Source organism: Corylus avellana, chromosome 7 (assembly GCF_965113065.1).
Source record: "Corylus avellana chromosome 7, dhCorAvel1.hap1.2, whole genome shotgun sequence".
Taxonomy (NCBI): domain Eukaryota; kingdom Viridiplantae; phylum Streptophyta; class Magnoliopsida; order Fagales; family Betulaceae; genus Corylus; species Corylus avellana.
Genome location: NC_142496.1, coordinates 3,483,508 through 3,626,038, shown reverse-complemented (window position 1 = coordinate 3,626,038; position 142,531 = coordinate 3,483,508). Strand labels below are relative to the sequence as shown.

The following is a 142,531-nucleotide window of genomic DNA, read 5'->3' as shown; positions in this document are numbered from 1 at the left end:
ATGCACTAAGAAATGGGCAAGGGCTTCCATACTTTATGTCGATAAAAGAGTTAGTCCAAGAGAATAGGATTCTTTAGCCACTTATAATATAAGTTTATCAACATGGACATTATGTGCATGCTTCTCTTATATTTATTTTACTTATAAACATCGACATTAATAGAATTTAGGATATTGTAATTAGTATGAGAATATACATAGCTTGATTTCAAGAGACTAATGGTGGGCTCGCGTAGCTTTTGGATATTACATATTTATCTTAATGTTTTAAGGAATTGTTTCCTTTAGCCTTGGCTTAATCTCTCCCCACCTTCTCATGAATAACTTCATTGTTTATCCAATCTTTCTTAGTGTTTCCATATATCCATCACAATGTCCTCATCTCAGCTCCACTAATTTATTGATATGCTGTTTCTTGATTGGCCAAAATTCTAAACCATATTGCGTAGACACCATTCTATAATATTTTCTCTTTGACATGATCCATGGTAACCTAGATGCAGCTCTCTTGTCCATCCAACCTGCCCGAACTTCATCCTCTTGATTGTCTAAAAGAAGCTTGAGATGATGACATTTGATTGCAAAACTCTGTTGAAAAGCTGGAGAAGTACTTACCTTATGCATTGAAAATTTTCATTTTAGCACTTGGGTGACTTCATTGTGTCAAACGTTTAAAATATTTTTACTAATATTTTCTATGCCAATCACAAAGTGGGGGAGAAGAAGGGAACGAAAGCACCAGAAGCACATCTAGGGACTGACTCATTTTTGGCTGGTGAAAGGAAAAGTGAGGACCCTGTATTAAATTCTTGGAGAGAACTTCTTGATAATCCAAAGCAATGGCGGGATTACCGTAGTAGTAAGCGCAGTGGATCGGTAATAACCCCTCTTTTCTGGTGTCTTCTCTATGACTCATTTTATTGGTGAAATGCATGACTTTCTTGTTTTCTTTATAGGTGAAGCCAAGATACCCTGATTTTAGAAGTAAGGTTGGTAATCAAGCACTCTGGCTTGACTCGGCCCCAGCATGGGTTTTGTCAGAACTTGAAGGATTAAAGTTTGACGAAGTAATGCAGAATAAAGGTGAGCATGGAAAACATTTCTTATTCAGTATCCCACAACTGTGCATGGGAACCGCAATGAGATGGGGTGGGTTTCTCCTTCCCTGTCCCAACCTTGCCTAGATAGAACCCGTCTCTCTACCTCCCTCATACCCAAGTTGGACAGCAATTCATTTCTTTCTCAACACCTAAAATATCCCAACCCTGTCTGCACCCCATCCTACCTTAACACAAGTAAATGATAGTTTTCATATATTTCTTATCAGCTATGCTGTTATATGCCAAAAGATCAAAGGGAAAAAGTACAGAAAAATGGTTGGGCATGGGCATAGTGGTGGTTGAGTAGGAAACCTAATAAACAGGTAGATATGAAGTTATGGAAATGATTGTATTGTTGAGGGGCATTTTAGTGAAAAAAAAGTTTGGGTGGGAGAGATTAGTCTCTGAATTTCTACCAAGTTTTTATCTGTTTTACCTTCGTCTTATCTATCTTGGCTGCAAACCTGCTCCGAAAGCAATGGGGTGGGCTCAAACGCTAAACTGCCCTTTTTGTCATCATTCTTGTACATCCTATTGTTTGCCCTTAATTGTTCCTATGTTGGACCGCTTGCATACAAGATAGACATGGATACTTGTTGTTAAGCATATCCCTATGATTTTAAGGTGCTTTCAATTACAGCAAGGTGACAATTACAGCAACAAAAAGGAATCTTTTGGCTGTGTAAACCCAATTAGGCCATTATCTCAATGAAATTAAGTTTGGTCTTAGATTTATCAACTAATTAGGATCAACTATATGTATTCTTTTTTGTCATTCTATCATATTTAATCAGGGAATCTTTTCCCTCTAACTTAGTAGCTATTCTATAGGAGCAATGCTAAATATTACACCCCCATCCCATTGGACTAATGTGGTAGTGTTCATCAGCCCTTGGATCAACTCTTGTTAAAGAAAAAAAAAATAATTCATGGGTTGGTAAGCACTATCACATCAGCTCAATGGAATAGGAGTGGGATGAGGGTATAATATTTAACATTTCTCATTCTATAGTGACACAGCTTTCTTGAAACAGTTTTTCATTTGATCCAACCAGTTTTTGTTTTATGAGCTGCATCCTCCTCAATCTCATTTTTTTATGAATTATTGATCTAAGATACAAAAAGTAATAAGTCTTTAATGTCTCTTGACCATCAAGTTTTATTATTCCCATTTCGTTATATCTATTTTTGCTGACCTTGCATTGCATATTCTCGGTTTTGGTCTCACTTAACCTAAAGCCTTAAATTTTGAGCATCTCTCCAAACTTCTAGTTTGGAGTCAACCTCCGCTTTAGCCTTGGCAACTAATATGATATCATCCGCAAATTGTATGCACCAATGGATCTCATTCTAAATTGATCTAATAAGCTCATCCATAACCAATGTAAAGATTTTGGACTTAGTGCTAATCTTTGATGTAAACCTAATGTAATGGGAAATTCGTTTGTGATACATATCCTTATTTCACGCTAGTTTCATATGTCTTTTATATCTTTAATCACATTAATGTCCTTTAGAGAGAGACTTTTCTTCTCCAAAACCTAACATGTTACCTCTTTGTGTATGCTTTTATATGCTTTCTCTAAGCTAAAAACCACATGGAGATCTTTATTCATTTTTCTCTATCTCTCCATTAGATATGTATGTAAGAAATATCTTTCGTGGTAGACCGTCCTGACATGAATCGAATTCAATTCTTTAATACTGTTATTTCACATTTTAATCTATGCTCAATCGCTCTTTTCCAAAGTTTGATGGTGTGACTCAAGCTTAATCTCGCAATAATTTGTGGAGCTCTGGTATCACCTTTGTTCTTGTATATAGGTATTACAGTGTTTTTTCCTTCACTTTAGCTCAACAAAAAGACTAAAAAAAATCATTTGTGTAAAAAAAAGAAGTTATAGTATAAATTTTTTTACTGCATTTCAATGTTACATGAACAGATGAGGAAAATATCTTCCTATATCTTATTTTATTTAATATGACATCCATTTCAAGTCTTTGGGTTCTCAAACGAAAAAAAATGTTAGTCTGGTTTTTTCAAAGTGTTCATTTGTTCATTTGCTTCTTTCAATTTATGGGTAAAAGACCTTTGTTATCTTGTGTTTTAACATTGTATCTACGCCTACTAAATTTAGGTGATGAATCATGGAAGGACTTGGTGGAAAACCCAGATAAATGGTGGGACAATAGACTGACGAAGGTAATTAACCTGCTAGATTCTGATTATCTTTTTGTGTTTCTCTTTCCGCTATTTTATCTCATACCTCTCTTAACATGTATTGGAAGACGAATACAAAAGCTCCCGACTTTAAGCACAAAGAAACTGGGGAGGCGTTATGGCTTAAGGGATCCCCCACTTGGGTGCTACCAAAGTTGCCGCCTCTCAAAAGTAAACAAGGTGTGGTATGGAGGGATACATTGCTATCTTGAGGATGGGAGTTAGGAGGTGATCAGGTAAGGTGCATTTTTCAGCCCAACTGCAACTTTTTGTGCTCGTTGTCTTGAATGGTGATTGAAGTTTCCAAAAAGATGTATGTAAGCTTTCTTTCACCTTTTAAACGATGAGATAGTTTGATGGTTTAAACTGTCTGTACTTTTAGAGAGATTCACCTGTCTACTTATAGTAGTTGCTGTACATGAAATGTTTACAAACAAAAGAAGATTTTGCAATTTCAAACTATCCTGCTATCTTTTAGCTTTATCAGCTTTATCACATCTGGATTTCATTTGTTCTGTTCATTTTGTTCCTTTTTCAATATGAAAAAAATTGTCAAGTCAGCCAAAAACAGTTTTTGCACCCCGCTTCGTCGTTACTTAGTGGTGGCCGGAGAGCCACTCCTATGGGTAGCCAACCACCCCTTTAGGGTGAATGGGGTGGTCCAAAAATATATAATTTTAGGGGAATTAATAAAATATGGGGGGCTATGGAACAACCCCCCCCCCCCCCCCCCCCCCCCCGCGCACCTTTGGCTGTAATTCTGCCCCTAGGGCTATATAGCATATATTGGCTCTTTTTTGGAATAAATTTGAGTCAATTATCACTCTTCACTTTTACAGGTCAGTTCGAGGGGATAAGTATAATTTTCGCTTTCTCAAAATAAGCATGTTTAGTGTTTGTTTTTTTTAAAACTATCCTCTTACAGAGAATATTATGAACAAAAGCAGTGTCTTCATCAAAACTAATTTATATTACAGAGAATATTATGAACAAAAGTAGTGTCTTCATCACGAGGAACATATATATGACATGATTAAGACCTCCATTAGGAAAGCTTCCAGGCTTTACCACCTTTCATGCTGAATTTCTTAAGCCTTCCAAAGAACATAACAACGATGAGGATCAATTTTCCCTCCGTACTCCATCTCCCAGCGAATCCATACCACGTGTCCTTACAGGAGCTATCTGGTTTAACTTGCCGTTTGCAGCTATACCCAGTTGTGAACCCAACATTCCCGTATGCACTATAAATCATAAGACAATCTTAGTATTCAGATGAAAACGTTCTTTACATCCTCTCTCGGTTATTCTTCGATCTTTTCAATTTTCAAAATTACTATTGGATGGTCATGTGGGACCCATATGGTGATTTTGAAATTCGAGATGATAGGAGAAGGACCGGGAGAGAAAATGAATCATTTCTCTTAATGAAGAAAGCGGGGAAAAAGCTCACCTTATCACTTCAATGGTGACATTCAACACGTTGAAGTTGAGGGGATCCTCCTTCATTTTGTGTCTCTCTGTAATACATATGAGAATAATGAACATGGCTAAATAGGAGAGTTGTGAGAGCATCAGAGACTCCATCAAAGTCTTCCTTCGATTTTGGCCTTCTTTTCCCTTTTCTGAAATTTCTTCATGATCTTTCGTCGGAAGGAATGTAGTATATGGTGGGAGATACCTATAAGAAAAATAAATAATTAAACAAAGTTTTCCCGAATATTAAAGTTTCACAAATTATCATTCTTGTGTCACTTATTCCCACAAATTTTAACTCAGTACAACTCGTCTTCCACCGACCAAAAGATTAATAAATAAATAAAAAATGGTAACTTTCTTACAACAATTTGGATAACCCATTTTGGGTTTGATTTTCCCTTTTTACTAAAAGAGTAAAAGTATTTATAAACAATTCTAAAACTAAAACACACAAAACTACTTTCACTTTTATGTCACGTCCAGTGACAGAGTCACGTGGCCCCAAAAAAAAAAAAAAAAAAAAAAATTTGCTATTTTTCTATCCAAGTTCCACACAGCACCCCCCCAAAAAAAGAATTTTTTTTTTTCCTCCTACTCGGCACCCTCAAAATAATTTTAGCGGCACTCCCAATATCAATTGTCTGACTCCGCCACTGGTCACGTATAAAAGGGTTTATCAAACACATTCGCAAGTTTTCATTCTTGATCATCAACAAAGTGTTGAAGTTAAAAGAGAAATGGTTCTTTGCATTCTTGCATCCATCTTTGACGAAGCATATCAACTCAACACAAATGTACTCAAGAATGATTTGTTTATTTATTTTTTTCTTCTAATTAAAAGGGCTAGAGGGGGTAACCAATTGTGGCTACTCTACCTGGGTATTACCATAATAGCATATACCCGCTGGGAATTGCTTATAAGGGTCCTAGATGGCGAGAACCGCCGGCTCTTCTTTAAGACCAATTGAGTTGTAGCCTGACCCAACTCTACTAGGACATTAGTGGATTTCCAAGGCAGCTAATAGTACTAATCAGGTTCGTGTAAGTGATTTTCTATTACGAAAATTCGAACCCACACCCTAGTACATGTCTAGACCTCATAGGAATTTTCTTGAGACTACTATACAGAACCACAGTCACTGGTAGTTACTTGAGAAGGAAGTTAGAATGCAAAGAAGCGTATCTTTAAAGTAAAGACTTTATTTAGCTCAAATTGCCATTTTCCACTGGTTTTTATTTTTTTATTTTTTTATTTTATTTTTTTTTATGAATTTTGAAGAAAGTAAAAGAAGAATATGTAGATGCTCATTGCTCATGGCATAATCATGGTGCGTTCATTCCATCATGTGCGGCTTGATTCCAAAATATTTTGATCAAGTGACAAATCATGCTTTCAGAGTAACAAGTAAATTAATAGTTCATAATCTAATCAACAAGGAAAGAGGATTTTGAATATATCTAAGAATCTTTGGTGCAAGGTTGGCTGTGGAATTTATGCGAGGGGTAAAGTAGTGTTCATAGTTCAATAATTATAGTTGAGAATATATCATAATTATAGTTGAGAATATATCAAGAGACAAGAGGGATTAGAATAGGAATGTAAAGGATCCATATTTTGCTGTATTTAATCTTACACTATTCAAAATTTTAAATGACGTAACAACATATTCACCATGTGACAACATATACACCATTAGATCTGTGCAAATTTAATCTAGACTATAAAATAAATCATCGTAATTTGATAGCACTTGAGAAATTAAAATGTAACATTTTAATTTGAGATTGTATACACGTAGTTAAAATTGTATTTAAGCCAGTGAGACACTAATTAAGAATTGTATTTTTTTTTTTTTTCTTTAAAGAAAATCCCAATCCAGGTGTAAGTAGAATTCTTTCACCTTCTTCAATCTTGCTGCTTAAATGCGATCACCATAAACTTCAAAAGCCTTGAATTTTTAGATAGAAGAATCATTTCCAAGGATGGAGTTGTAGAATTTTTTATTTATTTTTTAATATTTTTCAAATTTAATGAGTGGAGTTTCTTATCAAGTGTGAATATTGGGACATAGTCTTCTTCAGCATCGAGGGTAAAATGATTCAATTAGGAAAAGGTAAGTCAAGTGGATTTCTCGACGTGGCAACTCTCAATTATCGAGTTGACTGGCCCCCTCAACCTCCACCATGCCTTGTAATTAATCTCCTAATAACTTTTTTATTATAGAAAAAGTAAACATACTTTTTCAAAATAATAATAAATTTGCAATGTTCTTTCCAAATGAAGATGGCATAAATGTCCTTCCAATCTACTTAAAAAATTGCAAAGTATCTTCTTTTTAACATTTTTTTAATAGCATGTTTGTCTTTTTACATACTAAAATGGGTAAATTGTAATTTTTTTTTGATAGTTTGAGAGGACATTAATACAATCAATAGTTCGGATGAAACATTGCAAATTGGATGTTAATCAAGATATTTGTACTTTTCCCAACTTTCCTAAACGAGTCATGCAATCCCACTAACATTTGCTTAGGAAAAAAAAAAAAAAGTGCATCTAAAAGTACAATAGGTTTTATTAGATTTTTTTTTTTTTTTAAAAAAAAATTAACGCAATAATTTATATGACACTTAAGCCCCGTTTTGTTCGTGGATTAAACCTTTGGATTGGACTAGCTAACACTAGGTATAGCTAGTCCTTTGTTTGGTAATACTCTATTCCTGAAAATAGAGTATTTTTATGGGATTACTAATCTCATATACACAGGGTTAACTAAGCCTCTCAAAATTGAGTAGTTTAGCTAATCCATTAATGTGGGATTAAAATTAATGTGTAAAATTACCAAAAAAAACCCTACACTTCTCACACCCACGAGGCTCTCACGATCTCCATCTCTCAAAGCGACTCTCCCAGTGCAAACTGCAACAATCTCTCTTCTCTGCGCAAGGTATCTCTCTCTCCCTCTCTTGTCTTTGATCTCTCTATTATTGGTTATTTCGTTCTCTTTCTATTTCTTGGATTTTTTATTTTGATTTCTTTTGATTCTCTGAAACGTTTCTTTGATTCTGTTTCTCCGTTTCTCTGTACCGTTCTTAGTTTTTTTTTTTTTTTTTTTTAATTTTTAATTTTTATATTTATTTATTATTATTTCTTTTGATTCTCAGTAATGTTTCTCTTTGATTCTGTTTATCTGTCTCTATGTTCTTTTTTATTTTTTTATTTTTTATTTCTGTACCATTTATTTTTCTTGATTGAGTTTGATTGACATTAGAATCCAAGATTGAGTTTGATTCTGTTTTCTCCAACTATATATATATATATATATATATATATATATATATATATATATATTTTTTTGTTTATGTTTTTTTTTTAAAAAAAAATCCTTAATAATATAAATTGTATTTGTATTATAAGGGTATTTTAGAAAATAAGATCACAATACGATTCTATTCACCAACATATTGCATTGTACCAAACGAAGGAATATAATTAGCTATCTTATGCCAATGTTATAACCAAACAAAAAAATATGAATATCTAATCTATTTCACACTCTTCTATTCCAAATGGTGGCTAATCATTTTCCAATGGACTAGACAATCCGCGAATCAAGCGAAGCCTTATATTATCTACTAAATTATTAAATTTATCAGCGAAATTTAATTATTTATAAATTTGTAAAAAAAAATTATAATAAAAAGCGTATTAGCCTAAGGAAGGACTATTTATTTGAAATAGAGAAATTAAATCTTTCTAGAAAGAAATTTGACTAGTAAAATAAAACTCCAAAGAGGATGCGGAAGACTCACATCATTACGACGAAGAGCACCAGAATTGCTGAAGAGATGGTGGAGATATCAACGACAGATTCACCAGCATGCCGCGAGTTCACACTTTGAAACAACGAGCCAACGAGTTTCTGATACGAATTCAAGCCATCCATGGCTTCCGAGCCCCACTCCATTGAGCAAAACAGCATAAACTGCATCAATATGAAGCCAAAAACAGTCACAGCCAAGCGAGCGGCATGAGGAGCAGGGAGCAAATGGCTGTAGCCCATTTCCCTGTAATTCTTCAATATGTAACCAAATTCCTCTCTTTTACTGGCTTTCTTCAAAACCCAGATCACAAATAGCAGACATGGCGGATACAAAGTGTTCCCCATAAGGAGCTGTGGAATTAGAAGTAGCAGGAGGCCTGAATTCTTCTTGAAAACCACCATGTTCTCATTTGTTGGGATGAAACCACAGTTTGTGAAAGTAGAAACAGTGGTGAAGACAGAAAATGTCTGCATATGTAGTCCCTTGTTTTGTAGTACTTTCCTTGCACTTGGAACAAGGATTATGTACAAAAAAACTGAAAAATAACCAACTGAATGAACTATAAATAGATAACCCAACACCACATAACCCAAAAACCTAATAGAGCTGTAAGTAAGACTATGATCATCACTAGCAGTTTTACTATCTAAGCATTTGATTTCATGTTCAACATCGATTTGATGGTGAACATTATCATAGATTGGGGACTTGCGCACGACGTCGTCAGCATAGTACTTAATTGTGCCGACCGTTTTGTTTTGAGTGGTTTCATGATTTTTGGACAACTGGGACTTTGCTATTTGAAGGCCGAGCATGGAAGTGAAAACCTCCCCACCAACAAGCATTAAGAATGTCATAATGATGAGTTGGGTGTTGGAGAAAACCTCCATTTCGATGGTGGACATGCTCGAAACGGTGGTGGCGGAGACGGAGGTGAAGAACACATCAATGTCTTTGTACGGCCTAAACGAGGATGTTCTTGGGTTTGAGAGCTTCAAAGCCAAATAACCAAGTAGAGAGAAAAGTAGAAAGTAACTGAGCTGGATGAAGAAGGGGTTGACATGGGAGACGAGGAAACGGAAAAGCAACCAAAATAGACTCCGACAGGATGGTTTGAAACAAGAATTAATGTTCTTGCATGAATAGCGACACAAGTGCTCTAGTTTTTTACCAAAACAAGCAAACATCATCATCTTTACTGCTTGAAGAGTTACCATGCTGACAGTGGAAAGGGTGGGCTTATAAAGGAGCACCAGGCACTGTACAACGCGTAAAAGGGAATCATCTCCCTGCGTGAGAATTGAGAAAAATATGTATAAATAAGGAAAGATGCATATATATATGTATGGTCTCACTCACTCACAGATTCTATATATATATGGATGCAGGCACGTGCAGATAAACTTGGTGGCCGGCTTGTGGGATATATGAGTTCAACGTTGAAATAATGGTGAGGAAAACATGTATAAGAATATATATTTATAAGCTCAACAACAAACCATTACCCATGTTCATAATTCTCTGCATGACACTCCTAGATCTCCTACGCAAACCATATCATCCTTCCTGTTAGTTAAAGCTCCTTATAATAGTTTATTATCTAGGTTGTCTTATCCTTATGGGTTGGGAGGTGGAGACCACTCATGGCCTGGTCGTATTTTGTGTAGAAAGATTCAAAAGTGTTCCATTAAAGATCGAAGATGATTTTTTTTTTTTAATGCATTTTAGAAGGACTTGTATGTGGATAGATAATAGATTAGATTAGATGAGGAGTTTGAAGTGATGGCAACCATATATATATAGGAAGAAGAAATAGAGCTGTTTTTGGAGGTGACTTTTCACGCCCATCGATTAACCAAATAAGGGTCGATGTGATTAAGGTAAATGGGAATGCAGTGTTGGACAAATCAAAAAAGATGGCGGTGGGTGAATTAATGTTAGAGACATGAAGAAGGGAAGGTGTTGGCATCCTTGTCATCCTTAATGGACATGTACGTCTTACATATATTATCATGCTTTCATTAGAGATATTATAATTGCTAATTAGCAATTTGTTTCCTTATTATTTTACTAAAATACAGCGAAGTATACATACAAAAAATGGTCTAATTAATTTAGTTGAATAAAATACTAAAAAATTCAATTACCAATAACTCTTAATTAAGAGTAATGGTATATATATGATTTGTAACTCTTGACGATTAATCTCATATATGCATCACTGTCTTTTATATGATGTACTTATCAAACTTCATGGGATTTTATGAATGATCACCTAAACAATTAGCAAAGGTATTGCTAAAACTCATCGAAATTAAACTTGAAATTAATACTCAATTACACCAATCAGTTAATGAAAGATCAGCAAACTTATTGATATATAAAAAGTGAAAAATAAAAAGAAGAAAAATCAGCTAATTAACTCGGCTTTCTTCAAGTAGTACTGGTATGCGCGTGCCTACAACGTGTTTGTTTTTGCGTAAAATATTTTTTGTCAGAAAATATTTTCGATTCAAAACATTTTTTTTTTTTTTTTTTAAAAAAAGGTGGTTATTTTTTTGCTGTTTATTTGCAACCCTAAAAATAGTTCAAACAATATTTTTTAGCGTTTGACTCATATGAAAAATAGTCAAATATTTCTTATATTTTCATATAACATGAAGAGCTACAAGAAAGAGATGATGAAAAGGGAGTAGAAAGAAACTATATGAGAATAGAAGGCCTTCCGGGGTGTGTGTAATGAGATCCAATGCAATTGTTGTGAGAGGACCCTTGTAGATCCCACCTAGGTGCCTGCCCAAGTAGGTATTCAAGCAGCCTGAGGCCTGCTTAGTGCTTTGGCAAGTAGGTCCCACAAGGGACTCTCTCATAATTGTCCGTCAGGAGGTGTGGGAGAGCGGCAACAAAAAATGGATTACGCAAATAAAAAGTAGATCTTCAAGTTTATATATATATAACTGTAATGTTTACCATATAAAGAATTTAAGGATGACAATTTATGTTAGTGTATCGGGTTCGGGTTGTGTCAAGATATGAGTTAAGACTATATAGATTAATTATAACCTAATTCATTTAATTAAACGGATCAAACCCCTCAACTTTAACTCTCTAATTTTGTAATTGATTCATGTCGGATTCGGGTTGTGTTTTTTTTTTTTTTTTTTTTGGTTCGAGTCGTGTTAAAATATGAGTATAAGACTATATAGGTCAACCTTAACCTGACCCATTTAATTAAAAAGGTTAGACTCCTCAACCATAATCCTTTAATTTCATATTAAAATCGTGTGCAATTTGTCATGAGCGCATACCAGATGGACCACAAGTGCATTTATCTCTGAGAAAAACATATAGATAGTATTATATACTCTAACCCTAACCCTTTAATTTAGTATTAAAATCGTATGCAATTTGTCATGAGCCCATACCAAATGCACTATGAGAAAACATATGGACACTATCGTATACTCCAACCCTAACTCTTTAATTTCGGATTAAAATCGTGTGCAATTTGTCATGAGCCCATACCAGATGGACCACAAGTGCATTTATCTTTGAGAAAAACATATGGACACTATCATATACTCCAACCATAACTCTTTAATTTCGTATTAAAATCGTGTGCAATTTCTCATGAGCCCATACCAAATGGACTATGAGAAAAACATATGGACACTATCATATACTCCAACCCTAACCCTTTAATTTCATATTAAAATTGTGTGCAATTTGTCATGAGCTCATATATCGGATGGACCACAAGTACATTTATCTCTAAGAAAAACATATGGACACTATCATATACTCCAAAACTAGAAGGGCCATCCCTTTACTTATGCTACACTGCCTCCATCCACCCTTTACCGTGCTGCGCCACTCTTCGCCTCCCCGGAATCAGTTGGGCTTTTCGCCTCCCTTGCCTTAGCTGTTGTAATTGTTTGCTAGTTTTTTTATTGTGTTTTTGTTGTTTTTTTTAATAAGGATTTGACTTCTCCTTAAATCTGTTTTCATGAGTGATTTTTGGGGTGAAGGTTTTTGTTTAGGCCTTTGGATCGAGGAGGATTAGTTTCGGTGTGAAGGTTTCAGAAAAATAAAAGTTGGGAATATGGGTTGTCTATGTAATAAATTGAGTTTGTTTGGAGCAGACCTGTTCTATAACCGAAGTTTGGACATGTGTTAGCGGATGTTTAAGTTATAGATAAGACTTTATAGTAAGATTTTATGTTTGTCTCTATAACACTGTAACTTCATTCGCTTTGGCTATGATTTATCAGAACTTTATGCTATTTGATGTAAGAGTTTTATGCTCTTGATATTTTTTCAATGAATGAATATGAAAGATTCTCCTATAAATAAAAAAATAAAAAAAAATAAAAAAAAGAAGAGAAGAAGAAAGGGGAAAAAAACTAGAAGCATGCTGAGACAAGTTGTTTGAATTAGGTGTTGAACTCTATGATATCCTATATATGAGTAGTGATAACAGAGACACCGGCGTAAGTCACTTACGCCTGTTTATTTTATAATATAATTTTTTTAATATTACTGTTCATAAATTTTTTAATAATATTTTATATTATAATAAACTCGCGTAAGTGACTCTTCACTCACACCAGAGTTTCCATTATCACTACTTTCCTATATATATATATATATATATATATATATATATAAGGTAACGGAGGTTTATGTAGGCTTTGTCGCGTCCATTTACAATAATGCGAAGTTGATGGCGATTGACACTTCCCACTTACTTAATCCACAACTTTCTGCAGTGCGCAATTTGTTCCCGCACAAAAATTTGTTGCTTCCTCCACTTTGAGCACCCACCTGCCTAGAAGACCACCACCTCCTTGTCCTTCTTTACAATATCAAAAATAAAGGATCGATGAGATGTTTTGGTGTAGAAAGTTACAAACACCAAACATGGCATATATTCTATATTTCTTCACGCTACTAGAACAGGGATTGAGATTTGTTGCAATATTTAAAGTTATTGCATCCGGTGCAAGTCATCGGGATGGTCATTGGAGGTGATCGAACCATTTTGCTTTGGGCACTAAGGTGATTCAGTCACCTCCAAATTAGTCGTTGAAGATGTTTGAAACACTCACCCTCCACCAATTCAATAGAGTTAATCTAGTATGAAGTTGTAGGATCAAATTGATTGCTTTAATGGAAATTACTTCAATTACAATACATGACTTATCTTAATTACTTTGATTTTTGTGTTCAACCAATATTTGAGGACAAAGTTTGCAAGTGTTAGATTTTGCATAATTAAACCAAAAACACCAAACCCAACTAGAAACAGCTGGAACAAAAACAGGGGAGACTACAAAGAAACAAAAACATCACCCAACATATACTTGCTCTTTAATGAAAGAGAGAGAGATGAGTGCTCTACTCATTGTAAGTTACTTGTATTCATTCTTTTTTTATTCTTTTCATCTCCACAAACCTATTATTTTATAATTATCTTTTTCAATTGTGTAGTATTTATAGATAAAAAAAAAAAAAAAAATTATTGCTATTTTTATATATTATAATCGCTACTTTTATTTCTCACCATTTGAGGCCACTAATTAATGTGACACGTGAGGGAGTGAAAATCGTATCTCTTGAAAAGTTCCAAGTAAATATTCCCCACAACGTTTTATAGATAGTATCTCAAATTTTTTTTTTTTAAAGAAAAAATATTTATCTAGAAAAATAATGGAAATGAAAGTAATTCTTTGATTCTTTATCTTTTTATCTACATTGGGGATATTTTATTTTCTATTAGTACAATGATTGCATGCTAAGTACCAAAGAGGTTAAAAAAAAGATAAAAGTTTGAGAGGCTCCAACCACCACTAATATTTAAATTAATGAAGATAAGAGAGAAAGTAATTTGGTAGGGTCTAAATTGGTGAATGCTTATATCACCTCTATTTTTTTTAGGGTTTTTGGGACTCAGACTAATCAAATTTTGTCAAACTTCGCAAATATTGGAGGAGGTTTCCTAGTGTGACAAAGTGGTTATACCAATAGTGAAAATTGGTTGTGGTGCATTCTATCAAGATATGGGTGCATCCTGATCCTAAAACATGGTATTTCCTTGGTTAGGCCGACGGATTTCTCCTTATCCTGTTGACCCCAATGTTCTTAATAAGTTGACTAACATTTCATTAGATGGTCCTTACGAGTCGTTCAACTGTGGATAATTCAACTATGTTAAGAACCGAAAGACATTGAGGTAGATGAACTCTATGACCTTTGTGACCAAGTAAACTAATTGAGAAATGTTACACTTATTAAATTTTCTTCTTAAAAGTTAGTTTTTAAGTGATGTGCCATTATCTCATGAGATGCTAACACATTTTTTTAAAATAATTAATTTCATGAGATGATAACACATCACTTTAAAACTAATTTTTTTTTTTTTTTTTTTAAAAAAAAAAAATAGTAAATATAACTTTTTTTTTTTTTCATTATCTAGACAATGCCATGTCGCTGTTAAAATTCCATTAAGAAAACTCTTTATCTTTATATTCTCAAATATATTTTATTGGGCTACTTTTATTGCTCACCATTTGTGGCCACAAATTTGAAAGGTGATGGGCTCAAAAATCGAATCTCTTGAAAAGTGCAATAAAATATTCCCCACACCGATTAAATATAAAATATTTAGTAAAGATCGTATCTCAAATTTTCTTGAGTAATTAATCGATGATAGACTTTCCTAAAAGGGTAGGCCAGACAGGGTGGGGATATTACCAGGGCCTGGGGAATTGCTCATAAAAAATAGTTGAAATTCTAGTTATTGAATCGAGAGCTGCTGCCATACGGTTGTGGCAGAAAACATGGGTTTTCTGCCCACCAATTACCACATGACACATCAACATTTTAAGAAAAATATAAAAACTTAAAATGAGAACAAAACGCCAAAACCAAAAATAGAATGAGGGCAGAAAGGAGGAACCACCAGCCCCATCTGGGTGGCCAGCGTGGCCACCCCCAGGCCACGGGGTGGCCGCGCGGCCACTCCCAGGCCACGGGGTTGCTACGCCGTGGTGGCTTGGACCCCTAAGGGGCAGAAGTGGAAGCGGCGTTTTTGGGGCGGCGGAGTCAGGCGAAAGTGGGCGGCAAGTCGATGTGGGAGGAATAATATGGTGTTTTGTTCTCATTTTGAGTTTGTGTTAAGCTGAGCTGTCAGCTTGTAAGCGGTGGGCAGAACTCCCCCCCCCCCCCCCCCCCCCCCCTTTTGCCTTGACCTAATTAAAGTTATTCCCTATTGAATCTCATTTAAGGGTTTATACCTTGTCACTGTGTTTCACTAATTAAAAAATAATAAAATATTATTTAAATTTTAAAAAGATTCGGCCACCCCCTAGTCTCATATGGGGTGGCCGGCCAACCCCTATGGCAAAAATGGGGTGGCTATATATTTTTTATAATTTTATTCTTTTTGTATTTTTTTTTAAATTAAATAATATTTTATTTGTTTTTAATTAGTGGGACATATGGCAGCATATAAACCCTTGGTTGAGATTCGATAGCCAAGATTTTAGTCATTTTTTATGGACAATTCCCCAACTATTGCTGGGGATCCCAATCCGGCCAAACATGTAAAAGAAAAAGACACATATTTCTTTTCGGTTGATTAAAAAAAAAAGAAGGTAATCATCATCCTATAATCCACATCCATGCATTAACATACTATAAATCCATACATTAACAAAGGTGAGGGATAAGGCAAATACTTAAAGTTTATGCGTGCACTAACATACTATAATCCACATCCATGCCATGCCATGCCGGGCTAAAATTGATTTCTAATCTGATGGAGTTGGGTCAAGTTATGATTCTGTCTGACTTGAAGGAGCGTCCGCGGTTTCTGCCTGTGCGGTTCTTTGTGGCTAGGTGCTATTATGTTCATGCTTGGCTAAACTAGACATAGTCGGTCTCCTCCACTTGCCTTTTTTAATTAGGAAAAAAGTGGAAATGCGAGTAAATGTTGATTCTTTTTATTTTTTATTTTTATCTATCTTGGGCCTATTTTTTGGACAAAAAAAATTGCATAGAAGTAATTAAAAAAAAAAAAAAAAAATTTGTGACACTGGACTGTAATTCATGGGTTATGTTTGCTAAAATGTGGAGACCAAGATGGGGGTGGCCACGATGCCAACCCTCCTCCACTTGTGGCCATCCTATATATATATATATATATATATAACAAAAAGGGGTTAATTATGATAAAATTTTAATTATCTCATTATCTAAAAAATAGTATTCTATGATGTAGCCGTATAGCCCACAAAGGAGTACTGGACCATGGTGATCCAGGATTCCATGACACATGATATGTCTGCAATTATGTTAGGTTGTTCGGTTTGACTTCGACAATCACCCACGTGATTACTGCACCAAGATTGATTTCAACCTTCAAAGAAGTACAACATGTGCCGATAATTATATCAACGGTGCTGATGTAGCGATCTCAATGTGTCAATAGAATGGTTTTCACGTTGTATTTTCTTGGGTTGACAGTCATGATTTTCAACTCCAATTGTGGGCATGTGTATTTTAAATCAACAAATAAAATAGGGTATAAAAAAAGAATACATACTTAGATAAGACAGATTATTATTATTATTATGATTAGAACAGATCTCAAAGTCTATTCATCACGAGGAAGGAGAAAGGAGAAAGGAGAAATACAGCAAAGATGAAAAGAAAAAAAAGGGATACGACAACCCAACAACAACCCAAAGCAACCACATTGGTGCAGAAAAAATATTGGGAATTTATCAAATGAACAAATGGGCTGCCAACAAAGGTGGTTTGAGATGGGGCACGAACCTTAAATAGTTCCTCAATCCTATATGTACTAGAGATGGCACAACCAAGAGCTACGGGAAGGTGTCCGAACCTCGAAAGCCTACATAGGATCGACCACCCTACAAACATGATTTTGATTGATTCTGTTTCATGTTTTCAAATCATCAATTGCATAGATGATGGGCCTAAGCTAGTTAGTAGTATTTTTTTTTTTTTTTTTTCTAAGCAAAAGGGTAGGCTGGGGAGACTAACTGTGGCTATCCTACCTAGGCGTGACCATCGTAACACCCATCAGCTGGGCACTACTCAGGAGGAACCTAGACGGTGAAAACCGCAAGCGCACTCTCAAGGCCAGACAAGCCATAGTTTAGTCTAGCTCCATCAGAGCATCAGTGGGAACCAAAGTGGTTAATACTAATCAAGCTTTGCGGGCGATTCTCCATTACGGAAATTCGAACCCTCGTCCTAGTACGTGCCTAACTTAGTTAGTTACTAGTATAGTAAACCTGAGTTAAGAGTTTTTGGGCTTATTAGGCTTGAACTAGTTGAAGGAAGATTCCAATGAGCCAATACTGGCAATTCCCTTCATTAGAAGTTTCAGAAAGGAATTTTTGAGTTTTTGGAAGCTAAAAAAAAATGTTTATTTCAAAAAGGGAAAGAAGCAAGAAGGGTTTTAGATAGAACTTACTTTTGAGTTTTGACTAGAGTTTAGACATGCTTTGAGTGCTATATTTTATAATATTTGAGCCTCCGAGGCTCTAGTTAACAAACCTAGCCTTCACGGGTTGGAATTGTTACAGATTTCTTAAACTTTCTATGTTAGTTTGATATACCGAATTAAAAGAAAACTTTGTTCAACATTTCAAGGTTTGGAGGGTGACTTAAACTCTTCTGCATGTCCATCCATATGTATATAGACAGCAGTTTTTTCAAAATTGATACTCATTCATCAAAAAAAATTTGTAATATAATTGATTCATGAATAATAATGAATTACAGGAGCATATATACCCAAACAACACAAGGTGTTTGTTATATTCTTCAATACATATGAAACTATAGAAGTATCAAGATATAAGAAACCCAATACAACCAACGGCATGAATGAATGAAAAATATATTGCAAACTTGAGAAAGAATAGGGGAGGAGTAGTTGACCTGATTCTTGTCAGATTACACGAGCACAATCCGCTGCTTCACATATCAAGACCGCTCTTTCTGGGTTTATTTGGGAAGCCAACTTCGGCTGGACCTTCAAATATTCCTCCCTGACAAATGAAGCAGCTTCAGCAGCACGGTCGGCATTGACAAATGCAACACAGCAACCTCTAAATCCAGCCCCGCTAAACCGCGTCCCATATATGCCAGGAGCCCTCAAAATGATCTCGTACAGTTGAATCAGTGGCTCAGAACCTCAACAATCAGAAAATATTGGATGGTCATTGATTACTTGATGATAATTCACAGCATTTTACAGGCCAGAACAATATAAGCACCCATATTTCCCAAATTCTCATTCGAATAAATTCTGTCATTTCAATCCGGATTCCTTTTTAGTAGTTGAATTGAGAAAGTATTGAAACTAGATTAAATCTCAGTATTAAAATAACATCTAAAGATTTAACCGAATCAACATTAAGTCATGAAATATCTGCAAATAAACCACAATTAAATGAGATTTTGAACTGATGAAACTTTAAACAGATGTTATATATATGTGTGTGTGTAGTTGAAAAAACAAAAAATGCACCGTTGCAATGTCATCATACTTATAGCTCTTGGCAAAAGTTGCAACAAAAATATTTGAGTTGGTAAGTGTTGAAAGAGTGATGAGGTGTGTTGGTGAAGTGGTCCTATTGTCGAAGAAGGATAAGTTGTATCATATTCCACAAAAAAGAAAAGGAAAAAAAAAAAAAAAAAAAAAAAAACTAAGAGTAACTATAAAATATGCTTTCACTTTTTTAAGTTGTCTTTACACGCACGCACAGAGATATATATAAGGGGTGCATGGAGACAATGATGAACAGCAGCTATGAATAAGGGAGATTAGGCTAATACCACATTCATAGTTTCTGATAGAACTCAAACCCGATGCTGTAATGAGCTTTCCAAAATCTTCCAACTTGCCCAAAGCCCAAGCTTCAAGTCCTGAAATAATCACTTTCTCAAATAGCTATTAGTTATAACACAAAAAATAAAACAGAAATTAATAGAACCTAAGACTATGTTCACCATAAAATATTATTGAAATCATATTAAAAGGTTTATACCTTTAATAACCCGCATATTCTCTGAGAAATAATGCTCTGCTCTCTTAGCTAGATTGGATTCTAATTGGCACTAGTGGATGAGAGAAAGAAAGAAAGAGAAAGAGAGAGATGAGAAACAAATGACAAACTAAATGTAATAAACTATATTAAGGTGAAGTAAACCAGACTTCTTGATAAAATAAGGAGTCAATATGGTGTGAGGGAACATTATGAAGACATCGCCAAAATAACCAAACCAAATAAAACTAAATGAGGTGAATTTCTAAAGTCCATGTCAGAATAAACGTAATCAGATATCTCTTCTATTGAAAATTTGATATTTTTTACCTGAGAACCATCACCAACCATAAAGTAGTAAAGGAAATCTCGGAATTGAACAATACAAAATAAGATAAATAGTTTCCATTATTTTATGAAAATATTTTTGGCCAAGAAGGTCAAAGCATTTTGGGTTAATTTTTAGAAGATACATTTAATATGCAGTTCAACTTTGATCCAACTCGAGAGTATTCCATCTGGTTCAAGAAACCTAATAATAATTATAACACCGTTTAGTCAAAGTCTATCTAACATATCAAATAACAATTTTTGTTTGGTAAATTCTGATAATTTTACTGTGTGCCTATATTTCTTAGTTAATCGATATATTCTAAACTAACGCTGAATCTACTGTAATCAATGATATTTAGATGTTTTTGAAATTTTATAATAAATGTCTTTCTACATCCATACGTCAATGGCTAACATTTTTTAAGCTTGTACCCCAAAAAGAAAGAAAAGAAAAAAAGCATGATGGCTAATCATACGCAGAGCTGTGTATTATTCTTCTACTAAAATGCTAGATTAATCTTACGTACATATCCATATGCATATACATCTATATCCATATAAAAACTAGAACTTCAAGGAACTAGTATAATCAATGCAAAAACCTCTGACATTGATGTGGTTACCTTGTGAGCTTCATAGGCCTCCAGTTCAACTGTTACATTAAGGGGGGGGGAAAAAAAAAAGGAATCAAAATTAATCTACAACAAACAAAAAATAAAATTCTCAAACTTGAGAAGGTTGTCAGGTAAAAATACTTGCCATTTGACAAAAGAGGCTCCATTTTGTGGTTTCCAGAAGCGCTGTGGAAGGAAGAAATAGTATTATGGTCCAGAACTTGTACAGATTTTTCTTGTTCTTGTTCCAAAACATAAAAAGCTTCACAACACTAGAGAACCTAAGCACTAATTAAAAGAAGAAGAAGAAGAAGAAGAAGAAGAAGCCGGAAATTTGCCAAAAACCTATTTTTTGATGAACTCATCCAGGATTTGTTTTATGGTCACATTTGGGACAGTTTAAGCAGTTTCTTTGAACTTTTTGAGTGTATTAAAAGTCTATGGTGCGTTGTTTTATATCTCGTTATGGGAGGACATCAATTAGTGAGTCCCTGGTTATATTTCCCCTCAATTTCTGATGGAGTTTGGTATGAGATATAATATAGACAGCAGTTGGTTAATCATTTGAGTTGTGCTTGGTCTGATTGTCGCTGGCTATGCCAGTTCTTAGGTGATTTACTGGTTAAATGTCTAGTAGAAAAATTGTGCTGTTGTGATTGCAAAGCCCAGAAAGTCTATCAAGGATTCTTCTCTTTCTGCATCTGATAATGTTTCCACACAGATTACTATTATTAAATTGAATGAGGCTAATTATTTTTCGTGGCACAAGCTGTAAGTGTATCACATATTGCTAGGAACATATTAAAGCTTATCATGTCTGATCCTCCATCTCAGAATGACAAAGATTTGAACAGTGGAATACTTATAACTTCACGGTTAAGGGTTAGTTATGTAATAGAATGGACCCTTCAGAGATTGCCACTGTCAAGTTTTGTATTAAAGGTAAGGAGATTTGGGATAGAGAGAGAGCATGTTTGCTATGATGGAAAATGTTGCCCAAGTTAATGAATTATGTGAGGATATTTTAAAGCTTAAGCAGGAGGATCAAAGTGTAAGTAGTACATAATTTTCTGCGACAGCTGATGCAGAGCAGTTTTATGGTCCAAATAGTGTTTTGTTTTGTTTTGGGCAGTTTCAAGCATGAGAATTAACTTGGGGAAGAGTGATGTAATGATTGAATAACATGGGTATCCTTATCTCCATTCTATACCAAACATGAACAGCCCTTATCATGCTCTTTTTGCTTTATCCTTGTGTCTACATTTCAGCTGCTTGGATAAAAGTTAATTTTACAAAAAGCCTCTTCACACATAAAAGTTCAATCAAAGTAAACCAACTAGCTGTCATGAAATCAAGTTTCCATGCTTAGCAGTTTAAAACTTGATAAATAAACAAAAGTGTTATAAGATGTAGATGCATGTTAAGCAGATCTGCAGTGCTATGGATTTCTCAAAGTAGTCTGTTCTAGAAAACAAACAAATAGATCTTACTGCAGAAGAATTCTTGCAGCCTCTTGACACTCTGCAACTCGGTGATTATATCCAGGGTTGTTAGTCAAAGCATGCTTCAAGCCTGAAAAGGCCAACAGTATTTTGTATGCTTTCTGCAGCTTCGGTGGGTGTACAAGCCTATGTTCTTTGGTCTACAAATGCCAAGAAAGACTCAAAAGACAGCATAATGCTAACGAATAGATGCTAAGAGCATATCTCTTATCTTTCAAAATTGAAGCAGAATACAGTACATCTGAAGTTCAAATTTTAAAGAAATGGCTCAGATTAATGCAAACCCATACCAAATTGCAAAAAGAAGTATTTTACCTGTGCAGAATAGATGCCATGCTTTGAGATGTAGACAACACACAGGCACAAATCAGTAAGTATATATATGCACAATTAGTACTCTTTGAGGATACCAAAACTAAGGGGAAAAAAAAAACCAATCTTGTGTAATAAAATAAGTCAGGTTTTCAAATTTACTGAGCAATGATAAAACTAAGATGGAGTTAAAGGCAGATGGAGAAGAACTAGGTCCCACTTTGATTGACAATGGGCTTAGTAACAACAGTACTAATTTGGTGATGCGGGGAGCGAGGAGATGGTACTATGTTAATTTAATTTTATCTAATCTAAGAAGTCAGGAATATTTCTGCAATTATCAGAACTAGATATGATCTATACATGTGGCCCATCGATCATTATGGGTTTTGCAAGTTAGTAGCCTTTATTTTTGAGTTTAGTAGTTAAAAGTCATCAAGTCCAAGTCCTTATTAAGGTTAGGTATACTTTTATATAAGCAAACGTTTCCAATCTAATAACGAATGAGTCTAAGAGAATTTTTATAAAAGAATACGTTGGAGGATTGTGTTATGCAACTCTATTTGAGGCGCAACACCGAGAAAATCTATGTTCGATGCTTTTGTTTCTCTTCTCCTTCTCCTTCTCCTTCCCATTTTCTATTCGGTTTTTTAGAAATTTCCCTTCAAATTCCACCCAAGACTAGATCTGATTTTACATGTATTCTTTCTCTAAAATCCTACTCATAAAAGCCCCAAACGCTATGTCCCACTCAAAGAAACAACCTGTGAAGTTCTTTTTGGACTTGTAAGAATTGCAGTTTTAGGATTTTCTTTTCCATAGACCTTGCAAACAATGGCGGAGAGGGGGATCGCACTCCCAAATATTCTTGCAAAAAAAAAAAGTAGAAAGAATTTTAGGCCTAAACCCCAAAAAAGACTCCAAGGGCTGGCCCTCCCACCTCCCTCCCTCCCCAAAAGAAAATCTACATAGCATGGTGTCCCACTAAAAAATTTAATATATATAATGATTCTAATTGCCTCCCCACAAGATACATAGTATCTTTTTCACCTGCTCCACTGACACAATCAGACATTCCCTCTAAGTTTTTCCTTTCTTTTCCCTTCCCATGCCCCATTGAGACAATATGCCATTCCAAAATTGTTTTCCTTCTCTTTTTCCCAGCAACCAGAAAAGAAATTAAGCAACGAAACTAATATATCAGCCCCACTACCCCCACCATGTGGTTCTGCCCCTATGAATATGATAATCGATCTCGGAATCAACTCAATGCAACAAAAATGAAGAACCAATGACATTTGAGAAAGCTTAGCCCAAAAAAAGAAATAAAAGAAAAAGAAAAGGAAACATTCGAGGGAAGACATAAAAAAACAAAACAAAACAAAACAAGAAAACATACACAGAAGGCAATATGCACCCAGAAAAGTTCATATATACAAGCAGTAGCACATAACAAACCCAGAAAAGATCAACGTCACAAAAATAGAATCTAACTCTTCACCTAAATGGAATCATCTGTTGTTTCAGAGATAATTTAGATTTGTGGTTTTTAGAACATCTTATATGGCAATTGCATTCATAATTTACCTTGCAGTTCATGCACGTTAGGCAACCATGGCTTGAAAGCAATATGGCTGATTGATCCAATATGCCATTTCTCAGACCCAAATATTCATTTTCGATAAGCCTACATTTGCAAAAGAGTATACTTTAGAAATGGCTAGTATGATTAAACAAATGGGGTATTTTTTCGAAGATGGCACCTAAATACCATAAAAGACATAATACTGTTGTTCAACAATTTTATATTTCTCAAAGCGGCAAGAGGACTTCTCAATACTTAGAGAGAATATATGAAGCTCCTTCATTCCTAAGCTTCCAAGAGAAGCCATGCATTTAATTAGCCAAATTAATATTCAGGGTACCTTAGGGATATTTCTGCCAATTGTAGTTTGCAGGAGTTTTAGGATTATTGGTTTTTTTACTGTAACATTATTGATTCTCTTAGTTTAAATATATATCTGTAACAAGATGAATGAAAACATAGAAACTTTACAGCATCTAGAGAGTACTTGTGATATTATGCAAGTGTAAGAAGACTTGAATTGTGTATATCATGAGTGAAAAAGCTACTTCTGTTGACTATAAAAATTATTTTCATCTCCCCTTGCAAGCAACAAAGTTTGAAGTTATTTCATTGTTAAGAATTTGTCTCTTAAATCAGCTTCTTTGGGATGACTACTGATTTAACGCATGTATGTAATCTTCAATTGATAAAATAATGATGATAGATATATCATGAAAAGTATATTCAGATGTTTAAGAAACTTACCGATCATATTCAATATTTTCAGTAGGAGACACCCTTATATTATTTGCACTTTCAAATGCCAACAGGTAAGCTACGCCAACCTGTCAAACATGTAACTAGATGGATTAACGATTTTGAATATAAAGAAAATGTGCTCAAGAGTTTTCAAAGCCAACCGCTACATAAAAGCACTATTGAGAGGAAATCTTTACTTCTACTATTTAAGTAATGATATACAAAGAGGGGCCAGCCACTTTCTCTGAAAGACTCTCATTCTATCTTTTCTCATCTTATGATTCCACAATATGGTATTGGAGACTTATTTTTCTTTTTAATCTCTTTGGCCTTGTGTTCAATTCTTAAGGTCCCGCTTTTATTAACTTCCAGTTGGGTTCCCTTCTTGTCACAAGGAGAACAAGCTGGCACACCAGCAGACTGAGAGAATCCTAAAGATACATTTTAATAAGCAATAGAACTAATATAGAACTTGATTACAGCAAGAATTTATTGAGAATTCTTTTCTCCCACTTCCACAAGACAAAGGAAACAATGATAATTTCTACTTCAACCAGGAAAAGGAAACAGGACACAAAATACATAGAAACGGCCTAAAAATTAAAATTACACAGTACAAGTAAGAGGTGGCATGCTAACAATTCCTATGTATCAAATAATCACCAGCCACTTGCTGTACATCAGCTTTGCACGTACAAGGCCTGCATTTGGTCTAAGGTAATTAGACTGGCCCATGCATGAAGGAAGGTCTCATATGTCTTAGTGTGGCATACATTGTTGGACCCAGTTCTTATTAGCTTAAGCTTCTAAATTAAACCAAAATTGTTAAAAAGAAACCTCATCAACCCGTCCACCTTATGGTTTAGCAGCATGTCATCTTCATCAACTTCTAATAATAAAGTATTACTTTTGGGCGAAGCAGTAGGGCATAAATTGTATTCTACTAGGAAATCATACAGCAAACCTACACACCGAGGCCAACTAAAACTCTTACATAATTGGCTATAGAGTTCTGATAAACATAATAAACATCAGTGTGTTAAAACTTAATTTCCTTAATCATAAGCCCTGATTTCCCACACTACCTCAAAAATAAATAAATAACAAAAATCAAGATAAGATAGGGCAGCTCTATAATTTCCGCTCAGAAAATGAAACCATTTAGCTGACGTGAATTTTTTTCTATTACAGGGTTCTGTAATCTATGAATTTCTCAACTGTCAACATGCTTGAAGAAATGTAAATAAAAAGAAAACAGAGGCTTACAGCAGCAGAAGAGCTAAGGCCTGAACTGTCAAGACCCTCAGAACCACATATGTATCCTATGATACCCTGAAACAATTTCAACAAATTGTCTGAAAAATGAATTCCAAAACTGCACAATCTTACGATAGGTGTGCTATTTGTTTTCAAGAATTTTCCAAGAATCCTGAACAACAAACAGTTTAGTCACCTGCCTTGCAAAAATATTTTAAGTTCAGAAGCTGACTTTTAAGCTACCGTGAAGAACATAAACAAATGAAGCAGTTCAAATGAGACCAAAAAAATATCTTTAACCTGCACAAGCTCTTTTTCTCTACGCTTCAGTGCATATACAGCTCCTCTAGCATAATTTCCCCAGCTACATTCTTCCTGTGATGTGGAAGAATCATTTGCATGGATCTTACCATTTTCCCGAATCATGTGTATTGGGTGCTGAGTTTCGTCAACTCTATAAGAACCACAACAAAAAGCAAATGAAATTTAATATTGGCCACATTATATGACAAATGTGACAATCATCAATCCTTGTTAGCAAAGAAATAGAAGGTCCTATGAAATGGGAATTGCAAATGCAGATAACAGAGATTACTATCAACTAACGCTATTACAAAGGCACTTTAGTTCTACTTATATCCTTCTACTCCTAGAAGGCCTTCTTGAGATTCCAAGGCCCTCCTCTCCTCCTCATCCTCATCCTACGTTTCTTTAAATTTAGAGCCACAACAAGCTTAAACTCATTCTAAAAGTCCTGTTTATAAATCTTAACATAGCCCTCTTCAAAATATCAAATTTATGGTTCGCAATGTTGTTCATGAGTATTGTTAAAGAGATATCTGACATCACAAAAGGAGAAGCAAAATGCGTGTCAATCAAAATTTTAAATCATTGATAGGTATCTATCTTGCTTGTAGTGGTCAATTTCATTGTTTGCATGGCCTTAACATGTTTGAAACTCAATAAGTTGAAGGAAAGATGTACTTAAAAGATGATAGTAAAACCATATTAGGAAGGTTGGACTACTGGAACCGAATACAAAAGCAAACGAAACAATTAAGAAGATGATTATATGAATAGTCTCATACCTGAACCTAACTTCTCCTTTAAATTGTGCTGAACGCAGTACAACCTACAACAGTCATAGCAGAATATGTGAAAATTTATTGGAAATTTAAAGTTCCTGATATATTATGCTTGAGTCAATTATCTCCTAAGAATTTCATTCGATAAAATAGAAGGAACCAAAAATATATATATATATATTAGAAAGACAGTAACAAGGTGAGACTTCTAGGAAACTTGGATTATCCACAGATCTGGATGAGGCTGTTCTATGTCAGATGAATTTTGAATAAGTTTTAGTTTCCTTTTCTTTCATGGTTGGCACTAAATGAGGCTTAATTGCTTTACCTTGATACTATACATAAAATGCTTTGGCTTTGTGGGACGGGCTGGTAGATTACCATCAAATCCACTATTAAAGCAGGTTGAGGGCAGATTTTTCCCTTTCACGTGGAAATTCAAGATCAAAAGGCACGGTTTCTTGGCACTCCATTGATGTAAATTTGATATCCAAAATGTTGAAGTTTTGATTGTAAGAACTCAAATCCATAAAATTAGGCCTGGAATCTATAATACTGAAAGTAGTATGCATACACATCATCCATCCTTGTCCTTCTATAAAATATTTTGAAAGTCACATAAAGATTACAAACAAAATTCAGAAGATCTAAAAATCTAAGAAAGAAGAGACATGTACACCACTGAAAGACAGCATCCACATACAAATATTTGTATAATAAAGATCTAAGCTTGAGCATAGAATGCTCAACACTGTTAAAAGTCAGACATTTCCTCTCTGTCTCTCTCTCTCTCTCTAAATCATCCACATAATGCAAAGACGAGTTGCCTTGCATACCAAACTAGTATTAAGCTGACTAAAAAGTCCTCTCCGATCAAAGGACTACATCACTTAACTTCTTGGTGCCACTATTTAAAGCGAAAACAAAAGACCACAACTCTATAGCAACTAAGCAATAAAGCAATAGATGATCAACTAACTCCCAGTTGGATATACACAAGTTCATTAGAATAATATTCCTTTTAATGAGGTTATCCAGAGTCGAATTTCCCCAACGCAGCTGTCCAGGGAGAGAAAAAAGTTATCTTCTTTGGAACTTTGAAGTTACACCAAATACTCTTCCAAGGAAATTGCACACCACCAGATCATTTTATGCCTTATAGAAAGATGGAATGGAAAACGTGCCAGACTTTCTCATTTAGAAACGATAGGAAATGATTCTTTTATTGCCACATTCCTATACCACAAATCATGCCAAAATTGAACCCTCCTACTATCCTGTACCACAAAGTTAGCAAACCCAAAAAACCTCTCTCATCCTCATCCTACCCTAATACTTTTCCAAATACTACAACCATGACACCTCTCACCAAGCCTGTCCTGTCGTCCAAGGGCCCCCTACTCCATTCAACTCTTGTTAACAATCTCCATAACTAAGATTAGGGTAAAGGAGAAAGTGGACCCGCTGCCTCAGCCCTGTAAAACTCCCAAATAAAACAGCGTGGCATATGTCAAGTTGCAAGAGAAAATCCACTTTTTCCATTTCTCATCAAAACCAAATCTATCACATATATAAATCACACTATCCCAGTTGACATGATCATATGACTTCTCAATATCTACTTCTTCAAGGAAACATGGAATTCAACTTCTAATCATGCTATCAACGTATTCATCAGCAATAGGTACTGAGTCCAAAAGCATTCTGGTATCCAAGATCAACTTCCTCAACATTCTTTTTAGTCTACTAGCTAATACCTTGACCAACACACACTCCCAACCAAGCTGATTGAACAAAAGTTCCTTGTGTTTCCAGCCCCCTATTTCTTAGGGACAAGAGTGATAAACAATGCATTCAAAGATTTTTCAAGCCTACATTTTTCATGGAATTCTTGAAAGAACCCCATTATGTGTTTCTTGCTCTAATACACTCCAAAAATGCTGAAAGAACGCCTAAGTGAAACCATTTGGAGCTGGCACTTTGCCCCCCATCATATCTCTCTCAACCGCCTCTATTCTCGGAACCAATATTGAGAAGTGCAAACCATCCACCTCGGTCTCCGATAAACTGACTCTTTAGACAGATTACAATAGAACTGAACAAGCTCGTCCTTCACTTCTTCCTTCTCTGGAAGAACAGTGTCATCAACCTACATTTCTCCAATAGAATTTGACTCTTCGATGCTAGTTCGCCAATCTAGGAAAGAATTTAGTGTTATTGTCCCCTTCTTTAAGCCACACTGCCCTGATTTCTGTAGCCAAGAATGTATTCCATCTTGGACAGTCTCTCTAATTCTCATTTAAGCTCTTCCATGGTAAACTGCTTCTCTTGAGACAACCCTTCTCCCCCTTCATATCCAGATTATGAATATCAGCCAGCATCTTGCTCTTTGTAACACCAAAAATCACCAAAAACCTGCTTGCTCCAAGTTTTCAGATCATTCATTAAAGCCTTCAACTTCCAGCTACCACAAAGGCCTTGAACCATTCTCATACTATTTTCACAAACCTCTCCTCTTATGGCCACATATTTTCAGATCCTTCAATATCTATAAGGCCTCTGCATGTTAGTGGGCTCACATAAATGAGGCAAGTCGGAAGGGACATTGGCTATTTTCCCTTGTTGATTATGATGATGATTCATAGTGCATGCCTAAAATGTCATATAAATACAAACGAGCTGCTGAAATTTCCAAATACCCCTCACCCAATTGTTGGCATTAGCTGCGTAAAGAGTATCTTACTCTTACCTGAATATCACCAGAAGGAATAAACCCTAAAAGTATTCCCTTATCAATTGTCATGGCTGCAACAGTTCCACCCTGTAAACAGAGGCCATATAAACATTTGTATGTAAAGAAGATATAAATATTGAAGTCAACAAAAGGAAAAAGCAACTCAAAAAAATGCAACAGTAAAACAAGTTTGTTAACTCTGATGCCAAGTCCTAAAGAGTATATGCTAAACAAACAAGGTTTGCATATATACTAAACTCAGATCACAAGCACATTCTAAACAAACAAGTTCACAAGCATAAATCATCAAAGCCAACCTGATGATCAATGTGAGCTCCCAATGGACAAATCCGATAAGGAGAGACTACAACTCGAACTTCCTCAACACCTCTCCCAGCCATTTGTGAAACAACCTTTTTAATACCATTTAACTGCAGCACATAAGAATAAAAGATATATCCTTAGCATCACAAAATGAACAGCCAGAGGCCAAATAAGTATATGTCGGTCATGAATCTAGAACGAATAAGAACAAGAATAACGGGTGAATCCCAGATGAGCGCCAGAAAAATATCATCGAAGTTCAACCCACATTGAAGAGTTTTACATGGAGCTGTTTGGTTTCAAATTGCTGATAGAACTACCCGCGCACCAGCATTGATGTTCAAGCTGGTGATTTCTATCAGAACAGTGCTATAAAACAAATAATGCACCATTCAAACAGCAACCAAACTATGATAATGAGCACATCGGAACGATAACAACGAATCCAGAGTAATAATTCACAAATCAGAGCAAAAGAAAAGAACCCCAGTAAAGAACAGAGAAAATTGGAGTGAACAGAGGCAACCCAATAAGAGAGAAACGACAATGTTGGCGAATATGAAGCTACAGATCAAGAATTACCTCCTCGTCAGATGGCCAAGACGACGCACCCATCTTCCCAAGTGCAATCCTACTGTTTCCAATCCGAATTCCTAAAGGGAATTCGTTTTACAACAACACAAAAGGTAGATTTCCTTTATTATGGCTGTGATAGAGAGAGAGAAAGGTGCAGTAAAGTACACGAAAAAAGCAAAGAAAGGAGACAAAAAAGAGATGGTGGTTAGTCTAGCGGCAAAATCGGTTGTTACGTCATTGATCTCTGTCTTTTTTTTTTTTCTTTTTTCTTTTTTGGATAAGACCCTCTCTGTCTTTGGTATATCTTCAAAGGAAAGATCAGTTCCCGGGCCAGTCTTTATGTGTACATTGTTAATACGTTTTATACGTACATCGGTGTCTTGTCAGTTTTGAAAAACATTTGACCTATTTTCACTCGATTGGATGAAAATTTGAAACAGCTTAAGAAATTTGGTTTTTCTTTTTTTTTTTTTTAAGTAATTTTGTAATTTGGTTAGTTGTTGCTTGTTGAAGGTTTTTTTTTTTTTTTTTATTTAAAAAATTACTTTCACTAAAAATAATTTTGAATTTTTTGCAAATATTTTGTATTTTAGGTTGTTTATTCACAAAAGTTCAAGGTTTTTCGAACTTTTACACATTTTTATAAGACCTTCAAAAGTTTTAAAACTCTCAATTTCACCTATTGAACTTCTAATTTGATGCAATCTATTCTCTTGCGTTAAATCCTAAATGAGGCAACGAAAAATACCAAAATACCCTTAATTTTTTGTTTTTATTTTTATTTTTAATGTGAAATTAAGGATAAATTTAAAATTTTATAAAAATTTCAAGTATGAAAGGGCATTTTATCCATTTTAATGTATGTTTAACGTCAAACCCTAACAGATGTGGTAGATTGCATTAAATTACAAATTCGATGGGTGAAATTAAGAGTTTTTTTAACTTTATAAGGTATTCTCAAAACACTTGAAAGTTCATGAGATGTTTATGAAGTTTCTCATTTCTATTTTGAAAACATAAAACATAAGTAAACAAGGGAATGGTTTAACAAATAAAGTCATAAGGCTAGCAATTCTTGTAATGTCCAAAATACGTGTAATTTTAATTTACATTTTTAATTCTCACATATATTATGAACATACGTTAATTTTTTTTCTTCGTATTTCTTCTTTTTCCTTTTTTATGAATAATATTCTATTTTCTTGGTATGTTAAATGTTATCATCTATTCACATTCAAAGAAAAATTCCGTGTGTCTAGCCAATTTTGATAAACGTTTGGCATATTTTTACTTGGATGAAATTTTATAACAGCTTAAGAGATTATGTGGTTAACCATTATTGTACAAGTTATAAGTGTTGGGTTTTGAATTGCCAAATTCAGTGACAAAATACATTTATCTGCAATCCTGTCAGCAGTGCATACATACGAGGTGTTGTGTCAAGAGAAGACCTAGAACATGTGGTTAAGCTTAACCAATCATAATAGAAGACCTATATGAATTAGTTAAGTTTAATCAAATCGGAATTCTTTAATTAGAGTTAAAATAGGATTTGATTAAATTTCGTATCATATACATGTATCAGTATTTGGACCATAACTTTCGGCTCAAGAATTGGATTGAGGTGAAACTAGCGGCACTGGAAAGCTAATACAAAATTATACAAATATTTGTGAAATAAGATTTTCAAAATTCGAAAGTTAGCTATGCCAAAATCGTCTCGCAAGATAAGGAAAAAAATTTGGATGAATTCTAATCCAACTAGAACTAGTTTTTCTTCCCATTTTAACTAGTACTAGGTTTTCTTGTAGTCTATATATAGAGAGCTATTATGCACGAAATTGTAAGGAATTTCACATAAGAATTTCATGTGCTAAGAGTGCGTTTAAGATATTGAGCGTTAGGTTAGTCTCTCTTAGAGTTAAAGGTTATGTCTTCATCACAGATCATAAACAACTAAAATCTACCGGAGTTCCGGTAAAGAAGATCACGTAGAAGGATTGTGCCAGATATTCTGGAATGTGCCAGATATTTATGGAAAGGGCTACTGCGGTAGAAGTCAAGTGGGTTGCTTGTTTTATACAATAAAGTGTCGACTTCAAAGGTTTTGTAAGTGTGAACTTCTTGTAATCCTTATTATTTTGCTAATTTAGTTGATTTTCTGGGTTTGGCTGCCTTGGAGACGTTTTACATTTTAGAGAGTTCTCCAAATGGTTTCCTCTTCGTCACCAAAATATATGTCGCTGTGATTTATTGTTTTACATATTTTGGTTGTATGATTGTTTAATTTTTAATTCCGTGTATTATTTGCATACACATATTCAACCCCCTTTTATGTGTCGTTTGGAGTCGTATATATATTTTTCAATTGGTATCAAAGCGGGTTCACTCTGTTTGGATTAAATTCCTGAGTGAGATCCTTGACTCCTTTGTTATGAATACTCCTCAGTCCCTTAGCATGGATTCTGATGAGGAGATTGACCTTCAAATGGCCTATAACAAGCTCTTTAAGACATTTTTTAAATTGACTCATCATCATCAAATTTCCCTTAAAAAGCTTAATGATATTGAGCATGAGAAAGAGTCTTTAGTTATTAAATTGTCTAAATCACATGCCTTAATTGACTCTTTGAAATTTGAAAATACTATGCTTATTGATAAATTTGGTGCCTCTACTTCACATGCTTCTAATTCTGAAAGAAAAACTTTGTTTGTTAAGCATGTGAAAGTTGCAGAAGTCAAAGCCAGTATAGTTTGCTTGGATAAGGGCAAAACTTCTTCTATGAATATTTGTGTGAAGCCTGAATTCAAGGCTCTTTCAAGGAAACAAACTCATGCAAAGTTTGTTCATACATGCCACCATTGTGGGATTATTGGTCATATTAGACCAAATTGTTCTAAGTTGAAATCCCAAAGACCTTGAAATAAAAAGGCTGCTCCTAAGAAACAAAAAGGTGGTGTAGAGTCATATTTGTATAGATCTAAGTATATGTATATCCCTCCTCATATGAGACAAGCTTCTTCGAAATTTGTCTCTACTTGCTATCATTGTGGCAAAGTTGGTCATATTCTATCTAACTGTTTTAAATTGAAACCCTGTGAGCATAAAAGTGGGAATTCCAATTCTAGGAAAGGTTTTGAGGGGCAATGCATAATGATGAGGGGAGTGTTATCTAGGTTAGATGAGTTTGACAAGAGTCACAAATCTGTACCTAGGGTTAAGAAGGTTTGGGTTAAGAAGATTGATACCATTCACCCTTTAAGGGGGAATGGTGGTGGACTCACCTAGAGTAAGTGGTCCATAACATATCTAGGATTGGTTGTCTTGCATATTTCTTCATGTCCTAGAGCATGTAGCATTCATTGCATTTTTTTTCTTTCTAATTTCAGTTATGCATATGCATTGCATTAATTGTGTGCATTATATATATATATATATATATTAGGTTGTCTCCTCCTTATTTTTGTCATATGCATCTTGATAGTCCATAAACTTCTCATATATACTTCATGGATCCAATTCCTTATATCTCAAAATGTACTTACTATACATGAGATGAATATGTATCAATGGACTGGTTTTTTTTTTTTTTTTTTTTTTTTTGTGCCTAAGCTTAAGCTTCTATGATACATTTTACCTATGCTTGAACTATTGTGCACATTTAAGCTTATATTGAGTATGAATTTGACCGTGAGGGTGAGTTATGTTAGGCAACCATATGAGGAAGATTGACTAGTTGTGTCTATCAAATTGACCAAATGCTAGTTGAACCTAGGACCTAAAAATTCTAGCATTCCTCTAATTTGGTTTGAAGCACTAAATGATTAAAGACACATATATTCTCAAAGAGAAAAATAGTGAAACAAGAAAACAAATGAACATATTCCAAAAGGAATCTATTTTACTATGTCTTATTTGTGCTCAACTTGTCCCTATAGAAATAGTCATAACCATATTCATTGTGGAAAGAGATAGTCACTACCGGACAATGTTTGAGTATGTGCTATTACTACATGGGAAGTGTATTGGATGAGGGTGACACGGCCCTAGCAAGGTTTGACTTTTGTTTAGATATACATGTCAATCTTCCCATGAGGTAATTTAAGTTTTTGCTTGCTAGCCTATCCCCACACCGTATAAGTTCTTAAACTTACTTGATGGTTAGCTTTCACACACAACATATAAGCATGGGTTGAGTGGAACATGTTGCTTTGCTTGTGTTGAAGAAACTTTTGTTTCATATCTTTTTATTCTCATGCATATTTTGGACATTATGAGATATTACCGGATAATCATTGCTTAATACATGAGTCTTTTTTGTTTTATCATGTGTGTATTTGACATTTTTCTTATGTCATACATTGAATGAGAGAATTTTTTTTATCATGATCTTGCATTTCACTCATTATGCATTCATAGTTTTGATCATGTTTATGTTTCTCTGACTTTCTTTGGGCTTTATTGGTGTTTTACTGCTCTTTGTCCATTCATGACAAAAAGGGGGAGAGAAAGTTTTAGAGAGTGCAGACTGGGAATAGATAGAACACCATAGATGATTTTGATTTTGATATACTTGTTGCATCTATGGATGATACTTGTTTTGTGTTTTAACAGATTTGGTGAGCTATTCATGATTATATTCTATTCAAATCTGTTATATTATTAGTACATTGGGTATTTCTATTTCACATACGTTTAATATGTTTTGTGAGTGTTTCAAGAAACAAAAGTTATCTATTCAGATGTAACTTTTAAATTTTGTCACATAATTGTCAAAAAGGGAGTTTGTTGGGTTTTGAATTGCCAAATTCTGTGACAAAATACATTCATCTGCAATGCATACATACGATGTGTTGTGTCAAGAGAAGACCTAGAAGATATGATTAAGCTTAACCAATCATAATAGAAGGCCTATATGATATGGTTAAGTTTAATTAAATCGGAATTCTTTAATTAGAGTTAAAAAAGGATTTGATTAAATTTCGTATCCTGCACATGTATCAGTATTTGGATCATAACTTTCGGCTCAAGAATCGGATTGAGTGAAACTAGCAGCATTGGAAAGCTAACACAAAATTATACAAATATTTGTGAAATAAGATTTTCAAAATTCGAAAGTTAGCTATGCCAAAATCGTTTCGCAAGATAAGGAAGAAAATTTGAATGAATCCTATTCCAACTAGAACTAGTTTTTCTTTCCATTTCAACTAGTACTAGGTTTTCTTGTAGTCTATATATAGAGAGTTGTTATGCACGAAATTGTAAAGAATTCCACATAAGAATTTCATGTGCTAAGAGAGCGTTTAAGATATTGAGCGTTAGGTTAGTCTCTCTTAGAGTTAAATGTTATGTCTTCATCACAGATCATAAACAACTGAAGTCTACAGGAGTTCCGGTAAAGGAGATCACGTAGAAAGATTGTGTCAGATGTTCTGGAAAGGGATACTACGATAGAAGTCAAGTGGATCGCTTGTCTTATACAATAAAGCGTCAACTTCAAAGGTTTTGTAAGTGTGAATTTCTTGTAATCCTATTATTTTACTGATTTAGTTGATTTCTTGGGTTTGGCTGCCCCGGAGAGGTTTTACATTTTAGAGAGTTCTCTAAATGGTTTTCTCTTCGTCACCAAAATATCTGTCGCTGTGATTTATTGTTTTACATATTTTGGTTGTATGATTGTTTAATTTTTAATTCCGCTTATTATTTGCATACACCTATTCAATCCCCTTCTAGGTGTCGTTTGAAGTCGTATATATATTTTTCAATAAGAAAGAAACAAATATTTTTCAAAATCTCTGTAAAAGACAGATTCTATTTTCTTTGTACATTAAATGCTATCATCTATTCACATTCCAAGTATAAAAATAAATTAATTAGGTCCAATTGAAGATGTCGATCTCGATTATTTATAGATTTAATTGAACGATTTTGATATATTAGTAATATTTTACCAATATGAAAATAAGGAAATATAAAGAATACCACCAAAATAATAATAATAATAATCAAAGATAATTTAGTTTGAAATTAAGATAATTTACTTTTTTGGAAAAATTATACTTTACCCTTCAAAGTTTGGGGCAATTTTTAATTCGACATACAATGCTTTAATTTTTGCAATGCACCCTCTAAACTTCTAAATTTTTGCAATTTGACAATTCTATCAATCAAAGTCTTTTTGACTAATGGAACTGTGATCATCAGTTGGTCTTTCTTTTCTTTTCTTTTTTTCTTTTTTTTTTCCAAAATTCCCCAATCCCGTCCAAACGCATGCACGCTTGTTTCACACTACCCATGCCCAACCCAACCCAAGCCAAGATTTGAACCGGGAATTGAGAAGAATTCTATGCAGCTGAGGAAGGTGAAATCCGACTCCGTCAAGGGTGTTGAAGGAAGCGGCAATGGAGCTAATCAGACAAGCTCAGTTCAGCTGAGAAAGGCCAAGTAGGATTTGAGTATAACTGTAGATGAATCAGAGAAATTGGTGATGGGTCTGTTGGACGAATTGAGAAAATCCCAGTTGATGGATCTGATGAAACTTGCAAAGAGTTTGGTGTTTGCCAAGAAAAGGTCATAACAGATTGAAGTATTGTGGTGAATTGTGCTCCAAAAGTGGATGTGAACAATGGCAAGGAGGTGACATCTTTTTTTTTTTGGTCGTGTGTGTGTGCGTGTTTTTTTTTTTTTTTTTTTTTTTACGTTCGTTATATATTATCAATTTAGTTCACTGCGTGAGGTAAAGTTACTCCAACAGAAAAATGCCAATGCAAGGAAAGAAGCTCCTCTATATGCTCAATTTCATGGACACTTAATAAGAGCAAAGAAGGTGGATCAAGATTCCCTCTAATTTGGGGGATTCGGGGTGTTCATTCAAAATGAACGGTAAAAAATAAACCAAAAAATGTTGTAAACCGCACCCATAACCACAATGAAATAGTCAACCACTCAAATGTCGAATTAGGGTAGGGCAACCACCCACTCACCTTTAAAAGCGGTGGTCGTACTACTCCCTAAGAGTTCAAGGGTGGCCCCAAGCCACCGGGCAAAGCCCTTAGGTGGTAATGTGATTACTCCTAATGGTTCACAAGTGACAGTTGATCACTTTAAAGGGTGGTCCAGCCACTTTCAATTGCTTGACAAACGGTGTAATGGAGGTAGTATGCATCCACAAGGAAACAATAGACTATCCTAGACATAGCCATCTATACCACATGTGGCGTAACATTGTTCACAAATGGATTATAAATGCATAATGCATTCAATTTGCATAATGAGATGATAGAATTTTTATTGATTTGCTTAATTATATTGACTAAAAGAAAGAAATGCATAAGCGAGTAGGCATTTAGGATGTCGTGTTGGCACAATTGTGTTAAAAAGAGTGTTGTTTATGAATACTATAATTATTAAACAAAAAAATATTAGTACACAAATAAAGTTAAAAATTGGGAATGGGCATATGAGTAGCTTGACCCAACATCAAATGGACACCAAAAATAGCATTTTGTGAGACATAAGCAAAAGACACCCATTGTACTTGCAAGAAGATTAGGGAGTCATAGCAAAGAGGCTATATAGCATTGTAGATTATAAGACCAAAGCCTCCAAGAAAGAAGGAGCAACATCGCGATGTTCGTCAAATATGGATGTGTCTAGCGGTAGACGCATACTACGGCTTCGTTTGGCAATAGGGTTGTCCTAGACCCTGTTCACCTTTTGACTAGTTGACCATTCAATTTTGAACTTTTAACATCAATATTTCAGCTTCTTTGACCATATTGCCCTTATTTTTCTCTGGATACTTTTTGTGTTTTTTTCCTTGTTTGGTTGTCTAGAAAATCGGGGAAGGGAAATGTTTGGAAATTGGGATTTTGGATCCTTTATAGCTGATTTTACGGTTATTTCTGCTGTGTGTAGGATTTTAAAGTAGTTTCATTCATTTTTCACTGATTCTCTAGGCAAATAGTTAGGGTTTTATATTTTGGGTGTCCCCCCTGCGCTAGCTTCATGTCCATCAAAGTAATCAGGGAGTACAAAAAAGAAGAAAATGTTGGCCCAGGTAAAACTTATCGAGAAACAAAAATCAAGAAAAACCCAAAGATCCCAGGCACAAAAATGGAATTACCCATAATCGCAGAACAACAACACAAAAATATCATTCAAAGAATCACAACTCCTCTGCAAAACCTCAGAAAAAACTAACCCACGACCACAACAATCAACACACAGAAAAATTTCAATGAAAAGACAAAGAATGGAAAAGAAAAGGTGCCTCGTAGTCCTGGCCTTGGAAGACATGGCAGTGAAAGAATGTGAAATTCATAGCTGTGAGCTTGGAAACCTTCTTTCAAATACCCAAGAAACAGAGTAGGCGGTGAACAAAAATATAGAACAGAGCAAGCAGAGAGAGTGTGGAGAGGGCGAGAGGCTGTGAGAGCAGAGAGTGAGAATGTGAAATTCACGGCTGTGAGAAGACAGGTAAAGGAAAGAAAGTGAGGGAGATGGAGGGTAATCGAGAGTGCTGGAAAACAAAACAAAAAAAAAGTGAAGGCTAATATGGTAATTTTACTAAGAGTTATTTTATTAGATACACATATATCGAAAATTTACAGTATCTAGGCTGCCCAACACCTTTGCCAAACACCCCCTAAATCTGAAAATCTCCATAAGTCAAAATGGGGCACTTGCTATAGAAATCGAGAGGAGCAAGTAAAGTACATATTTGCCGCAAAAGGAGCGATGACACGTGTAGCCCATGCGTGGAAAAGGGAAGTAACGAAAGGTGAAAATGGGGTCGACGATGCTGGTGGAGGATCGTGTGGTGAGAAAACTTAGACGTGCTTCCACATCGTGAGCTTAGCGGTAGATTTGATTTTCAAAACCTATACAAAATATCATAAAAAGAAAAAGACAAAACAAGTAAGAGAGATTCAATTAGGGGAAATTTTCTTCGGCTCAATTTATGAAGCTGACATTTATTCTTCAATTACATGCATTTAAAAAAATATTTAAAAGAGTAATGTTATACATCATATTTTTATCACATTTTGTTCTTACAATCCGCCTTCGTTATAAGAGAGGAAAAAAAAAAAAATCAAAGGATGATAGACAATGTTACATCTATGGTATATAACTTCTTTTTTTGACACGTCCGCTCGCTCAAGAAGAGAGGGATGTAACGTTTTTCTTCTAACAATCCATGTGATAGGACATATGTGTCGGTGGAAAGAATTTTCCTCAACAAATTGTGGAGAAAAACTCTATCCTTATTTAAATTGTTGACGGATAAAATTTTAAAATTTCTAAATTTAAAAATGGAACCCGATTTTCTTTTAAGAATCAAAAATATATTATTTCAACCATATATTTAAGATAGTTTAACATACAAAATTCATTATCACGAGTTTAATTTGGGAAAAAAATGTTGAGCTTAATAATGACGAAATCTCACAACTATGGGCCTATGGCTATATTGGCTACATAGCCTACATGAGAAAATTAAAAATCCCATAGGGGTGTTTTAGTCTTTAGATCCAATTTTGATTCATAAGTACTCTTCCATGCCACCAGCGTACTTGCCAACCTTCCCTCAAGCATTTTCAATTTCTCTCCAACTCCTCGAGAAGCAGACCTCTAACCTGACTCTCATGGCGACTGCGGCGAAAAGGGTAGATAAGATCCGCCAAATCGTACGGCTCAAGCAAGTCATGCAGCGGTGGAAGCACATGAGCCTCCGGTTCCGGACCGACCCGTCTTGGTCCTCCGATTCCGGTAAGACCCGGCGCATACCGCCGGGTTATCTGGCGTTGTATGTTGGCCAGGAACGCAAGCGGTTCGTGATCCCCACCCGGTTCCTGAACCTCCCGGTTTTCAAGGGTCTGCTGGCGAGAGCCGAGGAAGAGTTTGGGTTTCAGGGAAATGGCGGTCTGGTTCTGCCCTGCGAAGCTGGGTTTTTCTCAGAAGTTTTGAAGATTCTGAAGAGAGACGAGGGTAGATTTGGGAGATTTGGATTGGAGGAGTTCATGAAGATGGTTTCTGAAGTGGGTTTGTCGTCTTGCAGGGAAACGACGTCGTGTGTGTACATGGTCAGTACTCCTCTCTTGCAGAAAGCTAGGGTCGTCTGACACTGTTTGTTTCTTGGAAATGTATACGTTGGTACTTGGTAGACAGAAAATATGATGGTTTTTTTTTTTAGTTCTAACCATCCTTGAACTCATCATTTAGTTTTAATGGTCATGTGATGGGTTTCAATGAGATGTTGTTGAACTTTTCTTTTGATTTTTTTTTTTTTTTTTTTTTTTTTAATGATGATGCTTATTGTGATGATGATGATGATGAAATTTTAGAGATCAAAGAGAATTAGGAGATTATGCTCATGATCTTTACTAATAATAATAATAATTAATAACCTTATTATTTTTTCCTCTTTATCCAAATTTTTTTTTTTTTTTAGAGTGTTTCTGGTTGGGTGATTTGTTGATTTCACTAAAGGAATAATTTTCAAGGAGTTTTAACAAAAAATCTGATAAACTTATGGAATAAATCTTCCTACTATTATGGCTTCCAAAACTACCGTATGTCTATAAATAATATCAATTTGATGCATCAGGATATGACTAAACCCAATAATCCAACATTAAACTTTGGGATTGGGATTAGGATCTGTTATGATTTTAAAGAAATAACAGATTCTCCAATTACTCAATTTTGGTTGTTTTTATGCATTAAAACGCTAGAAAAGTTGCTAACATATTAAAAAATTAGCGGCTTAGCTAAACATAGCTAAAATATTAGCTATGTTTAGCTATTATTTTTCTTTTTTTAGTTCCAACCGAGTAACTTGCCATTAGCTAAAATAGTTATATTGCTTATAGTGAATAGCAATTTGGAGCTATTCACTATAGCACACTATATGAATAAAATATTGTTTATTTATTTCACCTCTTTTTACTCAACATCTTTTATTTTTTTTGAACACCTCTTCACATCTGCTACGTCTCTCTCAAACACAAATTTTTTTCAACAATTGAATGCAGAAAAAATTTATTTTATGGAAACACATGGATAGAAACAAATCAATTACAATTGGATGAAAAAATTTATTGCATGAAAACACACGGATGGAAAGAAATCAATTGTAGTTGGATAAAAAAATTTATTTAAATTATTAATTTTAAGAATTAATACGTGCATGTGAGATGAATGTTCTTCATATATGTGTTTATTTTTGTTTTTATAAATAATTTCTATATATGTGTTTGTTTTTCCCTTTAATTAAGTGTTGGGAATAATGTAATAAAAAAAGAACGAGAAATAATATTTTAAAGTAAATAGAGAATGAAATAGAAAATCTGGTGGAGTGTATAGTGAAAAAACAATAGCTAAAATAAAGAATTGTACATTCTCACTAGGTAAAATACCTAATGCTGCTGGAAAGAAGATTTGAGCTAAAAATTGTTTTTTGATTTTATGAAGATGAAACGTCTTTACAATAGCGAAAATGAAGCTTTTTTAGAAAAAAATTCTTTTATGTTAGCTTGATAACATGTTACATTTTTAATAGGTAATATTTTTAAAATGTTTTGATGATTAAAAACAGTATAAATTATATAATTTGAGAATATACAATATTAAAGAAAGGGAAATTATATCTAAAATTCTTAGGTAAACGCGCTTTTTTAAAAAACTCACTGGGTATTTTTTTTTTTAAATTTAGTCCTTGGGTCACTCGAAACTACTAGAAAACTCCTTACCATCAATTTTTGTTAACTTCCGTTAGTATACTCAAAACTCACCGTTTTATCTGATTAAAATATTATTTTTTTTATTAATTTAATTTAAAAAATTCAATCTTAAAAAAAAAAAAAAAAAATTTGAAGGGTGGTCAGGGGTGGCACCCCCAACCCCTATGGGGTGGCCGTAAGCCACCCCAGGCCACCCCTTGCACGTTTTAGCTTGAATTTAATTTAGGATTCGCGTGATCATCATCATCATATATATATATATATATATATAGTTGTCTTGGCAATCTAGTGACGGTCATTTCTTATGAAGGTTCTGTTTTCCTGTATTATATATAGCTTTGGCTACACCTGATCATTTCCCCACCCTTCCCTTCCGCCCTTAACAGGTCGAAGCAGAGAAGCCAAATCCAATATTTCTAAAAGCTTGCGATTTATTGGGAGTGAAGCCCGAGGATGCTGTACATGTAGGGGATGACCGCAGGAATGATATATGGGGTGCCAGAGATGCAGGTTGTGATGCTTGGCTTTGGGGAAGTGACGTTCACTCTTTTAAAGAGGTAAACTGTCATACACATCTCTTATTTTTCTGGGTGTTACTTGAAAGAGAGTTTTAGCCTCTCAATTTTGATGTTTGTAATAACAACTTTAGGAAGAGAACATCAAGGGCAGTCTTCAGTTCATTTTCTTCTATTCTTCTTGCGATTCTTTCAATTGTTTTTCGAAACCAGTTGTTCTGTGTGTGTGAGAGAGAGAGGATGTGAAAATCTTTGTTTCTTGAAATTGCCTCAAATACACTCTTGGAAATTCTATAAGTTCAACTCGTCTCTGTTTTAGCTTTCCTTGTTGTCCTTCAAAGCTTCTTCCCATTCTGGAGTTAAATAACAAAGAAGTAGGGTGAGAGGAAGAACGAACGAAAGTTCTGAGGGAAAAAGATTCATTTATGATTTCCAGGAAAAAAAAAAAAAATTATAAGATAGAACATGCTATTCAGGAATTTTGAGGAAATGTCCTAACCCAAAAATGTATATAAAAAAAAGGGGTGGCGGTTGGGGGGGTACTGCCATCCCTAGCCACCCTTCAATTTTTTTTTTTTTTTTTTTGAAAGATTGAATTTTTTAAATTAAATTAATAAAAAAATAATATTTTAATAAGATAAAACGGTGAGTTTTGAATAGACTAACGGAAGTTAACAAAAATTGACGGTAGGGAGTTTTCTAGTAGTTTCGAGTGACCCAATGACTAAATTTTCAAAAAAAAATACCCAGGGAGTTTTTAATAAAAGTGCGTTTACCTAAGGATTTTAGATATAATTTCCCTTAAAGAAATTGTAGGGAATCTTGATCCTAAACGTTGCTAAGTAAGATGAAAAGTTATTGTATCTTTAAATAAAATTGGAAAAATTGTCTCAGTTGGAAATGTGTTTGAAACAGTTAATAAAACGTAAAAAGAGTAAATAACAAAATACAAACAGGGTCGGCGTCCCCAACAACATAACCCAAACAGCGCCCCAAACAACATAACTCAAACAAAAAATACAATGTTAAATAATAAAATAAACAAATAATTAGAAATTGATCATAAAATGGGCCGATCCAATATTCCTTGAATAAAAATCTAAGAAAATATCGCAATGAGATACTTGTTGATACAGATTCACAGACCATGAGAAAACCAGAACTTATAACAAAATGAATTATTTCCCCGGAAAAAAGAAAAATAGAGGCCCATATATTCAAAGGACCAATCATAAGCGTGCACAAAATGACCAAAATGACCTAAAAGTGACAAAAAGCATTTTTAATCCCCCCCCCCCCACATATACATATATATATATATATATATATATATATATATATAAAGTCCTATTAAGATAAGAAGATAAGAAAATTACAAATAAGTATTATCTCTATTTTTTTTTTTAACAACTATAATAGAATTGTTTCAAGTGACAAGTGACTTGGCATTTTTTTTTTTCAAAATAAAAACATTAACTTAAACAAATTTTTACGAGTGCGTGAAGAGCTTCGAGGCGATCATGTCGACGTGTTGCACGAAGTAATCTGAATTTGTTTGCCCCCAATCAAGACTACCGAACTTCCGAAAAAAAGTTATCATTTTTGTTGTCAACATCGGGAGCGCGAACTCAAAAATGACCCTTTTCGATTTGCACGAAATTTTACTAGCGAGTAAAGAACTTCGAAGCGATCGTGTTAACGTGTTGCACGAAGTGATTCGAGTTTGTTTGCAAGTGAGCAGATTTGTCGTTCAGTTATAAACATCGGGGGCGAATTTAATTCAAAACATTCAAAACTATTTTTACCTTTATGTCATATTAAAACATTATTATTATTATTTTTTTAAAAAAATCTAAAAAATCATTAATAAACTGAGCAAATTTAGATGTAAAACAATTTAAGTGCATTCCTAAAATGCATATGAGAATCATATTCGCTGCTAATTCTCACATAATTTTAAGATAGATATTAGTTTAAAGAACTTAATCAAGAGATTTCTTACAAAATTTTCAAAATAGTCCTCAGTCGTGCTTGTTATTATATTTTGTTTTGGTTTATATTACGCTTTTCATGCTGACTTGTCACGTGCTCTGAAAACAATATTAATTTAATTAACATAGTAAAAATAAAATCCAAATTCTTCCAGCATCCAACCCAAGGTGAACATAACGTTTGTCCAAAGCAGTTTACCCCAAAAAAAAAAAAAAAAAAAAAAAAAAAAAAAAAAAAAATCTCCAAAGGAGGCTTCATCGGTACTTGTTATTTTATTATTATTATTATTTCTTTTTTGATAAGTAACTTGTTATTTTATTGAGTAATGCTATTTTTACACTAATTTTCAGTCAGCTTCACCTTAGTAGGTTTTATGTTAGTCATTTAAAAAAAAAAAAAAATTAAAAATTAAGTTATTAATTACTTAAAATTTATCACATCGGTCATTATAAAACTAATTTAAAAATGAGTCATCTTATTTCTCTATTTTCTATTATTTATCTTTTTTTAAAAAAAATTAATTTTTAAAATTTGTAGAACTATTATTTTTTAAAATAAAAAATAAAAATTAACTATTAGATGGATAAGTCAAATGATTAATTTAAAAATAAAATAGATTGAAGATTAAAAGAAAAAAAAAACACATTTTCCAATAAAAATTTAGTGCATAGGGGTGCATTATTTGTAATTTTTAATTTTTTTAATTTTGGATTATGTTCCACTTTTGATGTTGCATGTTGGCTTTAGGTTTGACCTTTGACCGTAGTTTGGTATGTGACTACGTGCTGATACTTTCGCTTCGTACAAAGAGAACCAACTTTTCGAAGATTACAAAAAGCAATGGTTCGGCAAACTGCCAACTTAAAGCGGAGATTCCCTTAAAGTAGGTATAAAAGGCGGACAGTTGATAATCGAAACTATCATTATCGTATTACCATAGAAATAGAGTTGAGATTTACAGTTGCCTCATCGTGACATTTACAATTTTAATTTATTTATTTATTTATTTTTAATTAAAGAAAATAAACATTAAAAGAGAATTCAAATTTAAGATAATAGCACCAAATTTGAGACATTAGCACCAAATTTATGATGATTGAATCCATTTTGAGTGATACCATCCCTAAAGGGTTAACTTTCCACCCTTAGGTTTTACTTTTGAATTCAAAAATAAATTTTGGGGCATTAGAAACTAAATATTAATTCATAAAAATTTAACTAACAAAAAAAATGCGAAATGGGGGAAGAGAGAGAGATTTCTACGATATATATTTTTTGTTAATAAAGTTACGTCAGACTTTGGCAGACACTTGTCTGACTATTGGCAGCCAAATAACAAGACTCATAGAAATAACATAGTTTTGAATTTTTTTATTTTGAAAAGCGGTCGCCTAGGTAGTTACGGTCAACGGTTTGTAACCATCATTTCACCCATACCTAAAAGCATATTGGTGACCAAATTGTATTTGAAATATTTCTAACTTATCATGTTTGTGATTTTAAGAAGTGTAATTTAAAATAATATTTTTAAATTGCGCATAATTTTGTTAACCGAACCGACAGCCTACTGACCGACTTCGCCGATAATTTTCAAATTTTTTCACATACCGACTTTACTGACCGCCTAATGCCTATCGGTGTCGGTACAAAAATTCGGCAAATAAGTCAGCGAAATTTTCAACTTTACCGACATTTTGGGGAAAACAAAATTTTTTCTACCGACACCGACCGACGCTCAGCCCTTTTGCCTACTATTTGAAATTCAGCTTATTTTAAATTCTAAAATCGCAATTTTTTAAAAACGCAATCTCAAATAATTTATTTTTTGTAATTTAGTTTAAAATCGCACTTAGTCGCAATACCAAGCGCACACAAAATTAATTTCTTCAGCGTGTGTGAAGCTGATTATTAGATTCCCACGTGTTTGTCCTGTTTTTTTGGTTGCATAGCAGCATAAATATCACTTGCAACTCTAGATTGAACCCCAAAAAAAAAAAAAAAAAAAAAATTCCCTTCTCATTTAGTCATTTTGTTGGTTTTTTTCTTCTTATTTTTTTAGTGGAGTTTTTTGTTTAAGGGAAAAATTAAGGAAATAAATCCCTTTCATCAATTAATCATCTAATTAATTAAAAGTATATCACATCATATCAATTAATTAATTTCATACATGCCACATGAGGTAGCCACAGAGTACAATTATTTTAAGTTACAAATATACCTTATTATATATAGGAAAATTAAATACAATTTATTTTTTAAAAAAAATAAGGAAGGTAGCTAGCCACTCCTTTGTCCATTTTTGTGTATCCTATTTTTGTTCAAATATTTGTATGAGGTCATTTCCTACGCACACGAGTTGCATGATACAAGCCGTGGATGAATTCTAAATGACTAAATGAGTTAATATAGTTGTTTATAAGCATTTAATACAATTTTCTATTTTAAATTTAGCTATTTTCAGTGGTCAATAATGAAGAATATGTCCTTTTTATATATTATTAACTTCGTTTCAGATTTTATTATTAATTGGGGAGGGGCTGCCTCATGTATACATTAAACCCTAGGTCAAAGGGGATTTTTTTTTTTTTTTTTATTATAAAAAAAAAGAGACTAAATCATGACACGTAAGGGCACAATGATATAGAGCCTTGGGAAAAGAGGAAAAGAAAAAATATAAGAAGAAAGAAATGGTTAGGGCACCACGCGTTTTTGTGATTTGATTGTTTGTTGCCGACAATTTAGTTCCATGACATTTCTTTGAGTTTATTTTATTTTTATTTAGGGATAATTTCACTTACCCCATGAAGTTACACGTCTTTTGCAAACACCCTTAATGTTCAAAGTCTTTCACTTTGGTGTATCGAATTTTGATTTCCTTCAATTTTTCTCTTTCCGTTACATATTTCAGCTAAATTAAACGGTGAAATGAGTTATTTTAGTAAGAATATTTTAGTAATTTCACACATTTACGTTATGATCGATTTAACAGAAAATTCTAATGGAAGAGGGAACGTGGAAGGAAATCAAAGTTCGATACACCGAAGTAAGAGACTTCGAACGTTGAGGGGTGTTTGCAAAAGGCACATAACTTCATGGGGTAAGTGAAATTACCCCTTTTATTTATTTATTTTTTTTTGAAATGGGAGTCTAAGATTTCATTACTTCAACAAAGTTGCTCAGAAGCTACAATATCCCTTAAATAAGAGGGGAACGAATCCTTCCAGAGGTGATCCTCCCCTATGTTTAATCCACAAATTTTTAGTTTATTTTGTCTCTTAATTTTATGCCTCCAAATCATAATAAAATATTCAATTCAATTTCAATATACAATTCAATAATTGTATATTGGATCATGTTTAATGCATGCTTTTTTAGGTACTGCAATGCAATGTGACCCAATATCTATAGCATCCATTACATCATTCTTCTATAAAAGTTGCTTGTGGTTATCAAAAACAATAACAACTTAATTTTTTCAAAACAAATTTTAGGGAAAAGTCCATATACCTCCCTACCACTCAATTTGTAATGTTGACAAGTCACTTGTTGCTTCAAAGAATATAATGTTAACAAGTTATCCAACTCGCTCAGTAAATTTACTCTTCATTTTAGCTAAAGAATAAAATCATATTTCTCAATTTTAACTATTCAATTTTCCAAAACACTAAAATCCAGGTCTTTATTTTAGTTATCAACTTTCACTATTTCATTTAAATGTTCTTTTTATGAATTTCTTTAATCTTTCTATGAGTTGAGAGAAAATGTAAGAGATTTTTAATTTTTAATTCTTTTCTCACAATTGGTGAGTGAATGGTGCCCCAAATGTTTCAACATTTTACAGAGAATGAGAGTACTATTGGTCCATGGAAAAGAAAACTTACTAATTGTGGCCATTTCGTGAGAGACTATTTGCTGAGAGGTCCACTAGGCCTCTAATTGGGCCAAAAACAATGGAAGAAGCTCAACTCCCTCAGCCAGTTGAATATGCCCCCTTCAGCGGCCCAAGTTCACAATATGATCTAAAAACCTGCCATTCATCCAATTCATTGTTGGATATGTAGAACCCACATGTGAGTCCTACAGATCCAATAATAAATTTGATATGAAGATGGAAAATAACACTTCTATATGATCTATGGAACAGCCCATTCTTTCCACCATTTCCATACTGACTATAGTCTGCCTCGACCAAAGCAAACTCAAGCCCATGTCATATGGCCAGTGAATAATGCTAAAGAGCTTTGATCCTTTAAACTATTTATTGATTCCATGTTACCTTCGGCTAGTGGAAGGAACCAAAACCAAGGGCAGAAGGCCTGCAGTATAAATATCCATTCCATGCTGTGTGCCCTGAAAAATTCATCTACAGTTTACTCACAGCTCCCAATTGTTGCTAATAAATAGTAAATAAACCAATTTTTTACATGAGTTCAAAAAATTTATTCATCGTAAATACCAATCACATAACACACACTATATTCAAATATCAGTTCAAAATTGACCAACCATACAATTACTTTGGGCCCTGAATCAATTGTTATTTCCTCACCTATCATAATACTCTCTCATAATTGTTAGTGTTTACAAGTGTGTTTTGTTTTTGGTTTGAAAGAGTTTTTTGACGTGACATAAAGGAGAAAATTATTTTCTGTTTTAGAAAGTGTTTTGTGTTTAGATTGTTTGTTAATAATGTTCTTGTTTCGAGAAAAGAAAACAAACGGTAAATTCCTAAGCACTTGCTACAAGACTTTAGTTCCCTCAAAAGCATGTTACCGTGCTAGTCTTCATCAGCAGAGATCTTTTGCTTCTTCCACTTATAGGCTGCTTCCAATATCTTGAGATGCGTTGCCAGTGTTTCTTCTGGGAAGAGATAGTCAATATACTCCTCATATCTGCCATTTCAAATTCGTTAGCACAAGCACAATTCGTTGAACATAATAAAATGAAAACTGCAGCCGTGCATCAGTAAGGTTTAACAATGATTCTAAAAATGCTAAACTTTGAAAAATATGAGAAGCTTCAGATGGATATTCTTGAGTGCAATTTTATGCTTGTTACGCTACCAAGCATTTTTTTTTTATTGCTAAGTTACACACGCACCCGGCGGGACTTCACGACCTCACCTTCACCTTGTTATAAAGGATGGAAGTACCATTTGAGCTAAAACTCATTGGCAGATCCTATTAAACATTTTGATTCATTTCAGCGCTTCCACAAATATCAAGGGAAGCTGGAGAGAAATCCTAAAATGGGGGATTGTGGACGGTAAACCCGCAAGTATGGGTTCCTGGCTCATGCATAATGCTTTAGCCTCATACGCCAAAATTTCAGTATTAAAATAATAACTTAAAAGTTCACCAAGCATGTGAAAATGACACGGTTTGTGTTCACCAGTTAGGGTGCTGCCCATTGGCATATTTGATGAGACTAACATCAGAATCTTATGAAGAAAGATTTAAGGTTGGTGATACATACCCAGCAGGACCACCCTCAGCTACTATCTGCCTTCTCTTTTTCAGCTTTTTTGGCAGCTTACTCTGGACTAAACTAACCTCTCCTAGCGTGCCAAAGCTACTCTCCATGTTCAACCATTCTTCCAAGAGCATTGCCCTTTCTTCATTCAGTTCAGGTGCAGAAGTCCTAAAATAGTTGATAGCTTTCTCGAAAACCCCTGATTCATGGAAAACAAAAGAAAAATGTAAGTGGTGATGAAATTCAAAAACAATCATATAATAAATTATGAAAAGTAAGAAAAAGATTTTTCCAAAATTGCTTACTTCTTGCACGCTGAATGCAGTGCTTCTTTTGTTCTCGGAGATTTTCTTCTGCCAAATCCAAACCTCCACCATCCTCCTTCATAGCAGATGCCTCAAACTTGGCATAGCTTATCCACACCTTCAGGTGCTTAGTTCTGTCCAGAAGTCTCTCATAGAGTTCTCTGGTCCTTGTAAACTCACCCTCCGATATTTCAAAGTCAATATATGTCTGTCATGAAAAGGTATTATTATCAGTTATCTCCGAATCAAAATAGTCAACAAGCATTAATGGTATCTCAAATCTTACCTACAATCAAGTCAAATCTGCTATATTAGTAATCAAAAAAGTTCTCATCATATCCAGAGAATTTGAAATAACAAATGGCAAAACAAATCAGACTATGAGACCCATTAACCTATATATTAGAGGTGACAATTCATGTTCGAGTGTCAGGTTTGGGTTGTGTCAAGATATGGGTATAACACTATATAGGTTAACTCTAACCTGACTTATTTAATTAAACGTGTCAGACCCCTCAACCCTAATTCACTAATTTCTTGTTCAGCTCGTGTCAGGTTTACGGGTCATGCAAAAGTTGTCAATCCTTATGTTGCGTGTCGGGTTTGGATCGTGTCGAGACATGGATATAAGACTATATAAGTCAACCATAACTCAGCCCATTTAATTAAACGGGTCAGACTATTTAAATCAATCATAACCTAATTTCTTTAATTAAAGGGGGTCATACCTCTCAATCCTCACCCAATGATTTTATGATAAGTTCATGTCAAATTCGTGGGTCGTGTCAAAAATTCACAGCCCCACTATATATAAGCTTTAAAAACAAAATAACAAACTTTACATATTTTATCAGCAATCAAAAATAGATATCAATAATTATAGATGCCTTTGTATGGGCAGAATCAAGAAACCATAACTTTTTTCTTTTTGATAAGCAATATAACTTAAAGGAAGAAATAGTGGAAAGAATCAGGAAAAACATAATTATGAGCATCATCCTCAGGATAACGAATGGTGCGACTAAAAAGGATGCACATAGTTAGCAATGACAGATGTAAGCAAAAATAAACATTTTAACAGTATTATGAGGAATGCCTTATGCATGTACCTTCCACAACAACTCTGGCATATTCAGAGCTGGTTGGGCAATTGCAAGGTTAAAAATAGCCCTAGCTCGTTTAGTCTCACACAAAGATCTCTCCAACTCTGCGTACTTGCACCATGCATAGCAATTCTCAGGTGACCACTCTAGATACCTCTCATATAGTTTCCTGCAGCGATCTAAATTTCCAAGCTGCAGCTCTATCTTGATATAGTTCTTGAAAATCTATTTTTTTTTTAAAAAAAAGCACACTTGAGTTGTGAGAATATACCAATTTAATGATACAATATATATAAATACTTTTTTTTTTATAAGGATACAATATATAGAAATACAAGATATCAACCTTTAAATTACCTTATCTTTAGGAGCTTTGCCAATTGCATTTCCTAGAATATGTCGTGCAGCCTTGAGATTCAGCTGCCGAATCTCAAACTGGGCAGCTAAAATCCATATTTTAGCAAAAGAGAATTTATTGTGAGGAATCAGATTAAGACACCCACTGGAAAATTTAATAGTGAATGAGCAATCTCTTCAAAGTCAGTTGGATTCATATGTGAATCATATATGGGAAAACCAAGATAAAAGTGTGCTTGTGTTCGAGGGTTTATGTCACTTAATATGCATGAAGAGTTTTCAAATAAATTTACAATAAAAGTGTACAACATCACAGAGATTTCTAACTTGTCAATTGTTCATGACCACTAACAACCAAATGGTTGTAAAATACAAAAATCTCCTAAAATCCCAAAATCCATGACCATTAACCATCAATAATCACCTCTAACAATGAATATGAACAATGAGATAATGAACATGCAATGATATAAGCCAAAGTACTCAAATGTAAGCTAAAAAAAAGCGTTTTTATGTGCTGGTTTTTAACACACATTTATATAACGCCATTCTTGTCCCTGGTTTCTTCTTTGGAGTAATGACCAATCCCCAATCATTACCTAATAAGCAATTTATCTGGATATCTATCTATACAGATTTACATGCACATAAGAAAGAGTATATAATCACTAAAGTTGACCAGCTACTGCACATCAAATGTTTATAAAATGTACATTTCCACTTAGTTAATTCTTCAACGACTTCCAGCAGTCCCTTCCAAAAATTTACAGCACCCCCTCACCCCTCCCCCCTCCTAAAAAAAAACTACCACCCCAATGCATTTGCGACTTTAAATTGCAGCTCACTGCAACTCAAACTTATTAACCAACAAAATGTCACAAGTTTTCCTCTATATTTATTTTGAATGGAAAAAGTCATACGTGCTAGTCTCTTTTCTTCTGTCAAAACTACCTCTAGTTTAAGGGACACAATTACAAAATTGCCCCTAATAGGAGATGAGCCAGTTGCCCTCGGCTCACCCCCTAACAGAAGAATCACCCTCCATCATGGGCAACTAGCTAACCCTTTTTAAGGGCAATTTTGAAATTTGGTTCCTCAAATTGGGGGTATTATTGACAGAAAAAAACGATTGACCCCTAACAAAGGAAAGTCACTCCTCCGGCGCCTTTCATGGATGTGGCCACATGGCCACCCCTTCTCTTGTGGCTCACTTCTACTGGGGGAAGTCATGCAACCACAGCCTATCTTCTCGTGACCAACCCTCTCTTGTCCTACAGCCACCCCCTCACTTCTTCTAGAGATGGCCATGCGACCACTCCTCACTCACTTCTACTAGCGGTAGCCACGCGACTACCCTCCTCTTTTACTGGGAGTAGCCACATAGCCACCTCTCACTTCTACTATGGCCGCACCCTCTCTCTTCTCTTGAGGCTGGTCACACACAAAGGGTGTTTTGTTCCTTGAGGAGATTGATTTTCCAACTCCAGCTCAGCTTCAATTATTTGTGATAATCAATTCACCCTTCATATAGCCTCTAACTTGTTTTTCTTGAAAGAACTAGGCATATTGAGGTTAATTGTCACTTCATTCAAGATAGAATACCAAGTGAAGATATTTCTACACCATTTGTGAAGTCTACGGGTCAACTTGCGGATATGTTTACATAATGAGAAATATAATATACTACACCTCCATGCTGATGTGGCAGTACCTAGCCCTTATATTATTATTTTTTTAACAATGGCTCATTCAAGAGTTGACACTGTCACATTAGCTCAATGAGATAAATGTGGGATGGGGTATAATATATAGCATTACTCTTACAAAATCTATGAGTTGTAATAGGTTGAAGTCCTAACTGAACAGAAAATTAATGCAATATATGACATGTACCAACTCAACAAAGACGAATTATGTGAGAACATTACATTTGAAGTTTTTTTGTCACACTTACCGATACACTTTTCTCGTTTGCTCCACGTCTCCGGCGCCAAGTTCTTCATATAGCGCATAATTAATCCTACGACAATCACACAGTAATTAAACAAGCAAGCGCCAACAACAGAAATCAAAGAAAAGCTAAATTTCAAACCGCAAAATTGAACCTACCACAAGTAAATATACCGCTGCCAATACTGCTTTTCTTCAGACGGAGGAGCATTAGCAATGGCTCTCTCATAAACCTTCCTAACCCTGTCCTTATTTCCAACACTCTCTTCCAACCGAATGTAATCAAACCACGAATCATAATTCAGTGGATTCTTACTCACCTCGTCCTCATATTGAAACCTCCTCTTCCCCACAATGGACAAATCCTCGGCTGTCCCTCTCGGTGTATGATCGAAGTCCTCATATTGCAATCTCCTCCTCCCCGCACTCCCTTTCGGTATATGCTTGAAGGCGAACTTGTAGATACACCTCGCGCGCTCAGTCTCTTTGCACCACTCCTCAAACTCGGCGAAGGTGACGAATAACTGCTCGGCCTCCTCATCGTCGGCGAGCTTCTCCACCGCTCTCTCGTACACATTCCTCGCCCTAGCAACCTCGTCCTCCTTCATCTCGAACTTGGCATACGAGAGCCACACGCCGACCTTCGGGTGGGACTGAACGAACCTCTCGAAAAGCTGCCTACCACGCTCGATCTCGTTGTAGCGGAGCTCGAAATTGATGTACGCTCGCCAGCACTGTTGGTCCGGCATCCATTGCATCCAGCGCTCGAACACCTTCCTGGCGCCAGCGACGTTGCCGAGCATCTCCTCCATGTGGATGTACTTGTACCAGAGTTGGTCCACTCTCGGCAGGTGATACAGCGCGCGGTCCCAGACGTTGCGCGCGTCGTCGATGAACTTGTTCTTCATCTCCATCTCGGCGTACTTGAGCCAAAGCGTGTGGTTCCGATCGTCGACCTCGAGCGCTCGCTCCCACACGTCGCGCGCGAGGTTGAACTTTTTCTGCGACTCCTCCCACTGCGCGTACTTTATCCAGACGCTGGTGTTCCATCGGACCTGGCGGACGCGATCCTCGAATTCCTTGCGCTTAAGAAGGCAGTACTCGGCGAGCTCGTTGGCGTCGGTGATCTTCTGCTTTGGCGGACGGATCTTCTCCGCCTTCTGGAGCTCCCGGGCCTCGCGGAGGATCTGTTCGGCAGTGATCTGAATCGGCGCCGGATTTTTATTCTTGACCCGAGTCGGCCGCGACAGCTTCACCTCAGTGTCCTTTCGAGTCAGGTACCCTAGCTTTGGATCGATGTTTTTCGCTGAAACCATTGTTGGTCCAAGAATGAAAGATCTGCACTCCAATAACCCCTAGAATTTGGATCCCTGGAAATGCAATCCATTTCCTTTTAGGATAAGAGAGCCAAAATGGCGGCGCAATTGTTGCAATTGCGGAGATCGTTTCAATCCAATTCCTACCAATAGATACGAAATAGGAATCCTTCCTTTTATAGGTTTCCCCGAATCACTCATTATGGATTAGGAAGCCATTTAATTAGTTAAATAATAAATATAGCATGCCATTGACGAGGAAAGTGACGCGTCAGTGATTATGTTCTAATAAATTAAATTTTAAATTAATGGTGAATTTAAAACATATAAAAATAGGAAACAACCCTTTCCATTTCAATTAGAGTAGAGATTTTCGACTGTCAGCCAAGCGTTTGTCAAATGAGATTTTTTTTTTTTTTTAATTGAAGAGGAAAGACGTTACAAGGATATTATGGATGATCGAATTTGAGATATTAACACTAAATTTGAGGAATTAACATCAAATTTAAGATAATTGAATCACTTTAGGCTGATACCATCCCTAAAAGATTAACCTTTCACTCCTAAGTTTTAGTTTTGAATCCAAAAACGAGTTTTGTGGCATTAAAACCCAAATATTAGCTCATTAAAATTTAGCTAACAAAAAAAAAAAAAAACAATAAAATAAAATATTAGCTCATTAAAGTTTTATTTCCATTTTTTTTTTAGGGGCAACCATGCGTTGGACGACGCTTGAGGCAACCACATAGATGGACTCTTTCAAATAAAATGGAAAGTATTCATTTAATGCATTTAGTAAATTTGTCCAAACAATTTGTCCCTAAAAAAATAAGGACAATATTGTCCTCCTAAATACACTAAATGGGAAGAGGATCATTTTCCATAAAAATAGATGTGAAAAAATAAAAGTTGTGTAGCATTATTAGGATAAGTTAGGTGTTGTATATGCATAGTTTTTTTTTTTTTTTTTTTTTTCATAGTTTGGATTTAATTTTAAGAAAAATGATAACGCAAATTTTCCATAAAAAAATATCATAGGCATCAGAATTTTTTGTTTTCTTATAACAAAGTCTCATCATATTTTACAAACACTTGTTTTAGAAGCAAGAAACCGGTGCGTGTCTTCTCCGAGATGTTTATGATGCCGTGCTCCTTAGTTGTTGCTTCTGTTGGGGTATTTTTGTTGTGTTTAGTGTGTTTTGTTTTTATTTTGAATTTTGTTTTGTTCGTTTTGTCCTAACCTTTGAGTTGAGGACAAATGTTTTTATTTTGACCTCTGGGTCGAGGGTTAAATTGGTATGTGAAATATCTCTCACGGCCAGAAAATAAGATAAGGGAAAACATAGGCTACCTATGTCTTAGATCTAGTCTGCTTTTGGAGGCCTCTGTCTTATAATTAAAGTTGTGTATGTGTTAGTCATGACTTCTGTCATAGATAAACTTTGATTGTAAGCATTTTATGATTGTATCTATGACTTTATAATTATATAACATTTAATTATATTATATTAAAATTTTATGCTCTATGATGATAGAGCTGTTATACTCTAGATCTTCTAATAATGAAATTTGAAAGATTCTCTTAAAAAAAAAATTATATTTATTTAATAGGAAGTAAGATCAACACCAAATCAAAAAATAAACCGATATCACAAGTTGTGGGTCATCGTTTACTATAATGGCCTATTTGAGCTGAAGAGCCTGAGGGGTTTAGAAATAATGGCCCAGCCCGTCCATAATGGTCAGAATCCGAGGTCCAGACCCGAAACAATTTAGGGCAGGACTATGCTGGCCCAGCAGGTGTCCGGGCCCAAAGATAAAAGGCGAAATATCATCAAAAAGAGAACCGGGGGTCCCACTAGAGGACATAGCGCCAACGAGAAAGATATGACAAAATACAATCACCGCTCTCTGAAAAACGAACTCCGTAGGCTTCAGATCAGACTCACTCACTTTATGGACAAGTTTTGAACTCTCAGAGTATCTCTCTCGCCTAGCAGGGAAATGGAGTTTGCTCAATGCACTTCACGCTTGCTATGCGCCGGTAAGCTCAGTCCTCGAGAAGCTCGACGGATGACCAACCCGACGAGAACGGTCCCGAAGCAACAGAAAACCGCTCTCAAATTGGAAACGCGCGTTGGTAACTCGAGAAGGTCTTTGGTGGCTGTGAATGCTAGAGCAAGCGGCGGTGCTGCCGAGGCCGAGACCAGCACTGCGGTGGTGACGGAGAAGCCTGAATCGGGGCGTTTCCGAGTGTCTCAAGGCTATCCGACTCCGTTTGGTGCCACGGCTCGCGACGACGGGGTTAACTTCGCCATTTACTCCGGCAATGCGGTCTCCGCCGTTCTATGCCTGATCAGTCTCTCCGATTTACAGGACGTGAGTTTTATCCGATTTCTCCGTCTTTGACGCTTTGTCCATGAATTTGAGTGATTTAATTTGTTAATGAAGCCGTAGTGCTAAGCTACTAATATCTATAGAGTAGGAAAAATTACTAATTATAATCCTTCCCGAGCGAAGCCATTATGGATATCTGTGCTGATTTATGATAATTACGATCAAACTGAATGTTGTTGTTCAACTATGCTGCCTCCAAAATGACGGAGATTATCACTGCGAGCGGAGTGAATCAACCGACTGAAACATTTTCATCTGACCGACCCTGGCCTCTTTGGCATGGTTTGATCAGTAAGGATCAAAGCCTGATTTTGTGTAGAATGGTGATATACTTAATAGCGAAAATAAATCATGTTCTTTTAACAAGATTGTTGGATTTTTTTTTGGCTGGTGGATGCATGTGTGAAACGTATTGAATTGAACTTGACTATGCTTTTCCTAGTGAAAAAAGAATTTGCAGCAAGTAAGTTATTTTTAGGTGTTTTTGGAGAGGTGAGCTGCATCTTTTTGATTCTCTACTGAAAGGGAGTGTACCAACCTCCGTTATGTGGGGGTCACAAATGCATCAAGAAGACACTAATAGTAGTTAGATTAATAGACATTTCTCGCTCACGCCTTCCTGAAATATCTTTTCAAATTTAATCACTAGATTTTTTAGACCTTTCTTGAAACTCTGAGAATATGAAAAGCTATGGAGTGTTTTTGCTTCAAAAATGGGACTATAAATCATTATAGGTGGTTGAACTTATATGGAAAGAAAGTTTTGAATAGGACTGGTTAGTCCTTATACAATAGTTTAGGACTCATTAGTTCTTTTGAGGGAAAGTAGCCCTTATCTGTTCGCTTCCCAATCATGAATTACAATATTCTAAAGACAACATATTATCGTGAAGACCAAAAAGTAATTATGGATGTCTGTGCTACTTAATGGAATTTGTGAACTGTAGTATATCTTGGAAAGCCAACAAATTTTTATGGCCTTCTATTCTATTTTTTCGTTCTAAGGAGTTGTTCCATGTTGTAATCACTAATCAGCAGTGATATTTTTCAAGTTTTGAATTTTACTAGAGCAGTTTTTGAAACAGCTGGATGTACTTTATTTTGATTAACTTGCCTGATACTATTTTGGGAACCCTTACTTGATCTTATGGGTCTTTAAGTCTCATAGTTTATCGGGTATGTATAACAAGTTCTTGTCATTTACCTGATGCAGAATAAAGTGACTGAGCAGATCTCTCTTGATCCGTTGACTAATAAGACTGGTGATGTCTGGCATGTATTTCTGAAAGGGGACTTCAAAGATATGCTTTATGGCTACAAATTTGATGGAATTTTTTCCCCAGAAGAAGGACATTACTATAATTCTTCTAGGATTCTATTGGATCCTTATGCAAAAGTAAGGGCTTGCATGAGTTATTTAAATTGTTGGGTTTTTTTGGGTGTGTTTTTCCCCTTATTTCCTTTAATATTTACATATTTATCTCTATTTTTTTTTATTGATAGAAATTTAACTCTGTTGACTCCTTAATTGAGGCAGGTTATTTGCTTCCTATGTCTAGATAGTATGATTTACGCATGATTGTCTTGTTTCTTAATCCAGGTTTTGCCTTTAAAATGCAATAGACTGATTTCCATTTCATTTGTTTAGGCAGTTATAAGCAGAGGGGAGTTTGGTGCTTTGGGACCTGATGGTAATTGCTGGCCCCAAATGGCCTGCATGGTACCTTCTTTTGTTGATGAGGTACTGTAGCTACATTAACTTCAATAACTGTGGGTTTTTTTTTAAAAAATTTTAATTTTAATTTTAATTTTTTATAACTGTTATTACTTTGTATATTTTTCTTAATGCTCTAAATTACTGTTGAGGATCTTAAGGCACATATGATAGATTGAACTACATAAACATGTGACACTTTTCCGTTTATAATACTCTGTGGTATAGGATCATGATAATTGGTTACTGCATTATAAGATTAATTTAAAGAAATAACTTCATGTACTCAAAATATATACTTCGAGAAAATTGGATACTGAAATATTAAAGTAAAGCTAAATGTAATTAACGTGTTTCAAACTGGAATATTGCAGTAACTATACATTGAGCTAAAGTTTAGTGCTGACATAAGATCCTGGATTTTTTTTAAGGGATTTCAAAATTTTACCTACCGCTGTTCAGGCTTTCTGCTCAGGAAGCTAAGAAATTTTGGTTAAAACAAAAAGATGCTATTGAAGCAGCTGACCTCCTTGGTACACTTTGGTATATCTTATCAGCTGTTATTGAATTGGAGTTGAATCATTATTTTGAATTGCTAATAACTTGATGGAACCAAAGCTTTGCTGGTCCTTTGTGTGGGTGAGGAAAATCTTTATTGAGATGCTTATTAACAACTTACCCTTGATGCTGATTGACCATTTCCATTGAATTTTTGTCACTTACTCTCATTTTATTTGTCCTTTTTTTTTGAGATATCTCGTAATAGACATCCACTTTCCAAAATCGATTTTGAGAATCATAGGATTTTCCTAAGCTACCCATATTTTTTGGAAAGTAATTACTTATTAGCTCATGTTAAAGTAATAAATGATGTTCTCTTAGGTAGTTCATTTCACAATAATGGACAAATAAATTGGGGTCAAGGGACATATCGTTTTATTCTCTTTCCATTTAGTTTTCTCTACTCAAATCTACGACTTAAAAGGAACTTTTTTAACAATTGGTGTTGTCAAAATGAGGCTTTCAAAGTGGGGCTACTGGAAACAAAAGAAACAAAAGAAAAGATAGAATAAGAAGGGGATTCCTAAGAGGGAAGTTGGAGTTTGACTGATTAATGACACCATGAGTGAAACTTGTGGAAGATGGTTCATCTATGTGCAAGAACATAGGTAACTCTAATTAGATCGGATTAATGCTTAGTCGAGTTGGAGTTTTTGCATGAAACAGCTCATAATCTCTGATTGATGTGATATTTAACAAGCATGACAGCCCAGGAGAAGATGTAATCTGACTGTTAGAATGACAACTTATGGATTATGCAAAGAGTTAATATTGATGTGATAATAGCAAGTTTTATACAATGTGTCATTTGATTTAGCATCTCTCTCTTGGCTCTCTTCTTTATTAAACTAGCCCTTAAACCATAAATGAACTTGGTACTCAGCTGGTCTGTGTGAAGTGTCTTCTATGAGAGTCTTGGGCCATTCTCTATCTGGTAATAGTCTCTTAAAGTCTTACGTGCATGGCAACAGTTTGTCTGAGTACCAACTCTGTAGTGTTAAATTCTCGTTATTGTAAGAACTTTCCTAGGTAAAGTAGCACTCCTACGAGGAAATTATAGTGCTACATTACAAGTTTTCATCCAATATGAAATTAATTATTTTTTCTCCCATTTGTTGTTTTCAGTTTGACTGGGAAGGAGATTTACCTCTGAAGTACCCACAGAGAGATCTTTTTATATATGAAATGCATGTGCGAGGATTTACAAGGCATGAATCCAGCAGGACTAAGTTCCCTGGTACATACCTTGGTGTTGTGGAGAAGCTTGATTACTTGAAGGTATGCTCTAGAGAACTAAACCAAACCTGGAAGGCTTTTTAGGAAAGTTTATTAAATAAAGTGAATATTATATTTACCTAAAAGTCAAAAAATATTTTTTTTTGATAAATAATAAGTATATTATCAAATGCGCAGAGGGGCGCAACCCATGTATATAAGAGGTATATAGGGAAACCCCTATTGATTAGAAATAGATTTACAAAGCTCTAAGAAATCAGAAAAGGTGGACTCATGCGAGTTCGACCAAGTCCCGCTCCAAGAGAACAAAGTATGTAACACCAACTTCCTCAACTCAATTATGCCGCTCTCATTATCCTCAAAGCTGCGTGCATTCCGTTCTCGCCATAAACACCACATTACACATAATGGGATAAGCCTTCACATACGCAAAGATGCCTATTGCCCAATTGACCCCTCCAACTTTCCAAGATATCACTTACCTTTTGTGGCATAGCCCAACTCACTCCAAAGAGTTGAAAGAATACATTCCATACCTCATTTGCAACCTCACAATGTAGGAGTAGATGGTCAATGAACTCTCCACAATGTTTACACATATAACACCACTCCATTACCATAACATTCCTCTTTCGTAAGTTGTCCATGGTGAGGATTTTTCCCACCGTCGCCGTCCACACAAAGAAAGCCACTCTTGAGGGAGCCTTCACCTTCCAAATACTCTTCCACGGAGCAAATGTCTATGTCGGTGTAGAGAGAGTCTGATAATAGGATTTCACTTCAAAGGTATTTCTTTTTGACGGAATCCAACAAATTTTATCCTCAACTCCACATTGATTTTTTGGGAGTACAACAATGCAAAGAAGTGCGTTACCTCCTCAAATTCCCAATCATGCACGGGTCGAAAAAACTGGACATTCCAATGCAGAATATCATTCGGTCTCTCCATGTACTCCTTAACCCACGCATCCTTATTACATGCAATATTGAACAATCTTATTTTGCAACCTTGTAATATGTTCTTTCTGCAATTACTGTCTAAAAGACTGAAAGGAAAAGGTAAATTATATTCATCATTGATCAGTTATCAATAGATGAAGCCTCCATAAGGATTTTGGTGTAGTATGTTTTTCATTGAGATCCAAAATCCATCGTGGATTCAGAGTGAGATGCCAAACAGTCTCTGCACCTTATAAGTCCTACAATGTGGTAGCACTTGGTGATGGTAAGACTTAGTAATGGACTGTGAATGTTTTGTTTTCTACTGTGCTTTGAGCAGGAAGAATCTCTCATTTTCCTGTTGATTAGAAAAAGGTGCCCTTATCATATGAAGCATAAACTGATGGACAACAATTTGATCCACTTACACAGAAAATCTTTAAAAGTTTAGGTTACAGACATTCTTGGGTTAAGACAACTGATAGACAAATAAGTATATAATTGTAAGTATTGAGCATATATCCTGACATCAGCTTATGTGAGATTTTGTAACTGTAGTCCATAATTTATTTCAATTAAAATAATTGCTTGAGTTATACTTCCAACAACAAAATATATTCAATTGTTAACAGCTGAACTTCATTAAAGTCATCATAAAAATGTAGAGGAATGCTACACTTATTCCAATTTTTTTAAACAATTTTTTTACACCCATAGGTGGCTTTTAAACTACCATTGGATATGAGATGGATCTTTATTGGATTTTGATCCAATGATGGTTTTAAAAGCCACCTATGGGTGTGAAAAAATTGTGTAAAGAAATGAGAGTAAGTGTAGCATTATTCAAAAATGTATGATCATACATTGTTAATTTCTGGTGTCCTCAAGAGGTAGTGTTTATCTTGCAGGAACTTGGTGTCAACTGTATAGAGTTAATGCCATGTCATGAGTTCAATGAATTGGAGTATTTCAGCTACAACTCTGTCTTGGGTGACCACAAGTACAATGTTTCTACCTTTTTAATCTATAACAATGTTGTTTTCAAACTTTAATTTGAAACCTTTTTTTTTTTCTTTGGTGGTATGATGCATTTTATTAATTAGTGTTCGTAGCTGACTAATGAATGACATGCCACAATATATGGTTCATACCAGATGGCTAAAACGAGGGTCATGTGGCCATTGACATGTCATGTCTCAACTGATCATGGGGTTAGGACTTGGTCCCCCCCTTTTTAGGGTCCATGAGCCTGAACCCATGCTTGGGGTTGTCAACCCATCATGACATTCGGTACCTTCTTGGGGTTGGATCAAAAATGTGCCATGATGTTATAATGCTTGGCTGAGGATGCAAACAAGTCCTAGGATGCTATTTTGAGCATGCAATCACACCACAGGACCCTCACTTTAGAATTACATGGAGGGAGCGGGGGTACTGTTCATAGCCAATAAACAGCCCCTTGAACCTCTCTTTTCTTCCCTCTTTGCAACCTCAGATTATCTTAATTCTGTCCTATGTGATTTAATCTTCGAACTGGTTGAAGAATTTATGGAATGGAACATATTAATCCCCCCTCCCTCCCTCCCTCTGCAAAAAATGAATAAAAAAAGTTTACAACCCATATTTCATTAGTCCACTGCAATTAGAACATTAATTTTGACCTGAAACTGTTAATCTAAAATATTTTATTAATACGACAATGAAAATAATTTTTGCTTTGCAGTGTCTTTATTGCTTTCCCTCAAAATGAGGTAAAAACAACAATTTTGTTTTCGAAATAATAATAATAATTTTTTTAAAAGAATTTGGAAACATGTTGACACATTTTAGTCATATCATTTCTTGTCCAGGGTGAACTTTTGGGGGTATTCAACTGTCAATTACTTTTCACCAATGATAAGATATTCATCTGGTGGTATGCATAACTGCGGCCATGATGCAATAAATGAATTCAAGCTGCTTATCAGAGAGGCACATAAAAGAGGAATCGAGGTGGCAACAATTGCAATATGGCTTAGCATTTATTATTATTATTTGTTTTTGAGTTTTCGATTCTAATTCTACTTAAGCAGGTGGTCATGGACGTTGTTTTCAATCACACAGCTGAAGGGAATGAAAAAGGCCCCATTTTGTCTTTTAGAGGTGTTGATAATAGTGTCTTTTACATGCTTGCACCTAAGGTGTGTCTCTTGAAAACATTACAATTTGTTTCTTCTAGTCTTGGAATTCTTTTTTTTGGAGAATGTCAATAATACAAACTGCTCCTATATACAGTGATCTTTTTTTTTTTTTTTTTTTAACCTTTTGAGAGAAGCATATCATTCTAATATTTGTAAGCCTTCTGGTTTTCTTGTTTGTTCAGATTTTATGGTCATTGAATCTATTTGATGAAAAAGTCTATAAATACCTGTAAATTTGGTCAGCTAATGTTTGAATAGCCATCACTCTTGTTCAATGATCAAGAATGGAGATCTGTGATCAAATCTAATCTCTTGTATTTTATGGGGTTTGATTTGAGAATACCGTACTTATATACTATACTTAAGTCCTACTGCTTTGTGTAGTAGTTCTTATGAAATTAAGATAGTAAAGCAAACAATTTATAGGTACTGTTTGTGTGTCAATTTACGATAATGTATCATAAAGCAGTTAAAAAGAAGAAGATATGTTTTCTAAGGATATGACATGCACCCTATGGCTTTTGGCTTTTCTTAAACTGGAGTGGTTGGATAAGATGGAAGTTTGTTGACTAAAGTCGTCAAAGATTGTCCATTTGTTGGGAAACCAGAAAATGAAGGCTCCCATTTTGTACCTTCTAGGCTGGTTAAACTGACATGCTAACTTTTTTACTACTGTTGTCAAATTGGTCCATTTTGGTTTGGTTCTGTCCATTCTAGCCCATTCAGTTTTTGGTAAACATCCTAACTTTTATTTTCTTCTTTTTCCCCTTTTTTATTTTTCTACTTCTTGAGCATTATATATAATTTCGATTTTCTCCTTTGCAATTTTCTTTTTATATTTTTTTATTTCCATGTGTATGAAATTTATACACCAATCTTGTGGCCATTTCTTAGCAGTCAATCTGAAACAAATGACCAGATTAATCACATGTGTCTCAATTTGTTCCAATAAATAAATTAAACCACCTACCAACTCAAGTTTGGTTATGTAGGTGTTTGAACATCTAATGTCCATATGCAGAATTGCTTTAAAAGCGCACCAGTGAGAATTCCATCGTGCAGTAAGCTTTAAGCTAGCTTGGGTTGACAGCTATTTGAAAGCTTTATTACATTTGTTTAATTCTATCTTCCTCATTTGATATACCTTTAGATTATTTACTGTGAACTAAACATTCTTTAATGGTTTTGCAGGGAGAGTTCTATAATTACTCTGGATGTGGTAACACATTCAATTGCAACAATCCTGTCGTACGTCAATTTATAGTTGACAGCTTAAGGTAGATTTATAAGAACTGTTTATAACAGATATTTTATCCTATGTTATTTTCTCAAGTCTCCAGTTTTACCTGATTTAGCCAGCAAATATCCTAGGCATTTAAAAATCTTTTAAATCGTAGTTTTATGGGGACTATGTTGACTTCTATTGGATATATGTATCCATCTTTTACAGACTTAAAATGCATATATTTACCAAGGCATCCTCTGCACTCTTTTTATTTCATCATTACTTATCAAAAAATATATATTTACCAAGGCATGCATGAGAACCTACAGAAGTTATAATAAAAGATATTTTTATGTAACAAGCATTCTTTTACAAAATTATCCTAAATTTTCAGTTTTGATATTTGTACAACAAAAAAACTCCTTTGGGTTTTAAAGTCACAGGTTTGATGGATGTTGAGATTTTCCAGTTACACTGGGACAACATGGCTGCAACACTAAGCATAATCCATATGGCTGTGGTGGCAACCTTAATAAGTCCGAAAAAGTTTGCTGCAATTCAGAAATAAAAGTTTTAGTATAAGTGAGCCATTATTGAACAACCTCTGAGACTATAATATGGCATGATGTATGATTTAATAGAAGAGTTTTGCGTATAAAGTGATATTAATCATGCCAATCTCTCATCATTTAAAGTTCAGTTTTTTCTTGTATTCTCGCTTATGTGTGTTTCGTTATCATGTAGAATGATAATAATGTTATTTTTTTCAAACCTTCAGCCATGTCTTGTGTCTAAAAATTAGCCATAGGTTGGTGATAGTTGGAAAGTTCATCATCAACTGGTTTATATATTGCTTTTGTGGTTCCATTTTTCCCATTTTTTTTTTCATAACATGATAACAGTATCATTTTAATAAACAAAAATGTTTAAGAAAATGAAGCATGAGTTTCTTAAGGTTTTGGCTTAGTTTCAAGATGAAAAATTTGTTAATATTGCTTCCTAATTTTGTATCATCATTGTTCTTTATGGCTTAGGATGCTGGTGAAGCATTCTTTAAATTAGTGTAAATTACATTCTCTCTCTCTCTCCCCTCCCCCCAAAACTACCACCTCCTCTCATAGTTCTAAACTTTGACTCACTTGAACTGACCACTACCATTTTGTTTTGAGTTGCATACCGGGTCAGATTGGGCCATTAAAGTTGACAGAATCTATCACACGAGTCTCTCATGGCACAGAGTCATATATATGCAATACATATATTATAGGGTAAAATTACACTTTGCCCTCTCAAATTACTGCCCCATTTGTACTCATACCTCTAAAATTTGACTCACTACAATTTGCCCCACACACATGACATGTTTTCCATCCACATTTAACTGCCTAATCTGACCTGGGGTGCAACTCGGAACAAAACGGTGGGTCGTAGGGTTGAGTTGTAGAACTGCAACTTATACTCTTATAGCATTTATATAGATTAACTGTAAGAGGTGCAAGCCCAAGTTACAACGTATGAATCTTCTTGTGTTGGTCAATTGAGATATGCATCCATTTTCAACAAATGTAAAAGGAATACAGCTCAGCTACAAAGTAAAGGATCTTGTTCGTTAGTAGTTACATCACTGCTTTGCAAAAATCTAGCATCCAAGATTCTTAAGTTGGGTCAGCAGCTGCAGGCTTTAGTTTCTTTAAAAGAATCCAAATTGTTTCCTATGGTGTCCTATGCCATAAATGGACATAGTCAAGAGCTTGATGAAGTTGGTGAAAAGCATATTTTCCTGGCACCCTTTCTTTTTCGTATGGTGTCATATTCCATAAATGAATATGAAGGTCTTCTGTAAATAAGCTGTCCAAGACTAATATGCAATACTCTCCTTTGGTGTACTGTGATGTGTGTTTAGTTATAGAAATGACAATATTAATGAAAACTAGAAAGAAGAAGTAATGTTTATTAAAGTGGAAAAAGAAAAAGTAGGTCTGCAGTTCCATAACAGAGATAATGCTAATATTGCCCTAAAGAAGGCATTGCCTCGGAGGAGTGAAGAATGAAGATACTGAAAAGGAAAAGACTTGTCTAATTCAAGTTTTTCAGTGCTGTTGATAAATAAAAATTGGGTGGTATGCCATTTGATATACTTGAGTCTTGTGCAATGTCATGTTACTTGTATTGGTTTTATTCCTTCTCTTCTATCACGTTCTGAGGTAATGAAGGTGTGCATGATACACAATTCACTTTACCTTTTAACTTCCATTGTTAGTTTGCTCATATTTCTGTGTAACAGATATTGGGTGACAGAAATGCATGTTGATGGATTTCGCTTTGATCTTGCCTCTATTATGACCAGAGGAAGCAGGTTATCCTATAAAACTATCTGCCAGATCCTCTCTGACCTAGTTCAGTCGTTACTGGAGATTAATTTTTTTTTATTTTTTTCTGAGTCTTGTTTATTATCTTTCCTTCTTTGCCAACAGTCTCTGGAATGCAGTTAATGTGTATGGGAAGCCAATAGAAGGTGACTTGCTGACGACTGGCTCTCCACTCAGCAGTCCTCCATTAATTGACATGATAAGCAATGATCCAATACTTCGTGGAGTGAAGGTTGTTACTGTAGATTCCTTTCTTATTTCCCCATGCAAATCTTAATCTGTTTTCATCAAGGCTTTCTCTCTCAAAAGTATAAGACATCTGAAGGCCATGTGAAAATGAATTAACTTGTTTAAATGATTTCAATAACAATTAACAAAAAGATTCGTCAAATATTGCTTCAACTTTTATATATCTATGAAGAGAAATTTTAAATGATTTGTCAAATAAATGTTAAAAGTGCAAATGTGGTGGTAGTTTATATATCTATGAAGAGGTATATACGTCAAATATTGCAAAATCAGAACATCTCCCTATTTTTAGAAATTTTTTGGGTTTTATTTGTGAAAAGAGGGTCCTACTAGGATGCCATATAGGTTAGGCTTTGTTTGATAAGGTTATTACTTGGTGAATAAGGAATGTAGAGCCTATAAATTAGCCTATTGTAGAATGAAACCATTATTCAGTTTTCAATCAAGAGCATTTCCTTGAGAATTTTCTCAATTATCTCGTGGATTCTAACCTATAACTTTATTTTCTATCAGCAGTCCTTTGCTGCCATCACCATTCTCTTCTTTAAGATCATATTCTAGAGATTAGAGAGAGAAATTACCTTGTAGAATGGGAAGATAAGAATGGCCATTTTGAGTCAAGGTCAGATAAAATAGGTGACATAAAAAGCAAAATTGGTATATCCATAGTTTTATTGATATTTTATAAAGCATCAATCTGCCATGATTGGAAAGATAATAATAATAATTATAAAACAAAAATATCAAATTATTAATCAGGTTGCTGGTTAATAGCTTTATGCTGAGAAGATACCCTATTACCTGGCGAAGTGCGCAGCTGAAAATGCCCATACGCCATTTCCTCGGCCTTAATGCTGCTTCTTTCAGATGAACTGATTTCTTTCGGATTTAGTTGCTCCCATGCTGCATCTTTAATGCATTCCTGTTCTTTATTCTGTAGTAATTACGTCATGTTCATTATCTAACTGTTGTTTTCTCTGGCTTCTGGATTTTTGCTTGAACATAGAATATCAAGCATACCAGCATCTAACTTTCACTGGTTTCAACCATTGATTGGCAGTTATTCCTATCTGTACATCTGCCATGTTGTCAAAAGTGTTACAACTAAACTTATTCTATGCCTATTTCAAGTAGCTTATTGCTGAAGCATGGGATACGGGCGGCCTATACCAAGTTGGCATGTTTCCTCACTGGGGTATTTGGTCAGAATGGAATGGGAAGGTCAGAGCAGATATTAAACTGTTGTATTCATTCCACATGTATAGTTTACAAAGATATATGCTGGCTACTTCTCTGCTTGTTAATCAACTAAGTAAGAATCGCTCACTTCTGTTAACTATTCCAATATAAAGAGTTTTTGCTTGGATTTAGCATGTAAACTAGAACCTGATAATTTCATCCTACATTTATTTGAATTTCTTGAAGAGGTTCACAAAATTATTATTTGTTACAATTCTTTCTCCTCTGTTGGTGTATCTTTAGGTGTAGGACTTGTAACATACTCATGCGTTAGTGGTCATATGGTATCCTGACCAGAATAATCCAGAGCTTTTACGATAATTGTCCTCAGCACCTTCCAAACAATTCATCTCTCAAAGGCTTTGTAATCCATGCCAGATTAAGCTAACTCACCTAAATCAGTAGATCACAGTTCAGTGTATTGATAGCTTAACAATGGACTATTTTGGTTACCATTCTTGAGACCTCTTTGAGTTTCAACTGTTTAATCTCAATCCGACTATTCTTCTTCCACTTTTTTAACCTTCTGCTGCTCCTTTCTTCCCAGGCCATTGGCAATTATACATGGTGTGGTGCCTTATTCCATAGAACCTCCTAGGCAAAACCATACTTCACTTTTTACATACATTTACCATGTTGGTGGATAATGTGTGAGTGAGATTTGATGTGTATATTCTTTTCAATTTCAGTATCGCGACACAGTGCGGCAGTTTATCAAGGGTACTGATGCCTTTTCCGGGGCTTTTGCTGAATGCCTTTGTGGGAGCCCTAACTTATATCAGGTAATGTTGTTGTTGTCTTTCTTCCATTTTGTAGCCCATGAAGTCACATTGTTTTCTGTGATAATTCTTTTTTATGCTCATGAAATTTCGATTTTACAATATTTCTTTTCCATGCTATTGTTTAAATTCTGCCTTAATAAACCATCTTTTGGAGTGATCAAGCTTTGTTTCAATTGACATGTTATAAAATTCTATTTTTTGGAGCACATAATCTTAGGTATGCTGAATGTATTTCTTGAGCAGCTTTCCTTAGTATTTCCTTGAACCAGGGAGGAGGAAGGAAGCCATGGAACAGTATCAACTTTGTATGTGCGCATGATGGTTTTACTTTGGCAGATTTAGTGACTTATAACGGCAAACATAACTTGGCAAACGGGGAAGATAACAATGATGGGGAGAATCATAACAATAGCTGGAACTGTGGACAGGTAGATACTTGTATACATAAATACTATAATTGCTGGTTTTGGATTTGCTGGATGCTTGGTATTACTCGTGTGATAAGGTCACCTACATGAATCCACTTATCTGACATTGATGTAAGGCCTACAAAGTTTCCGTAGTGGTTCACCTTTGAAGGCCCCAAAATTGACATGGCTGACTTTATGCTGGACCATAATCAAAATGCATGTGAGTCAAGTGTGCATTTTATATACGTTCCATAAGACTAAATTTTTCCTTTGGATTCATTGCTTCATTTTTTTTTTCCTTTTCCATGCATATATTTATATGTTTTTCTGCCTTCTTGTTGAGTTTATACAACGACTACAAAAAGTCTGTGGGTCATCTTTAATAACTGAGTATTTGATATCTTGTTGTCGTGTCTAGAGTCCTTGAAAGTAGAAGACTGCTAGAATTTTAATCAGAGAGGATAATTTCTGCGAGATGTACTTGGCAAGAGTAAAGAAAAAGGATGAATTTAGTTGTCAGGGACTTTAGTGATGTAGCATGATCAGGCATCTAACCATGTAAGCAGATAGTGATCAATATGTCCTGGGACCATAATACCTCATTGCTATCGTTTCTATTACTTTTTTGTTTTTCTGTTTTGGTGGAAAATCTTCTTTGTTTTCTTTCTGTGTTTATCTTTCTTCTTTTTTTTTTTCACTTTCCCCCCTTTTGATCAAAGAAAAAGTTATGCTCCTTACTTGTTAATGGGATACAACTGCGAGTGTTTCATTTTTGAATGTTTCTTGAAGCCTGGGTCAAATGAAATATGAAAAGCATCAGTGGACTCAAAATCTGTACAAGCCATTGAAAAGCCACAAAATTAAAAAAAAAAAAAAGGTCAAGAGCATATCATTCTGTAACTTAGTCTAAACATATGTTTCAGATTTCCAAAGGGGTTTTGCTTTAGTGAGATAAGTGAGAAGTTAAAAAACATTTATGAAACATCAATTTAGTACTCCATTCTTAGAGTTTTTTGGTTGTGCTGGCATCTGCTTATGTCAATTTCTTCTGAAATATTCTTGCAACTTTCACATTAATTTCTTGATACTACAATATTCTATACAATGAGTTGTAAGTTCTGTTGGATATCCTATTACTTGTTGATGCAAGTTCTCATTCTGTTTCTGAAAGCAATTATTTAGGAGGGAGAGTTTGTGAGCTTATCTGTCAAGAAATTGAGGAAGAGACAAATGCGGAATTTCTTCCTCTGCCTCATGGTTTCTCAAGTAAGGTTCATTTATATAGCGCATTCCGTACCCTTTAAGTATATGTTCACTCTCTATGATATGAGTAGCATATGTTATTAGAATGTGTTTTCTTGATTAGTTGCTCTAAGAGACCTACTTTGTCACCTGCTACCGTTTTTCAAAGTCTAAGTCCTGGCAACATCATTCTCTATGTGCATTTTTTATTTTTTATTTGGATAGGTTCTCATATTTATACTTTCAGCTTTCAGGTAAATAATAAATTTTTATCAACTTTTACTCCATTTACTACCAATCCGCGTATAGATAGAAAAGTTGATGCTGGAAAGGTTTCCACATGTAGAACAGTAATGTTGATAATTCCTCATGTAGACTGTAACTTAGGGGTATTATTTAAATAGTATTGTTCTGGAGTTGAGTATCATGTATTGGAGTTCTGACCTTCGAAAAAGGTTGAATCAACAACTTATGATTATGTTTGTTGGATCACTAAACTGTCTGTGATTCAGTAATTTTCTTGGACTTGCAAACATGAAATTAGAGTTTTCCTTTAATGTTTCAAATGAGTCTTTTCTAGCATGTGTATGCCCCACGTGCTTAATACATCTTGCAAAATTCTTGTTCTTAGGAGAACTCAAACTTTTATGTATTGCCCCAACATGTTATTTTGTTTATGAAAAGAATGACGAGTAATTACTAACAGGAAAAATAATAAGACAAAAATAAAAATAAAAATAAAAATCTTGAAAGGGGATGCTTAGGGTATGCTTGGGTAAGGAATACAATGGACTGGGAATGCAACAATACTCGGTTACTTTTGTAAGCGTTCACAATTTGATATGAATTTCAGTGTTCACACAACGCGTAGAATGTTCTAATATATTGCCCAAATTACCTCCTGTTCTATATCAGACATAAATGTGCTTTAGTTGTGTTAGAAGAGTTAGGGTTTGAGTCATTAGGGTTTTGGGGGTATTTTAGTCTCTATGGTATTTCCCTAATCCTATATAATAGGATGCTTGTATTAGGTTAACATAAGTTGAATAATATAATAGCCTCCGCCTTTTGTGTTTAAACCGTTCATACAAACTATAACATGGTATCAGAGCTTGTTTCGATTCTTGGGTAGTTTAGTTTTCTTCTTGGTGGCAGCACTGCCCGTGTGGGCTAACCCACACGGGCAGTACCTTCAAAGAGCTCCAAAGTGTTCCGTAGAGCTGTTTTGTTCTTGTTTTATGGTGACCGGAACTCCTTCCGGTGAGAAAAAAATATATATATATTTTGTTTGTTTTTGATGTTCTGTGATGCTGGCCGGATGGTTCTGCGGTGGTTTTCTGTCTTGTCTGAAGTGGCCGGAGTGTTCTGTGGTGGCTGGAAAAGTTGCAGCGGCCATCGGGAAAAAAAATATATTCCGACGATTTGATGCTTTTGGTGTTGAAACGTTATTGTGTGGCCCTCTATTGATTCTGTAGTTGCTGTTTTTGAAGTGGCCGGAGCGTTCTGTCTTCTCCGGCAAGTTCCGGCGAGCTCCGGCGATACTCCGGCAATGGTCCGGCGAGCCTCCAGTGACTGTTTCTGTTCTGTTTTTCAGTGTTTTTCTTCTGTTTTTAGGTATTGCCAGCCTGTTCTGTGTGTTTCCGGCCAATTTTGAAGCCCCGACGAAGTTCCGGCGTATGTCCAGCAAAGCTCCGGCAAAGTTTTTTGTTTTTCCGGTATCTGTTTTCCGGCTAATCTTGTTGGTTAATCATGTGAAAATTTGTTGTTTGTGATTGATGTATCCGACCGGCCTTGGATTCTCCGGCGAGAACCGATCAAGTGATCGTTGCATCCGACCGGCCTTGGTGTTTTTCGGCGAGAACCAATCCCAAGATCGATGTATCCGACCAGCCTTGGATTCTCCGGCGAGAACCGATCAAGTGATCGTTGCATCCGACCGGCCTTTGTGTTTTTCGGCGAGAACCGATCAAATGGTTGTTCAAGTTACCAACGAGTTTTCGACCGGCATTGAAGTTTTATTTAATTAACTTGTGTGGTCCAAGCTGTTTCAGCTTGAGGGGGAGTGTTAGAATATGTTTTCTAGTTGTTTTTCGTTTGCTTGTATCTTCCAAGCTGGATTCATATGATGTATATGCTCCAGCTTGAGGGGGAGTGTTAGAAGAGTTAGGGTTTGAGTCATTAGGGTTTTGGGGGTATTTTAGTCTCTATGGTATTTCCCTAATCCTATATAATAGGATGCTTGTATTAGGTTAACATAAGTTGAATAATATAATAGCCTCCGCCTTTTGTGTTTAAACCGTTCATACAAACTATAACAAGTTGTATCTTTTGGGACCAACTTCTGAGCAATTTTTACACAAATGGTACTTAAAGTACGCTTTTTTCTGACCTTAATTTTTATCTATTCAGGGTGTTCCGATGATACATATGGGTGATGAATACGGTCACACAAAAGGGGGAAACAACAATACATATTGCCACGATAACTATGTGATTCCTCTACGCTTTGCTGATCTCTGTGCTTCTATGAAATCCATTTATTGACTGTTTACTGATTTTCAGCAATCTTGCAGCTTAATTACTTTCAGTGGGATAAGAGGGAAGAGTCTTCATCAGACTATTTCAGATTTTGCTGCCTTATGACCAAATTCCGCAAGTAAGTAGTGCTTTATTATCATCGACTTTGCTTATTTAGTTAGCTTTCTGATTGACCTTTTGTTTAAAAGAAAAATCTCGCTCAATGAATGTGAGTAATGATCTTGCAGAGAATGTGAGTCGCTTGGCTTAAATGACTTCCCAACAGCAGAGAGGCTGCAGTGGCATGGTCATGCTCCTGGGATGCCAGACTGGTCTGAAACCAGCCGTTTTGTGGCCTTTACACTGGTATGCTTTCTTGCCAACTTGGTGCCTTCTCTGGGGTATTGGCTCTGCTAACAGGATCATTGTTTTAGATCCCATTACTAAGCATAACTAGCTCCGCTGAATGCAAACCGGAGTCGCATTTTTTATTAACCGAGCTTAGTTTACCAAAGTGGATATAAAACAGAAGAATGATTTATGCGTTGCATGTAATTCATGTTCCCTGGTGTTATCATTAATTATTGCTTACCAACTTGGTGTAGGACTAACATACTCTAGTGGTCATTTGTTGTTTCCATCAAAGTTAATCCTTTGCCTATTACATCTCTCATGTAAAATGCATGGAAATTCGGTCCCAGTTTTCTCCGTCACTATGTTCTTGCTTTAGACTTTATATGACTAACATTGTATTCAGTTGAGATGTATCCTCATGAGGCATGAACTTGAATCCAGATTGACTCGGTGAAGGGAGAAATCTATGTTGCCTTCAATTCCAGTCATTTACCGGTCACAATTACATTGCCGGAGCGGCCTGGATTCAGATGGGAGCCCTTGGTGGACACCAGTAAGCAAACACCATATGACTTCCTCTCCGGTGACGTTCCAGAAAGAAATACTGCAGTTAAACAGTATGCGCATTTCCTTGACGCCAACCAGTACCCCATGCTTAGCTATTCTTCCATCCTCCTCTTACTCTCTCCAGAAGAAAATGCTTAGCTCAAAGTCGCATGCGGTCAAAAACCCTACTGCCTTGAAAATAGATTGCCTCCATCAATTTAGTATATATTCGAAATCCTTAGATATTTCGATGTATATAAAAAAAAAATAATAAAAAAAAATAAAAAAAGAATGTATCAAAATCCCTGTATCATAGTCTTGGAGACTAGCAGATCGTGGAGCAGTGAACAAAAATATAGATATTGAATATGAAAAGAAGGGAGGAAACAAAGGAAAAAATAAATAAAAAATAAAAGGAACTCATACCGAAAAAGGGAATTTATCTTGTAGGTGTCTTTATTGTGGGCCACACTAGTAGGTGTCGCCTACATGTATCATAGCATGCTTTTGTTGGAAATCATCTTGTACATCTTTCTTCTTCTCCATGATGAATGAATTAGCATCTCACTTATGGAAAATGTGCATAATGTCTTTAGAGAGAGAGAGAGAAATGAAAGATAAATCAATTGTAAATAATAGATGGATTTTACTATCGGAAGGGTGCTAGACAGCCAAGTGCTAGATATTTTATATTTTTAAACGCTTAAAGATGTTCTTATTAAAAAGTTAAAAGTAATAAAATAAAGTTATATGAATTTATACAAATTCAGCCTGTTTAACAAACTAGCCAATATTTGAATTCAATTCGGGTTGTTTAATATTAACTAGACTTGAATCGAATTTGAAGAAAAATGAACTCGAAAAAGCACAATCAAAGGGACAGTGATTTACAGTATTTAAAAAAAAAAAAAAAAAATTGTAAATTTTTAAATTACATAATAGCATCGAATTACTTAAAAAATGTCATGTATTCAAAAAGTGACATATTATTAAAACAATCAAAAATAATTACTTCTCAAAGATACTCTTTTTTCTTTACTTTTGCAAAAATGCTTCTTTCTCATAAAACTAAAACTAAAAAAAAAAAATAAAAAAAAAGTTTGAAAGGAAGTTTTTAGCTTAAAGTTTTTCTATAGCATAAAGAATAAAAACATGATAAAAATATAATTTTAATGGTAATATATCACTTTTTTATTTTAATAGGTATCATTTTTAAAACCCTTTTAACTAAAAAGTAAGAATCTACAAACCTGACCGTTAATTCACAAAAGAAAACGCGCATGTAACATGATTCTCTCTTAATTACAAATGAACTGATTAATATTTAGTTAAATTATTTGATTTAAAATCAGCAGCATCCTATTCACTGTATTCAGTTACACTAACCGCAGCATGTGTACTATTTATTGTTAGGTCCGCCGTATATGACAAGACGAGAAAGCAAAAGTGAGAGAAAATAATAATTACTTTAATTTTTAATTGTGCAATTGACCATAAAAAAATAAATAAAATAAAATGAAAGCAATTTTGGCTTCTGGAGAGGTCTAGAGAGAGAGGGACAGAAAGCTAGAACCTTCTATCTCTCTCCGTCTTTGCCTACTCTTTTATTTCCTCTTTTTGCAATCAGTCTCTGCGATTTTCTGAAATAGGCAAAGTCCCCTGATTATGATAACTACGAAGATGAAGAGGAAGGATCTTGAGCTCGACGAGTTCAGCGACGATTTCTCTGATTTCTCTCTGTCTTCTCCGGCACGGAAGATTCGCCGCCTCGTACGTTTCCTTTTCCTTCCTTTTGCTAAGCTTTTTGTTTTTTCCCTTCCTTTTCTTTGTCTCCCTATTAACCCGTATTTTTGGGTTTTTGTGCGTGTTTAGGATGCTGAGTTGCCGCCGATTATGGAAGAAGAGGAGGCAGAGATTCCTCTGGAAGTAGGCGGAGGAGTGGCGGAGGATATGGAACTTCCGTCCAACGAGGAAAGGGCTATTGTTCTCTTCAAACCTGTGAATGCTTCCCTTTTCCATTCACAACCTTCGAATCTTTCTTTCTCTGTTGATTCTCATATCATTTCTGGCTTCAAGAGTAAGCATCCATTACCCATTTTGCCTTCTCTTTAGTTTTAGCTGCTTTCGTTTTGCTTTTATTCTTCACAAAATTATGAAAATTAAAACAAAAATTATGTGCTTGCCCATTTCATTTAGTTGGCTATGTAACACGGGTTGGCTCTCGATTTTAGACCCATTTAAATTTTAACCAGCAATTGAACAAGGAGAAGTTTGTGTTGTGCTTGTTATGTTTGTGAAAATGCCGCTTAGAAATTTCTACACGGTTTGGCAGATCAATTACTTGGGTCGAGCCAGTGTGGTCACGTAAAATCAGCTGAGGAAGAAGCTATGAGGGACGAGAATGGCGATTGTTTGGCTGTGGTTCCATGGGTTCCCTCTCAGCTTTTTCCTGCACCGGCCACCGAGATTTCCCGAATGGACGCTCCTGAGTTGATGGAAGAGGCGGAAGAAATGGAAGCAGCGACGATGGATATTGAAGAAGACAACAACAACAACAACAACAACAATACAAGCATAGAGCAAGGCCACCCTAATGCACATGCGTATAGTGACGTAGCGGGAAGCGATGGCTTGCATCAGTGCCAGCAACTGTACCACTGCATGATAGAACAGCTTCCCCAGAACACTTCCACTCCCATTACATGGTTCCGGTGAAAAAACAACACATTTTTAGTTTTTGTTCGTTTTGGAGGGTAGATCTGAATTGACCAGTGGATGGGATTTGTGGGGGGTTGTGGTGAGTGCTGGGAATGGAGGCCCTTTCTTTGATGGCTTTTGGGTTGGTTTTTAGTGTCCTTCAACAGGAAGCCATTTTGGATGCTGGGAACTTGCTGTAGAAAAGAAAAAAAGAAAGGAAATGGTGCTGTAAAAAGAAAATAGTGCTGCAATGGGCAACCAATGTAGAAATTAATATGTTCTTTTTGTTTCCTCATCAGTTGTTTTGCGTTTTATTCAAAATTTAATGTTACCCTGCGACCATAAGAACATGCTTACCTACTAATTACTCTATAGAATTTGTTTTGCTTTATTTTATGATTTCCAACAATTCATTCTCTCTGTGTGAGTTGGAAGAGGGGATAAGCAGCCAAAATAACAAAAATGATGTTTTTTATTAGCTAAAAAGTTCCTAACACACTTCTGAAGGTACTTGGTATTGGTATGAGGGAGATGGGACAGATATCTGATTGACAAGACAGCCTCCCCAACGCTGGCTGGAAGAAAGAAGAAAATATCTCAACAACTCTTCAAGCCATGTGCCATTGGTGTAGCCAATGTATTACAATGAGCATTTCAGTGCAACTTCTGGGCCTATCCTATCTACTTTCATCGGCATGAATAGCCTTTATAACCAAGCTTGTGAAACATGTGGATTAGCTAGCTCATCAACTTTTTGACAGAGCCAGACCCAACTCTCATTGGTATTCTTCCTTCCTGTGCTACTGATTCACAGTCCACAGAAGATCGGATGCAATTTTTGCTTATAATTTCAAGTGGAGAATTATTGGTTGCCCAAAGCCATTGTACGAAGAATATAAAGAGCACATAAGATTGAATGCTACTGAATTTTTATTCTTGCCTTATCATTGTGAGGATACACATAACCAGCATAGCTTGGAGCTCTGTTAGAAAATAAATAAATTTAAAAAATAATAATAATAATAAAAAAAAAAAAAAAAAAAAAAAAAAAAAAAGAATTCTTTCCCTGGCAGAACAGTTTTTGTTAGCTTTTTGGCATAAAGCAACTCCCTTTCTTGCATCATCACACCCACCACAAAATCAAATGGTATAGTAAAGAAAGGGTAAACACTAGGCGTAAGCTATGCTTTTTAGATGGGCATAAATTCCTATTCTGACAAATTAAGTAATATCAAAAATGTGAAAGAAAATAAATATCATTCTTCCAACCCTCTCTGATGCACGTATTCTCTCCTATGTTATTCATTCTCCTGTCCTTCAAGAACAAAAGTATGTGATTTCTCTATGTATTGAACAACATTAGGCAACTCTACGAGGGATAAATGTCGAACATCAACTGTACGGAACTTGGACCACTCATCAAATCTGTGTTGGAGCTAGTCTCCTGAGACATACTTCTTCTCTGCATAGTATTTCTTCTCACTCTCAGCCTTCTTTGCATTGCGTTTCTGCATTGAAAATAAACAGCATTTCTTTTGATAAGTGAAACTGCGAAAGCAAAACAAAGCAGGAAAATCAAGCCAAAATTCTTCTGAAAAGAAAAAACAGCATCCTGAAGGAAGGTCATCAATTATTTAGATAAAGCATGACCAACTTTAACACAAGAAAATAAAGAAATAATCCAATACTCCCCATTCTCCTTCCTTTACAACAAATGAGATCTGACCTACATGCCCAGTTAGATCAAACCAGAAAATACCTTTCATCGAATTGGTTCATTAATTAATACATTCCCCAATAACATGCATAATTTGCTGATTTGTATTTTCAGATCTAAAGAAATTTCTCATGTAGGCATGCAAGCAAAGCAAAAGAATAAGGAAATACCATGTAAGCCTCATGATTGGCAATTATCCTTTCGGCTACTGAAGTTGTGGTTATATTTTTGGGGCTTTCAAGCAACCGGAAAATTCCCATGCTCTTGGGAACCTTATAAGGATCATTTTCACCCTAAAGAATACAAGATCATCACCATCCTCAGTGAATATATAAAATGAGCAATAATAATTGAACATATTCAACTAAAAAAAGCATTCCCCTACTTACAGTCAACAAGGAGTTGTTCTCAGCAACTGTCCCATGCACAACCAACGAGATGTTGAAAGTTGAAATCTGATCATGCCAAGAAGATACATCTTAACTGGTGATTATGACGATAATGTAGATTATAAGAAAGATAACACAGTTCTTCAAAAGTGGAATGAGTCCATGACACATAAGAGGAAAAGAAAAGGTATCCCATGTTACAACAATCATGTTATAATGAAAACCAGAAACATTGAATCTTTATTGTCAAGTTTGGCAAAGTACTAATTTTAGTCATAGACCAGACAAGAAGGAATGCTTTCTTATCAAAGACACATTCATATACATGCACAACTCAGGCACCAAATGCCCAAATTACTCTTCAGCTTTCCTCCTAGGAGCTATGTCGAGCACCATGTCTCATCTTGCACCCCAAACTATGTTAGTGTTGTGACTGGAATTAAAGCAGTTCTGAAGTAACTTATTAGTAGAGATTGAGCTTCAAACTGTATTTCGGTTAACAAATACAAAACAATAAGGTTTACATTCTAATTAAAGAAAAATGGGCCCTACTAATAAATATTAAAGCAGTTTTAGTGCATTAGAGGGGACGTGTGCATACATAGAGTACACCCAACCAAGTAATTCACTAAATGAGAAAATTTAGAAGTGGATATCTATAGTACTTCATAGACAATCACTTCTTAAAAATTAGAGGGATATCACTTCTTAAAAATTAAAGACATTCCCTCTATTTGATAATTAGCGAACATGGCCTAAAATGTGCGTCAACTCTTTCCCATAAGTACGACTTCCAGATACTGTCAGGAGTATCCATGATAAACTTTTCCATGCTACCAAAAAAAAAAATCCTTAGAAGTTCCATGAAACTTTTACAGCACATGACATGTAAAATATGGGTGACAAAACAAAAGTGTAGACCATGCCTGACCATTGTGAGAATTTTTAAAGGAATAGCACAAATATAGGGAATGTCAGTTATTCAGCCAAATATATCAAATAAAATAGAGTTCATAAATTAGAAAAGCAACGTGGACAAAAATAATAACAGGCCCCAATGTCATGCATTATCAGACATATTGTACTAGGTTTTGCAAGAGTATCAAGATTACAAACTTCACCTTGCATTCGCTGACTAGATATGACATGCAGATACACTTTTTTTGTGAAGAACGGATACAGATACCACAGATAACCACGTATTTGTTGAGTATGAACATCATGGTCCAGTTCAGATGTTGGAAAGTTCTACAGGTGTGTGTGTGTGTGTGTGTGCTTCTTTAATATTATCACCTTGTATATACTCTAACAAGGTACACAAGCATTACATTTTAGACAAATATTAATCAACAGTGTTGTCAGCATGTTCACATTCAACCAAATGTCTTATACATCTGTAACTACTCCAAGAACAAAACATGGTGGGGAACTTTACACAAACTGCTTTGCTAGTGTGTAACATCATTTGAGCATACAAGGGGCGCACACAGAGAAGTTCATTACAGAATACAATAGCAAGATAATCTGATACCCCTTTAGAAAAATTGATCAGAAATGAATTACACACCATGTCCTTTGTAACTTCCCAAGGTGCACCAATGATAACTTCATCAACATAACGGCAAGCCAGCACACTTAGACTACGCTCATGTAAATGCATAATGGGATACTGATTCCCCCTGTTTTCACTGCATGAAACAACTTAAAACATATTCATCGATTTTCCATTACTATAAGGCAGCATACATAGATAATCATGAAGTAACCATGAACTTAAGTCAAATCATGCATAACTAATCGGATATACCTCACAGTCTGGTCTGTGTGGATACCAACCAGTAGAAAATCTCCATGTTGTCTAGCACTCCTGAGGATCTGAGAGATCACAGAAGGATGATGAGAAGCATATTATAACAGAATGGAGAGAGAGAGAGAGAGAGAGAGAGAGAGAGAGAGAGAGAAAGAACATTTGATGATTCAATCATGCAAGTTTTATATGCAAGCAACATTATGAAATTTTATTGTACCTATATCAAATTTGAGGGTGCCAAAGGCAGGCACAAACTCAATGAAATCATGGCATGTTTAATGGTGACAACCAGGGCTATAACAGAACAGGGCTCAGGTATGTGACATGTTAAGAGTGTCTAAAAAAAATCCCCAATAATGAGGTACAAAGGCTATCATACAACAATGCCAAAGTGATAGAATCCACAAAGCTGCATCATGGTCAAGAGAAGATACCAAATTTTCACATCTCTATAGATACATCTCCCCTTATAACTATATATTTAATTGCAAAGACACCACACAACATAAAAAAAGGTCCAATTAAATGTTAACTTGATGCAAGTAACAGCAGCAGGAATATACAGAATCGCCTACTAATCAAATGAAACAAAGAGATGAAAGCAAGAACATGTGAGAACTTTACCTCAACATGCCCAGCATGAAAGAGATCAAATGCCCCATCAATGTACACAATTCGAGCATTTGGCGCAGGCCCCTAATAAATTGAAAAAAAAAAAGTGTTATATGATAGAAAAAGATCCAGATAAAGGGAGGGGGGAAAATGTAATCCCTCAGATATGTTCTCATGTTGGGATGAAATAATGGTAATAACATACTGAATCCATACAAAGATATAATGTGTAAATGACGCCCTTCATACCTCCACGTAAAGAGCCTTTGGTCACTGATTTAATACAAAGCACTGATTCTCATGGAGTCCTTGGTTATTATTGCATCAGCATAACTCTTTAATGAACACCCAATTTTTCAATAAACTCAGATCGCTCTACAGACGTGCTTATATATATATATCCTCATAGAAAATAATTAGTTATATCTTAATGTACTAGAGCACCAATCCCAAAAATGTCAGTCTAAAAAGATTAGACATATGGCTTACAGTTATTGGAGCTAGAGACTTTTTTTTTTTTTTTTTTTTGGATAAATAATGTAAATTAATTCAAAGCGTAGAGCGTAGAGGGGCTCAAACCTACCTAGCACATATGAAGTATACAAGAGGACCCATAAAGTATAGAAAAAGAAGAACAAAATTCCAAAAACTCACAAAAGTTTGCCCCTAGCACACATGAAGTATACAAGAGATGACAGTCTTTGCATGACAATAAATGAGAAGCTAACCAAATATACCTTGCCATTTGAGAACTGCACAATCCGTCGGGATGTTGGTAAAAATTGTGATATCTGAGCACCCTTAGATTCACTCTCTTTATGAGGTTCTCCATGCAAAGAAGTACCATTACAATCCTGACAATCTTTTGCATCCCTTGCAGAGGAGAGTATTCTACCTACATTCAAATGATATATAAGGAGATTAAAAAAAAAACACATAATGATTTTAATATGAAAAATCTAGAAAATTCGAGTGATGATCATACAGGCTCAAAAAACAGTGAGCGCTGAAGTAAACTTTTTAAAACATTGAATCACACCCAGAGGAATTTGGGAAGAGTAGGGGTACAGAAGAGACAGAGAGAGTGAGAGAGAGGAACCACTGCTGCTATCAACCAAATTTCTTCTAGACATGTTCTCATACACACATGTTCAAACTTATTTGATCAACCGTTTAATGGCAATAGTCATGTTGATCACAAACTTCAATGGAATAATTCTGAGATTGATCAAGAGATTCATAGTACCTACAATGTCTGTGCTGGAGACACCTTCTGTGCGTTTGATCTGTTTGTAGCGGCCTGCTCTCTTTGCCAAGGCATAAGCATCAGTTCCATCCGGAAGCAGACACGGATCATCACCATGTATAATATAGTCAATATTATGCTCATTAAAGAGACTGCCCATGAATTTCTCAGTAATTTCATATGGAGCATTGGCTATGACTTCATCTACCCATTTCAACCCGCTAACAAGGGCCAGCCTGGAAAACAGTCCGTATAATTTCAAAATAAGCACTTGGTTAACTTCAAACCAGTCTGCCTATTGGATTTAAACAGTCTTTCAACTCATAAACTATCCAGAAACCGTCTACCAAACGAAAATTTTATGATACCTAACCATTGTGGAAATCACATAAGAATCCAATGAATGGTACATGACAGACTAAAATACATAGTAGAGCAGAGCAAATTAATACCCATACTCACAGATAATCCTCTTCAGTTTCCAGAAACATAAAAGTCAAAAGTTATTCCCAGAAGATATTGGGCAGCAAACATGTGTATATATGTTCACACGCACAAGCACAGACAGACATATACACATGTATATATAACAAATCAAGGAGTATTGAGATTTATGTAGGGGTGTAATAGAGATCCCTAGCTTTTTTATAAATAGATTTGGACTTGGCCCCAATTTTCCACACAGTTGATAGCCTCAACTTAATTGTTTACCTAAATGATCATCACTTCTTAAGCTGCTGGCCAATAAAATTAACAGTAAACGGCCACAAACAAATCTTCAGCATAATTAAAGCACCATCATAAGCTTCCAAAACATTTAGACAAACCCCATGACAAGATGATCAATAAATGTTCCTCAAATTTTTTCCACCTTCCTACTTAAGTCGGTCGTAAGTTTTGTTGGCAATTTCAATCAATTGAAGGTATCAAACAAAACTATAATTGTCCTACTGTAGAAAAATACATATAATTGAGGTACAAACTAAAACTACAATGGAAGAAAAAAGACACGAAATATACCTTTCTTCCATGGATAAAACAGGTGGACCCTTATTGGCAATGATCTCCTCATCACTCACAACACCCACCACCAACTCATCCCCCAGAGCCTTGGCTTGTCTCAAAGCGTTGGCGTGGCCATAATGCATGAGATCAAAACATCCATCCATGTAAACCCGGATACGCTTCTTCTCATGTTTCTTCTTATGGAAAATCCCAAAATCGGACCACAAAAACGGCAAGGAAGGAACACCAACCCCGGCAAAATAGCTGGTGGACAAGCCGAGCAAGGCGGCCGTGAGCATCAGACCACCAAAGAGGTGTGGGTAGTAGTACACCCCTTCCCATATCCAACTGTTGCTTTCATAGTCCATTGGTCCTACCCTTTCTTCTTCTTCTATGATTCACACTTTTTACTTTGAGCACTGCTTGCTCAATTAGAGGAGACACAAACCCTGCAAACTAATACACCATCAACCAATCAAATTCATACACAAAAGTAAATCAATTTGCAATGAACATAACGCAGAGTTAAGCAATTTAGTCCCTTTTCATTGAATCCAAGTAAATTAGTAAAATTTCAAACAAATTCAATGAAACGAATCCCATCGCATAAGTCCAAGAATGTAAAACAAAAATTGAAAGACATAGATCCAAGGAGAATGGGGGATATGAATTCTATAAGCCAGTGCAACATGGGAAATTGAATTCATAATTGACTTCTAAATCTAACCCAGAAATCCAAATGATAATGGGTCAATTTAGGAAAAGAAAATTGATATAATATCTCTGCATTACAGAAGCTCAATACAAACTGAAATCGAATTAAGATGAAAAAAAGAAGAAGCTGGATTTCATTTCTGAGCAAATGCAAATCCAAGCAAAAAAAAGAAAAAAAGCCAACCTGAAATTCACAACCAAAACATGGTTAACAATGACAAACATTTGCGATTTTCTAGGAACATGAGATATAGGCAGGGAAAAGGAGGGCCACGAAAATGGCATGAGTTTATGGCAGCATTGAAATTATCGAAAAAAATGAGAAATTGGGATTCGTGTCAGATCGAATCTGTACCTTACTTTCTCCTTTGTGGTTGTCTCCCCTCTTTTCTTTCTTTCTCAAGAGTCTCTCTCTCTTTGTGTCGTGTGGATGCAAAGAAAGCATGAGAGAGAGAGAGAGAGAGAGAGAGAGTTGTAAGAGAAAGCGCTGTCTTAAAATCTCTCTCCCACCTTGTGTGAGGCTGCCGTGTGAGGTAACTGGCCAGCTCCTTTGCCTCGTCTGTCACTTCTTGTTTTCTACTGCCCAAACAAGCGTGCTGCGTGCAAGGTGGTCTCTTAGTCTTCTTCCACAAATTTAGCAATAGATTTTTTTAGGATATTTTTTGGTGGAAATTAATTCACTCACATGTATTTTAAATTGATGTGAGTTTTTAATCCCATGCATCCAAACTTATCAAATGGAGTGTTTAGGTCGAAACGGGTCAAACGAGTTAAATACATTGATTTTCGAGTCTAATGCGTCAAAGAAATCGACTTATTCATGACCAAACGGGTCAAATGGATCATGTTGGGTTGTTTGTGAATTGCGTTTTGATCCGCCAATCCATTTTGTCGGTCCTTCCGTCCCGTCCCCTCTTCCAATAGGGTTGTTGTGCCCGTCAGTTTTTAAACTTTTTTTTTAAAATAATAGTTAATGACTATTGTTATATCAAATTCAGTGGAATAGATGTATAGTATATAATTAAACACCAATAATGCTACATGTTATACCACATCTCACTTAACTAATAATAGTGCTCATTAGTCTTTGATTTTTTTTAACAACTATTAATTTAAGGATTGATAGGCATGATCTCATTCACGTTAACCCTGCGATGAGAGTATAGTAACTCAAATCAAAACATTAACAAACAATTTTTTTTTTTAAAAAAAAAAAAAAAAAAAAAAAGTAGTTACTTCTAAGTTAAGTAAAAAAAAAAAAAAAAAAAAAAGGAAGGAAATTGAATGTTTGGGGCCAAATGTTTGACGAAGTCGTTTTCCACGTTAAAGAATGTATTAACTTGCGGCCGTTGATGGTCCTCTTCCTTAATCTGACGTCAGCTTCTTTATATTTTCTGTGGTCCAGACGGCAGCTTCATTTTCTTCTTGATTGTGTATGAAATTGATGTGTGTTCTCATTGCAGCCAAGCAGCCAAGCAACCGTGCACACTACTCATAAATGTGAATAAACGAATAAACTAAATTACCTGTCATCTACTATACTTTTATATTAATATTTACAAGAAAGAAATTTAGAAAAGAGATAGAAAGGTCAATAAAATTATAAGGAGAAGATTAAGGATGCGTTTATGAGTGCAATTTTCAACGCTAAAAGTGCGATTTTAAACTAAAATATAGGAGAAAAAAATTGTGTTTTAATTTCAAATCATAAGCAGATGGGTATATGTTTTTAAAAATGTATTATTTTAAAAGTTAAACTGCAATTTTAAAAATTAAATTATGATTTTATCTAACATTTAATTGCGTTTTTAGAAATTGGACTTCAAGTCGCATGTTTTAAAATTGCTATTATTAAGTTGCACTTCTTAAATTTTTTGAGATTGTCTAATCCCAGATACAATATATTTTTTTATTTTTTATTTGAAAAAAAAAAAAAAAAAAAAAGAAGAAGAAGAAGTCAAAATTCATCAAATTTAGCTTTTGAACAGTTTTCTTCCAATTATCTTTCTTTCTTCCTTCTCGATGTTCAACATTTCTTTTTTCTTTAGACATCCACCCAAACTATGAAAGAAAAGTCATAAGACGTCAAAGAATGTTTTACAAGGAAACTTTACAAAAGAACCACTTTTTCACTTTAATTAACTACAAGAAAAAAAAGGAATATTCCAAGCCTTTTGTAAATGACATGTCTTTTTTTCTAATTTGTAAATGACATGTCTTAATAATAAGAAAGGATATACCAATTTCAAACCAAACATAAGAAGGAACACTATACAAAATGAACTTTGGAGGCTCTATTTTTTACTATTAATTATTAAAGAGAACCTAGAGCTGATGATAGGCAGGTGCGGCGTGCTGGGCGAACAACCTCGGCCTCGGCTCGCCGAGTTGCAAGTAGAGTTTCTCATTTGCCACTCTTAGCCTCTCCCATGCCGTATGTAGCTCTCGCCTCATCGGCTCTTCCCTCTCCTTGCTCCTCAACTTCCTCTCCTCTTTTTCCTCCTCAACAATGTCATCTCTTCCTCTTGCCTCGATGTTGGACCCCATATGTTGCTCTCTTCGTATTGGTGTAGATTTGTCTACCATGCAATTGCTATTTGACAAATAGACAGGTTTTTTTTTTTTTTTTTTTTTTTTTTAAAAAAAAGTTAGAGGAATTTTTCAAATTCAGTACATTTAATCGACATTGGTCTTTTTAAGCATATGATTTTCAAATGCATGTTTTAAGGACAAAATGTCGACATTTCACATGTTTTGACATTATGTTAATCTTAATAAAAATACATGTCATAATCACATTCTCTAAAAAACGATGTCAAATTAAGAGTGTGTTAGAAAAGAAAGAAAAAAAAAAAAATCCAACCTAATATTGAAGAAAACTTTATCTCTCTCTCTATTAAGCCTAAAATTAGGGTGTCTAGGTTTACTAATCTACTACTTTTCTCAACCTAAGATTCCTTCTTTTTTTTTTTCTCTCTCTCTTTTTTCTTTTCAGTGAGTTTAACATATTTTGTCCATTAGACGCTGTGATTTATGCTAAAGTTAGGTACCTCATAGGGGTGTAATTCCTTTTTACTAAAGCCTAAACTCTCTCATCCATCAATAAAGCCAAACTTAATGGATCTTGTCACCTATCCTTTTACATATCCACTAGGAACTCCATCTCCTTCAAAGTTGGACAGTTTCAAAGATGTCTACAAGTTCAAATTTTCAAGCTCATCGGGTTGTTGAGCAGACGGGTTGAAAACATTCTCAAATTTTTTTTTTTCATCAAGATTAAGAATGAGAAAGACCCACTATATAAATTTCCCCTTTCCTAATTTTATTCAAGAAAAAAAGTCCATGTCTCCTATCTCGTGGAGAGTATCCGAGTAATGGTGTATATCACCCATCCTTCATTGTTTAAAGTCCATGTAGCATAGTCTCCATAACATTTGTTGTATGGAAATTGATTTTTTAATTGGAAACATTACGTCACATATGCTTTGGGAGAATGGTTAGGTTGGGAGGTGATTAATAGAATTACTCATTCGTAAAACACAATATGGGTCATAAAAAAATCTCGGAGTCCAACTGGGCGTATTTCACAAATGGGCCATTTTTCCTGGACCCATATGGATCTGATGACCAAACACCAATTACGGTTGATAACGTTTCCAAAAAATACAGCATCCTCGTCTCTGACGGCATGCTGCCACGTTAGCGTTTCCACTCCGAAAAGACATGCTTTTAAGAACACCTATTGTTTTCCTTCATGGTTAAGGAAGGAATCCTTTCCTTTACGTCCAAAACAATAACTTTCAGATGTATATATCAATTCCATTTTATATATATATCGGTTCAGATGTATATATCTCAATTTATTATGACATATATCTTATTTTTTGAGGTATATATATTGAGGGTGGGTTATTAAATCGTATATCAAAAAATGATTGATATTAATAGGATAATTAATCTTAAATTCATACTCTCAAATTATTTAATTTTTTTTTTTGTAATAAGAAACCAAGAAACCGAAATTTGGAAAGAAAAACAACTAAATAGTGAGAGGTGGGTCTTTGTCACTACAAAATAACTAAATACGAAAATTTTGGGATAAAATTGGTCGAATTGCAAAAATTTGAAAGTTTAGGGATGCAATACAAAAATTGAAACATTGGAGGTCAAATTGAAAATCGTCTCAAAATTTGTGAGGATAAAGTGTAATTTTCCCTTTTTGTTATTATGTTCACCGCATTGTGGACTTACCACTTACTATATTTTAGATAAGAGATGTGTTTAGTGTCATTTTTTTTTTTTTGTATATTTTTTTATTTATTTATTTTTACAAATCTACTATTAAATTTGTGAAACTTAGATGTAATCCTCGGTCCTCTATCGCGGGCCTTACTTCGATTCCTGATCCGGCCCATTACAGACAATATTGTCATTTACAAACCCAACAAGGAAATATTGGATATTTTTGTGTGCCAGATAGAAGATTGAAACGGTTGACTTTTCAAGGGAGCTCTAGTTATGGGCCTACTTGGTCTTCTCTATTTTTGAAATCCACAAATTTTGGCGAATAGGAGATGGGGTGAAAGTTGGAATCTGGGAGAAAAATGGATCCCAACCCCCACTGCTTTTATGATTCAAACTCAACCAAGATTGATGTCCGCCACAGCAAGGGTTCGGGAACTAGTTGATATTGACACAAATTGGTGGGACTTTCAATGCTTGAGAGATAATTTCAGTACGGAGGAGGTGTGGGCTATTGCTTCTATTCCTATAAGTGGTGTGGGAAATCCAGATGTGAGGGTATGGAGGGGTACTGACTTTGGGATGTTTTCAGTTCGTAGTGCATATCATTTAGCTATGGAGTTAGAACAAAGGAGTAAACCGGGGTGTTCTAGACAAGTGGAGGAAAGTGAGATTTGGAGGGTTCTATGGCAGCTTAAGATGCCCAATTCTGATAAGAATTTTTTGTGGAGAGTTTGTCATAATATTCTTCCGACACGTGATAATCTTTTGAAGAGGAAAATATTAATGGATTCCGAATGTCCTATATGTGGTCTTGTATCAAAAACGGCCACTCACATTTTGTGGTCTTGTCCTTCGGCCTCTGATGCGTGGAGTGCTAGAGAAGTACTTTTTCATAAATTTAAATCTTCAGGTTCAGACTTCTTGCAACTTGTAGAAGAAATATATGAGAAGGGAGGTGTGGAAATGCTCATTGTGTTTGCTAGACAGTCAAATAATATTTGGATGAGGAGGAATGGGGTGATCCATGGGGAAACTTTTATTGATCCGAATGAGTTCGTTCGGTTAACAAACCAGGCAATGGTTGAGTTCAGTCAAGCAAATTTGTCAGCTACTTTAGCAGTGACGCAGGAACAAATAAGACCATCTTCATTATGGACGAAACCTGCTGTACGTGGGTTCGTTCAAGATTAATTGGGTTGTGGGTTTCAATCGGGTTATGGACAACTTTGGTATGAGCGTTGTGATTCGTGATTCAAATGGAAGGTTTGTAGTTCCTAAAACAGTCTCACGGAAGGGTTGTGTTGATCCAACTACAGGTGAAGCTCTGACATCTTTTTCTGCGGTGTCTTTTAGTAAGGAATTGGGTTTGTCATGTATTGTACGTTATGGAGGGAGATGCACAGGTAATTGCAAAAGGGATTAATTCTATTGGAAGGAATTGTTGCAAATATGGACATATAATTGAAGATATCTGGAGGGTGCTGCAGTCTTTTCATGGCTGGAGTTGTCAACATGTGAATCGAAAGGCAAACATGACAACTCATACGTTGGCTAAATTGGCAGTCTAACATTTTCATAGATAAGACTTGGGTGGGTAATACCCCCAGTGTATCTGTGATATTATTAAGAAGGAACTATAAATCTCCTCACTTTGATTTCTTCTGGAATGAGGTTTCTTAGAGTTTTTCTTCAAAAAAAATCCACAAAGTCTCATTTTGATTTCATTTTGCATACATAATTATATTTTGCGGCGTTTTGGCTGCCATGAACAGTCTACGCTTGGTCATCATTGCTCAAATTGGGCAATTGTTTGCACGTGCAAGTGTTGGAATAAAGTAGCTATTATTATTGGCATAGAGAATTCGTTAATAATTAATATAACACACAAAGCATTCTTTCACTTTTTGAACCCTCCATACTTGATTGAGTAATGTTATAAGAATATGCACAGTTTTAAACGTGGCATTAAAAGTCATCATTAGAATTTAATTTAGGGTTAATAATATTTTTGGTACCTGGATTTTAATGTTTTTATTTTTTCTCCCTAAGTTATAAAAAAGACAAATTTAGTATCTCAAATTTTAGAAAAGACTGAATCACTACCTCCGTTAATTTCCGTCTATCCCTTTGGCCTTGGGCCCAGAGGGGTTGCAGGGGGCCACCCCCAGGCCCCATGGCCTACGTGGGTGGCCGAACCACCCCCAAGGGCCTTGGGGGTGGTTTCGGCCACCCTTTTTTGGCCTTGGGGGTGGTTCGGCTACCCCCTGACTGGCTTTAGGAGTGGCTCAGCCACCCATACGGTCAAACTGTTGGTGGCGGACCACCCCCTGCTGTTAATTGGGATGGACAAAAATTAACAGAGGTAGTGATTCGGTCTTTTCCAAAATATGAGGTACTAGATTTGTCTTTTTTTAAAAGCTAGGGAGAAAAAAATAAAAACATTAAAACTCAAGTACCAAAAGAGTTATTGACCCTTTAGTTTAAATGGGTTACTATTATTTTAGTTATAATAGTAGTTTTTAGTATCACCTCAAAAAAATATATATTTAAAAGCGTAAAAGTGAGAGTATATATTATACTTATATTACTTTAGTTACGGTTCAAGATAAGGATCGAGATTTGAGATCGAGGGGATTGGAGGCAAGCATGTTTCTAAATTAACCCTCAAAAATTGAGAAAGAACGAACAAAAAATAGTGCTTCTAGAGCACCTACTTAGGCAAGATATCGCTTGCGACTTGCTACACACAACTTCTACTCATTTTATACCCGTTGACATGACTTTAAAAGTGAAATGAGCGATAAATATGCATTACCAGGATATGAAAAGCAGCATTACCAAATACTTTGAAATTTCAATTATCACCATATCCATTCAAGTCGCCAAAATCTCTAACGTTAAAAACACTAAACAATGAGTTTTACAACAACATATAAATAAATTATCAGATCTTGAAAAAAAAAACTTGCCATATATACTTCTACGTAGGAGTAGGAAAGCTAAAGCTTGGTGGTTGCAGATAATGGAAACAACCAGAAATCCTCGCCATCACATAACCCATCAAAGCCATACCAAGCACCACCCCCATAGCCATAGCCCCACATAAACTCCCATTTCCAACCCTCCTTTCTTCCTTCGCCTCTTCCTCAACAAAACTACAACGGAAACACCTCACCGGCAGCATCCCATTTTCTCGGTTCAAACCCACCAACGCCTTTTCTCCGATCAAGCCTTCCGGAAACCGACCCGGGTCTTCTTCATTAACAGGCGAGCCCAAGTCGTCACCAGAAGCCTCCCCATCGTCATTGAGGCATGACTCGGTGCAAGAACACCCCGACCCATTGTCACGATCCGCGCGGTCAAAACCCGAGGCTCTGAAGCTTTCCCACGCCCGGAAGTCGCGCTCCAGTTCTTCGAGTCGCTGCGATAGGTGCTGCAAATGGTGGGGCTTTGATGGGTGCGATGCGACCTCGGCTGACAGGAGACTTTTGACGAACGCGAATCTTTGTTGGATTTCTTCGAGGAGAAGATCAGAGCAAGGGGTGGTGACGGGGAGAGAGAAGACATGACTGAGTACAGATTCAACTTCCTGAAGCTTTTTCCGCAAGATTGAGTATCTCTTTGTCATTCTTTCTTTCTTCCCCTGTCTATCCGTACGTTATTCTTCTTTTGGACTTGGCTGGAGACCTGTAATTATGAGGCTGGATGGCGGTTACAATTTCTGGGAGTTGTATGTACGTATGTGACGGTTAAGGATTGGGTTCAGTTTTTGGAACATTTTTATTTGATGGAATATATATATATATATATATATATATATATATGCACACACACGTATGTGAAGATAGCAAGAGAGCTTTCATCCTCGTTAAAAGAATCAGAACAAGAATTAATCCATTAAACAAATATTTTCTTGAGACCTACGTGGATTGGATTACTTTTATCCAAGTGGGAAAGGTTGTATTCGGTGAGATGAGACAGATTCGAAGTTAAGGGCCTTTTGGTTTGGAGAATGCATCTTTTGAATGGAATGACTATTCATATGGAATAGTCTTCTTTCTTCTTTTCTTTTCTTTTCTTTTCTTTTTCTTCTTCTTCTTTTTTTTTTTTTTTTTTTTTTAATTTGGTAAGAGCTTATTGAATAGTTATTTCCCCACGGCGAGATCTTTTGGGGGTGGCGGCCACCCCCAATGCATGCTGTGGGTGGCCGGCCACCCATTGGGGTGGTTGGCCACCACACGTTCAACCCTGTTTTGTTTTGTTCTATATATATATATATATAATTAAATTTGAGTTTTGGAAAAATTAGAAATAAAAAAGAGCCTTTTAGTAATTTTAGTTCAATTCCAATTATGAAATATGTACATATTTTATTTCAACATCTTCTATTTCCAATAATACCTATTCATTTTCCTTTAGTTAGGAGTTATATTTATAATCACTTCTTATTGAAGTTTTGTACGTATGTATTATTGACGCTTCCTATATAGTTTCTCTAAAAAATAATTAAACTTCACTAAAAGTTTGAAACTCTGTGAACATAGTAGCCCTTAGTAGTGAACCGCATAAATTCGTACTTTGTGATTGCTTATTTTTTGCGTGCTTCTTATTTTTCGCATTACACTGGTTCTAGAGAATAGGATAGATTTCCTAATAGTAAGTTACTTGGTCTTGGTATTTCATAAATCATCATATATAAAACTCAACCTCTCTTAAGTGCAAACAATTCTTTAAAACTACATCCGTGAACGGAAGCTCTAGCTTTAATCGACGAGTGTGGACACTTGTATGTTTGAGAGAAAGGAGAGAGAAGTCAACTATGACAATGGTCGATCAGCATTGATCCCTAAGTCTTATTAAGTCTTTCAACCATACTCATCTAGCCTTGATCCCTAATCTCAGCAACCCTAATAAAGTCACTCAGTTCTGCCCTATCAGTCTTGCCAATTTCATCTACAAGGTCATTTCTAAGATTCTGGCCAATTGGCTAAAACCCCTGCTCTACAAGATCATTTCCCTCACTTAATCTGTTTTTCTTAAAGGTAGATCTATTCATGATAACTTTATTCTTACTCATGAGATTTTTCACTCCATGAAAAATAAAAAGGGTAATGGGGGTCTTATGGCCATTAAGCTTAATATGAAGAAGGCCTTTGACCATATGGCATGGAGTTTCTTGCTTCGTATTTTTTTTTTCCCTCCTAGGCTTCAACCCCAAATGGCTTCAACTTGTGGAGCAGTGCATCTCTACTGCGTCTTTTTCCATCCTCCTGGATGGCTCTCCTATGGAATGTTCCCCTCTTCGCGAGGTCTTAGACAAGGGGATCCCTTATCCCCTTTCCTTTTTATTCTTGGCTCCGAAGCACTCTCTCGGCTTATCGTCCGGGCTAAAAATCAGGGCTCTATCCACGAGATTAATATTTCCAGAGATTCTCCCCACATTTCCCACCTTCTTTTTGCAGATGATCTCATGATTTTTGCCAAATCCTCCACCTCTAAAGCTACCACTATCCTTGATTGCCTCACGACATATTCACAATGGTCTGGCCAGAATATCAACTTCCATAAATCCTCCATTTTTTTTCAGCCCAAACAGCCACCACAATGCCATTGTCAGCATAAAATCTATCCTGAATCTCCAGCAAATTTTCCCCCAAGCAAAATACCTTGATCTCCCTCTTTTTGTGAATAAGAACAAGAAGAGGGTTTTTGAAGACATCAAGGCAAATATCCTTAGTCGCATTACTGGTTGGAAGGCTAAGTTACTCTCCCAAGCTGCTAGAACCACTCTCATCAAGTCTGTGGCAAATGCCACCCCTGTTTACACTATGTCCTTGTTCCTCCTCCCCAAGGCAATATGGCTCGACATTGACTCCTCTCTTAGGAAATTCTGGTGGGGTTATCCCCATGAAAAAAAAGCATTGCCTCTCCCTTGTGGAATGGAACAAGATTTGTGCTCCTAGATGCTTGGGTGGTCTAGGCTTAAGGCGAATGGAATTTCTTAACAAGGCTCTTTTGGCCAAGCTTGGTTGGTCTATTCTCAACAATGTAGACTCCCTTTGGATCCAATCTCTTATGGCTAAATATTTAAGAAACACTGATCTGCTGCCAGTTTCTATTAAGTCCTCTGATTCTTGGCTTTGGAAGGGTATCTTGAAGAATAGAGATATTATTACTCGAAATGCCTGCCGGGTGGCCTATTCGGACTCTGCTCTGAATGTTTGGAACTCTCCTTGGATCCCATCCTTGCCTGGTTTTAAGCCCTCTCCCAACCTTAACCTCACCTCCCTCCCTAATTTTTCCATCTCTGACCTTATCCTACTTGGGAATAGATCTTGGAACACTGATCTGCTTTTTGATCTCTTCACTCCCCCTCTCTGTCCAAGCCATAAAGCATATCTATCCCTCCCCTACCCCCATCCTTGACCGTCTTGTTTGGACCTCCTCTTCCTTTGGCCTTTTCACTATTAAAGCTGCCCATGAATCCTTCTCCTCCCTTTTAGCCCCTTCTTCCACCCCCCTTAACCCTCTGGATTGGATCTCTCTGTGGAGCCTTAAAATTCAGCACCGCCTTAAGCATTTTCTCTAAAAAGTTGTTAGGAACATTCTCCCCACCAGATCAAATATTTTCAAGTTCTCCCATACTGTTTCCGTTGATGAGCTTTTGTGTCCCTTGTGTGATGGTCCAACAGAGACTCTTACTCATATTTTTATGGATTGTCCTTTTGCCAGAGCAGTGTGGAGATACTATATTTGGCCTATTAATATTGCCACTTTTGCTAACCTACCTATGCAAGAATGGGCTAAGACTGTGATTAATCCATTTACCCTTCTTGGCATCCCCAGAAATTATGTCCATGCATGAATTTCAGCTTACTGCTCTAATTATCACCATGGACCACATTTGGATGGCTAGAAATTGTCTTATTTATGGTGGTGCTTATTCGAACCCACAGGTTTGTCATAAAACCATTCTTGTCTTTATTCAAAAGCATTTAAAGGCATGGGCTGATTCTCAGAGCACTCCTCTCCAGTGGTCCCCTCCTCCTCATGGGTCTTTTAAAGTGAATTTTGACGTTGTTGTTTGTCCTAACTTCAGTGTGGCTTCTACAGTTATAATTAGTGATTATGGTTGGATTTTGACTGCCCGTACCCAACAATTACCCACCTTTGAAGCTTCTTTTGGTGAGGCCTCTGTCGCCTTGCTTGCTATCCGCTTGGCAGCTTCTTATAACTGTCCCTCTATTATCGTAGATGGCGACTCTCTCCTCACTATCTTGGCCATCAACCAAGGTTACCTCTTCTCGGATTAGCCTTGTGCTCTTGTGATTGCCGACTGTCGCCAATAGCTCTCCTTTTTCAGTTCTTGGACCGCTTCAAAGGTCTCTAGATGTGCCAATTTTTGGGCACACTCAGTTGCAAAATGGGCCGCCTCCCACTTAGTGTTTGGAAGCATTCCCGATAACTCTCATTTCCTTTCAGCTTTAAGAATTAAGAGTAGCAAAGATCCTCCCTTGTAATTTATTTTTGTGTTTTTTATTTGTCCCCCTTTTCTTTTCCCGAATTTGAATAAATAATAATAATAATAATAATAAAAACTATGACAATTGTGATTGTGATAGTGACCACCATCTAGCAATGATCCTCTCATCCTTTTAAAGTCATCAACTGAGCCAAGCATTTTTTGCTCCAGTTGTTCTGAACTGAGGAAAGCTTTTCCCAACACTGTCCAAAAATGGAGTCTCCACCTTCCTTGTCTCTCTCTCCTCTCTCTATCTCTCTCTCACACGCACACAAAACGCCTTCTCTACGTACGTGCAAATTCTCTAAGTATGTATGATGAAATCCAACGGCTCTCATCTCATCTCTGATTCTGTTTTTTTGCTCTGACTGCAGATGAGGAGCAGGAGCTTTTATTTGTGGTGGACGTAGAAGATCCCGGCCCAGATGAACCCCAAACGAAATTTCGGATACGTGATCTGACAAAGAAATCGGACGCCGGGGTTCCGATACTGAACGGGATCAACGTGGACATACCCAAGGGCGTGATCGTAGGGATCATTGGGCCAAGCGGGAGTGGGAAATCGACGGTGTTGAGGGCATTAAACCGCCTGTGGGAGCCACCTTCGGGTACCGTATTTTTGGACGGCCGTGATATTTGCGATCTCGATGTGCTCAGCCTTCGCCGGAAGGTTGGCATGCTCTTCCAGCTTCCCGCTCTCTTCGAAGGTACCGCTGTCGTTTACTACCATTTCTGTATGCATATCTATCTTTACCAAATTACCATGGATGGGTGTTTTTCTTTTTCAGGCACAGTGGCTGACAACATACGATATGGACCACAATTGAGAGGGAAGAAGCTAAGTGATGAGGAGGTTTACAAGTTGCTAAGGCTTGCAGACCTTGATCCCTCTTTTTCCACCAAGTCTGGCGGTGAGCTCTCTGTGGGTCAAGCTCAAAGGGTGGCTCTGGCTAGGACCCTGGCTAATAAACCAGAGGTAACCCACCTCCCTCTTCGCACTATGATATGTCATATATATATATATATAGAGGATGGATGTGAGCCTGATGATGTGGTGCCAGACCCTGGCTAATAAACCAGAGGTAACCCACCTCCCTCTTCACACTATGATATATCATATATATATATAGAGGATGGATGTGAGTCTGATGATGTGGTCTGTGTTGAAGGTTCTGCTGCTGGACGAGCCAACAAGTGCCTTGGACCCAATATCGACGGAGAACATAGAGGATGTCCTTGTGAATCTGAAGAAGAAACAGGGAATGACAATTATAATTGTCTCTCACAGCATCAAACAAATCCAGAGGATTGCTGATATTGTCTGTCTCCTTGTGGAAGGTGAAATTGTTGAAGTGTTGAAACCTGATAATCTCTCAGAAGCTAAGCATCCTATGGCACAAAGATTTCTTGAGCTCAGCTGATTGTTTTTTATTTTTTTGTTTCTCGAAAGAAGATCATGTCTGTGTACTGTACACATATATATTCCTTTGAAGTTTGTCCATATGTTGTCATGATAGCATTACCATTAAATAAAGCCTCAAACTTTTCTCGATAATGAAAATTCACCAATTGAAAAACATCTTGGTATTTTAATGGAAGTTAATAATATGCTACTTTTGCCACTCCTAGAACCAACTACTTGATCCAACATACAAACTTGCCCTAGTGGAATGCTTTCGGTGGATAGGTTGATGTACATTCCACTGCAACAGCATCCATATTATCGACGTGCCTGATTAAAAACGAAAGTGTATTTAGTTGAAGATTTAAGGTCATAAGTTTGTTAGATGAAGAATGTTCCAAATTTAAGGGCAAGACAGTAATCAATTTGTTGTCATTGAAAACTTGAAAACCTGAAAATTCGGAAAAAAGGTCATGAGCATAATAAAATTTTAGCCTGAAGTTCTTTAGATTTTTCTTTTTCTTTTCATTTTATTATTATTTGAGAGGGAGGGAGGCTTATGCCCTTTCCATGAGTCCAGCTTATGACCAAGCAGAGGAACAAGAAAAACAAAGAAACAAAACAAAACAGGGCATACAAGCAGGTACATGAAAATAACCAGGCAACTTCAACCCAAATACAAAGCAAAAAGGTCAAACATATAGAAAAATATAGCAAATTTGATCATTAACATTCATACCTGCAAAGATGCCAACAGTTGTCAGATTTGCAATCGCCATTGTCTGATATATTAGGTATTCAGTCAAGAAATGACCAAAGGCATAGATGAATGATAAGAAGGTAGCCAAATAAAGTGACTTATTTTCAAGGTTAAATGCACAAAGAAAGCAAAGGGTGCAAGTTAAAAGCGTCCAAACTCCAAATGTTCTTCCATGAACTCCAGTCACTACAAAGAGGGGAAGAAATTGAAGGAAAAAAAAAAAAAAATCATCAGGACCATGTAGAACACATAAACCACAACATGAAATGGAAAAAAAGAAAATTAATATGGCATAAGAACATAGAAAAGAGAAAGGGGGGAAACTATTCATTGCCCTTGCAAGGTCCTGGAACAACTCTACAAGCTAAGAAACTTTGTTCTTGTTATTATAATCGAAATCCAACATTCCACGTCTTTCTCAGTCAATGAACTCAAAATCCACCGTGCTTAATTGATTCATTGCCCTTGTTACAAACCTAATGAATGAAATTTCGTCAAAGTAATCAGCAGTGTTTGATATTGTTTCTCCCTAGACAATCAAATGAATCTTGATTATACAATTGGCAGGAAGGTAATCATCCCTTGTCATCTAGATTTTAACAAATGTAAATGAACGAGGATGTAAAGGGAACATGTTTTGGTAATTAAGAACAGAAATTGGTTAGAAAGAAGTACAAAAAATTTAGAAACGTGGAACTGAAAAAGAGTGCAGACTGACGCATATTTTGACTAAATTTTCTGATCATGCACTTGCAACTCGGCTATCAGACTCAATAGACATCTCCTCATACAAAGGCATTACTCATGCTAATTAGTAATAACAAGGAAATGGGTAAAACCAAATCCTCAACGCAAATACAAAATGCACTTGTCAAAATCCTTACAAACTAAGATATAGTGTCGTCAAGCGTTCAGTTTTCACTGGCTAATCTGCACAGAAAGTAACCAAAAAGGGAAGGCATCATTTAGCTGGCGTTCTCCTACTACTTTTCAGAAAATACAGAGATTTTAGCTTCAGGAAGCACAAAAAAGCACTTCCAATATGCCCTATTAGGCATTAGTTACGGCAAATTTAGACCTCTTAATTATTTTAAATCTCTCTCTCTCCCTTGAGTAATTTTACAAGTATCTCTTAGGTTTCTCTAAGAATGATATGGCTCTTAAAATTACGTACCATTCGATCAAAATTCAATAATGATCAATCATAAGCTCAATGGTGATTTTAAGAGTCACATCATTTTTGAAGGAACACAAAAGTGACACAAAAAGGATTTATAGCATTACTCCTCTCCCTCTCCCTTTCGTTTTTTTGTATTGTTTACTTTATATTAATATTTTAACAAACAGTATCCATATATCACGGAGTTATACAAGAAGATAATATAAAATAATTGAGTAACTCTATTCTTCGTATTTATTTATAGGCAAATTTGGGAATGAAATTTCCTCCTAAACTTATCAATATCTTTACGGGCCTAACTTATGATGCCCTTAAGCATTACCTAATCGCAAGCCGTGGGACTCTTAAATAAGGTCAAAAAAATTTCTTTAACTCAATTTAATTGAGGTGAATTGAACACGTGAGAGTCACGTTATTTAAAGACAGATGCACGTTACATGCTCTATTAAAAATGTACGTACAAATCACATGTTTTAAGGGTAAATGTTAGTTTCTTATTGCCCTCCAAAAGAGAGGGAGAGATTTAAATTATATAGTCATTGAAATTAAATTACAATATCAACAAACACACCTTCCTTTCCAGATGAAGAGGAAAAAAATGATGTCTCTTCTTTCATCATTCAAAATCTTAAACAATAGAACATTCATATAAAAATAAAAAATAAAATAAAAAAATACAAAAACTTCTATAGGAAATATTATATGGTCAATAAACGTGTCATAATAATCATCACGAAGCACGTACGTACTTCAACTGGATCATCATATCACCATCATCAGAAACAATCTTTCGATCGAAAACAGAAGAAAAATGAAGTTAAAAGAAACTTTATGAATTAAATTATCAAAACAAGAACACAATTTCTATGTCTTGAGAGTGTTGAACGCGTCGCACTTGCGCCTCACCTCTCCCTCCAGATCGGTCTTGACACCATAAACGCTAAGCTTCTCCATGGCTTGTGAAAATTCCTCAAAGAAGGCCGTTTGGTTCGAAGCATACAAATCGACGATTGGCTTCGTCTTACGGTGCTTAACAAGTGCATGGTCGGAAGCCAGGAGCCCCAATCCCCTCTGAAGATTCTGGAAGTACATGTTGTCGAACTTGCCAGGTGTCATCACGTCGTTGAAAGCAGACATCGAGTTGTCTTTGGTGTAGTTTGCACAAGTCTTCTTCAACGCCTCTGCAAACTTTGAATACATTTCCGGGTCGGTCGGCAGGGTCTTGTTGTAATGGAAAATCCTGTCGGAGAATTCCTTGCAGTGACTGAATCCAATGGTGTGTGATCCCGTTAGAGCGACCATTTCTTGTACTGTAAACCCTTTTGACATGAACATTTTGATGATTTGGTTAATGGACATGGTCGGTCTTGGAATGTTTCCTTCTACACGTTCTGCTTTCGACTCAAGGCCATCTTTCCGGCCCAGAAGGACTTTGTAGTAAGGGCCGCCGACCATGGTGACAAGGTCGCGTGTAGCTTGAGCAAGGATGTCGGCGCACGAGACGATGCCGGGGCAAGCAAGCTCGAGGGCGGTCTTCACTCGAACAATGAGATCAAACGCATCACCTGTGCAGGGACGGAACTAAAATTTTAGATGTAGAATAAAATATAAAGGTAACTTAATCAATATTTTAACAACCTGAAAGGGAGAGGTTGAGATCAGCGTCGCGCTCGGCCTTGTTGAAGGAATTGGAGGAGATGAGGACGGAGGCGTCGCAGCCGTCAACCACACAATCGTGGAAGAAGGCACGGAGGATGCCTGCGGCGGTGGTGGGGTTGGAGATTTGTTTGGTGGTGACTGCTTCGCGTATGATTCTGTCCAAGTCTGGGCATGTTTTGTTGTAGTAATCGAGGGATAGATTGGCGGATTGTGAGAAGGGAATGGAGAGGAAGAGGAGGAAAAGTAAAGGGAAAGCCATGGTGAAAGAAAGTGAGAGGAAGAAGGGTGTGGAGACCACCTGCTTCCTCTACGTTTCCTAAACGGATGGAGGAAAGAGAAAGCGGATGTAAAGTATAAGTTTCAGTAAAAAATGATGTGGTGAGCGTTGTGGATGGGAGAGGTTTCAGGGGAAGGTTAATTTGTTATGCTGTTGTTGTTGTGTTGAGAGAGAAACAGAGCCAGAGGAAGAGATAGAGTGGGGAGGCTCTGCTATATTTGCATGGTTTTAGTGGTTTTGATCGTGGAATGCGCTGGACCAGCGATGGGATATGCTATATTTGCATTAATTGCATGGCTTTGCGTTGTCAATTGGTCTCTCTGTGACTGAATTTTATATTGAACTCCATGGATGGAAAATCTAGGAAACGGAAACGGAAACAGAGTAACGCTCATGTTATCCAACAGCCTCAGTTTCAGGGCGGTCGGGACTGCCCCGACCGGCGAGTTGTCGGAAGATCTGAACATCCTTTACAAAGCACTCGGTGGAGTCGCTCAACTCGTTCTGCAGAACCGCCTCGAGCGGAACGACGCCGGATAGGAAAGTAACGAAGGAGTTGGCTGCCCAGAAGGGAGCGAAGATGGATAATTAGCAAATAGAAGAAGAACCCGGAGAGCCCTCCGTCGTGGCCCACCGCCCAAAAAGGTTGCACGTAGGAGGAACGGCGGTAGGCGTTGTAAGCTATCTCCCTGATGAAGATGCAACGCCGTCGGAGGAAAACCGGGAGGGAATTACATTTTTGCCCGTGAAGATATTGATCAGTTTAGGAGGAAATTACACTCCCAAATTTGCCTCAAATTCAATTAATATCCAAATTATGTGCCGGGTTCTAGCGTTACATTAATTTTGTGTTAAATTTGTATCAAATTTATAAGTCGTGTTAAAAATTGTCATTAATAGATTGTGTTATTTAGAGGAGGACATATGCGTCGGGCCTCTGCTAGACTACAACCCTAAGAGCACTAGCAGCAAATGGCCAAATGCCCTATATGTCATTCCATTCCTTTATGTTTAGGAAAAATTTCAAAAAAATCACAAAAACCTGCTTACATCAGATTTTTTACATTTAACCAATCTTTAAGGGTTGTTACAGTGTTTCTCAATGCGTAGAGAACCAAAAGTGGTTCCCTATATATTATTTTAATATAAACATTTCTCTTTCCTCTCTCCTCTTTTATCTTTTTGTCGAGATTGTGTTGAGATTTTGTGAAAAAAGTGAGGGTAAGTTGGAAACTTGTATTTTGTAAAGAAATAATATTTTATTGGTATAGGGAAAGGTAATGAAAGTTAGTGCGAAATATATTTTCATTAGAAAGCAAAAAGTAGTTTTGTGTCCTAAACTTAAGGAAAATTAGAGGAAAGTTGTTACTAGTACTCTAAGGAAGATAAGAAAATGACTAGTTGGAGGTGTATTGACCCATATGGGCTCAAGGCTGGTCATCATGGGTGGCCTTTCCTTCTGACCACCTCTCGGGCCTTAGGCGAGGTCTTGGGCTGGTTAACCTCGTCCTTTGAGGGTTCTCTTAATTCTCTTGGTCCAACCATAAAAATTTTCTTTGTTGAGCGTTTCGATCGGATGGGTGTAGGCCCCTTGGGTTTGTCTAGGTTCTAGACTCGGCCACCATGGATGGCCTTTCCTTTTGATTTGATAAAGAGGTCCATTTAGTGTACTTAAGAGGGCATAATTGTCCAAAAAAATTTGTTCAAAATTAACAATTATATTCTAGAGGCCTGTTTGAGATTACGTTTAAAGGCCTAAAAGTGCTTTTAACACTCAAAAAGTTCGTTTGAAGAAAAAAGTACTCGTTTGGTAAAAAAAAGTAAAAGCATTTTTAAAGATCTAAAAAGCCTAAAAATAATTCAAACGCACTTTTAACAAAAATTTAAAAATGAAACTTTTACTCAAAAACTCTTTTTAACTTAAAAACTCTATTTTTTAAACATAATTCCAAACAAGCTCTAAACACAATTGTTTTCCTTCTCCTTAGCCTTAGGGAATGTCTTGAGCTGATAAACCTGGTCCCTCCGTTATCTGCTTTCATAACTGCGCGCATTTCTGTTTGGGTAGATGAGTTTGGAAAGACATGTGGCGAGTTGCCGTGGAAACCTTTTTTTTTTTTTTTTTTTACTTTTTTGGTAGTCTAATCTGGAAACTTGTCCACCAACATTTCTCTCTTTTGACTAACAAGTACGAGTCGTTGGTATAAATGCCCTTGCTTTACATGCTTATTTACATAATGTTTGATAACTTGTATGAGAAGTATTAAAAAACCATACAAATGAATTCATAAAATTTTTTAAATTGACGTGATAAGAGTTTTTAAATTAAAAAAAATTATAATTTTCTCTCATTTGTCTGCGACTTACGATCTGTCACATCAATTTTAATATTGAGTTTATTTGTTTAACTCCCTAACATTTTTCAACTCGTACAGAGCAAAAATAACAAAAAAAAAAGCATAGAAAGAAAGCTGTTTCTCATTCACGTGAGCCAGACAAATTTCCTTTAACACTGTTCATGTACAATTTTCTCACAATATATATATATATATATATATATATATATATATATTGTCTAGACTGGTCAATATCATTTACTATTATTTAAATAAAAACTATAAAATAAATTTTTCCACTTTTCAATACAAAAACAAATTCTTTGCTAAACAAGGCCTATATTCACGTTAAAAATAACTGTAAAAGTAGTTTCAGATTCATAAATAGTGTTAAAGTAAATAATTTTTTTTTTTCCTACTTGAATTTTGTTGACCTACAAAGAAATAATTTTCAATTTTTATTTTTTTATTTTTTTTATTTTTTAATTTATCTTGTCTAGACAATTTTGAACTCTTGGTAAAATTAATATCTCATGCTCCCAAGTTGCAAGTATCCAACCAATAAAAGTTCGTATAATAAATATTTGATAAAAAAAAAAAAAAAACTTTTTAACATGTTTTATTGAAGGAAAATGGTAGATGTTCTTCTAGTGTTCTTTTGGTATCCGTTCAAGTTTCAACTGTGATGTGGCATTTAAAATCACCGAAAAAACACTAGAAGAACACCTAGCATTTCCTTTTATTAAATGCTTATACAATTTTAAAAAGTAACAATTTCAAATACGTAATTTTTAAAAACGCACTTATTGTAATTGCAATTCCAAATAAATTTTAAAAATTTTGAAAAGTTTAATTTTTTGAGAAATAATATAAACCACCAATGACCTCTGCCAAAAAGGACCAGAAAGAAAAAGACCGTTGTACTATTCTTCGATAGACTTACCGTTAGCAACTACCCAATAATGATGCTCAAATAATATATATGTATGGTGTAGTTTAGCTAACTTCAGGGAATCCCAATTCAACTTCTGGAATTAATATTTCTGCAATTATATATATTTCCTCTTTTGGTGCGCCATAAAATTAATATGGCAAAAAAAACAAGAGTTTTGCTTCAACCTTGCTGGATGGGTTTAATTCTACTTCTTCTATCGGCTTTCTTAGTCGTAGCCACCTCAAAGATCATCACCACCCTACCGGGATACTCCGGCAAGCTTCCCTTCAAGCTTGAAACCGGGTCAGTAATTCCTTTTTTTTTACTAAGAATAATTTTACGGATATTTTTGTGTTAGGTATTTTAGTAATTTGTTGTTCAAATTGCTATAAATTACTGCTACACAGGTGAATTTCATATGGGTTGTGTCACAATTGCTAGAGATTCTTTGATAAGGATTCACTGCAATTTCCCTGCCCAAACTGTTTGAGTCCATATGAAATTCACCTGCCTGAATAGAAGGTTAGACGGTTAAAAAAAAAAAACATTTGTTTCTGTGTGGAAGATTTAAAAAACTTTGTGCTCTCTTTCCAACAGGTTGTTTAAAATTTTATTATCTTAAAAAATTGTCAATGGCTTTTGTGTTGTGTTGAAATTTTGGGGATCGTAGATATATTGGTGTAGGAGAGAACGAGACGGTGCAGCTTTTCTACTACTTTGTTGAATCTCAAAGGAGTCCTTCGCGAGACCCTCTCCTGATTTTGATCCCTGCAGGCCCCGGTTGCTCTGGTCTCGACAGTTTAATGTTTGAGACTGGTATGCTTTTCATTTTTATTCATTTTAGGGAAAATGGGTATATACGTATATTATATAAATTTGATTACCTGTTATATGATTATTAACCGCTTTGATCAATTTTTAAAACTGCTAACCGCAACTTGCTTAAGCGGTTATTTAGTTGTTCTTATGGATGAAGATTCCTTATAGTTAGGTAGCTCAAATTTTTGTGGAATTCGAGCAGAGGGACAGTGGGGTCCACCTGCCCTAAGTAGTCTAAAGTATCAAGTGCAATGAAGCAAGTGGGCCCCACAACTCCAATCTATTAAGGGAGGGTAATGATAAACACAACGCTGGCGTGCATGTGTTTATCATTACTCATTAAGGAAAATGCTAAAATGTAATCATTTCCCTACCTTTAGCCCATTAAAAGCTGATGTGGCAGACCGCTTTTATTATTAAATTTTTTTGAATTTTTAAATCAAAATTAAAACAATAAAAAACTAGGGGTGGCTTCGTGTCCGGCCACCCCAGTTCTGGCTAGGGGTGGCTTCGTCTAGGGTGGCCGAAGCCATCCTTAGGCCCTTGGGGGTGGTCTGGCCACCCCAAAGGGGCAAAAGAAATTATTATTATTATTATTTTGATTTGGCCCTTGGGGGTGGTTCGGCCATTCAGCCACCGTCAATGGGTGGTTGGAGGTGGCCGAAGCCACCCCATGGCCCTTGGGGGTTGGACCACCCCAATGGTGAAGTCACCCCTAGCCAGAACTGGGGTGGTTGGCCACCCCTTGCAACCTCTTTTTAGTTTTTTATTGTTTTAATTTTGATTTAAAAAATAAAAAATTTTAATAATAAAATAATAAAAGTGGCCTGTCACATTAGCTTTTGAGGAACCAAATGTGCAAAAATGATTGCATTCTAGCATTTCTCATCTATTAAGTTGTCCTAATTTCTGTAAAATTTGAAAAAGCTACTAAATATTAATTATCCATAAAAGTTTAAGTTAGTAGAAAATAATAAATTTAATCCTTTAAATAATAGTTGAACATAAACAAGCAGCCTAATTTTCATTTTATACCTAACTATTATGCAGGCCCTTTAGCTTTCAAAATTGGAGATTACAATGGAAGCCTACCAACACTTCATGATAACCCATGGGCATGGACGCAGGTGTTTTCATGACAACTACTTTAGATTTATTTATTTATTTTTCATTTTAATGAAATGTGATTATTATGATTTTCAGGGCCTCAACATCATATATTTGGATGCACCCGTTGGTACTGGGTTCTCTTATTCAGAAAGTTATAACGGCTATATTATGGACGACTATAAACATGTGGCACAAGTCTACGAATTTCTTCAAAAGGTGCGAGACAATGTGGAAAAATAATAGATTCGTTAAGAGCTAGCATATGTTTGGTATTTCAAATTTTATGCAGTGGTTCATGTGTTTAAATTTGTTTAACTAATTTCAAATTTCATATATGCTCGCAGTGGCTGAGAGAATACCCTCAGTTTCTGAAAAATGATTTATATGTTGTTGGTGAATCCTACGGTTGCTTGATTGTTCCGATGGTTGTGCAAAAGATAGTGATAGGTAATATAAGTTAATTGCAACCCAAAACTTACTTAACTGAGCATCTTCTCTTTAATCTTTTTGTTTTAAACCAATTAGCATGACGTGGTAATTCATGTAACCTGTCATGTCAACCACAAACAAATTTAATAGTTTAACGGCTGACGTGATGAGTGTCGTGTGGACTTACAAACTGACGTGGTAGTTCACGTGATACTACCTATTTCAGTCACAATAAAATGTAATTATTTAGTAGCTGGCGTGATAAGCATTACACAAGTTGTAAGAAACTTGTAATAAAAGTTGTAATAACCCGTTCTAGAATTTGCTAAGTACAGCTTTAAAATTGGCATTTGATTTGATAATGGTGTTGCAGGAAACGAAGCTGGAAGTGTGCCAATGATTAATCTAAAGGTAGAGGAACTAACTATATTTTCTCAATCAAAATATAGTGTAAGCATATTATAATTCTGAATTTTCAAAGTTGGGTTGCTTAAATATTGTTCAACTTTTATCAGGGCTATGTGATTGGAGGTCCAGCGACAGATTCATTCATTGACACCAATGCAAAAATCCCATATGCCCATAGGTTGACTCTCATATCAGATCAACTCTATGAGGTAATTTGGCTTTTAACAAGTATTTTCTTCTTGTTTTATTCTACTAAATTTTTGGTACAAATTTTCTTAGCTCTAATAGACTTCTTCTGGTAAATGTATTTGATTCTAAACTCCTTTACATTTTATAATTTGTAGTCAGCAAAAACGAGTTGCAACGGCAATTATGTTAATGTAGATTCTGACAATTATCAATGCTCCTCAGACATTGATGCTATCGACAAGGTTAGAAGATCAAATATATTGTCTTTTTTTAGAGGTATTTCATCATCAAAACTTCTAATAAGCACTGACAATTGGGTGATCATTTCAATTTGCAGCTGATAGGCAACATAAACCCACTAAACATTTTGGAGCCAAATTGTGTCAGTGTATCCCCAGAACCAAATGAAGACGTAGAGTTGGTCCAAAGATATCTCTCAGAAAAGTCTAGCTCTGCCTTGTGGTGTCGGGTAAACACCTCTCTCTCTCTCTCTCTCTCTCGTTTGGCCCTACCTCGAGTGAAAAAGTCACTGGAAATTTTTTGTTCAAAAATTAACAGTGAAAATTGTAAGATTGAGGGAGAACTCCAATTCTCTTTTTAATGGAGGCAATCTTCACTTTTAATTTCTATGCAGGATGATCTCCAGTAACTGTTACACCCGAGATAAGCCAAACTAGTCTCTCTATGTGTGGAATTTTTTTTTTTTTTGGATGAATGTGTGGGATATTGTATCAACAAGCAATATTATTTCATTTGAAAGAAGTTGAAGAAACTAGGGAAAAATTCAGTTTACCCTCCTAAAGTTTCAGGAGTTTTTTAATTTTAATCCTAAAGTTCAAAAATTGGCAATCTACCCCCTGAAATTTCAAAAATTGGCAATTTAAACCTTCTGTTTAATTTTTCCGTTAAATTTGACGGAAATTTTTTTAAAAAAGCGTGAGGGTAATGATGTAATTTCATAGATTTCCGTCTATTTTGACGGAAAAATTAAATGGAGGGTTTAAATTGCCAATTTTTGAAACTTCAGGGGGGTAGATTGCCATTTTTTGAACTTTAGGGTTAAAATTAAAAAATTCCTAAAATTTCAAGAGGGTAAACTGCATTTTCCCCAAGAAACTAACATAATGGTTCAACTTTTATCAGAGTTATGACAACATGCTCTGCTACGTGTGGGCGAATAAGAAAGTTGTCCAAGAAGCTCTTGGTGTTCGAAAGGTATCCGCGTTATATCATATATAAAAAATGAGTAATATTATTTAGTATACAGATATACTACTGCTATATAATTCGGATAACGCAGTAATAAAAATCAGTTTTTAGATCAACAATGGCTTCTAAAAAGAAAAATTAATTGCTGATTTACACTGTCACATCATGCTATACGACATTTATATATCAGTTTACTAAATAGCATCTCTTTTGTAATATCCCGTCAAAACATATAATTACGATCGAAGAAATTTCTGTTTTCGCAGGGGACAAAAACCTTTTGGCAATACTGTAATTCCACCTTAGCTTATACTCAGACAGTCACCAGTGTTGTTGATTATCATCAAAATCTCACCAACGCTGACCTAAGAGCTCTCATATACAGGTAAAATCTTAGCAGCTCTCGATTTTCCTTGTTCATGGTGACATGCCTTGAAAAAAAATGCAGTCAAACTTTTCAATAATATGCAGAATTGACAAAATGTTTTAGTCATTAAGCAGATCAAAATTGGCTTCATTTCTTAATATCTAAGGCAATAGACTCAGCAACTTTTGAACATGAAAACTCTTTAAAATGTTTTTGACTCTAAGTATAACCTATTTTCACAGATCTTAGGGAGTTCTTCACACGGAAAGAAAAAGTTGAAACCTTTTTCATCTTTATTTGTGCTTGTTTACTTTTTTTGTTCTGGGGAAATTTCAGTTATATATCTGCAGGAATCAGTACAAGCAAAAGCTAAGTTAGCAACAATATTTCTGGCTAACACAATGCTTTGATTTCAACAGTGGTGATCATGACATGTCTGTTCCAAACATTGGCACACAAGAATGGATAAGGTCTCTCAATTTGACCGTTGATGAAAGCTGGAGAGTATGGTCTGTTGATGGTCAAACTGCAGGGTGGGTTTCGAGTTGCTAATCCCTCATAATCCCCCCTTACCCTTTTTATCAGCTCAAGTTTTTGAAATAAGTAGTGATTTAATGTGGTATCAAAGCAAATGAAATTTGCTCTTTTCTATAAGTTTAAGCTTTTGGGATTGACATAAGTAGCCTGAAATATGTTGTATTTGTCATGGACTTGCAGGTACACAAAGAAGTTGTTTAATGATAAATTCACTTTGATATATGCGACTGTGAAGGCAATAAAAATCCTCCCCTTGGTTGCTCAAATCTAAATCATGTCTACAAGTGCAAACCTAAACTAAGTTTGACATATTCTTTTTCCTTGTTCAGGGAGGAGCCCACTTGGCTGCATCAAACAAGATCAAGGAGTGTGCTGCCATGATAGATAGATGGATGGCTTATTTCCCTCTTTAGGTGTGATTCATCCAAATTTATTTGGTTATTTGCCACTTAAAAAGTGATTGCAGAACAAAGAAACTCTTAAAAGTCTCACTTTTATCTCACTTAGTGTTATCTTTTCCTTATTCCTATCTTTTAGTTGTTTTATTTGTTGTTCAGTTCTAGCTAGTTTAAGTCAAACTCCATTAATGAAAGTATTCCAATTTATGATGTTGTTTGAGATGGATTTCTCTGAGATTGCCATTTTTCCAGCAGATTTCTATTTTATGCTATTGTTCTGTTTTTCTCCTTCGTCACATGGGCTGTGGGCTGTAGCTGATTTGCATTTTCTTGGTATCCAGTAGTTTAACTAGTGTCACCATTGTTATCAGTAGAAGGAGCTTAAGGACAATTCGTCAAAAACCAACGGAGAAACTTCAAACCCAAATGATGAAACTGCCAAAACCAAAGATTTCTCTTTTTTGTAATAAGTAGTATAATCTAGAAACTTATCCACCAACATTTCTCTTTTTTGACTAACAACTACAAGTCTTTGGTATAAATGCCCTTGCTTTACATGTTTATTTATTTGGGGTAATTACCTTTTGCCCCCATGAGCTATAGCGCCTTGACACATTTTTTCATGAACTACCAATTATGGCACTTGACCCCATCAAACTATCATTTTATGACAAAAAGGCCCATTTCTGTTAGTCAAATGGGCTAAAATTGACAGTCAACGGTCATGTGCAAGTCATGTGTCATTTTAAATTTTTTTCTTTTACTTTTGCCCTCACTTCAAACCGAGAAAATGACGCTTATACCCTCCTAAACATATTAACTTTATTTGTTTGAAGTGAGGGCAAAAGTGGAAGAAAAAAATTTAAAATGGCACATGACTTACACATGAACGTTGACCATCAATTTTAACCCTTTTGACTGACAGAATGAGGCTTTTTGTCATAAGATGGTAATTTGAAATGGTCATGTGTCATAGTTGGTAGTTCATAGAAAAAAAGTGTCAAGACTCTATAGTTTCTGAGGATAAAAGGTAATTACCCTTACTTATTTACCGAATGTGCAAAAAAACAAAACATGGAAAGAAAGTTGTTTCTCATTCACGTGAGCATGTCAATTTTCCTTTAAACACTGTTCATGTACAATTTCTCACAATATTCAACATCAAAATATATATATATATATATATATATATATATATATATATATAAACAAATGCTTTGCTCAGATTCATGTGAAGCGACCTGCACAAAGTGTGGTAGGATGAATGTAGTTTGCAACACTTTAGTCTTGGCATTCAAAGTAGTTCAATTTTTATGTTAATTTTCATATATATATATATATATATAGGGGAGGGGAAAAAGAGAAAGTTTCTATGTTTTATATTAGTTGTTAATTTACTTGTCCTATGTGTATGCAGTATGCAGAAGCAGAAGAGAGAGGCACATAAAAACAAAGAAAAAGACAAGCTCCAAAATAAAAATAAAAAATAAAAAAAAGCCCTTGGTTCACTTTTACCGATAAATGATTTTTTTTTTTTTTCATCATGATTAAAAAATTAAAAAGACAAAAATAATGTGGAGAGAATGTATAATTTGCGAGTAATGTTAAAAGTTCATCTTGTGTCTTTTTTGAATCAATCTAAGAATGATGTGGTTATTAAAATCACTATTGAATTTGTGATTGATTATTATTGAATTTTAATCAAATTGTGATTTTAATAACCACATCATTCTTAAAGGGACTTAAGATGAACACAATAGAAATTTATAAAATTACTCATAATAGGTCTCTATCTTTCAAAATGCACGAACGCGGTTTATGATTTTGCTGTCGTTTTGTTTATAACAAGTAATAGTGTCTATTGAGTCTTGTTTCTCGCTCCAACTTGAATTTTGTCGACCTTCAAACAAATAATTTTCTTTTTTTTTTTTCAATAATTCTTGATTTATTTATTTATTTTTGTCTCGACAATTTTGAACTCTAGGTAAAATGTCTCATGCTCCCAATTAGTTGCAAGTATCCAACCAATAAATGTTCGCCTACCGCTCATTCAAAATTCTTGAAGTTCAGTTGGGAGATGGGGGGATGAAGTAGAGTACTCAGAATCTGCACAAGACAAGACAAATTCTACAAGAATTTTGGAGTAAAACCCGAATTAGGAGAACGATTATTGTTAATCATATATATAATCATCTAACAACAACCCAATAATATAAATTTCCTCATTTTCAGGATAATTATTGTTAGAATATTTGATATTAAAAAATAATCTTCTCCTCCGACAGGGGCGGGGGAGGGGGAGAACACTCCCCCTCCGATGGCTCTCTCTGCTAGAGATGAAACCCTAGCAGAGAGGATTACTTTAATAATAAAAACAAAAACAAAAAAAGTCAGATCCTATATGAAAATCATATATAAATAAGAAGAAGGAATTTGGCTAGAATACAAAAAACAAAAAACAGAGCGAGCTACAATTCTTTTATTTATTAGTTGACCATTCCCCGTCTCCCAAAGGATTGGTAGCCATGTCGGATCTCCAGAGGACTTACAGTTAGCACCAAAAAAGATGCTAAAAAATAATATATATACCCAACCTCCGGGATCCCAACCAACTTCTGGGGATCTTCTGCAATTTTATGTCAGCCCAACAAAGATTTGGCATTTCATTATGGCAACAAAAACAACCATGCAAAAACTTCCAGGAGTTTTCTGTCTACTTCTTCTATCGGCTTTCTTAGCCATAGCCACCTCTACCTCAAACATCGTCACCACCCGACTGGGATATTCTGGCGACCTTCCGTTCACGCTTGAAACTGGTGAGCTTCTCTGAGATTTGAGTTGATTTGTTGCTCAAATTGGATTTTTTGGGATTGTAGATATATTGGTGTAGGGGAGAACGAGACAGCGCAGCTTTTCTACTATTTTGTTGAATCTCAGAGGAATTCTGCGCTTGACCCTGTCCTGATTTGGAGACGAAAAAACACACATAATAGTCAAATTTGACTATTATTAGGGATTTGACTATTCTTTTGGAGATGCTTAGAGTGTATATTTAATTATTTAATTAATATATTAGATTACCATATTAGTTCCTAGTATGGTCAGACTTCCAAAAAAACAAGAACTGACCAAACGCGTAAATTATTTAACTTAAATGAGAGGTAAACTATGAAACTATAAGTCAAACTCAAGATCTTTATCTAGATAGTTAAGGATTCCCCACAATTAGGCAACCCAAATTTTACAAAAACTCTAGCAATCCAAGAGCATTCACATTGGCCTCAACAAAATAGCTTTTTGGCTATTTTAACTAGCAATGTAACAAAATATGCTCTACATCTGGCTCAATAAAATAATTAAGGATTTGTTGATCTTTGCTGAACACTGTAATTCAACAAATCTTTATTTATATTAATAATAAAAGTAATCTTGCCCTCTTTCTTCTTTAAGAATAGGAAAAATAGATAAACAAATAATATTTTAAATAAAAAAGTGAAAGTGAATAGCTAAAATATTGAGCCAGATGTAGGTGATTTGAAAAAAAAAATGATAGCTAAAATAGAAAAAATGTATTTATTAGCTAAATTTTAGCTAAATATGTGCTCTAACTATCTAAGAGAAGGCTGTGGGGCCACCAGCCCCAAATAGTCTTGGGTATCAAGCCCACTTACTCCTCACAATTTAGGGTAGAATTGGAAAAATGGGTTGGTGGGTTGGGTTTGAGTTGACCCATTTGACCCGCCAACCCGATAAGGGTAAAACTGAACACAACCCGTTTGGCTATATAGGTTACACTCTTAAACCCAAATATGACATGCTTGACCTGTTTAATAAACGAGTTACAAACGGGGTTGGCCCATTTGACCCATTTAGACCCAAACACAACTTGTTTAACTCGTTTCACCTAACCCAACACAACTCATTTAACCAATTTCGACTCGAACACATTCCGTTTAACCCGTTTCAACATATATTTACTATATAAAAAATATATATAATTTTATAAACGGGTGAACCCATTTATGTCAAACCCTAACTCTCTAATTTTACATCAAATTTGTGAGTCGTGTCAAAAATTGTCAGCCATAATTTAGGGTTTCATTCCCACCTACTTTATACCGTCTAGGGTGTCAAACCCACCAGCCCAAAGCTAGGCCTGGGTATCGGTCAAAACGGTCCGGTTAAGGACCTTATCGGTTATTAACCGATAATTTTCGGTTAAACGGTTTATTAACCGATACCGAACCAATAAGAATTTTAACCGATAATTTCGGTTAAAACGGTACACGGTTAAACGGTCCGGTTAAACCGGTTAACTGATTTAACCGAGAGCTTTATATTGATTTATTTTGTTGGGCCAAAAATCAAAAATGAGTTTTTTTGACTTTTGAGAGCCCAAATACTTTTTGTTTGGCTAAAATAACTTATTAAAAATGAGTTGTTTTAGGGACCAAATACTTTTTGTTGGGACCCAAATATTTGTTTTTTGGGCTAAAAATTGAAGCTTTTTTATATTGATCCACTTCAACTTTTTTTTTTTTTTTTTTTTTTTTTTTTTTTTTTTATATTATAAATTACATTTTTCCAAAGCAAATGGACTAATTAACATAATGAATGCTAATTAGACTAGCAAAACTAGTTAATGAAAAATGCTTTTACCAAAGGCAAAGAAATCCCATCAAATGCCATCACTTAAAAAAAAAAAACATCAAACCTACCCAAACCCAAATTAAAATAAAATTCATTAATGAATAATAAACAAAATATTAACTGTCATGGGCAACACCATTACACAAATTCGGAAACTTGTGTCACTTGTGGGAATTTGGAAACCTCTCTAAAAGACTAACGGCGCCGTTTTGGGACTAGGACTAAAAAGAAAAAAAAAAAAAAAATCCGGTTTCTTATCGGTTAAATCGGTTAACCGATAAGAACCGCTTAACCGGACCGGACCGAATTTCGGTATACTTTTTTTAACTGATAAGGATATCGGCATATCGGCTACGGTTTATATCGGTTCGGTCGAAGCCGGTAGACGGCCGGTTAAACGGTAACGGTTAATTTGCCCACCCCTACCCAAAGCTGGTGGGTCCCACATATCATTTCTCTTACTTAGATTATCCAAATTTTTGTGAAATTTCAGGCAAGATAATTTTAATGGATCTAATCATGTTATGGTGTTAAATTATTAATTCTTTCCTACAAACTGAAGTTAATAAAAAATAGGAGAAACTCCCTTTTGCCTCCATGAAGTACAATGCATTGACACTTTCCCTCCATAAACTATCAACTGTGACACTCGACCCCTATAAACTACCATTTTGTGCCCAAAACCTCCCTTTCATCAGTCAAAGGCCCATTCCGTCAGTCAAAGACGTTAACTCAGACGGTCTACCCGTCACTTTGCCCCCATGAACTACAATTCATTGTCACTTTGCCCCCATAAACTACAACGCATTGTCACTTTGCCCCATGAACTACAACGCATTATCACTTTGACCGTCTGAGTTAACACATTTGATTGACGGAATGGGCCTTTGATTGATGGAATGGGGGTTTTGGGCACAAAATGATAGTTCATGGAGGTCGAGTGTCACAGTTGGTAGTTCATAAAGGCAAAGTGAAAATGCGTTGTAGTTCATAGGGCAAAAGGTAGTTTCCCCCGAAAAATAATAAAACTAATCATTTAAATAATAGTTTACCATAAACAATTAGCCTTTTCATTTTATACCTGACTATTGTGTAGGCTCTTTAACTTTCAAACTTGGAGATTACAATGGGAGCCTACCAACACTTCATGATAACCCATGAGCATGGACGGAGGTACCTGTGCATGTTTCATCTTTTTGCACATTGCATGACAACTTCATTGTCACAGATTTATTATTATTATTATTATTAATTTTAATTTTAAGTTTAATGAAATGTTATTATGATTTTCAGGGCCTCAACATCATATATTTGGATGCACCCGTTGGTGCTGACTGCTGAGTTCTCTTATACTCAGAAACCGATAACGGCTATATTATGGACGACTATAAATATGTGGCACAAGTCTACGAATTTCTTCAAAAGGTGCGTCACAAAGTGCAAAAATAATAGATTCGTTAAGATCAGATGTCTGGTATTTCAAATTTTCTACGGTGGTTTAGGTGTTTAAATTTGTTTAACTAATTTCAAATTATATATATATATATATTGGCTGAACAGACACCCTCGGTTTCAAGAAAATCAACTATATGTCGGTAGCGACTAGCGAGTCCTACGGTGGCTTGATTGTTCCGATGATTGTGCAACAGATAATAACAGGTAATAATATAATTTGATTGGAATCAAAACCTACTTAGCTCAACCTCTTCTCTTTAATCTTTATATTTTTAGTAAAATGAATTGCAACCGGCAACTGCTGTAAAGCATTTGATTTCATCATGGTGTTGCAGATAGCAAAGCTTGAAGCCTGCCAGTGATTAATCTAAAGGTAGAGGAACTAACTATATAATTTTCTCAATCAAAGAGGATAGGACTTTTGCCTGTTGTTCATACAATAACATTCTATTGTTTTCATTTGCCTACACAGAAAACATGGAAGCATATTATAATTCTGAATTTTCAAAGTTGGGTTGCTTAAATATTTGATCTACTTTTATCAGGGCTATGTGCTTGGGGATCCAATGACAGATTCATTCATTGACACCAATGCAAAAATCCCATATGCCCATAGGCTGACTCTCATATCAGATCGACTCTACGAGGTAATTTGGTTTTTAACTCTTTTTTATTGCTCATTTTTAAATGATTAAATTCGCTCATTTTTAAATAAGCTAAAATTGCTAACTATAATTGCCTAGACGGTTAGTAAAATTTACTAACCGCTCATGCTAGGCAGTTAACTGGCGGTTAGCGAATATTCACAAAACAATGTCGTTTCTATGGCAATACAGTAATATTATACAACATACGACATTGTTTCATATATATAGGTGGTTAGTGGTTTTGAAAAAACTTAAAACCGCTAACCATAACCCTTAAATGGTTAGCAATTTTTGCTAACCGCTTTCAAAAGCGGCTAGCGGGTGGTCAATAACCTCCCGCCTTTTCACCCCTAGGCCCTAGTATATGAGACAATAGTTAAAAATGAAGCTTGTTAAATCGTTTTTTATTTTATTTTATGAATTTTGTTAGATTTCTAGCTAAATATAAAGAGTTTATTGTGAATGCTCTAATACTAGGGCCAGTTTTTTTTTGTAAATTAGCGTGATAGTTCACATGACATTTATTGTATTTGTTATTAAACAAATAAATTTGTCTTTAAAATTTTTGTTAATTTTTTTTTTTTTTAATCTATGTGGCACCTTGTGACACTTTTTACTCATATAGACTGCTGCATGAATTTAAAATAAATTATACTAAAAACTATAATACTCTAAACATTTTTTATTAAGTTTAATTTTTCAAGAAATAGTACCGGACTACTAAGAGAAATGTTAGGGGTCAATAATTTCTCTTACAAATTCAATAGATTAATCATTAGATTTGTGGAGTCCACTATTGACTTATGTATAATCCACATAAGTCTACAAATTTAATAGTTGATTTGTAAGATGGAATTGATCAAATATAATTATTTGTAGAGAGCCCCTACTATCAGGTCCATCCTGATAACACTCATTTTGCAGCCTCCAATTACTATGTGACACATCATCAATTTAAGAAAAATACAAAAAATAAAAGTGAGAACAATTATACAAAATCAGAGAAAAAAAAAAAACCTGTAGCCGGCAAGACCCAAGCCAGACCCACGGGTTTGGTCGGCGGTGAAACCCCGCCGGCTGTGACCCGCCTCAAAACCCGTTTCTAATGCCTCAAAACCCTTTTTTAATGCCTCAAAGCCCATTTCTAATGCATCAAAACTCCTTTTTGGATTTAAAACTAAAACCTAGAGGTGGAAGGTTAACCCTTTAGGAATTTTAATATTTTATCATCATAAAATCTAGTGTATTTTGGTCCAACTTATTTTTGTATACTTTTTATGTTTTTGGTTATGTGTCGGTCATTGATTGAGAGCTGTGAAAAAAGTGTTATCAAGGTGGTCCTAATAACAAGTTTTCTCTTATTTGTATAATTTTTTTAATTATTTGTCGATGGTCGTGTCGGATATCTTAGGAGACTTACCATTAGCAACCGTCCCAATAATGATGCTCAAGGTCGGATCCGGGAATCCCAATCCAACTTCTGGTTTGTTGGGTCTCCGACGAGACTTATGGTTAGCAAAGCATTAGCATTGGCACCGATGCGATGAAAGATGCTGAAAATAAAATATTTATTTTATTTTCAGCATCTTTCATCGGTGCCAGTGCTAATGTGTATATATATACCCAACTTAGATTCGGGGACCGCAATCTTAATTTCTTTCTGCAAAGCCAAGCAAGATTTGGTCTTATGGTAGGTGGATCATAAAATTAATATGGCAACAAAAGCAAGAGTTTTGGGTTGGATGGGTTTAATTAGTCTACTTCTTCTATCGGCGTTCTTGGGCAGAGCCACCTCCAGCTCAAACACGTCAAATATGATCACCACCTTGCCGGGTTATTCCGGCGAGCTTCCCTTTACGCTTGAAACTGGGTGAGTATTTTCTGCTCTGCTCGAGATTTCCTGCAGGGATTTTTGTAAAAGATTTGTGTTGTTGTAGGTATATTGGTGTAGGGGAGAACGAGACGGTGCAGCTTTTCTACTATTTTGTTGAATCTCAGAGGAGTCCTTCGCGAGACCCTCTCCTGATTTGGATCAGTGGAGGACCCGGTTGCTCTGGCCTCGGCAGTTTTTTCTTTGAGAGTGGTAAGCTATTTTTTTTTTTTTTGGAAAATTAAAAATGACTTGCCCAATATTTGCTTTATGAACGGCTAACTATTTAAATATTTAATTAATATATTAATTGATTGTCTATCATTTCCTACTATGAGGTCAAACTTTCTATTAAAAAAAAAGGCTCACACATAGAATATGATGAGAATTCTCGTACCAAATTTCACATAATCTAACGGTTTAAAAGTACTGGTAACAAATGCCTGAAAACCTACTGACATCAGATTCTCTACATTTAACCGGATCTGGATCCATTGAAATTTCTAGAGGAATTCCAGTTTCTAAAATTTCAGATCTAAGCCGTCCATTTCAATCCAAGGGCTAATGTCCAGCCACGTGTCTCACTAATAATAAAATAATATTTAAAATTTAAAAAGAAAATAATAAAATAAATAAAATAATATGGGGTGGCCGGCTACCCCATTTTACCATATTGTGTGGCTGGCCACCCTAAAATTTTTTTATGGGGGTGGCCTCGGCCACCCTCAAGGGCCAAATTCAAAATTTTTTGGTGTGGCTAGCCACCCAATATGGCAGAATGGGGGGTGGCCGGCCACCCCATATTATTTTATTATTATTTTTTTAAAATTTTAAATATTATTTTATTATTAGTGGGACACGTGACAGGACATTGGTTCTTGGATGGAGATGGACGGCCTGGATCTGGAATTCCAGTGGATTCAGATCCCATTTAACCAACCCTCAAAGGTTACTACAGTGTTTCCAAATTATAGAGAACCAAAAGTGGTTTTCTACACATTATTTTAATATAAACATTTCTCTTTTTTCTTTCATTTTTTTGTCTTTCATTGGGGATTGTGTTGGTATTTTGTGAAAAAAGTGAGGGCAGGTATGAAACTTGTATTTTGTAAAAATATAATATTTTAATGGTTTAGGAAAAGGTAAGGAAAGTTATTGTGAAGTATATTTTAATAGAAAAACAAAAAGTAATTTTGTGCTCTAAATTTAGAAAAAATCAAAGGGAAGCTACTTTAGTGCTTTAAGAGAGAAAAAGAGGCTGTGGGGCCACTTGCCTTAGGTAGTTTGCAGCATCCATGTCACCTACTCTAGACAATCTAAGGTGTCAAGCCCACCAACCCGAAGCAGGTGGGCCTGGTAGCTTCTCTCTTAATTAAATTGTTCAAATTTTAAGAGATCCAAACATATTATGGTATCATATTCAATTATTAATTATCTCAGCTAGTAAAAACTAATAAATTTAATCATTTAAAATAACAGTTGAACATAAACAAACAGCCTAATTTTCATTTTATACCTGAATATTATGTAGGCCCTTTAACTTTCAAACTTGGAGATTACAATGGAAGCCTACCAACACTTCATGATAACCCATGGGCATGGACGCAGGTGTTTCATCTTTTTGCACATTTCATGACAACTTTAGATTTATTTATTTATTTTCATTTTAATGAAATGTGATTATTGTGATATTCAGGGCATCAACATCATATATTTGGATGCACCCGTTGGTGCTGGGTTCTCTTATTCAAAAAGCTATGACGGCTATATCATGGATGACTATAAATATGTGGCACAAGTCTACGAATTTCTTCAAAAGGTGCGAGACAATGTGAAAAGAGTAATGTTTATATAAACACTCTAAATCGAATGATCATTTTTACTGTCACGTCAATAAATATGGACGTGAGAGCGTGGGAGTAAGAGTGTTTATCATTTCTCATGTGAAAAAATAAGAGATTTGTTAAGACTAGGTGTCTGTTATTTTCAAATTTTATATAGTGGTTTAGGTGTTTAAATTTGTTTAACTAAGTTCAAATTTTATATGTGCAGTGGCTAAGTGAACATCCTCAGTTTTTGAAAAATCAACTCTATATCGGTGGAGAGTCATATGGTGGCATGCCTGTTCCGATAATTGCGCAACAAATAGTGATAGGTAATATAAGTTGATTGGAACAAAAGCTTTACTTAACTTGAACCTCTTCTTTTTAATCTTTATGTTTTTAGTAGACTATTATACGATTATCATTCAATTGGGATGACGTGGTAATAAAAATCATTTTTTAGATCTATAAGAGCTTAACTCCACCCACCACTTTCCATAAGAACTGAATTTTCTTAGAAATGGATGTGGCTATTAAATCACCACTTATTCTACAAGCTTAAGCTAATAGTAAGAGGTAGATTTAATCATTTAGTCAAATACTTTAATACTCCCGCTCACGTGTGGGCTCAAACTCCCTTTTAATAGGTGATGCTCAACATGTGAAATATTTAATTGAGATGGGGGTAGATGAAGGAGTTCAGGTTCGACTTCAAGACTTTTAACTCTGATGACATGTTAAATCACCACTTATCTTAAAAGCTTAAGCTGATAGGAATATGTAAATTTAATCATTTAGTCAAATACTTTAATAGTGGCATTCCCACGTCAACCACAAACAAATTTAACAGTTTAGTGCCTGACTTGATAAGTGCTGTGTGGACTTAACAAACTAACATGGTCGTCTATGTGGGACTGTCATGTCAATCACAATCAAATGTAATTGTTTAGAATTTTCTAAGTACTGTTTCTCTAAAATTGGCATTTGATTTCATAATGGTGTTGTAGGTAACGAAGCAGGGAGTGTGCCAATGATTAATCTAAAGGTAGAGGAACTAACTATATTTTCTCAATCAAAGAGGATAGGACTTTTGCCTGTTTTCATTTGTCCTCTCAGAAAACATGGAAGTGTATTATAATTATGAATTTTCAAAGTTGGGTTGCTTAAATATTGTTCAAATTTTATCAGGGCTATGTGATTGGGGGTGCAGTGACAGATTCATTCACTGACACCAATGCAAAAATCCCATATGCCCATAGGCTGACTCTCATATCAGATCAACTCTATGAGGTAATTTGGTCTTTAACTCTTTTTTATTGCTCATTTTTGAATGACTAAATTCACCCATTTTTGTCACTCCCTTGTTTAAGTTAAATATACACGTACAAATTTTGCTAGCTCTAATAGATTTCTTCTGGTAAACGTATTTGATTCTAAACTCTATTACATTTCATAATTTATAGTCAGCAAAAACGAGTTGCAACGGCAATTATGTGAATGTAGATTCGGACAATTATCAATGCTCCTCAGACCTTGATGCTATCGACAAGGTTAGCAAAAATAGGCAGGAATAAGAAGCTAGATCCAGCTTATTTCCCTCTTAAGAGAAGAGCCACTAGATCAATAACTCATTCCCATAACAGTTTGGTATCACAATACAAAAAAAATCCCATTTAAAAATTGAGAAAAAGTTTGCACGGAGATGCATCGTGTTGGGAATCAAACTTTCTCGGTGTAAAGATGAACGCCGAGAAAATTTTAAAAATTATCGGCATTTATAAGAGAACGCCAACAATTCTCCGAGACAATTATTGGCAGTTATGTAAACGCACAAGAACATGGAAGACAATTCTCGGCATTTACTTAACCGTCAAGAATATTTAAGACACTTCTCGGCGTTTATGTAAACACCAAGAAGTTTGCATTAAAATTTAGCAGCGTTTTATTACAATTAAAAAAAAAAAAAAAAATTGTTTATATTGGAACACCATGATAACTATTTTTTTTAAAGGTTAATTACCCTTTTAATACATAGGTTTTTATGTTTTTATTTATTCCTACCTAGGTTTCAATTTATATAACAGATGATATATGACTTATGGATCGTACTTCTATCAGCCAAACTAATGGACTACAATGGAGGTAGTTTTTGTCACCCAGCCGATTTGGGGGAGGTCGAACCACCCCCATGGCCATGGCTGAACCACCCCCATGGCCTCTGGGGGTGGTTTTCGACCTCCCTTTTTAGCCACTGGGGGTGGTTCAGCCACCTCCAAGAGCCTTAGGAGTGGTTCGACTACCCCTAGATGGGTTGCAGGGGCGACCAAAACCACTCCTATGGCAGTCTGTTAGTTTGGTTGACCGAATTGTGATGGAGGTACTAAAAATAATGGTATTTACTTATAATTCAAGTACTATTTATGATACGAATTGAAACTTAGATGAAAAAAATAAAAAACGTAAAAACTTTGGTATGAAAAGGTAGTTAACATTTTTTTTTTTGGTTTACTTGTTAATAAACCCAAATCTACAAAAGAGTAGTGTCAAAAAAAAAATCTACAAAAGAGTATTGGATCCACAAATACATAAATCCCCAAATTAATCAATAAATCCACAAATTACATAAAGCCACAAACTGTTAAACATATTGCATACATTATCAAAACTTCCATACAAGTCCAACTTTCAAGGTTAATTTGAAAACACAACACATGCCTTGTAAGTGTTCTACATTGTATAGTGATACTTTTCAAGTGCATAATTGAAAGAATTCAAATAATATTATTTCATTACAAAAACAAAACAATTGCCCATAACTTAAATGCTATTTGAGAAAAAGAAAAAAAAAAAGAGATAATTGATAGATTTTTAGAATTTAGAATTCTGAAAATGGTTGATTTGTCATTTTCACTTGAATGATCCTCTAACACCCACCTCATCTCTTCTGCTATTTATAACCAACCAATAGATACATCTCTTGGTTGTGGAAGTTACCAATCCGAGAGACATAACTCTAAGAAATATATAGACCAACTCCACTCTGGATATACTAAATTCCAATTATTAACAGGTAATTTTTTTTTTTTTTACTTTTTCTTTTCTCTAAAAAAGTATATGGATAATTTTTGTTCACTGTTAATTAGTAAATAAATGTATTTTTGTCCCCAAAATGAAGCTAAATTGGTTAAAACTATGTTTAATAAAGCGGAGATCACTAGTTCGAATCTCTCTTTCCCCTTTTGTGCGGATATGTCAAAAATAAATAAATAAATGTATTTTTAAAAATTAATGTGAGAATTATATCTTCTAAAATAAATGTTATTTTAATAAATTAAATTAGAGAACCATCCACCCAATCAAAACCCAATTCTTCTTTAAATAGTGGGTGACAACTGACAAATGCCACTCTCCAACGGTCTCACCTACCCTTTTTGTTAAGAAAGAGGAAAAAAAAAACGTGAATAAATTCAAAGACGGCATTTTTTATAGGGTATAATGGTCATCTGCCATTATTTTGTCCTTCCTTGTTAAGGGGTTTTGGTAAAGGTAAAGGCAACTTATTTATTTAATATTTTTTTACTTTTACATCAAGTTAATCATTTTTTTTATTATTTTTTAAATAAAAAATTACTATAAAATAAATTTTTTTTTTCAATACTAAATATTCTTTTTTTTTTTTTTCAAAACATCAATCAATTTTTACTACAATATCGAACCGCAATCGAAACGAAATTATTTACCAAATGAACCCTTAGTAATAAAATCTGTTTTTTTAATCTTAATTCCCCCCCAAAAAAAGGTGCAATTCCATGCTCCAATGACAAGTTGACATCAGGATTTACAGCATTAATCTAGATAAGATTATGGATTTACAGCATTTAACCATGTGATCCACAAGGCTGAAATGACATGAAAAAGAAAAAGTGAAAAAGCCATAATATTATTTTATAATATCCTTTTTTTTAAAGGCCTCATTGGACCGGCAATTCATTTTAGGATCAACGGCTGAACAGAAAGTCGACAGTGGGAAAAGTTTTTCTAACCAATCATATTTGTAGTAAAGGAGTCAAGTCAACAGAATAAACTAATGGCTTGTCCAACGTTTTTAATTCTCACCACCTAGAAATCAAGTTAGAGAAGAGGTTTTTCAAGTTTCCTTCCCTAAATATATTAAAAAAAAAAACCCTCATAATTTTTCTTTTTCTTTTTTTTTTTAATTTATAAGGATACGTTTATCTTATAGAAAAATGTTATAAATTGGATAGCACTTTATCTTTTCTTATCTTTATTTTATTTAAATAAAAAAGTCTTTGAAAGATTTTATAATGCTGCAATAAATAGCCTACATTCACACATGGTAACCGAACCCGTTCAAATCCGGTCTCCATCAATTCCCTCAATTTTCAATTCAATATTCCACTTCCTGTATACATACCATCTCTTTCCTCTCTTCCATGACATGTTTTAAATAATTTACGCTCTTATGTTTTTTATTAAGAAAAGAAAATAAAATAAAATAAACCAAACGCAGCGACTCCCAAAGCGTAGGTGTCACCAAAGATTCGTACCTCTTGAACAACAAGGCTTAGCGTCTTGTCATCTGGGGGGGCTCTGACGTTTAGCTACTTGAGAGACTTACAGGTACCACCAAAATATTATATTGAATTCTAACATAAAAACCCAACATCTGGGGACTTTTTGCCAACTAATTTGTCTCTGCCAAACAAGGTCTCAGAGTTTGGCCTTCGCTGCATTTGTCTGAAATATGGCACCAAAAGCGAGTGAACGGCAACTTGTAAGAGTTTTGCTGAATCCTTTTAGGACATGTTTGTGTCTACTTCTTCTACTGGTTTTCTTTGCAGCAGCAACCTCCGCCTCTAACACCTCAACCATCGTCACGACTCTACCGGGATACGGCGACCTACCCTTCTCGCTTGAAACCGGGTGAGTTTTTTTTCTAATTACTTGATCCAAAAAGCCAAAGAGTGTGAGAGTGTGTATAACATTTTTCAGGCTAAAAACTACACTTTAATCCCACCACTAATTCATCATAATTAATGACGTGTTACATTGTTCGTGCCAATTAGCTGTTTTTTTTTTTTTAAAAAAAAAAAAATTATTTATTTATCAAGAGCTGATAGTTTTTAGCATTGCAGGGTGTAATAATGTTGAGATAGAAGTATGTAATGTTAAAAACCACACTCGCTCAAATTGGGTTGAACGAAATTCCGATAAACTAGCCTATTAAACTCATATTCATCTTTATTAGAGCATATGATTTTCAAATGTAAGAATCACGTGTTCAAAAAATATATGTCAATAAAAAAACATATGTCAATTTAAAAGAAAAATGAAAAAAATTAATCTGTGTTATGTTGTACTTTTGTTAGATATATTGGTGTTGGCGATAACGAGACAGTGCAGCTATTTTACTACTTTGTTGAGTCACAAAGAAGCCCTTCGCGAGACCCTCTGATGTTTTGGATCACCGGAGGCCCAGGTTGCTCCAGTCTCGCCGGTTTTTTCTTTGAGAGTGGTATGTTTTTACTCATCTTTTTCCATGTGGGGTGTTTGGTTATGCAGAAAAATGCACAGAAAAATGATTTAAAATGGTGTCTGATTTACAGGTCCTTTAACTTTCAAACTTGGAGATTACAATGGGAGCCTACCAACACTTCAGGATAACCCATGGGCATGGACGCAGGTGTTTCATCTTTTTGCACATTTCATGACAACTTGATGATTGTGACAGATTTATTATTATTATTTTTTTTTCTTTCATTTCAATGAAATGTGATTATGATGATATTCAGGGCATCAACATCATATATTTGGATGCACCCGTTGGTGCTGGGTTCTCTTATTCAAAAAGCTATGACGGCTATATCATGGACGACTATAAATTTGTAGCACAAGCCTATGAATTTCTGTTAAAGGTGTGTGAGAAAACAGGGTTCTCTGTTTCAAACTTTTATGCTGTGGGTTGAGGTGTTTTTCATTTCTCTTTCTAATTTCAAACTTTCTGCAGTGGCTGGATTTGCACCCTCAGTTTTTGGGAAATCAACTCTATATCGGTGGTGACTCCTACTCTGGCATACCTATTCCAATGATTGTGCAACAGATAGTCCTAGGTAGTTTATTTGGACAAAAGTTTTCTTTCAAATTGAGTTATTATTTTTTTCTTTTCTTTTCTTTTTCAACTCAGCCTATATGTGTCTTATGGATGGTCGCGTGTCGGGTTCGATTCATATCGAGGCAAGAGTATAAACCTATATAGGTTAACCTTAATCTGCCAATTTCTCTAAATTGGCATTTCATTTCATCATGGTGTTGCAGGTAATGAAGCTGGAACAGTGCCAATGATTAACCTCAAAGTAATGATCTAAATCTTGTTCCTAGAATCAATTTATATCGTTTTCATTTTTCTCAAAAAATCTTTCAAGCATTATGATTCTGAATCTTCAAAGTTTGGTTGATTAAATGATGTTAAATGGTTATCAGGGGTATGTGCTTGGGAACCCTGTGACAGATTCATTCACTGACATGAATGCAAGAATCCCTTATGCTCATAGGCTAACTCTCATATCAGATCAACTCTATAAGGTAATTTGGTGTTTAACAAGTCTTTTATTTTTTGGTTAAATTTTGTCTTACTTCTAATGAATATCTTCTACAAAATTATAATCTGTCAATTTTCATGCTTTTTTAGTCTGCCAAAACAAGCTGTGACGGCAATTATGTGAATATAAATTCTAGCAATTATGCATGCACCTCAGACGTTGCTGCTATTAGTAAGGTTAGAAGACCACAAAAACTGTCCTTATTTGGACTTATTTCATCATCAACTTCCATATTCACTGATAATGGGTGATCATTTGAATTTGCAGCTCACAAATGATATAAATTTGGTACACATTTTGGAACCATATTGCAGCAATGCAATGCCAGAACCAAATGAAGACGTAGATTCAGTTCGAAGATACCTCTCAAAAGTGTCCAGTCCTTCACTTTGGTGTCGTGTAAGTGCGTGTGGGTGTGGAATTGTATCAATAAAGCAATAACATGGACAAAGTTTTTCTCTAAACTAGATTGCAAAAATTTCTTTCAACTTAATTTATTAATAAATCAAGTCAGAGGAATTTCTTCCGACCCAGTTTGGAGGAAAACTTTATCCCAATAATATTTCATTTGATACAAGTTGAAGTGATTAACACATTTGTTCAACTCATATCAGAGTTATAACCATATGCTGTGCTACATCTGGGCGAATAACAAAGCTGTCCAAGAGGCTCTTGGTGTTCGACAGGTACATGCAGTGTACATCACATATCATAGTATCCAACAGTAGTCATAACCTAGAATCACTATAATATTTTTGTGATGTTTCTTCCAGGGGACAAAAACCTTTTGGCAATACTGTAATACCACTTTAGCTTATACTAAGGATGTCAGTAATGTTGTCAGCTATCATCGAAATCTCACCAATGCTGACCTACGATTATTGATATACAGGTAAAATCTAGCAAGAACTTTTAGCACCTCTGTTTTCATTTTTCATGAACTTTATTAGTTCATAGTGTATCTATAATAAACTTTTCCATGATATGCAGAATCAACAAAATGTACATCAAAATTTAGCTTCATCTCTCAATATCTAGGGCTATTCTCTCATAAATTTCTTGAACACGAAAACTCTTAAACGATTTCGACTCTAAACCTATTCTTACATCTATCAAGTATGGCCTTTCTGTAACATCTTTAGAGAGTCCATTCACAACAAGGGCATCAAGGACTTGGGACTGCATAATCCTGCTTTTTCCTTCATCAATCACCTAGTAAAATATGTTTGGACACACAGTATACGCAGCAAAACTTCGGCATCCTTTTATCTTTATCTACTTTTGCTGAGGAAATTTGATTATCTCCTAGCATGAGTACAAAAAGAGTAGAACAAGCAAATGTACGCTACCAACAATACTGGCTAATACAATCTTTCAATTCCAACAGCGGTGACCATGACATGTCAATTCCACACATTGGCACACAAGAATGGATAAGCTCTCTCGGTTTGACAACAGATGAAAGCTGGAGAGTATGGTCGCTAGGTGGTCAAACTACAGGGTGAGTCTCAAGTTGCTAATCCCTTAAACCATCCCTCCCAAGGACCTTTCTCTCTGCCCTGGTCCAATCTCAAGATGTCAGTAGCCTGAAATATTTTCTCTTTCTCATGGAATTGCAGATATACAAAGAAGTTGATGAATGAATATTTCACTTTGACATTTGTGACAATAAAGGCAAGAAAATCCTGAACTTGATTCCTCAATCTAAATGTCTACAAGTGGAAATCTAAACAAAGTTTCTTATATTCTTCTTCCTCGTACAGGGAGCAGGCCACTTTGCTGCAGAATACATGGTTAAGGAGTGTGCTGCCATGATAGATAGGTGGATGGCTTATTTCCCCATTTAAGTGAGACTGATTGACATTTATTTGGTGAACTGAGATTGTGGAAGCACGTTTTGCTTAAAATGAAAATTTTCGCACTTCAATGGTGATTGCAGAGTAAAGAAACTCTGAAAAGTCTTTCTCTCAACTCACTTATCGCTCTCTAATCCTATCATAACCATGAAAGACACATCGATAGTGATTGTAGGCAATGATATGGATCCAGTTTCAGACTGAAGCAACAAGCCAGCACAAAGCTATCTTTCTTGACGCTGTACGTTCTAATAATAAGAATCCGATGGTTACAATCACTAACTAGTGTAATGATGAAGATCTAGATTCACAGTTCACAATAAGCATTCTAATTATTATTTTTTTTAATAAGCAATCGAAATATCATTAAAAAACGAAAAGCGCTACGTAGGTATACAAGAAAAACACCTAGCTAGAAGGAGAAAAAGGAAGAAAAAAAATTCATGAAAATTCAGCACCCAGAGAGCTATAAACGCAGCTGTCCAAGTATAAAAAGTAAAAAGAAAAAAGGACTCAAGTTCCACCAACGTCCTCTCACGGTCATCAAAACGTATGTTATTTCTTCCCCTCTAAAGACATCACAAGAGGCAAGAAGGCACCATTTCCATATGTCTGTACTCCGAGTTTTACCACCTGTCCGCAATAAACACACAAATCGGTTACTCTACCAGGCATCACCCAAAACAACTAAAAAAGGCATTCCATAAGGTGCTCTAACAAAATCTTACGTTCCACTGATTGGAGTCACTAGAAGACTCCGAGTGAGCCGCTACTGAAGCATCCTTTCCACGAACAATACCATATAAATTTGAAAAGACTTTCCTTAAGGCCTTGTCCCCACACCACATTTCATACCAGAATCTAACCTTGGTGCCATTTCTTACCTCAAACCTAGTATGACTTGAAAACATCCCCCAACCCTTCTTGATGTTCTTCCATACCTCCACGGTCCCACCCCATACGATCTAAGAGGCTCATTATAACACCACCCACCCCACGAAGGGCCAAATTTAAGTCCACCACAACTATCTGTTACACCTCTTGCTCATGCACATAGCGTCAAAGCCTTTTTTCCAAAAGAGCACAATCAAACTTCCCAAATTTTGAACACCCAACCCTCCCTCAGAGATCAGAGAGCATATCTTGGACTAGCTTACCAAGTGAACTTTAAACTCTTCACCTAGCCTGCCCCATAAGAAATCACACTGAAGCTTCTCTATGCGGTTTGCAACACCCGCAGAGAGAGGGAATAGGGACAAAAAATAAGCAGGCAAGTTAGAAAGTGTGCTCTTTATAAAGGTAATCCTACCACGCTTAGACAAGTACATCATTTTCCAACTAGTCAATCGAACTCTATCTTTTTAATATAATGAATTAGGCCAACAATTCAATTTCCTAATCGCATATATCATTCCACATTCAACAGCTCCTTCCATACATATACATATAACATACTTCATTACCATAACTTGGGCATTACATCAAGTCGAGTTTATAAATAACCACAACTTATCAATTCAACAATTTCTGGAAATGCAAGTAACAATGGGCACCAAATAAAGCCCACATGTACATCAATGACCTGAAAGGTGACAACTATGAAACAACTTTCAGACACATAACCCCATCAAACAAAAGCCAAAGTTTCGATATATTGATATGCATCGAGCCATCCAAATTGCAATGAACTCCTAGTCTCATTATGATAGGGTGTTAACTCGCAAAGCTTCTTGAAACTCTTATCCCTAAGATTATAAGATATGATCTTACCAGGTAGGTGCAACAAGAGCTCTGCCTCCTCTTCATTGGTAACAACAAAAACTATAACGAACGCATAATAACAAGAGTCACGTGGGTCGAGGAATTCCCGAACAATCTCCGGAAATGCGACAACAATTGAACCAAGATCCACCTCGTACTTTACGAACCACCTAGAGCAGTCGCTCGCCATCTCAAAGACTTTGAATTGGGTTGTGCGACAACCACAGACCTCAATTAGATGCAAATGGCCACCAGACTCTCCGAAATACCTGAACCTCCTCTTTCCCCATGCGTCTGAACCGGGAAGACTCGGCATTGTTCGAACAACCTCCTTGTCAACATCAAAGCACAAAGCAGAGCCAGAGGGACTAAGCCAGTGGACCGCCTCGTTCCAAAACACAGCGCTGTCGAACACCATGTCGAACGGCGCGACGAACGGAGGGCCACAGGGCCTCCAAGCCCGAGTCTCGGACGAGTATATTTCGATTTGGTAAGAATACAATGAGACAGCACTGCTGCGAACACAAACCACTTGGTAATTAGGCGAATTGGAGGGATCAAAAGCCAAGGAAAGACCAAATATTATAATGGGTCCTTCAATACTAAGACGAGGAAGCGTTGAGAAGCGCTTGGTGGTGGGATTGCACACGTAGTAATGATGGGTTTGGTCTGTCAGTGACTTGTTGAGGCTACGGCACAAGAGCAATCCATTGCAGGACTGTAAAATCTTGACACCCGATAAAGAAGGGTCTTTGATCTTATGAGCGATGAAGTCGAGGGATGTGAATGGAGGGCTAGAATGGGTTCCATCGAGAGAGACAAACTGGAAGTGAGATGGGGTACTTCTGCGGAGGAAGATGCCGGAGAGAGATGTGCGGTGGCGGTGGTGGTGGTGGTGGTGGCGGCGAGAGAAGTGAGAGTCGGAGATGAGGGACAGCCAACGCTTGGACACGCATTTGAAGCGGAGAAGAGGCTTTACTGGGACACGGATGAGAATCTCTGTCACAATATCGTCATTGCCGCCGACCGTCTCAGCCGCTGCCGAGGCATTGTTATGAGGATTGGTGGTCGGCATTCTTCGTCTCCCGATTTTCACCAAACGAGATTGTTGAGAGAAAAGAGTAAAGCATTTCTTGCCCAGGAGAACGACAGGGTTATACTCACTTTCCTCCTTCGTACACAAAATTCCACTTCGAACTACAAGAGTTTTACCGAAATTTCAGTGTAAAGTTGCCTTCTTTTGATGATTCCCGACAATTTCCCATGAAAGTGAATTCAAAGCAATGAGTAAGTTCCGGTGTGGGTGGAGCAAGCTGAGGGACCATCATAAGTTGCAAAAATTAATAAATAAATAGGTGGGGCCGGTGTGTGTGTGTGTTTTTTTTAAGCAAATAATAGGGGAATACCAAATATTTTCATTAATTATATTATGATACGTGTTACTTTAAAATAAAAAATTAAAAAATTAATTTTTTTAAAAAATTGACATACTCTCTAAAAATTACTATTTAATTAACAATGTCTTTTTTAAAATTCAAAACATTTCTTAAAAATTATTAAAAAATTGTCAATGTTTTGTCAAAAGCCAAAAAATAGATAAAAATTACCGTAAATTTTTGTTAATAAAACAAAAATACTGTTATAAATTTGAATAAAAAAAAAGAAAAATTTTTAAATCTCCACTCCCAGTTTTTTTTTTTTTTTTTTTTTAATAATTCGAGTTTTCTAAAATTTATAAATTTTAATTTTATTAAGCGTATTTTCATCATTATAGAGGACGTTAATAACTTTTAATTGTTTGAGAGGACATTATCAATTAGGTGATAATTTAAAACTTTGAAAAATTCATCCTTTCATCAAATGGGAGATGCTGAGCTACCCATAAATGATTTCGGACATCATCATAGCCTTGGACTGTGAGATGGCTGAACAGCCCATAAATGGTTTCCCATAAATGGTTTAAGACATCATCATAACCTTGGAGTGGCCAGTCATTCCTTCCATCAAATGGGAGGTGGTTGAATTACCCATAAATGATTTTGAACATCATCATTTGGCCATTAGGGTGATTCGATCACGATCACCCCTCAAGTTTTTTTTTATTGTTTTTTACAATTTTTTTAATTATATGTGACACGTGTTATAATATAATTGATGCTAATTTATTTATTTATTTTTGCTTATTACAATAATGTTTCAACTAATTTTAATAAGTAATATTACACACATTCTCAGTCTCATTCTCACTCTCGTACTTTCTGATATAACTTTTAAAATCATTATTAAATTAAAATTTAATAATTAATTCATCTTAAATTACTCAATTTTTATACCCAAAAAGTTTATTGCAAATGAGTAAAACCATGAGAATTAATTTTGCATTTTTACTGAATTTTAAACCGTCACCTAAACGTGTGCACCACCAGTGTGGTGGCTATTATTGTCTTTTTTCGGCTGATTGACGTGTGAGCAGACATGATTTTTTTTTTTTTTTTTTTTTTTGCTCAAAAAGAAAGATTTGACTGGTTTTCTTTTTCCCTTGACAATATACTTTTTTTTTTTGTTTTTACACAACAATTATATACAAAAGTTGGGTTTGTCTTTTACATTCTGGGTTTAAAATTGCGTAAGAAACTTAAAAAAATAAATAAATAAATAAATAAAGCTTATAATACATTTAAAAAAAAAAAATAGTTCCAAGAAAAAAAAAATCTTTAGAAAAAAGCACTTGAAAAAATATATATATATTTTCTTTCTAAAAAAGCCAAAAGCAAGACAAAAGCTTATTTGTTCTACAAAAATAAGCTTAAAAATGATTTTTTTTTTTTTTTTTCTCCTAAAAGATAGACAAAAGCTATATTTTTCAACAAAATCTCAATTAGGCTGTTATTGTAAGGCTGGGCAAAGCATCTTATGACTTTAAATCTATTAGTCAAATTACAATTTTATTTATTTAATATAGACAATTTACCAAACGGATGTAGTCTATGAAGTTCTCGTCCAGCTAGCCACACTTCTCTATCACTCGTTGAGTAATTGTAGTTCCTTAAAATTATCTATAAAGTGTAATATCATCTAATAAAAGAATTAATGTATGTAATTTCATTGATGAGTTCCAACGGACTAATACAAACGAGTTGGAAGTACAAAGTCCTACATACCAAGAACCACCTACTCTTTGGCAAAAACCACACATCGGTTTGTACAAAGTAAATTGAGATGCATCGGTAAATAAAGTTCAAGGGTGTATTGAGTTTAGACTAGTAGTACGGGATTATGCGAGATCTGTGTTGGTTTGCTAGAATCTGTTGCAGTGAACCTATGTTCTGAGATAGGTTTCCTTGATATAATTATGGAAGAAGATGCCTTACAAATTGTCAATGCAATCAAACTGACGGGAAAGAATTCGAGCAAAATTGATCATCTAATTGATGGAATCAAAGAAGGGTTGAGCCAATTGAGATCATGGAGGATTCATCATGTAAAGCGGGATGCCAATTCAGATGTCCATAGCCTTGCTAGAGAGGCAATTTTGGATGTCGTTGATAAGATTTGGGTTGAAGAAATTTCAAACTGTATTTATGATATTGTAACGTGGGAGCTTTTGCCTCTACTTGATTGATTTTATCAATAAATGTTATACATTGTTAAAAATAAAAAATAAAAAATTAATGTAAACATTTATGAGCATCTTTATAATCAAGTCACTCAATATAAACGTTTTGGGATGTATATTATTTTAGAGAAATACTACAGTTCTTTCTAGTGTTCACATATAGATTATGATAGAATATGATAGACCATTGGGGTAAAGTTTTTTTATTTTTTTTTTATTTTTTTAACCTTTTAAAAAAATAATATTCACATACGATTAGGAGAATAACATGAGGAACCGTAACATTCATCATAATTTTAACCTAATCTAACATAAAAATTTTGTAGCCTCTTCAATAAAAAAAATATTTCCCATACCAAAAGAAAAAAAAAAAAAAAAAAACTCTTGTCTTAGCATCATAATAGATTCTTACTTATTTTTCAATTTGGAAGTTTCAACTTTCAAGTATTAACAGTTTCAGGCAGAAGTGAACAAAACCTTTTTTTTTTTTCTTTTTTTTCTTTTTTCGTAAAAAAGGATTTTTTGGAGGGTAAGACATAAATTTTTAAGGATATATCTTTAAAAAAATAAAATAAAATAAAAATTTTGAAGGGATTCCTTGTGGTTCATGTCCAATAATTGAGTTGCTGAAATTTGAGCTAAGCAGCATGTTCCTTTTTTGTAGCATCTTCACATCAATTCATAGGCACATGCCCTCTCATCACTTCAGCCTGGAGACTTATCTTTCTTTTGTCATATCCTCTGTACTAAGGTGAGTGGGTGGGGAAGCATTTACCAAACAACAATAGTAAATAAATATATAAACAATGGTAAAGCATTTATCTTTATAAAAAGTTGTACTTTATTAGTGTTTTGTATTTGAAGTTATTATTTTTATTAAAAATAAATATAAAAGTAAAATTAATTTTGAGTCATTTGTGCTTTGAATTTTTTTGTTAATATTTTTACTTAAAAAAAAAAGGTTTATATTAAAAAAAGAAAGAAAAAAAGCCCGCAATCAATTATGTTTTCAAATATGACCACAGCCGCACGAACCCTTTGTGCATGCCATAAATAGCCTACAAATAGGAGAAATTCAAAATGAGAGGTAATCCAACCAATTTTTAGGAGAGACATAATTGAGTTGCGTTGATTTTCATAACTTCACCACCCACAAAAAGTTAAAGCAGTAAAATGAGTACGTAGTTTGCTTATAAAAAAAAAATGAATGCGTTTAATTCGAATCTTCCCTCTTCCTTTCATTGCATGGACATATCAAGGAAAAAAACAAAATGAATATCTTGTAAATGATTTGGGGAGTGGTTGTGACAAGTAATGTTAAATGTTAGTCTTATTATTATTATTTTCTTAAAATTAATATAACTTTCAAAATTATTAAACGACAACGACAATTCTAACGCTCTCACGTACGTTGTATTTTTACAATTTCTGACAACATGACATCATGGAACGACAACGACAATTCGAACGCTTCTCACGTTGTATTTTTACAATTTTTGACAACATTACATCCTTGATTGATGCTTCAAATCCACGCAGAACCAATGATGCATATTTTAAAGATTAAAAGACAATTTTATTAAATAGAATATGAGAAATGTCACTTCATTCTGGTGGTCAAAGTAATGACAAGTTTTAATTAATTTTAATATAGGTTAAATTTAATTTTGAAAATCAATGGGGCCATGGCTTCTTTTGGTCACAATGTAGGTCGGTACCTAATTGCCACACCATGGATCAGACGTAAATTAATAGTTTATATTCTTCAAAAAAAAATTAATAGTTTATTCCCTTACAAGTGATAATAATAATAATAATAATAATAATAATAATAAAAGATCGCCTTTAAGTATTGATTATTTAAGAGTGTTGTTAGGAGTATTATAACTTTTATTGTAACTTTCTTATAAAGAGATGTAGCAATTGTTAAAGTGTTGATTAAGTGATTAAATTTACATTTTCTTATAAGCTTAAGTTTTTTGGATAACTCGTAATTTAATATGGTATCAGAGTCAAAGGTCCTGGAATCAAACTTTGACTCCGTCAAATTACTTCATTTAAATTAAATATTCTACGTATTGGGTCTCTCCTATTAGAAAGGAGTTTGAGCTCACACATGAGAGAGAGTGTTAAAGTGTTGATTAAGTGATTAAATTTACATATTTCTATGAGGTTAAGCTTTTAAAATAACTGGTAATTTAACAGCAATTCACATGATACTCAAATGGATTGCTATGTTAGCCACTAAACAATTAAATTTGTATGTCAAATTTTGTTGATTAATTTGTTCACTCATGTTATACCATGTGACACTCATTTAGATAGTAACGTGAATTTGTAAAAAAAATTGTAGTAAGTAATGCTAAATACACCTTCATTCGTCCCTTATCCTACCATGCTCATGTGACAATGCCCTTCATAGCTTTTGGGCCAGCAATTGTTCAAAAAAAAAAAAAAAAAAATCCAATAACTAATTTGCATTATCACATTAGTTAAATAGAATGAGAATATAATATTTAGCCTTGCTCAACTGTAACACTCAAGCATTTTCTATACTTCTTGCGTAAAAACTAAAGTATTGATAAATTTGGACATTTTATATCTTACGGTACAACTGTTAGAGTTATCACACATCAATTGTAGAAGGGAATTGTTGGTCACTTTATAAGTGTGAGAGAAAACCTTACTTCTTGAGCTAGCTTTTGGGATTGAGAGAAGCTCATGACCACCCAATAGCAACTCCCGCCCAAAAAGTGTCATCTTTGTTTCCCATCACAAGATTGCGAAAGTTTGGTGATTGTTAAATCAAGACAAATCTCACATGTAAACCTAAAAAGAATAATGCTAGAAGTCACTTTTATGACGATTTTAAAAGTCACATCAGTTTTGAAGAGACATAAAAATACATAAAGAAAAATGTCCCTCGGGTTGAGTCAACCCATACAATTTATTTAATCCTTTGAGCTTTAAACTTCTGACTGCGAACAACTTTTCCGACCAAAGAGGTTTTTTTGGCAAGTTGGCTCAACAAAATTTCTTTGCTTTCCTTAAATGATGAGGACTTGTTGCTTACATTATTGTGGTTGCAATACTCCATGCCTTGTTATATAACTTTTGCTTAGAATGATGTCAAACATGTGGTTCGGTGGTTCAACGGTAAAGACATGGACCTGCAGCAACCTGGGCCCCATGGGCCAGCACAAGGCCCCCGTGTTCATTTAACTTTATGAATTATGCTTATCCAAATTGAAAAGTTGTGACTTTACACGGGATTCGGCTTACATACATGGTGTTATCAAAATAATAGCATCCATACTGTACTTTAATTAACGGTTAATATTGAATTTTTTAAAATCTTTTTTCATTCTCTCTTATTAAAACTTTTTAAAGTAAATCAACTTTAAGATTTAATCTTAACCGTTGATTAAATTACAGAATACATGTTATTATTAAAATAACAGCATGTAAGCCGAATCCCTTTGCACGAGTGTTCCTTCAAAGTCTATAAATAGCATATAGTTTGCTAGTCCAAACTATGATCGACTGGGGACAAATCTCGTCTTAAACATAGCGATTTAACATGCCCTCAAAGCCAACTTTTGTTTATGATTCTTCTTCTTTCTCATATAATTTTCTTAACAATTTTAAGACGATATTCGCAAAATAAATTCAATAGAACGAATTGAATAGTAATTGCATAAAAAAATATATTTAAAGAGACAAAACAAAACACAAATTTGGTTTATCGTTTTGAGTAATGATATAAGGAAGACTCTAGTCCTCATTTTATCATTACTCTATTTACTTAAGTGTCAGACATGTTTAATATTTATTGGCGCTTGTATTATGTGGCAACAAGTAATTTACCTTAAGCGCCGGTAATAGAGGTCACCAATAACATATTTGAAAAATGTTTTTTTTTTTTTTTTTTTTAATCTTATTTGAAAAAGTGTTTTTATGTGATATGAAGGTAGAATTATTTGCATTTTTTTCTAGTTTTAAAAAGACAGGACATGTGTGGAGTGTGCGTGGCTGGAAGCTTAAAAAATGCAGCGAAGTGCATGCTGAATATATTTCCATCGCATACAAACCAAATTGTACAGAAGGCAATCACATCTCTTTGTCAGGGAATAAGTGGTCCGGATCCGGCTTACATGCTGTAGTTTAATCAATGGTCAAGATTGAATCTCTCAAAATTTCTCTTCATTTTCTCTCCCTTATTAAAAGCTTCTAAAATTAAGTTAACTTTAAGATTTAATCTTTATCATTTATTTAACTACAGCATACATGCTGTTATTTTCCATATAGAGAATGCCCCTTGATCAGTGTGTTCATGATATTATAATCATTGAATGTTTTGTTCAACTTTCTTCTCATTAATAAATGGAATGAGGGAGAATTTTATTTTTATTTTATTTTTATTTTTTATTTTTTATTTTAAATTAATCATTATTAACCCTAGAATTTGAAGTATACAACCCTAACAATCAAAGCTAGAAATGTCACTTGTGCATTGAGTCAACCCATACACTTTATCTAGTCCTTGTGTTAAGTGGTCTTGGACCTCTCTCAACCCCAAAAGCTAATTCAAGAGGTAAAATTTTTCCTCACACTTATAAATTGACCATCAGCCCCTTCCACAACCGATGTGGGATAGCCTTAACACTTCGAGCTCTAAACTTCCAACTGCGTACAACTTCTGCGACCGTTGAGTTTCGTAGGAAAGTTGGCTCCACAAATATGTTTTGGTTTTGTTAATTAATGATATAATGGACTCACTCACATTATTCTGGTTGCAAGAAACCACACCCTGGTGATCAACCTGGCCAAAGAATCCTCATTTCGATACTTTAACAAGCATTTATCATACCTTATGTTTACACCTTTGCTATATGGGCAACGGTTGCGAATTTCTTTGCTTGCATTTACAACACAGCCCAAGCAATCTGCATCTACAACATTAAAACGACAAAGAGCAAGACCATATACTTGGTTCGGGCTTTGACCCTTGGAACCAAGACTGAAACCTTTGATTGGTGTTTCATATGAAAGATAATCTGCAAGCTCTTGTAGGTTTGTGTCGTAACGGTCATTTGTGGTAAAGTTCCTCCTCCCATGAGTTTGAGGTGGTTTGTTTAGAAGTGTGCTGCTACTCAAGATAAGAGCGCTCGATCGCATACTTCAAAGCGATCGAGCGCAGTACCAGAGAGTTCCAAAGTGCAAAATCGTTCCGAGTGCGATCGTGCGCAATCACTAGGGCGCTCGATCGTAGTATCAGAGAGTACCAGTTCAAAACCATCCCGAGTGCGATCGAGCGTACTCACTAGGGAGCTCGATCGCAGTACCAGAGACCTGCCGCCATAAACTTCCATCTTCTACTAGAACTCTTACTTATCTTTTGTAGGAGTGATCTATTTGTATCACTTCTCTTTTGATTGATTGTAATTATTCTCTTGTATTATCTCTTATCCTTTGTTTAAATGTAATTATCTTCTTATCACATCAAAACTTATCTTGTTAGCTTGATGTGATCAAATACAAGTGTAACTCTTTTCTATATAAGTTCAATGAGAAAGCTGCAGAAAGTATTATGGCTAAAATTTCTTCTCTTTATATTATTTTACTAACGGAAGATTAAAGTCATAGATATCACTTGATTGTAAGAAGTTTTGTTTGTATCTATGACTTTGTAACCTCATAAGCTATGATTTTGCAAAGCTTTATGTTTTTGCTGTAAGAGTTTTTTGCTTTGCTCTATAAGAACATTATGCTTGTGATCTTTGATTAATGAAATCCTCATATTTCCATTAAAAAAAGAAAAAAAGTATTATCACTTGTAAGGGAATGGACTATTGCCCAATTTACGCATCATCCAATGTATTGTGATTCTCATTTACTATTTAATAAAATTTTAGGGGCTATTTTCTCGTAGAATCCCTTGGGTTCGAGATCTTTTTTGGAAGTAATGAAAGAGGCTATTTTCTCGCAAAAAAAATAAATAAATAAAATTTGAGGGGGGGTATGTGGTGATTAAACATTAAATTGTGACAATGTCCCCCCAAACTACCAAAATTAAACATTTCCATTTAATTTTTTTAAAAAAAAAAATTGTTTTTTTAAATAAAATTTTTGTTTAAAAAAAATTAATTTTTTTTTGAATTTATAAGAGTATTTTTGTCTTATTGAGAAATCTATAGGGGCATTTTATCTTTTTTCTAGTATTGGGGGGAACATTGTCACAATTAAAAGTTTGGGAGGGACATTGTTAATTAGGTGGTAGTTTGAAGGGTGTATGTAGACTTTTTCCTTAGTAAAATTTAGTTTTACACATCATCCATATCTACCACATGTGTGAATTAAAACCATCAATGAAGTATGATGTCGTATATTTACTACTTAATTGTAAGCTATACACCTTCTTTTTCTTTTCTTTTTTCTTTTCTTTTCTTCTAAGCAAAAAGTCAGAAGAGGCAATAATTTGAATGGCTACTTTATGCTCGTGTAACTATGGTAGCACATACCCGCTAAAAATGTATAAAATAAGCCTACACATATATTTAGACACACAAAAAAACATAGAATTATGGTTGACATGCCAAATCTAACTGTCAATAATAGGAAGAAGACTTTCTTTTGGTGGGGTTAACTACCACGAGCAAAGAGTAGACTATTTCCACTAAATTCAGTTAAAACTGGTTTGAATTTGAAGCAAGGTTTGGCCATTATTTTAATCCTTTCTAGAGATTACCATATAAGTAATACTATTTAATAGACTCAT

The 142,531-nt window shown here is 35.2% G+C and overlaps 13 protein-coding genes across 18 annotated transcripts in view; 7 read left to right on the top strand and 6 right to left on the bottom strand.

The window, feature by feature from the left end:
* The window catches only part of PTAC9 (plastid transcriptionally active 9), a 5,899-nt gene extending 2,095 nt beyond the window's left edge, over positions 1–3,804 (top strand). The window contains exons 4-7 of the mRNA XM_059597947.2: positions 713–876; positions 957–1,083; positions 3,239–3,303; positions 3,390–3,804. Coding sequence (XP_059453930.2) covers positions 713–876; positions 957–1,083; positions 3,239–3,303; positions 3,390–3,533 — 500 coding nt within the window. The 3' untranslated portion in view covers positions 3,534–3,804. The remainder of the gene's footprint in view (positions 1–712; positions 877–956; positions 1,084–3,238; positions 3,304–3,389) is intronic.
* Positions 3,805–4,286: 482 nt separating this feature from the next.
* HKT1 (high-affinity K+ transporter 1) lies at positions 4,287–9,812 on the bottom strand. The gene is made up of 3 exons (XM_088518409.1): positions 8,611–9,812; positions 4,775–5,002; positions 4,287–4,565 (listed from the first exon to the last, which is right to left on the bottom strand). Exons 1-3 carry the CDS (start codon positions 9,810–9,812, stop codon positions 4,367–4,369), a joined length of 1,629 nt encoding a protein of 542 aa, XP_088374535.1. The 3' UTR covers positions 4,287–4,366.
* Positions 9,813–18,420: 8,608 nt separating this feature from the next.
* On the bottom strand, positions 18,421–31,034 carry GALAK (galacturonic acid kinase). The gene is made up of 14 exons (XM_088518229.1): positions 30,776–31,034; positions 30,187–30,300; positions 29,885–29,956; positions 27,139–27,182; positions 26,351–26,504; positions 26,060–26,125; positions 24,800–24,879; positions 24,055–24,154; positions 22,144–22,295; positions 20,799–20,839; positions 20,663–20,691; positions 19,710–19,779; positions 19,498–19,587; positions 18,421–18,852 (listed from the first exon to the last, which is right to left on the bottom strand). Exons 1-14 carry the CDS (start codon positions 30,806–30,808, stop codon positions 18,608–18,610), a joined length of 1,290 nt encoding a protein of 429 aa, XP_088374355.1. The 5' UTR covers positions 30,809–31,034; the 3' UTR covers positions 18,421–18,607.
* A 9,332-nt stretch (positions 31,035–40,366) lies between these two features.
* Positions 40,367–43,194, top strand: LOC132185656 (uncharacterized). The gene is made up of 2 exons (XM_059599421.2): positions 40,367–40,855; positions 42,901–43,194. The coding sequence occupies exons 1-2, from the start codon at positions 40,418–40,420 to the stop codon at positions 43,126–43,128; spliced, it is 666 nt and encodes a 221-aa protein (XP_059455404.1). The 5' UTR covers positions 40,367–40,417; the 3' UTR covers positions 43,129–43,194.
* Positions 43,195–48,780: 5,586 nt separating this feature from the next.
* Positions 48,781–55,659, bottom strand: LOC132184482 (uncharacterized). Its single transcript, XM_059598129.2, has 8 exons — positions 54,368–55,659; positions 54,213–54,278; positions 52,259–52,403; positions 51,908–52,126; positions 50,799–51,006; positions 50,497–50,692; positions 49,795–49,913; positions 48,781–49,371 (listed from the first exon to the last, which is right to left on the bottom strand). Exons 1-7 carry the CDS (start codon positions 55,522–55,524, stop codon positions 49,799–49,801), a joined length of 2,106 nt encoding a protein of 701 aa, XP_059454112.2. The 5' UTR covers positions 55,525–55,659; the 3' UTR covers positions 48,781–49,371; positions 49,795–49,798.
* Positions 55,660–57,457: 1,798 nt separating this feature from the next.
* Positions 57,458–76,017, top strand: ISA1 (isoamylase 1). The gene is made up of 18 exons (XM_059597292.2): positions 57,458–57,903; positions 59,135–59,317; positions 59,570–59,662; positions 61,322–61,474; positions 63,280–63,371; positions 64,222–64,363; positions 64,444–64,551; positions 65,743–65,828; positions 68,061–68,132; positions 68,251–68,377; positions 69,529–69,615; positions 70,323–70,415; positions 70,685–70,843; positions 72,008–72,091; positions 74,477–74,557; positions 74,641–74,723; positions 74,833–74,950; positions 75,380–76,017. The coding sequence occupies exons 1-18, from the start codon at positions 57,529–57,531 to the stop codon at positions 75,641–75,643; spliced, it is 2,400 nt and encodes a 799-aa protein (XP_059453275.2). The 5' UTR covers positions 57,458–57,528; the 3' UTR covers positions 75,644–76,017.
* Positions 76,018–77,025: 1,008 nt separating this feature from the next.
* Positions 77,026–78,572, top strand: LOC132183799 (DBH-like monooxygenase). Its single transcript, XM_059597228.2, has 3 exons — positions 77,026–77,254; positions 77,357–77,561; positions 77,817–78,572. Exons 1-3 carry the CDS (start codon positions 77,150–77,152, stop codon positions 78,197–78,199), a joined length of 693 nt encoding a protein of 230 aa, XP_059453211.2. The 5' UTR covers positions 77,026–77,149; the 3' UTR covers positions 78,200–78,572.
* A 653-nt stretch (positions 78,573–79,225) lies between these two features.
* LOC132183798 (ethanolamine-phosphate cytidylyltransferase) lies at positions 79,226–86,250 on the bottom strand. 4 transcript variants are annotated; one of them, XM_059597223.2, is made up of 10 exons: positions 86,030–86,250; positions 84,976–85,416; positions 83,956–84,191; positions 83,447–83,604; positions 82,722–82,793; positions 82,095–82,162; positions 81,855–81,975; positions 80,288–80,353; positions 80,069–80,191; positions 79,226–79,689 (listed from the first exon to the last, which is right to left on the bottom strand). In XM_059597223.2, the coding sequence occupies exons 2-10, from the start codon at positions 85,326–85,328 to the stop codon at positions 79,618–79,620; spliced, it is 1,269 nt and encodes a 422-aa protein (XP_059453206.1). In that variant the 5' UTR covers positions 85,329–85,416; positions 86,030–86,250; the 3' UTR covers positions 79,226–79,617. The 4 variants fall into 4 exon arrangements, with proteins under 4 accessions (XP_059453206.1, XP_059453207.1, XP_059453210.1 ...); XM_059597224.2 differs by having other exon boundaries at positions 84,976–85,409; XM_059597227.2 differs by having other exon boundaries at positions 86,035–86,250.
* An 11,327-nt stretch (positions 86,251–97,577) lies between these two features.
* Positions 97,578–98,942, top strand: LOC132184693 (ABC transporter I family member 17). The gene is made up of 4 exons (XM_088518102.1): positions 97,578–97,730; positions 97,816–98,148; positions 98,230–98,417; positions 98,611–98,942. The coding sequence occupies exons 1-4, from the start codon at positions 97,655–97,657 to the stop codon at positions 98,860–98,862; spliced, it is 849 nt and encodes a 282-aa protein (XP_088374228.1). The 5' UTR covers positions 97,578–97,654; the 3' UTR covers positions 98,863–98,942.
* A 2,705-nt stretch (positions 98,943–101,647) lies between these two features.
* On the bottom strand, positions 101,648–102,726 carry LOC132184936 (peroxidase 65-like). The gene is made up of 2 exons (XM_059598728.2): positions 102,422–102,726; positions 101,648–102,348 (listed from the first exon to the last, which is right to left on the bottom strand). The coding sequence occupies exons 1-2, from the start codon at positions 102,699–102,701 to the stop codon at positions 101,648–101,650; spliced, it is 981 nt and encodes a 326-aa protein (XP_059454711.2). The 5' UTR covers positions 102,702–102,726.
* Positions 102,727–106,125: 3,399 nt separating this feature from the next.
* Positions 106,126–111,651, top strand: LOC132184130 (serine carboxypeptidase-like 18). Of its 2 annotated transcripts, XM_059597642.2 has the most exons (14): positions 106,126–106,292; positions 106,660–106,805; positions 107,859–107,935; positions 108,012–108,134; positions 108,263–108,365; positions 108,721–108,758; positions 108,863–108,964; positions 109,100–109,186; positions 109,282–109,413; positions 110,088–110,159; positions 110,420–110,538; positions 110,940–111,053; positions 111,238–111,292; positions 111,387–111,651. In XM_059597642.2, the coding sequence occupies exons 1-14, from the start codon at positions 106,144–106,146 to the stop codon at positions 111,468–111,470; spliced, it is 1,401 nt and encodes a 466-aa protein (XP_059453625.1). In that variant the 5' UTR covers positions 106,126–106,143; the 3' UTR covers positions 111,471–111,651. The 2 variants fall into 2 exon arrangements, with proteins under 2 accessions (XP_059453625.1, XP_059453626.1); XM_059597643.2 differs by lacking the exon at positions 110,088–110,159.
* An 8,298-nt stretch (positions 111,652–119,949) lies between these two features.
* Positions 119,950–130,636, top strand: LOC132184129 (serine carboxypeptidase-like 18). 2 transcript variants are annotated; one of them, XM_088518086.1, is made up of 14 exons: positions 119,950–120,077; positions 120,145–120,290; positions 121,609–121,685; positions 121,774–121,896; positions 122,130–122,232; positions 122,908–122,945; positions 123,089–123,190; positions 123,364–123,450; positions 128,788–128,919; positions 129,135–129,206; positions 129,294–129,412; positions 129,908–130,021; positions 130,140–130,194; positions 130,284–130,636. In XM_088518086.1, exons 1-14 carry the CDS (start codon positions 119,950–119,952, stop codon positions 130,365–130,367), a joined length of 1,380 nt encoding a protein of 459 aa, XP_088374212.1. In that variant the 3' UTR covers positions 130,368–130,636. The 2 variants fall into 2 exon arrangements, with proteins under 2 accessions (XP_088374212.1, XP_059453624.2); XM_059597641.2 differs by lacking the exons at positions 119,950–120,077; positions 120,145–120,290; positions 121,609–121,685; ... (3 more) ...; positions 123,089–123,190; positions 123,364–123,450 and adding exons at positions 126,603–126,844; positions 127,291–127,436; positions 127,528–127,604; ... (3 more) ...; positions 128,402–128,503; positions 128,610–128,696.
* Positions 130,637–131,778: 1,142 nt separating this feature from the next.
* On the bottom strand, positions 131,779–133,423 carry LOC132184660 (F-box family protein). Its single transcript, XM_059598376.2, has one exon. It carries the CDS (start codon positions 133,210–133,212, stop codon positions 132,004–132,006), a length of 1,209 nt encoding a protein of 402 aa, XP_059454359.1. The 5' UTR covers positions 133,213–133,423; the 3' UTR covers positions 131,779–132,003.
* Positions 133,424–142,531: the final 9,108 nt, after the last annotated feature.

Coding starts and splice junctions, on each gene's coding strand:
- LOC132184129 (XM_059597641.2), top strand. CDS start 126,666: ATGGCACCAAAAGCGAGTGAACGGCAACTTGTAAGAGTTTTGCTGAAT. Junction 126,845..127,290: donor CCCTTCTCGCTTGAAACCGG/GTGAGTTTTTTT, acceptor TACTTTTGTTAG/ATATATTGGTGTTGGCGATA. Junction 127,837..127,928: donor CCTATGAATTTCTGTTAAAG/GTGTGTGAGAAA, acceptor AACTTTCTGCAG/TGGCTGGATTTGCACCCTCA.
- LOC132184660 (XM_059598376.2), bottom strand. CDS start 133,212: ATGCCGACCACCAATCCTCATAACAATGCCTCGGCAGCGGCTGAGACG.
- LOC132184130 (XM_059597642.2), top strand. CDS start 106,144: ATGGCAAAAAAAACAAGAGTTTTGCTTCAACCTTGCTGGATGGGTTTA. Junction 108,965..109,099: donor TATCAGATCAACTCTATGAG/GTAATTTGGCTT, acceptor TATAATTTGTAG/TCAGCAAAAACGAGTTGCAA. Junction 111,293..111,386: donor TGATATATGCGACTGTGAAG/GCAATAAAAATC, acceptor TTCCTTGTTCAG/GGAGGAGCCCACTTGGCTGC.
- LOC132184482 (XM_059598129.2), bottom strand. CDS start 55,524: ATGGTTTCAGCGAAAAACATCGATCCAAAGCTAGGGTACCTGACTCGA. Junction 52,404..54,212: donor CAAACGAGAAAAGTGTATCG/GTAAGTGTGACA, acceptor TAAATTTTCCAG/TGGGTGTCTTAATCTGATTC. Junction 49,914..50,496: donor GCTGAGGGTGGTCCTGCTGG/GTATGTATCACC, acceptor TTGAAATGGCAG/ATATGAGGAGTATATTGACT.
- ISA1 (XM_059597292.2), top strand. CDS start 57,529: ATGGAGTTTGCTCAATGCACTTCACGCTTGCTATGCGCCGGTAAGCTC. Junction 59,318..59,569: donor TATTGGATCCTTATGCAAAA/GTAAGGGCTTGC, acceptor TCATTTGTTTAG/GCAGTTATAAGCAGAGGGGA. Junction 65,829..68,060: donor TTTATAGTTGACAGCTTAAG/GTAGATTTATAA, acceptor TCTGTGTAACAG/ATATTGGGTGACAGAAATGC.
- LOC132184693 (XM_088518102.1), top strand. CDS start 97,655: ATGGAGTCTCCACCTTCCTTGTCTCTCTCTCCTCTCTCTATCTCTCTC. Junction 98,149..98,229: donor GCTTCCCGCTCTCTTCGAAG/GTACCGCTGTCG, acceptor TTTCTTTTTCAG/GCACAGTGGCTGACAACATA. Junction 98,418..98,610: donor CCCTGGCTAATAAACCAGAG/GTAACCCACCTC, acceptor TCTGTGTTGAAG/GTTCTGCTGCTGGACGAGCC.
- HKT1 (XM_088518409.1), bottom strand. CDS start 9,812: ATGATGTTTGCTTGTTTTGGTAAAAAACTAGAGCACTTGTGTCGCTAT. Junction 5,003..8,610: donor GTGCTCTTCGTCGTAATGAT/GTGAGTCTTCCG, acceptor TTTTTCTTATAG/GTATCTCCCACCATATACTA. Junction 4,566..4,774: donor GTCACCATTGAAGTGATAAG/GTGAGCTTTTTC, acceptor TATGATTTATAG/TGCATACGGGAATGTTGGGT.
- LOC132184936 (XM_059598728.2), bottom strand. CDS start 102,701: ATGGCTTTCCCTTTACTTTTCCTCCTCTTCCTCTCCATTCCCTTCTCA. Junction 102,349..102,421: donor TCTCAACCTCTCCCTTTCAG/GTTGTTAAAATA, acceptor GTCCCTGCACAG/GTGATGCGTTTGATCTCATT.
- LOC132183798 (XM_059597223.2), bottom strand. CDS start 85,328: ATGGACTATGAAAGCAACAGTTGGATATGGGAAGGGGTGTACTACTAC. Junction 82,794..83,446: donor TGCAGTTCTCAAATGGCAAG/GTATATTTGGTT, acceptor TCAATTTATTAG/GGGCCTGCGCCAAATGCTCG. Junction 80,354..81,854: donor GGGAAGTTACAAAGGACATG/GTGTGTAATTCA, acceptor TGGCATGATCAG/ATTTCAACTTTCAACATCTC.
- LOC132185656 (XM_059599421.2), top strand. CDS start 40,418: ATGGCGACTGCGGCGAAAAGGGTAGATAAGATCCGCCAAATCGTACGG. Junction 40,856..42,900: donor CGACGTCGTGTGTGTACATG/GTCAGTACTCCT, acceptor CGCCCTTAACAG/GTCGAAGCAGAGAAGCCAAA.
- GALAK (XM_088518229.1), bottom strand. CDS start 30,808: ATGGGTGCGTCGTCTTGGCCATCTGACGAGGAG. Junction 26,126..26,350: donor GAGAAAAAGAGCTTGTGCAG/GTTAAAGATATT, acceptor AAATTGTTTCAG/GGTATCATAGGATACATATG. Junction 24,155..24,799: donor GAAAATATTGAATATGATCG/GTAAGTTTCTTA, acceptor TTGCAAATGTAG/GCTTATCGAAAATGAATATT.
- LOC132183799 (XM_059597228.2), top strand. CDS start 77,150: ATGATAACTACGAAGATGAAGAGGAAGGATCTTGAGCTCGACGAGTTC. Junction 77,255..77,356: donor CACGGAAGATTCGCCGCCTC/GTACGTTTCCTT, acceptor GTGCGTGTTTAG/GATGCTGAGTTGCCGCCGAT. Junction 77,562..77,816: donor TATCATTTCTGGCTTCAAGA/GTAAGCATCCAT, acceptor ACGGTTTGGCAG/ATCAATTACTTGGGTCGAGC.